At 43.8% G+C, this 123,022-nt stretch overlaps 1 protein-coding gene and 1 non-coding gene across 2 annotated transcripts; both read left to right on the top strand.

Annotated features, from left to right (window-relative positions):
* Positions 1 to 7,720: 7,720 nt before the first annotated feature.
* Positions 7,721 to 7,827, top strand: LOC120887768 (U6 spliceosomal RNA). The gene has a single exon (XR_005731094.1). It is a non-coding gene; the product is annotated as a U6 spliceosomal RNA (small nuclear RNA).
* Positions 7,828 to 30,138: 22,311 nt separating this feature from the next.
* Capn8 (calpain 8) lies at positions 30,139 to 106,890 on the top strand. Its single transcript, XM_005326512.4, has 21 exons — positions 30,139 to 30,375; positions 44,790 to 44,859; positions 72,098 to 72,216; positions 72,706 to 72,839; positions 73,759 to 73,927; positions 74,691 to 74,774; positions 76,010 to 76,095; positions 78,363 to 78,437; positions 79,618 to 79,778; positions 82,459 to 82,634; positions 86,452 to 86,463; positions 89,526 to 89,737; positions 90,245 to 90,281; positions 95,022 to 95,090; positions 97,253 to 97,310; positions 98,679 to 98,743; positions 102,782 to 102,850; positions 103,254 to 103,332; positions 103,918 to 104,034; positions 105,008 to 105,066; positions 106,574 to 106,890. Exons 1-21 carry the CDS (start codon positions 30,139 to 30,141, stop codon positions 106,595 to 106,597), a joined length of 2,112 nt encoding a protein of 703 aa, XP_005326569.3. The 3' UTR covers positions 106,598 to 106,890.
* Positions 106,891 to 123,022: the final 16,132 nt, after the last annotated feature.

Below are 123,022 nucleotides of genomic sequence, written 5' to 3'. Positions count from 1 at the left end.
TCCTCACAATAGCCCAGCCAGCTAGATCTTGCCATCATTTCCACAATTGCAGATGAGCAAACTGAGGCACCAAGAGATTCAGTAATGTCCCCAGGGTCATCCAGCCAGTGCATAGTGGAGTTGGGATTTGAATGCAAGGTTTTAGTCAAGCCCCTTTGCCCTAGACAGGAGGCAATGCGGTTTGCAGAGTGGAGAGAGACAAGGACACATTGTCATCTGTAAGTGAACACTGCAGTGGCCACAGTCACTGATGACTTCCCTGATTCTAACTCCGGTGAAGTCCTCTCAGTGCTTTCTTCTGTGTCTTGTGGCCGTCTCTGACCCTGTGCCTTTCTTCTCCTTGAAGACCTTTCTTCCCTCTGCTTCCATGGATACTCCCTGCCTGGATTCTTTCCCACCTTCCTGGCTCTTCTTTCTCTGCCTGCCCCTTGGTGTAGGTGAACTTGCCTCTTTGTGCCTCAAAACCTGCCTGGTGCAACACCTCCTCTGCTTCTAACTTCCAATCACAGGGGCCTCTTGTAAATATGCAGCCGGGGCTTGGGGTGGAATAGCCAGGATGCTTCCCTTCCCTTAATATATATACATTTATATACCGGGGAGACTTTTGATGTACTTAGAGATACTGCTTTTCAGATTATCAATCTGGATCTCAGGCACAGCTTGTTGAAGTTTGATGCTATCCCAGTCATTCTCCATAGGAGTTAGATTCCTAGAAAGACATTCTTTGACATCAGCCTCCCTCCCCTAAGGATGAGCCAATCAAGCACAGAGCCCCTTCAAGGCTGCATGAGACTGAGCATTAGGCCTCTAAGCTCCTTCCTCGATCACAAAGAGGAGCAGCCTATCAACTCCCAGGAGAGATGATGGAAACCCTGGCTGGGGCCAAAGAAGGGAATATTCCAAGTGGGGCTTCAGAGCTGAGTTTGGGTCTGAGTCACATCTTAGCAATGCGGCCACACAGCTTTTGAGTCAGAGAGGTGAAGATTCCTCAATTCTTCACTGCAAAGAGTGAGAATCACAAAAGCACAGGCTCCTGGGTGGGAAAGGAGGGCAGGACCACCTCCTCTCTTGTAATATAAGCACTATTGTGGCCCATGGTGGAGAAGGAGGGACTGTGACAGCCCAGGGCCCAGGAGTGCTAGGGGAGGGTTGGTGCCAGCTGGGGCTTCTGAAAGGGTCCCTCCTGCCAGCTGCTTTTCAGGCTCGGCCCAGTCTGCCTGGATGCTGGGTGTGTCGGGAGGCCTAGTCACTCTGCCTGACCCGGTTATGCTGGGGAGGCCTCGCTTCCTGTCTCCTATTCAGAAGGGAGTGCCTTAGAGCAATTTCTTTCCACCCCAGCAGTCTACAGACTGATCAAAAATGCAAGTCATGTCAAGACTAAGTGCTCCGTTAATTTGGATCCTGCGATGTGGACTTGAATATAAATCAAAAAGCACAATAGTGGATGATTACAGCTGTCACTTAGCACTTTTTATGTAACTTCTGTTCCAGCACTTATCACCTGGTGCTACAAACATTTACATGTCTGAGCCCCCACTGGCCTGTGAGTTCCTGAAATGGAGAGGCTGTGTCTTATTCACCTTTGTGATTTTGGCAGAGTGCCTGGCACCTGGGGGTGCTTTGGAAAAGCTTATTGGATAAAGGATAATAGGCACAAAGCTTTTCCAAGGCAAAGCTTGTTGGCATCTTTCATGCCAGTATTATAGATGTTTGGGTGGGAGGAAGGCTGCTTGGGCCCTGTGTCCTGCTACAGGGGCCCCTGGATCGAGAGTTTAATAGGAGCCCAGATTTCATACCCAGCAAGATCAGTCTGTGTATACAGTAGGATGGGTGCATCATCCCTTGTTACAAGAGAACTAGATTCCTTTCTCAGGGTGGGGTGCTGTGTCTGTAGGAGAAAGGTAAGAATGCTCCTCAAAGGCTCTGAAAGAACTTCCTGTCACTCCTTCCTTCCTCTCACTCTCTGGGGCTGGACTGGCCCCACCAGCTGGTGCTGGTGCTGGTGCTGGTCTGGAGGAGCAAGGAGAGGAGCCCAGAAAATCTTCAGGGAGTGTGCTTGGAAACAGATTGGCCATCAACACAGGACTTCTCCACCCCACTGTCATCCGTAGGGACATTTGGAGGCCAACAAGAAAATCTTAGAAACCAGAGAATCCCCAAGAACTCTTGTAATCAACTATGGGGGTATGGGAGTGGGAGGGTGGGGTGCTGAGTGTGGTGAGGTACTGTGACGAAGGGGTGTCAAAGAAAATATATTCAATGATACTTGTTAAAGTATAAGAAAAACTTGCTTTTGGACCATCATGATAGGCGTAGGGATTTTTGCTGAACTCTGAATGTGGTATGATCAAGTGGGAATTTACAGCCAAGGAGCAGGGTTAGGATTAGTGGATGAGAAATTCATAAAGAAGAAACAACAGGGGATCTGGGATTGTGGCTTAGTGGTAGAGCGCTTGCCTAGCATGCCTGAGGGACTGGGTTCGATCCTCCACACCACATAAAAATAAAAACAAATAAAAGAAAGGTATTGTGTCCATCTACAACTAAAAACAAGAAATTAAAAAAACAACAACAACAAAAAAAGAAGAAACATCAGGGGTAAGGGGTATTCTCCATCAATGCACCAACAGGATTCTTGCTGAAGACAGGTAAAGATGATTGACATCCTTGGAAAAATGGTGGAGGATGAGGAACCCCATTAGTTAGATAATAAGGCTGACCAGAGATGGAGGATGGAGGATGAAGAATTCTTGCTAGACTGACTTAGCAGGATTCTTTGCTAACAGTGGATTTTACAAGGGAGTGCACAGATGGGCCTAGAACTTTCAGGGCTTGACCAAAGTTTGGTAAAGCAAAGAATCTTCAGAGGCCAGAGAAGGTCAGAGGTGAGGCACCGGATGATGTAGGGCTCTATAAGGGCAACAGGGTGATAGAATCTGGGAGATCAAGAGAGGGCCCTCATTTCCCCCATATTGAAGTTTAAACACCCAAGAAACACCAAAGCAAGCTTAGAAAACAAGTTTTATTTAAGAAAGGGACAGAGATAGCAGACTTCTCTAGAGAGAAGTAGGGCCCAGAGCTGGGTGCTGAAGGACAGGAAGGAGCTGCACAGTGTTATCAGGATGAGTGCATCATCCCTGTTACAAGAGAACTAGATTCCTGGAAGTGCAATCCCGAGAGGTGTTATCAACTCATTGTCTTTTCTTTGATAACCAGCCCTCATTTTCTCAACTCCCATCATTCATTACCTACACTGAATGCCCTGATCTTCCACCCCCGCCCCAGTTTGTTGAGGAAAGTGACATTACCTGTCCCCCCAGGCCAAGTGGGGCAGATTTCTTTTTAAGCAATGTGAGCATGTGGGGATCAGCACAGTGGGCCCATTTTATAGAATTATTCTCTTAACTTTGTGTTCCCACTAACCTCATCTATTTGTTCCTTAAAAGGGGAGGGGGGAGGAGGAAGGGGGTGGTGAATTGGAGGGTTAAAGATGTGGGCATGGTGGCCAGGTTGGTCAGGGAAGGGGTAGGATCCGGGCAGCTCTGGTGGAGAGGATGCTTGAGCCCCAGGGCAGGCAGGCCCCGAAGCAATGAAGGCTCTTTCCTAGAAGCAGCACTCTGTTCTCAGGATGCAGATCTCTCACCCCTTCCATCTACAGCCCTTGTCTGCCCTTCAAGTTGGGTCCTGGAGAAGACAATAATGCTCTGTGGTTTCTCCCAGTTCTCCTCAGTCACAATGACCACGTGCCCATGCATCTCTGCACTCCTAGACTGATAGCCCTCATTGCAGATCAAATAACCCTCTCCACCATTTGTGGAGCTGGGATGATTTCTTTGAGTATTGAGAGTTTTAAATATTACTAAGATTTGCTGAACAAATAAAGTCTTTCCACCAAAGTCATGCTCTCCACTGAACAATGGTGAGTGACATCACAATGGTCAGAAGGCAAAATGGTGGCCCTGAAGTCCTCTTTGATGTTGCGTTGGCTCCACCATGTGGCAAAACTCAGTATTGTTGCAAGTCAAGAAAAATCCTTATTGAGCTGTTGAAAAGGAAATCTTTGTCTCAAAAGGCCTTTTATACTTTTCTGCATAAACAACGAAAGCTAGCAAAATATATTGCTATGTATCAGTCATTGCTCCTGATATAAAAGCCTTCTGGAGTCTGATATTGAGTCCTCTTTCTTTCTTTTCATCTATCCATCCTCCATCTGTCTATTTGTCTTGTAATCTATCTGCCCATTCACCTATCTTCTAATCTACCTATCATATATGTGTGTGTTTATATATAAACATTTTTTTTTGGCACAGGGAATTTAACAGGGTTGCTAAACCACTGAGATGCATCCCCAACTCTTTTAAAATCTTTTACTTTGAGACAGGATCTTGCTGAGTTGCTTAGGGACTTACTGCATTGCTGAGCCTGGCCTTGAACTTGTTATTCTCCTGCCTCCTGAGTTGCTGGAATTACAGGCCTGTGCCACTGCACCTGGCTATATGTTGTTATCATCATCATCATCATCTATCATCCATTATTTGTGACTAGGTATGTGCCAGGTAGAATATGCCACATACATTGAATGCCAGGAAATGTGGCTTCAACCATGAACATGACAAAGCACTTTTCTCACAGAAGATATGAACAAGTAAATGGGCAATTACAATTCAATGTGGTAGGTGCTAAGGTGACAAATTAATTATTGGAATGCTCATTCCAACTTGGGGAATCTGGGCTTATTTCACTTAGCATAATGTTTAAAAGGTTATCCATGATGTAGAATGTGGCAAGATTTCTTTCCTTTTTAGGGGGAATGATATTCCCTTGGCATTCACTGAGGAAACCATAAGCCGAGGCCTGAGAGCTGAGTTCGCCTCAGATAAGGGTGGGTGGCAGGTGGGAGAGGACAATAAGGGGAGGGAGTTCCAATCTGATGGAGTAAGACTGGGCTGGAAGTGGAGAGAGGTTTACAGTGGTGGGGATGTTGAATGCAAGATGGGGATGGTGGTGGGAGAGGAGGCCGTAGAGGGGAACAAGAGCCAGAACACATAGGGCTGTGGGAGCTGTGGGAAGGGGCGTGGCCTAAGACAATAGGGTTTCATCCCTATTCAGTGTGCAAGTGGGTTAAAGGGGAGGAAGGACACTCCGGAGGCTATGGCAATGATCCAAATGGACCAGCAGAGGGGTGACTATACTGACAGAAGTGAACAGATGTAGAGAGATTTAGGAAGCAGAAGAGACAGGGCTCAGGGATTGACTGGATGTCCTGGAGTCCAGGATGATGCTCAGGGTTCTTTCTTAAGAAACCATTAACTGAGCTGGAGAAGGTTGGGGGTAGAAATATGGGGGAGGGAAACAAGAAGATGGTAAGATTTTTTTTTTCTCCCCTGGGGACAGATTGAATTTGAGATGCTTCTGGGATATTGTTATGATTTAGATATGAGGCATCCCCTGAAAGGTCATGTGTGAAACAATGCAAGAATGTTCAGAGATAAAATGATTAGATCAAGAGAACTGTAAACTAATCAGTGGATTAATCCATGGATATGGATGAATTGGGTGCTAATTGTAGGGAGGTAGGGTGTGACTGGAGGAAACAGATCACTGGGGATATGACTTTAGGGTTTATATTTTGTCTCTGGTGAGCAGAGCTCTTTCTCTGCTTTCTTATTTCCATGTCCTGAGCTACTTTCCACTGCCACATGCTTCTGCCATGATGTACAGCCTCACCTTGGGCCCAGAGCTATGGAGTTGGCTGACCATGACTAAACCTCTGAAGTTGAGAGCCAAAATAAATTTTTCCTCCTCTAAGTTGTCCTTGTCAGGTATATTGGTCACAGCAATGTAAAAACTGATTAAAGCAGATACCCAGGTGTGAGTACCCAGTGGACACTTGGAAAGCTGGGTATGGATCTCTGATGAAGAGAGCAGGAGATGAGAATTTGGGAATCACTAACATGAGTTCATCTACCTTTATGGCCGGAGATTGTGAAGATGAGATCAGAACTTTGAACATCACTTCCACTAAAGAACTAGGCAGAGGAAAAGGAGCGGATAGAGACATGGAGAATGAGCAACTAAAGAGAAAGGAGGACACACAGAAGAGGCATGTTGATGAAAGCTGAGGAAGAGATGTTTCTCAGGAGAAAAAGTCAGCTGAGAGGTCAACATGGACAGCGGTCACTGGATTTGATCATTGCAGTTTTATTGCAGTAGGGACAGGAGACCAGAAAGTTCAAGTTATGTTCTGAGCTGTGGTTTCCAAACCCCATCATCTTGCAAACACCAAATCTCTCCATTTCCCTCATTCTTCCAGTGAACTAAATATATGTGGCAAGGTTTTCTAATGGAAAATATAATCACATGTGTTTTGCTTATTTCAGAAGTTATTAGAATAAAAAAAAAGTGCTAATACACTAACAAAGTAAAGGAGAGATGACGTGCACCCAGGGAGGCCACGGACTAACCAGATTGTGAGGAGGCAGAGAAGAGGTGTGCTGAGAGGTTGTCACAGCAACCGGCTTGGGCTCCCCTTGAAGTTTCCATCAGTCCCTGCCTCCAGTCATTCTATGTTCTTTGAGACATCTCTGGTTTTGACTTTCATTAATATTAAACTTTTCATTATGGAAAACAGTATGACTATTCCTCAAAAAATTAAATCCAACAATACCTCTTCTAGGTATGTACCCCTAAGAAATAAAAGCAGGGTCTTGAAGGGATTTTTTGTTTGTTTGTTTGTTTTTTGGTACCAGGGATGAAACTCAGGGGCATTTAACCACTGAGATACATCTCCAACTTTTTAATTTCTTATTTTGAGACAGGGTCTTGCTAAATTTCTGAGGCTGGCCTTGAACTCGTGATCTTCTTGCCTCAGCCTCTGAGCTGCTGGGATGACAGGTGTGTGCCACCTTGCCTGGCTTGAAGGGTTGTTTACATTTCCATGTTCACAGCAGCATTATTCACAATAGCCAAAGGGTGGAAGCAACCCAAATATCCATTGATAGATGAGTGATGAATGTATATGTGGTACAGACATGATGGAATATATTTTAGGCTTGAAAATGAAGGAAATTCTAACACATGCTTCAATACAGATGAACATGGAGGGCATTATACTGAATGAAATAAGACAGTCACAAAAAGGCAAATACTATGATTCCATTTACGTGAAATACCTAGAATAGTCAAGTATGTCTTTCTTCCTCCTTCCCTTCCTCCTTTCCTTCCTTCCTTCCTGCCTGCCTGCCTTCCTTCCTTCCTTCCCTCCCTCCCTCCCTCCCTCCCTCCTTCCTTCCTTCCTTCCTTCCTTCCTTCCTTCCTTCCATTCCTGGGGATTGAATTCATTGAGCTACATCCCCAGTACTTTTTTATCTTGAGACAGGGACTTGCTGAGTTGTTTAGGCTGCTTTGAACTTGCAATTCTCCTGCCTCAGTCTCTGGAGTAGCTGATGTTGGGTAGCTAATCACTCATGGATGGGTGAGCAGGGAAAGGAAAATGAAGGGTCACTGAAAACCACAGGGAGCTCTGATGGGCAAGCAACTGGAAGATGGGGGCCCAGAAGGTTAAAAACATCCCCCAGCCATCTTACATGCCTCTGAGAAAAATTATTGTTTCAAAATCAAGTCACATCCTGGACCATCCTTTATCAAAACTGTGTTACAACACCAATGCCTGCCTTGGCAGCCAAGAAAGCAAGACCTTCACAGAGAAAGCTTGCAGGGGGCACTCACTTCAGCAGCACAGATACTAAAATTGGAACGCTACAGAGAAGATTAGCATGGCCCCTGCGCAAGGATGACACGCAAATTCGTGAAGACTTCCATATTAAAAAAATAAATAAAAGAGCTTGCAGGGGCTATTCAAAGGGAAATAAACCAATTAAGGGGGCTGGAAATTGAGGTGAAACTGGGGGACTCCATTTCCTTAAAAACTCTAACTCTGTGAGCACCATATCATCCTCTCTTCCAGGGGGTCTCTGCAGTTTCTATGCTGTTAGTCAAATGTCAAAAAATGAAGCTGGGCAGGATTCTCTGGAAACTTCCCTGAGATCCCCAATAAAACTGGAGGGCCAGAAGTCCTCTCTGAGAGGACCCACTCTCTCCTTGGAGAGTGTCCCCTTTTCCGTTGCCTATCCCTTCAATAAACTCATGCCTCCACTGTGAGTGACATGTCTGAAATAATTATGGCATGATTGCAAGAACTGGTGAACAGGGGCCTCTGCAGATGCCTCAGCATTATAGCAGGCCTCTGCCACAAAGAATCATAGGTATGACCAATGCCAGGTCACCAGCTCCTGTTGGAGCAGTTTATACTCCTGGGAGGTGTGAGCTGCCTGGGAAAATAAAAAGTCTGACATAATCAGTAAGAAATAAAGACAAAGCCAGAGATTAGATTTAGAAAGCAGGGCACCTGATGGCTCTTCTAGCCCTGATAGGAACTGGAGGACAGAAAAAGTCCCCAATTCTTTATTTAAGAGGAAGTATATCAAAAGCAGGGATAAGGTTTCAGTGTGGGAGGGGTCTTGTTCCAGTGTGACAGGTGACGCCCATCCCCAGGAGACTGTGCTTGATCCTAAGGCTGTGAGCCAGGGCGCCAGTATGATCTGGGCTTTCTCAAACTGGGGAATTTCACTCAGCAGTTCCCAGAAAAGCAGCTTCCCTGACTTATGTTGGCTCAAACAAACCCATGATTCCTATACAGCTTCCAAAATGCCACCACAGCCAGCGGAGTAATCAGTTTCACAGAGACAAAAAGTAGAATGATGGTTGGTTGCTGGAGCTTAGGGGAGGGACAATGTGTAAGGTGTTTCAAATCTGTAAGATGCGATAAATTTTGAGGAGTTATTACACAACAATGTAAAGGTACTTAACACTGTGGAACTGTATACTAAAAAAGGGTCAGTAGGCTAAAATTTGTGTTATATTTGTTTTAATAAAAAATGAATACTTCTACCATGGTGCCACTTCTCTCCCTGTCTTAGTTAATTTAGGGCTAAAGTTGACATCTGAGTAGAATCTGTTGCTTATGTTCCCACTGGGTGAGGCTTGGTGGCTGCGGTGGCCTGAATAGCAGCTCCTCTCAAAATGACTGCAGTCAAGTCCTTGGAACCTGGTGCTATGTTACTTTACATGGTATAAGGGACTTTGCAGATTTGATTAAGTTAAGGCTTATCCTTGATTATCCAGGTTGTTATGGTTTGGATCTGGAATGTTCCCCAAAGACTCATGTACTTGAAAGTGTGGTTCCCAATACAGCAAGTTTCAGAGGTGGGGCTTATAGGCCCTGATTGGATCATGGAGGCTCCTGGACAGGACCCCAAGGAGGCCTACATGGGATGCTCAAATGCTAGAGAGACCTGTTGAGTGACATTCAACTCATCCTGGAATGCTATATTTGCTCTGGAATGTGTTGGGGCTGGTTCACACTGGCTTCTAAGATGATAAGAGGGATGGGGAAGATTTCAGTGCACATTGCATATGGTGTGATGTTTCTTTTAGTTTGCAGTTGATTGGACCCTATCAGTCTGTCAGGATATAGTCCGGATGGTAATGAGCTCTTAGAACATTTGAAGATGTGGTGGCCACACTTGGAATAAAGATGATGATGACACTATGAGCTCATCGGAGGACCCAACAGATTCTCACTCTTACCCTGGGGTGCCCTTGGCAGGAGTGGCATCCTGGACCCCTGAAAACACCCCTCTGTATGGATTTCATGCGTCATTTCATTCTCAATAACATCTTCTACAACTTTCATAACTTTTTCCCAAGGTCAACGAGGTAATGCAGAATCATAAAATGCTGTTAGATGTTATTTTAAATTCTCATGTCTTCTAGTAACAGTGAGAAGAATTACATCTCTTTCCTAGTATCTTTTTGTACATCAACCACTATCCCTCTTGCAATAACTGCATACCTTCTCATTCAGCAAAAAATAATGAGCATAGCCTCCAGTTCCATGTCTTAAGAAGTTTCACATTTAAGACTCTTTTCTTTCATAAGAACATGCAGGAGAATGATCTGCAGCTGCCAACTAATGTTCTCCTCCTCTGGGTCTTCATGCTTTTCATAAAGAGCCCAGGGATCACAGCACTCAGGGTAAGGTATGTCTTAGATAATCTGGCCCTAGGATGCAGGCAGTGTCAGGGGCTGGAGGAGCAAGCTTCCCCTCCATTGGTGTTATTATGTGTGTGGGTAACTGGGTGACATGGGGCTGCCCTTCCCCATTCCATTGACCAATGAGTCTCATGTTCTGGACAGCTGTCTGCCACTCTGACCATTTCTGCCTAGTGACCCCAAAGGAAAGGACAGTGACCTTTTAGTCTAATCTCAGTTGTTCCCTGTTAGCTGATTGGGAAGTGTGCACCTCAACCCTGGCGCTGCCACACCAGTCTATCCAAGAGAACACCCTGGACTGTGATGGAGGTAGACACCAATCTTTTTGTGAATTTCTTGCAGGGTGATTTTTAGCTTAATAAATGCTATAGTTTGGATTTGGTTTTAGTGACCCCCCAAGGCTTCAAGTGCTGAAATTTAATCCTCACTATGAGGTGTTAAAGAGGATGGAAACTTAATCTACTATGGTGCCTGGAGGTGAGGCCTTCAGGAGGTGATTAGTGCCTCTGTCCTTTTTAACAAATCCTCATCATTTCTCAAGCATTTTCCCTTACTTTATGGCACATAAAGGTATTCCAGATTCTTCTTATCCGGTTTCCATGCCAGCTCTGGAATCAACTTCTTCTTTCAGGAGCCTGGGTTCCTTTTAGTGGAGAATGGTTTTTCCAAACCGATGTCTGAGGGCTTATTGGTACTGAAATAGTGGTGCTTCTTGGCCCTCAAGGCGTCAGATCTCTGTCCTCTAAAGAGAGAGGACTCTATCCAGTCTCTAATGAACAGATCCAACCAAGGATTTTCTTATTCTCTAGTGGAATGTTGGATTTGCCTCTGTTTGATTGGTTATTCACTATTGAACGGGGCTGAGACTCTCTATCAAGTTAAAATATTAACATATAGTTTTTAAAAGATCTCGTCCAAATGCAAATAATTTCTGCTAGATAAAAAAATAAAGCAATGAAAACTAAAACAAAACTCCCAAACCAAAACAAATAAAACCCCAAACTCTCAAATGCCAAAGGTTCTAGTTTTTTTGTTTTTGTTTTTTTTTTTTTATTTGAGCCAGGGTCTCACTAAGTTGCTTAGGACCTTGCTAAATTGCTAAGCCTGGCTTTGGAACTTGTGATCCTCTTGCCTCATCTTCCTGAGTTGCTGGGATTACTGATGTGCATCCCCACGCCCTATTCTAGTTTTCTTGTCATATATGACATCAATCAGTTTTGTATACAACCCCAGAAGTCCTATTTTAACATTACATTCTTTTCTATTTCAACATTATTTATCCAGTGCCTTACTTAATCTCTCAAATTTCCTTTGAATCAGTGTTATCATCTGGTTGGTTCTCTCAATTATTAGATAAATAAATCATAAAAATTATGTAATTAAACCCATGCCTACTTTATGTTTATGGAAATAAGTAAGTAAAACAAAGTTCCACTTTTAAAAAATTTACTTTGCTACATGAGTGTATATTGACCTAGAATGCCAAATGTGGTTTATTTAAATTTTTTTCTCTTTCCATCCTTGTAATTCCCTTTTCTAACAATGAAAAACATAGCTCCTATCCTTGTTGATTTAATTATTCATTTATTTAATCCAAGAACATGCAGAAAGTAGTTTCAGAATTACTAATATGTACTACTATGAAGATCAAAGTTATTAACTAGTGCTCAAATTTTATTTACAGTTTCCTTGTTTTTATTTTGTATTGATGGGGAGGAACTCAGGGCCTTCTGCATGCTGGGCAAGTGCTCTACCACTGAGCTACATCCCAGCCCCTTGTTTTCAGTTCTTTTTTAGCTTTACTGAGGATATATAGTTGAAGTGCTATGGTCAAAGTCTCTTAGATCAGTTCTTTTTTTTTTTTTTTTTCTGTGTTCAGTTGATTCTTTCTGAATTTAAAATCTGTTTAGAACAAGAACAGCTTGATTTATCCCGTGACGCTTAACACGTTGTTAACTGTGGAGATTTATTTCACACAAAAACAAGTTCTTTATTTTTGCACAAGGTGGTCATGCAAATGGAAATACCAAGTATACATGTAAGTGAGTGTAAAAAATAAGATAAGTTGTGTTTCGATCACTTCCTAAGAGTCATACATTCAATTTACCAGTGATTTATTTGAACTGGCCCTTTGCTGCTATCCTAACTACACATTAGTTCTTTCCACTCCACGTGGAAAATGACCATATTGGCGCACTTTAATTAACTCTAGATTTTTTTTTTCTACTTAGAATTCTGAGAAATGGATATTTCTCCAGAGGATCTCAGATAATAAGAAGCAGTTCCAAATCTCCAGAGTTGGGCCATTCAGAGTCAGTTTTAAACAAGAGGTTGCACAATGTGCGTGAATGTTCTATTTTTTATATGGTGTTAGCGCATTTCTGACGATAATGGGATCTTTTTTTTATGACTCATATAAATGACATCTTAATTTTCAGTTTTTAATAGGTGGTTGTATGATTTGTATCATTTCAGGAATAGGATTTTAACAAAGTCTAATTTTGGGCCAAATTTGGAGTTTGTCTTTAGGCATCTGTCCCCTAGTTTATCACCCCTTTTCCACCTTAATGATATTCTATTTTCTAAGTATACAGTGCCCCTAGGATATCTTTTGCAGATTTAGAAATCTTCTTTCATGGAAGTATCTGATTCATTCACACTAAGGAATATATAACAGAGAATAGCATGAAATATTACTGTTCTCCTCTGGATGCTTATGGGACAACTATGTTGGCAGGAGTCTACCCTCAGGGTTGCCTATGTGATTTGTATAATTTGTAGGGCTTGGCACAAAATGAAAACGTGACCATCTTGCAGAAAAAGTGCCATTAAAAGTACTAAAATATGGGGCTGGGGATGTGGCTCAGTAGTAGAGCTCTTGCCTAGTATGTGGAAGACCCTGGGTTCAATTCCCATCACTGGAAAAAAGTTGAGATATAAAACTGTTTCCTTAAATTTATTTTTAGTTATAAAATGTAATAAGGATATATAATGATATAAAAATAACAACATAAACTTGCAAGTTGCAAAAATATACTGTTATACTACCCTTTTATATAATGTAATGAATAATACTATTTTATTCATGAAATATCTTGACTCATAAAATTTTTCTGACTGATTTTTCTGTAAGTTTATTTTAGGCTGTTTAAAACCTATACTTTTAGGGCTGCAATAGCAGAGCATTAAACCAAGCACAGGCCCCTTGAGGCCCTGCCAACCCTGTTGTTAGTTCTCCAAAAGCAGATGATGAGCTGAAGTTTAGTGTGCAGAGTATTTATTAGAGATCAACATCTGTGGGTGGGAAAGGGCATGGGGAGTAATCTTGGGCAGAAGGAGAAGTCAAAAAGTGACATAGGTGTGACAAAGTCCTGGCCATTTCCATGGGATAATCTGGCCTATATAAGGACCTGCAATACGTATATGGGGTAAAAATGGGAGTTCATAATCCGCTTGAATCAAATGTATAAAATATGATATGTCAAGAGCTTTGTAATGTTTTGAACAACTAATAATAATAATAAAGGACCATAAGAGATGCCACAACATCTGGGTCCCTATTCCCTGCTTCTGTCAGTCATTGGATGTGGGCTGCGCCAACTATGGGGAGCAGGATGAGCAGAAAGTTCCAGCTCTCAGATCCTCTGGAGTTTGTCGTGGGTGCAGAGAGCCACCTCACCTTACCCAAGAGCTGGCTGTCATCTTACTTCCTCTTCTGTTAGCAAAAAAAAAAAATAGTTAGCAAACAGAATTTAGCTATAAACATATGAAAACACGTCCCAACCAATAGCTGGGGTCTATGCCAAGAAGAGAGGATTAGTTTCACATTAGGGACGGATTCAATAATTGATTGACTGATCTACATCAACGAGACATAGAAAGATTGAAACTGAAACAATGGGAAAAATTATACCATGTGAATTCAAATCAGAATATAAATCATGTGGCACAATTATGTTAATATCAGACAATAAACTTTAAGGCAAGAAAAATTAGTAAAGTGGGTCATTTTGTAAATCATGAGGAACAATAAGAAGATGACCGTGTTTATATGATATGTCAAAATACATTCTACTGTCGTGTATAACTAAAAAGAACAAATAAAAAAATTAATAAAAAAAGAAGACAGGATGAAGGATGGCTGAGAGGAAGAGAACTTGGTGGGACTTGAGTGCCTCCAGGGTATTTCAGCCTCCTCATGTGTCCTCTGACAGCCAGCAGATAGATAGGTCATGGTTTATTTTCTTTAGCTTGGAACACTGTTGTATCTTTTTTTTTTTTGGTACTGGGGATTAGGGGCACTTGACCACTGAGCCACACCCCCAGACCTATTTTGTATTTTATTTAGAGACAGGGTCTCACTGAGTTGCTTAGTTCCTTGCCATTGCTGAGATTGGCTTTGAATTCTCAATCCTCCTGCCTCAGCCTCCAGAACTGCTGGGATTATAGGTTTTTGTCACTGCACCTGGCTCATTGCTGTATAGTTAAAAACAAACAAACAAACAAACAAACAAACATAAAAACCAAAGCAAGCAAGGAGCTATCAGGTTTTGAAAAGACATGGAGGAAACTTGAGTGCATTTTATTAAACAAATGAAACAGTTTTGAAAATTCTACATGCTATATAAATGCAACCATATGTCATTTTGGAAAAGGCAAAATTATGGGGAAAAGTGAAAAGATGATTGCCTGGTGTTTGATGGAGAAGGAGGGAGGGAGGGATGAATAATAGAGTGTGGAGGATGTTTAGGGCAATGAAACTACTCCATAAGATATTAACAATGGGTATATGTCATTATACATTTGTCCAAACCCATAAAATGTACAATGCCAAGAGAGAGCCCTAATATAAACTCTGGTGACAATGATGTAGCCATATGGGCTAATCAGTGTAACAAATATACCACCGTAGTGCAAGATGTTAACCATAGAGACACTTGTGTGTGCATGCATGTGGGTGTGTGTGTGTGAACTCTGTATGTTGCCCTTAACTTTTCTGCAAACCTAAAACTGTTCTCTATAAAGTCTACAAATTAAAAATAAATCACTAGCAGACTGTGGACAGAGACTCTTTTAGTACAAGGAACAGAAACCAATTCAAAGTAAACCAAAAACAAAAATAAATGTTGATAGGGTGATGACTGCAGATTGATGACATAAATCCAAGAACCTGGCAAAACACCTGAAGTTCTCTGCCAGGCTTTGATGGTACAAGACCCTAAACAGAATCCTCACCACCCAGGGGCTCACTCAGGATATTAGGCAGACAGCGGGAGAGCTATGGCACTTGCCTGTAGATGAACAATATGAAAATGGCTCAACAACATGGGCCATGAAAATGGGTCCGTCCAACGTGAGGGAGGCAAAGCATCATGGTGGAAGGGTGTGATGGAGGGAAGCAGTTGGAACATGGGAACCAGGAAGCAGAGAGAAATAGAGTGTTCATCAGGGACAAAATATAAACCTCAAAGGCAAGCCCCCAGTGATCTATTTCCTCCAACCACTTTATTCCTAAAGTTAATCCACATGAGTGAATTAATCCACTGATTAGGTTACAGCTCTCACAATCTAATCATTTTACCTCTGAAATTTTTATTGTCTCACACATGAGCTTTGAGGGGACACCTCCTATCTAAACCATAACAGCAGGGCTTCTGAGTCTTGCCAATAGGAGGCCCAGTATTAAACATTCATTCAGTGCGAGAAAAACTGGTCAGTCCTTTGCAGGCAGGAAGCAAAGACAGAGAGAGAGAGAGAGAGAGAGAGAGAGAGAGAGAGAGAGAGAGAGAGAGAGAGAGAGAGAGAGAGGAAGGAGGGGAAGGGCCCAGGACCAAGAAATAGTCCCCAAGGGTACATTCCCAGGGACCTACTTCCTTTAACCACATCCCATTTGGCTATAGTTTCCATCACCTCCCAGTAGTATACTCAAATTATTAATCCATCAAATGGCTAATCCATTAATGAGGTTAGAGCACTCAGGATTCAATTATTTCTGGACATTGCTGCTTTGGGGACCAAACCTTCAACACGTGAGTTTTGAGAGAGACGTTCCAGATCCAAACTTCTCACAGCTTTCAGTCACCAGATCCAACCAAACCCCAAGGAAAGGACTCATTGGCCTGTGTCAGGTCAGTTTCAGTTCCTTGTGTGGGCAAAAAGTACCCAGCCACCAGGACTGTGGGTGTAGGTTGTGGTTAATTTTGGTAAGCATTCCATGTGTGTTTGAAAAGAACATAGGCTGTGCTGCTGTTAGGCACAGCACTCTCTGAATGGCAGTAAGGCTGTTTGCTAATTGTACTGTTCCAATCTTCTGTGTCCTTATTGATGTTTTTGTCTGTTTGTTCTAAGAGTACTATTTTCCCGTTTTATCCTGCCAATTTTTACTTTATATATTTGAAGCTATGCTGTGATGAGTGTACGAGTACATACTGATTGCTATATATTTCCAATGAGTTGACCTTTTATTATTATGATGAAAACTTTCTCCTTATCTCTAGTAATATAGAGATTTTAACTCAAGGTATACTTTTTGTGATAATGGTACAGTCTTCCAGCTTTCTGTTGGTGTTTGCATGCATTTACCCCTGTCTTTTTTTAAAACTTTTTTAAAAAAATTTTATTTTTTAGTTGTAGTTGGATGCAATACCTTGATTTTATTTACTTATTTTCATGTGGTGCTGAGGATCGAACCCAGGGCCTTGCACGTCCTAGGCAAGCTCTTTACCACTGAGCCACAACCCTAGCCCCTCCCTCTGTCTTTTTAACATTTCTATTTCTTTATAATTAAACTGTATCATTTTGTTATTGTTTTTAGTTACTCTGTGAATGTTTAATTAAATTAATTAATTAATTAATCAATTTCTTTTGGGTGCTGGGGATTGCACCCAGGGCTTTAAGCATGCTAAGCACATACACTTCCATGGGGGCTACACCTCTAGCAAATTCTTGTTTTCTAAGTGTAGTTATTTGGATTATCCCCATATTTTTACTGATGCATTATAATTATATGTAATGCTGGGATTCACTCTTACATATATATATATATATATATATATTTATATATGTATATTTTTGGGGGGCACTGAGGATTGAACTCAGAGGCACTTGACCACTGAGGCACATGCCCACCCCCATTTTGTATTTTAGTTAGAGACAGGGTCTTGCTGAGTTTCTTAGTGCCTTGCTTTTGCTGAAGCTGGCTTTGAACTCCTGATCCTCCTGTCTCAGCCTCCCAAGCCTCTGGGATTACAGGTGTACACCACCGCATCTGGCCATTATTACATATTTTTATACGCACATGATATAACAATATAATTTGGCCAATATCTTTCTCCAGTAGTCATTTGGACTTAATGGAATACTGAAATGTTAGTACTGTCTTCTTTTTGCTTTTTATTTGTTTCATCTATTCTATATCCACTTTTCCTCTTTTTTTGTGCTTTCTTTTGTATTAACTAATTTTTTAAAAATTATTTCACTCCACTGTTAAGGTTATTTAGTTATATATTCTTTTTGTTCAGTTGCTATTATTTTAGTGGTTATCCAGATCACAATGTCAGTGATGCAATGTTGAGAAACCCTGCTTCATCTCCTTTTTTCTCTAGACTGGCAATAAGATCTAGAAGTTTGATTAGACTCAGTTTGTTCTTGGGGAGAGGACACAATTATTCACAGGTGGGCCTGTATGATGCACCCGATTATATCACATAACAGGGCAATACTGTTCTGTACATAAGTGTGTATAGGTATTTCAGCCGTTTTTTTCCAATTAAAGCTCTTCATTAAACTTTCATTTAATCATGTTAGCGTCCATTGATGGCAACTGCCTACCTCCATTATCTCATCAAGGGTTGTAAAATGGTGACTTTTGCCACTGGTTCTCCTATACTGCAATTCTTCTATGGGGAAAAGCATTGCATTATCAATTACTAAATTACCCTAAAACACAGTCCACACAGGAAAGGCAGGATTCAAGCATGATTCTTTTCCTTTACTAATTTTCAGAGTCCCTAGTTACTTCAAAATGTGCTTAAAATAAGCTTTATAAGTGTTTTCAGAAAATTCAGCTAGTATCGATCCTCTGAGGATTGAAAAAGGGTGTTGCTACAAGAAAATGTTATACCAGGCACTTAGTTTTAGAGGCCACAGATCTGTTGGGAGCAAATAGAATTCTAGGGGGCAGCAGAGACCACCAGCTGCCGGAGCCAGAACACTGTGGCTTTGATTCCTTTAAACATTTGTTACTGCTAACTGATCCTGCTCACAGTCTAATTTCAGCTAACTAGGATCTCAGCTGATTTGAGAGGTCCCAACCCTGGGGCAGGGTTTGCCTCCAGTGCCCCAAGCCCCTACAACCTGGAAGGTGAGGAGTATTTCCCTTGGGACTGCCAGCAGGAACCCAGCGCCCCCCCCTCCAACATGGGGACTCCAGTGACAAGAAAGCAGTTTCCATATTATGCATAATATGGAGCAGTCTCCATAATATGTAATCTACATATAATAAAGTGATCATGTATAACTTTATCAGTGTCAGTACAGCACCTTGGACAGACACGGGGGTTTAAATTGGGAACAACCAGGGTTCAAATTCTGTTTCTGTGGCTGTGATGAAACTCGGTTTCCTTGCTTGTGGAACACGGTTGATGACAGTTGCTGTTGCACAGGAGTGTTGTTGCAGAAACAGGGTGGTTGGTAGTGGTGGGTGATAAGGTTTGGTCTAGCTCTGGGTCGGTGGCTTTGCCCAGGTATCCTAGCAGTCCCCTCCCTTCAGGGAAACTGAACTAGACTGAGCGCATAGCAGGGCTGTTCTCTGGGCTTCTCACACCCTTTGGCAGATGAGCAAAGGAAGACCCAGGATTAAAGTGACTTCCCCAGGCAACTAGATAATGTAGCACAACCAAATCTGGAAACCCAATCTCTGGACTCTTGGTTTGGGCTCTTAATGGTTGCATCTATTGCTATTTTCTCTAGATAATCAGAACTTCCCTTGAACCTTCTTGGGTGGTCTTGTTGTAACTGACACTTTCAAACATTTTTAGAGAATCAAGTGTGAAATAAAAGTCCTCAGGATGCATGTGCACTTAAATATCTACAGTTATTTCCATTCTGGGATTCATGGTACTGTCTCTTGTCAGCCCAAGGGTATGAGATACAAAACTTTAATATGACTTGCATATCTAGGATATCTAATCCATCAAGCACATTTTGAACACCTATTATATGTCAGGTACTAGGAAATAATGAGAATAAAGGCATATCAATGAAAAAATATAGTTCCTGCATGCAAGGGATTTTAACTCTAACAGAAGGAGTGGAGGTGCTGAGAAGTCAACTAATGATTACAATTCGGTGTGATGCTGTTATGATTTGGATATGAGATGTCCTCAGAAGCTCACGTGTGAGACAATGCAAGAAGGTTCAGAGGAGAAATGATTGGGTTGTGAGAGTCTTAACCCAATCAGTGAATTAATCCCCTGGTAAGGATTAACTGAGTGGTAACTGAAGTGGTAGGGTGTGGCTGGAGGAGGTGGGAATTGGGCCATGCCTTTAGGGTATATATTTGTATCTGGCAAGCGGAGACTCCTCTTTCTCTACTTTCTTATCATCATGTGAGCTGCTTCCCTCTGCCACATTCTTCCGCCTTGATGTTCAGCCTAATCTTGAGACCTGAGGAATGGAACAGCTGGCTGTCTATGGACTAAGACCTCTGAAACCGTGAGCCCTTCAAATAAACTTTTCCTCCCCTAAAATTGTTCTGGTCAGATACGTTAGTTACAGCAGCAAAAAAGCTGACTAGAACAGATGCACAGGATAGTCTTTATGTTGGGGGTCTCTCTGGAGGAGTGATATTTGAACTTAATCCAGGAAGATGAGTCGTGGCGAAGCAGGGAGAGAGCAGAGTGGTAGTTTCTGTCAAATGAGCTGGAGGGGTCAGCAGAAGTGGGGAGGGTGGAGGAGCTGCCCACAGCTAGTTCTGTGTGGAAGACCCATGGGAGGGTAGAGTTGTGATGGTGACGGGCTGGGACAGGAACCAGATGGTTAGGGTCATTGTGCTGTGCCAAGGAGGTGGGATGTCACTTTGAAGACTAGGTGAGGAGCATTGGAATACTTTGAAGTTATAGGATCAGATGGAGGGGATTGCCGATGGAGAAATTTGGGAGGCTTTAGCTAAGATCCAGACTGGAAGGAATAAAGAATTGCATTTAAATCATGGCCATGGGGAAGGAGAGGAGGGAAGTGACTGAAGGAACATTTAGGAGGAAGACTGGGCAGGACGTGTGTTCAATCAGTAATCAAGGGAAGGATCTACAGTCATGTTTTGGAGACAACGTTGGGAAATTGCTAGGATGTGCACAAATTACCACCTATCTATTACAGGTTCAGGTCGGAGTGTCCCTCTGAATTTCCTTGCACAATGGAAGTCTCATGAGACTCTATTGAAGTTTCTTTCTTCCTTTGCCTTTCCTTTGAAAAAATTCCAGCAGAGAATTCAGTGTTTTTATTGTCCCAGTGATGCAGGGAACTGAAGATGCGAAATGTGGCTGTTTCAAAGTGTAGCCAATAGTCTACCAATGAGCAAGAGGGACATGATTGACACCTGCAGCCACCTTCTTCCCACTTGATTTCACTTCCAGATCCTGTTAGATTTGACCCTCCTTGGGCAGGATTCCCAACCCATAACTCTTTCTCTTTCCCCCTGCTCTGGGTATTTTCTTTCTTTCTTTCTTTCTTTCTTTCTTTCTTTCTTTCTTTCTTTCTTTCTTTCTTTCTTTCTTTCTTTCTTTCTTTCTTTCTTTTTTCTTTTCTTTCTTTTTTTTTTACTGATAACATTCCTAATTAGATGAATTATAATCTTTGATCTGTGACACGTTCATCATTCATCCACATTTGGCTTTCCTTAATTTCCTTTATTTATTATTAATAGTATAATGAACCCTTCAGTTTCCATGGCCTCACTAAACATTAAAACATTATCTAATACTTAAATCTCTCTATGGGCTGCCATCCCCAAATCCAGGATGGAAGGGGTCACCATTCTGATCTTTGTATTTATCTTTCCTTTTTAAATGTGCTTTAGTTCATATATTTATATTCACAATTGCCTCACCAAAAAGGAAAGAGGAAAACCCTACACTTGAAGAGCAAATATACACTTTTGAAAACTGAGTCTGGAGTCCTTTTATGTGTCTCAAAGGAGACATACAGAAGTTTTTATTAAAAACCTAAAAAAAATTCCTCTGATAAAACATAAACTTCAGATAAAAAACTGACAATCCAAGAGAACACATTTATGTTCCAGCATGTCACCAAGCAGTCTGGGGGACAAATATTCCTAGATAGAGAACCCCGGCTGTCTTCTGTGACCCCTATGAAAGTGGCCATGACAGCTCTAGAGCAGTCCGACCCTCTCACAGAACAAGCAGGACTGGCTGCTTTGACTGGACGCACACCAGAGCCTCTGACATGAAGATAGTAAAGGACTCAGAGGGGTGAGGGCAGAATACTGGTGTCTTGTGATCCTCGTGCCTCAGCCTCCCAAGTCACTGGGATTACAGGTGTGCACCACCACACTTGGCTTAAAAAACATTTTGTTTTTTAGGATACTAGAATTTATAAAAGTTTTCTTGCTAGAGGAAATGGCCCAGTAAAGGAGAAAACTGATGCTGCAGGTGGCCACTTGGCAACAGGGATTGAGGGCAGGCAAGTGTGTGATGAGATGACAAACCCAACAAGAACAACCGCAAGTGTAAGTAACTGGCTCCCAGATTATGCATAATCTCCATGCATCTCTGTAAACTCGAAACTCCCTTGATCTCACACTGGCCTTGAAAAGCACACAGTTGCTATTTCGGGGGCTTCTTTTCCAAAACCAGGAGAATCTCTGGCTTTGCCCTGCCTCTTTTCTGGAGTCTTCCCTATTTATCCAGAATTCTGAACTGTGGCAGCTGGTGGGGAGGGTGAGGTGAAGATCTCAGCCAGCCAGAAGAGAGGTATAGGAGGGTTTGGCTGCTTTCCCTCTGTGTTTAAACCACATTTCAGTTCTGATGCCACCCATGTGTGTTTTTTCCTCTGCTGATCAATTTCCCAACAACAGCATGGTGTCCTGTGGTTTAACTCAGTTCTGACACTAACTGTCTGGGGTTTGCACAGACCCCACAGAGTAAAGGCTCCTTCTTCTAAGACTGCCCACCACTTTAGATCTCATGACCAATGGTGGGGACTCGGTGCCTGCTTCTGTCTGACTTGATTACAAATTGGAAGTTCCTCCAACTCTCTTCTTGCATTTGGTCATTGCTTAGAAGGCTCACAGAACTCAGGCAAAAACATACTTACTAGAATCTTAGTTTGTTTTAGAGGGATGCTACTCAGAAATAGCCAGATGGGAGATAAGCACAGGGCCAAGGATTGGGAAGGGGCTTAGAGCTTCTATGTCCTCTTCAGGTGCACGAACCTCCCAGCACCTCCATGTGTTTCAGCCACCTGGAGCCTTTCCAAATTCCACACAGTTCAGGGATTTTCATGGGGGTTTCATCATGCAGACATGATTGATTATCAACACAGTCTTCAGCTCTTCTTCCCTCCCCAGAGGATGGGATGGGGAGAGGTCTGCAAGTTCCAATCTCTGAATCATGGTTTGCTTCTTCTGGTGACCAGTACCTGTCTAAGAACCCATCAAGACTCACCTCATTAGAATGAAAGATGCTCCTGCCACCCAGGAAATTCCAAGGGATTTAGCAGCTCTGTGTCAGAATGTGGAAATGAAGACCAGAATACATTTTTTTTTTTTGGAGAAAAGAAGTGCTTCCTTTTTTAGTATTAGAAGACAGATTGAAGGACATATTGTTATCAAAACAGTAATTAACTTACTAACTCTTTTCCTACAGTGGAGAGAACAGAATGACACAGTGGAGTGTAAGTTTGAGTTTACAAAGCCATCAAACTTGCCCTATTTCCCATAGGCTTAAGTGAAGACTGAATTATCTAAATAACATTGAATTAAAGAAAAAGCACACTTTTTTTTTAGTTTCTCAAAGAACTGAGTTCTTCAAAACTCAAATCTAAATTAAAAAAAAAAAAACCTAACATCTTTAAGTTAGTAAATCATCCCTGTTTCCCCTGTTGTTTATCTAAGTTATCATCAATATATTTATTTCTCATTTTAATGTACTTTAAAAAAATATAAATCATAATAAAATTTATTAAAAATAAAAAATAATATTTTTCCATTTCAAATATACAAACTCATTCTATCTTGAAGTAGCTGAGCTGAATTGGTTGTCTAAGATTTTTGTGCGTATTCATGTATTGACATTTACATACATGTAGCCAATTTCACCTGAATATATTTCACATTCGCATGCATAAAAATATGTGGTTTGCTTTGCATTTGTTTCATATAAATTGGATTAGCTATATATATTGCTTTGCAACCCGTTTTTTAAGTCTAACATTTTTGATTTGTTCTAATTATATATATGACAGCAGAATGCATTTGACTCATCATACATAAATGGAGTGTAACTTCTCATTCTTCTGGTTGTACATGATATAGAATCATACCAGTCATGTAATCATACATGTACACAGTGTGATAATGTGTGATTCATTCTATTATCCTTCCTATCCCCATATCCCCTCCTCTCTCTTCACTCCCCTTTGCCTAATGCAAAGTACTTCTATATTTCCCTATCCCGCTCCCCCCCGCCTGCTTATTGTGAATTAATGCCCAAATATCAGAGAAAACATTTGGCTTTTGGTTGTTTGGAACTGGCTTATTTCACTTAGTACAATATTCTCCAGCTCCATCCATTTTCCTGCAAATGCCACAATTTCATTCTTATTTAAGGCTGCGTAATATTTTTATTTTATTGCAATGTCACAGGAGATATCCTGGTTATGAATTCCTGCCAGCCCCCCTGGACTCACAGAGGAAGAACCTTGGGAACAGCCCCACTGCCACTGCCCCATGTAGGCTGTCATCAATTCTTGCCTGGTTCATATCAGTAGTGTTTTAGTTAGCTTTTTCATCACTGTGACCAAAAGACCTGACAAGAACAATTTCAGAGGAGTTTTATTCAGTTTTGAGATCTCAGTCCACAGATGGCCCACTCCATTGTTGGGCCCTAGATAAGACAGAACATCACTGTGGATGGGTGTGGAGAGGAAAGCAGCTCAGCACATGGCAGTCAGGAGGCAGAGAGAGCTCTTCTCAGCAGGGACAAACTCTAAAGGTATGCCCACAGTGACCCACCTCCTCAAGTCACACTCTACCTGCCTACAGTTACCACCGGTTAATCCCTATCAGTGGATTAATCCACTAATTAAGTCACAACTCCCATAATCTAATCATTGAATCTCTGAATGTTCTTGCATTGTCTCATACATGCGCTTTTTAAAGAAAGTTTATTAAACTATTTTCTTTTTAATTTAATTAATTAATTTATTTTTGGAAAAAGGGAAAAAGAAGTTTTATGGTTTGGCTAGTAAGGGAGAAGTACCAGGGGACTCCTGTCCCAGAGGCTGTGGTTCTACCCCTTTTCTACAAGATTTATTCCCCCCACCCCATTTTTTAACTGGGTACATGAGCTTTTGGGGGATATCTCATATCTAAATCATAACAAGCTGCCTCCTAACTGGAGTGAAAAGCTGCACACCTGGTAGGGTGGCACTCAAGGTCCTCTGTTTCTTCATCTTCCTTCTCTCCTCCTGCTCCTGAGCCACCATGGTCACTGATGTTCTCTTGGTACTGTGTGCAGGGTAACTGTTCCCTGCCCTTTCCATACTGCTCTCCTAGTCTCAGCATTCCCTTCCCATAGTCTTTTTTAAAAGGCCTCATCACCCTCCATGTCCCTATTCTTTAGCACTGAAATGCCACCTTCTCCACCTTCTCCAATAAGAAGCTCTCCTTATTGCTCTTCAGCCTCAGAAGCCACCTCTCTTTTCTCTGAGTGCTGCCCTGTCTTGCCTTGACACTGAAGTTCCTTGTGGGCAGACAGTGTTTGCCATTTTCCCTTCTACCCCTCATGGATGCCAGTCCATGGTGTTTGCACAGAGGATCCTTGTAGGAGGAAGGGAGGTGTCTTTGGATCCCTCTCAGGCACCATTCCTCATGATGGCCTATTTCCCAGTTGAGGGTTTCCCCCTGGGAAGTGTAGGTCTTGTCTCATGGGAAAAACATGGAATTTAAGTTCAGAAGACTTGTGTTCAAGTTTGCTGCATGAGTGACCTTGGGCTAACCTGACAATGGACTTGCTCTGAGTCTAATTAACGACGGACCTGAAAGAGCTAGATATGTACCTAATATTCCATTCTCATGTTGGTTTTTATATCACTTGTACTGGGTCAGCAGAATCTGAGTTGGCCACTAGAGGGCAATCTTAGCTGGCCTTCCAGCTGGGCTTCCCTGAGTACTTTCTTGCCTGAAAGGAGGGCCTGAGGTGTGATCCCAAGATGCAATGAGCCATCCCAGAATCCTGGAAAGAGATGAACCCACAGCACCTGGATCCATCCAGTCTTCTGTTTTCTTGGGGCCTGTTAGACAGGGTTTAGTCTTACAGCCCCCGAACTCCATGGCATGAATGGGGCACTTGATGTCCTGGGCAGATGGGAAACCAATCTTTTCCTTAGAAACCACCGGTGAATGTTTGGATCACTACAGCTCTTCCCTTCTGCAATACCCTCTCTCCCCATTTAAATTTTCATTGAGGTAAAATTCACATAGCATAAAATTCACTATTTCCAAGTATCCATTTAAAATGTGATCTTTAGCTGTGCAACCACCACCACTAGCTAAATCCATAATCATTCCCTCACTCCCCAAAGGAAATTTTTAGCTATTTTCAGTTAATCCCAATTCCTCTTTTTGCCTAATCCCTAGAAAGTAATTTACTTTCTGTCTGTAGATGTTTGCCAATTTATTTCATAACTTTTCATTTGACCATATAATATGTGTCCTTTCGTGACTAGCTTCAACTTACTTTGCATAAGGTTTTCAAAGTTCATATATGTTGTGATATGGAAGAGTATTTCCCTCATTTTTATGACAGAATATTATTCTATTGCATACGTCTATTACATTTTGTGTATCCACTAATCCATCGATGGGCATTTGGGTTATCTCCACTTTTTGATTTCTGTGAATAATGCTACTATGTGTATTTGTGTACAAGTTTTTGTGTGGCTATATATTTTCAATTCTCTTTCAATTCCTTGTAACATGGGAATGTTGCTGGGAGTTACCATACAACTCATGGCATTCTGATGAAATTCCTGATTGCTTTCCAAAACAGCCATACCACTTTATGTTCTATCAGCAAGGATTGAGACTCTGTAATACCCTTGACACTGAATTTAACCCTTGCTTGCCTTAGCATTCTGAACTTGGGAGCCTCAAGAGGCAGAAACATGCTGCTGGTGGTCACCTCTCCCTTTTCTAAAGTTATAGTTATGCAAGAAAACAAGCGTTGCAAACTTTAATTATCTGAAGAACACACTTGAGTTCTTGGGTGCAACCAGCGTCATTTATCTTTTTTGCTGCTGAGGAGATCCTACTGCCTGGGTCCTTCCTGTGGTTAAAACTCAGTGTTCTGGCTCACCTGATATGCACTGAGAAGGAAGCGACATTTACCTGGGCTGTTTGCCAGGAGGTGTTCTTATTAGGTAGGTGCTGCCAGGCGTGTGTCTGCACAGCCTCATCACCTCTGTAATGGATCCTGAGGCTTCCTGGCAGGGAGCTGGCACGGGTTCTTGCAGGTGTCTGAGGCATGAGGGAGGAGATAACATCTGTCCAGGTGGACAGAGACAGTGGGCATGGCTGCCTCCTCCAGGGCTCCCGATGGGATAACAGGTAGACGTTTGCTATCTGCTCACAAGAGGCTGCTGAGCAGAGACCTCCCAACTCCATTTGCTATTCTTTTCGTGACTGAGCAAATGAGGGCTCTATTTGCAGTGGCTCAGACCTGCCTGCCTAGATGAGAAAAGGCTTGTTTGTGTAGCATCTGGATGCAGGAGTGAGATAATTTAGGCAGGTGGGGTGGGAAGGAGATTGCTAACCCCAAAGGAGTTCTCTGGTGGGGAAAGAAAATTACCAGCTGTGCTTATTCGGCAATTGGATGGAGGAGGACTTGTTCATTTTTGTCAGTCTAAAGGGAATGTTCTGGGGGAGGCATAGTGAAGAAACAGCATGGGAAAGCAATCCCAGGAGATCCTTATTCACCAACTAACAACCCTGCCGGGAGGTGTCATGTCCATTATATTTGGTTTAGACATATCCAGCCAGTGGACATCTTTGATCTCTGGGAGCAGCAAATATTTGCTGAGACCCTCCTTTGTTTCAGGAGCTATTTAGGATCCAGGGATACAATGTTGAGCAAAATTAATGCTGGTAGTTGCCCTTGTGGAGATCAGAGCTGAGCGGGGTGGAGGGAATCATTCAGTGACTGTAGGGTATTTCAGTAGCTATGAGAGCATATGATAGCCCATAAAAGGAAAAATGTCTTGGTGTGGAGTGGGGTCTGGGAAACCTTTCCTGGGCACCTGGCATCTGAAGAATGAGCAGAGGATGGGGGTGAGAGAAGAACATTTCAGATGAAGGGCACAGCAGGTGGAATCCAGATGATCTTCCAGGTTTGGAAAGAAAGCCAGGAGAGGAGAACTGGGAGGGAGGAGAGGCCCAGGAGACAGGAGGAGAGGTGGGCAGGGCCACTCTGATCCTGGACTAACTGGTTGTGCAAAAACTCCCTTGTTCTTCTCCCAAGAGTGGTATGCAGCCACTGGGGAGCTTTCTAGCATGACAGTGACATGGTCAGGTTTGTGTTTGAAATAGCCACTCTGGGCAGAGTGAAACCGCTCATGGACATCGATCCCAGGATTCAAATGATTAGGTGGTGGATTTTTAAAAAAATGAATATTCTTTTTTCCTTTCCCATGCAGTGTTGCTGGATTTCTCCTAGAATCCTTACCTCAGACCTACCAAATAAGAACAAAATCCTTGAGGGGGATTTTTGTCTGGATTGGATGGAGTTGTGGTTCTGGTTTTAGGGAAGGCTGGGTCCATCATATAAGATGATAATCAACTTTGTGGGCTGTGAAAATATAATAATGAACACCTGATCAGCTGAATAGTAGGGAGATGTCGGATCAAGGTAAAAAGGATGTTAAGGGAATGAAGTGGAACCCCCAAGGGGGCAGGGGCCATACTTAGTCCTTCAGATATTAACTTGAGCCTCTGAAGGTCATTTTGACCTTGAATTTCTGATGAAACCTGACATACCACAATTTTTTTTTCCCTGCATACCTGGGAAGAAGACCCTGTTTTCTGCCCACTCAGACCCACCCACCTAGCTAAGTGCTGAACATATGGATGGTCACTTGCTTGAAGGTTATTGCTGGAGGCCTTAGGAGTAAGCTGGTCCAGATTTCTAGAGTGTGGTCTTTGGACCTGGTATTTGCATTGTCTGTGAGGTGATGGTTTAAAAACTGCAGGTTCTGGGTCTTACCTCAGACCTACCAAATCAGAACTCCTTATTTTCCGAATGGGGGCAGTGGTAAGGCCTGCTAGGGAATCACCATTTTAAGCCAGTGCACCACGGGATTCTTATGCATGTTGCATTAGTTTCCTGTGGCTGCTGTAATAAATTAACACAAATGTGGTGGCTTATAACAACAGGAACATAATCCCTTACTGTTCTGGAGGCTTGAAGTCCTAAATCAGCCTCCTTGGGCTGAAACTAAGGTGTTGGTGGGGCCACATTCCGTCCAGTGATGCTAGGGGAGAATCCATTCCTTCCCTCATCCAGTGTCTGGGGGCTGCCAGCATTCCTTGACCCGCGGCAGGATCTCTCCAGCCTCCACCTCCCTGGTCACCTTGACTTGTCTTTTGTCTGTTGTCAGGTCTCCCACTGCCTGCCTTTTATAAGGACATTTGTGCATTTAGGACAGGATAATCTCCTTATCTCAAGATCATTAATTTAATCATTTCTGCAAAAATCCTTTTTTTCTGAAAAAGGTAACACTTACAGATTCCAAAGATTAGGACCTGGTCTCTTTGGGCATTCATTATACAGCCTGCCACGTGCACTGAAGTTTGAGAGACATTGATAAGGTGTGCATCCTTAGGGTAGATGGGGTCTAGGAAATTGGAACCCAGAGAGATGTGACTAATCCAAGGACATACAGCCTGTCATTGACTTCTGAGATTAGAACCAAGATTCCTGATTTCTGGGCTTCTCTTTTTGGTCCACACTCTGAGGAATAATGATATCTGACATTTGCTAAATGCTTTCCACGTAGGATTCTATGTAAATTCCCTGTGCTACTTCATCAACTTTTCCAAACAATCCTATGAGACAGATTTTCTGATTATCTGCCTTTTTGCAGCTGAGAAAATTAAGGGGAAAGAGATTAAATAACTGGCTTGAGGTGATAGCTAATTACTGGTGGAGCCCAGATTAATTACTGGTAGACCAAGGCAGTCAGAGGCCAAACCTTTGTTCATAGGTTGAACCGCCTCCAGTTGGGTTACTCTGAATCAGCTCCATGAATCACCTCGCTGGTATTTTTGCCTTCCTAGAAAATATGAAACCAAGCTTTCCTGGAGAAAAAAGAGATGGCTCTAACCACTTACCCTCCACCTACTCAGAGCCACGTCTCCAATTCCTTGGTGAATTTTTAACAACCTTCTCATCTCTACAAAGGGTCCAGTGTGAGGTGAGCAGGCTTTGCAAAGAGGAGCGGTAGAGGCCCTGGTGTATTTCTTAGGCTAAGAGCCTGGGATGTGCACTGGAAGGTTCCCTAACTCCGAATTGTCTGTGAAAGGTAAAGGAGATTGTGAGGCAGACTTGTTCGCACCTTGGGTACATATTTGTTCCTGGCCATGACTCACTTCCCTCTGGAGCAGAGCCCTGGGTGAAATGTTTACCTGCTCCACCTCTCTCTGCGCTGTCTTATAGCTCCCCTCCCAGTGGGGAAGGAATCTGAGAGTGAGGAGCATCTCTGTCTTCCTGTCCACCCACAGAGCCTATGGTCATGGCGGCCCTGGCAGCAGGAATGTCCAAGCAGCGTGCAGTGGCTGAGGGTCTTGGCTCCAATCAGAACGCTGTGAAATACTTGGGCCAGGACTTTGAGTCTCTGAGGCAACAGTGCTTAGAATCAGGAGTCCTATTTAAGGACCCAGAGTTCCCGGCATGTCCATCAGCTTTGGGCTACAAGGATCTTGGACCAAGTTCCCCCCAAACTCGAGGCATCATTTGGAAGCGACCCACGGTAAGGGGTGAGGTTGTAGCGGAGTGTCTTTCAGGGCTGAGGGGCCTTGCATCTATCTGGTCAGGAGTTGAAGAATCATGGCTTTGGATTATAAATTTTTGGATTCCATATTTCATTTTTTTTTTTAGGCAGTGAGTTATTCCAGAAAGAGGATGCACAGGCTTTGGAAGTAAACAGGTTAGATTTGAATCCTGACTGTGCAGACCTTGAGCAGATAACTTAGCCTCTCTATGAGTTTCAGTTTTCTCATCTGTAAAGTGTTCTCCTGGCACTAGTCTTCAGTGTTGATATAAGAATTAGAGGTAAATCTGAGTATAGTGTCTATCATGTAAGAGGCACAGAATACATGGTAGTAATTATTGCACAGTGGCCCCTGGACCAGTGCCCAAAGGAAATCAATGCTAAATGTGGGAAGCCTGGAGTAAGTGATACAACAGCTTTACTGAAAGGTGCAGGTTGCTTAAGGTCATGGATTGCCATTGTTTTATCAGGGCTGATGGGTGGAGAGGACAGGTGGGAGATATGCCTCTGTGGATACAGATAGAAGGCTCCCAGCTCCTGGATGCTGCCACTGATAACTGCAGAAACTCAAAGGCAGAGGATGGAGAATTGTCTTCCCAAATTAGGCCCAGAACCCATCACGGTATGACCATTGTCAAGGGGATTTAACCTCAGGGAAAAGAACCCCATCCAAAAAGAGTGGCTGTGAGAATGGAAATGCTCTATTTAGTGTCTGGCACCTGATATGGTCTCAGGGCTATTAAATGGATATCCTCAGGAGCTCTTAGCCCAGGGCACCTTTTTTCTTCTAAAACATAATAAGGAGATCAAGTCATGGTTTCTATTCCTGGAAGTGGCTGAAAAAGGAACATAAGAAAAGTTCAAAATTATTCTCATCATTTAATTGATCAAAATTATCATTTAACTCCAGCAATTCCTTCTGTTTTGTACCATAGTTTCCCCCACCCCCCCCTCCTGAGAGCAACTCCTGCCCACCACGGCCTCTCTTCCCTTACCTTGCTGACACCTTCAGTTTACCCTGGAATGTTGGGAAAAAAATCAAGGCCTGGGATTATACTTTTATACTGCAGTTTCAAGAAGTGGTGCTCAGGACAGAATGAAGCATGTACTCAGCAGAGGCACAGAGGATGGACTGTAGAACCTGAGGTGTTACCTCTGAATGATGGAGAGATTTGAGGGAAGAGGAAACTTTCTGGTGGCTTGGGGGAGGGGGTGATGCGGGAATGGAGAGGGGTCATGAAATACTTCATTTCATGACCAAAGTCAGGTGTCAGTTACCCTTTGCCTAGTTTTTCTCTTTCCTTTGAAAATCTTCTTTTAATTGATTTTATTTTTTTAAAATACACAACAGTAGAATGCACTACAATTCTTATTACACATATAGAATACAATTTTTCATATCTATGTATATAAAGTAGGTTAATACCAATTCATATCTTCAGACATGTACTTTGGATAATGATGTCCATCACATTCCACCATCCTTGCTAATCCCCTGCCTCCTCCCTTTCCCTCCCTCCCCTCTTCCCTATTCAGAATTCATTTTTCCTCCCATGTTTCCCCTCCCTACCCGACTATGAGTCAGCCTCCTTATAGCAAAGAAAACATTCCACACTTGTTTTTTTGAGATTGGCTAACTTCACTTAGCATTATCTTCTCCAACACCATCCATTTACCTGAAAATGCCATGATTTTTATTCTTTTATTACTGAGTAAAATTCCATTGTGTATATATGCCACATTTTTTTTTTATCCATTCATCCACTGAAGGGCATCTAGGTTGGCTCCACAGTTTAGCTATTGTGAATTGTGCTGCTATAAACATTGATGTGGCAGTGTCCCTGTAGTATGCTGTTTTTAAGTCCTTTGGGTATAGACCGAGGAGAGGGATAGCTGGGTCAAATGGTGGTTCCATTCCCAGATTTCTAAGGAATCTCCATACTGCTTTCTATACTGGTGCACCAATTTGCAGCCCCACCAGCAATGTATGAGTGTACCTTTTTCCCCACATCCTCTCCAACACTTATTATTGTTTGTCTTCATAATAGCTGCCATTCTGACTGGAGTGAGATGAAATCTTAGAGTAGTTTTGATTTGCATTTCTTTGATTGCTAGAGATGATGAGCATTTTTTCATATATTTGTTGATTGATTGTATATTCTCTTCTGAGAAGTGTCTGTTCAGGTCCTTGGCCCATTTGTTGATTGGGTTATTTGTGTGGTTTTTTTTTTTTTTTTTGGTGTTTAACTTTTTCAGTTCTTTATATACCCTAGAGATTAGTGCTCTATCTGATATGCGAGGGGTAAGGATTTGCTCCCAGGATGTAGGCTCTCTGTTCGGCTCACAGATTGTTCCTTTGGCTGAGAAAAAACTTTTTAGTTTGATGCCATCCCATTTATTGATTCTTGGTTTTAATTCTTATCAAGGAGTCTTATTAAGGAAGTTGGGGCCTAATCCTACATGATGGAGATTAGGGCCTACTTTTTCTTCTATTGGACACAGAGTCTCTGGTTTAATCCCTAGGTTCTTGACCCATTTTGAGTTAAGTTTTATGCATGGTGAGAGATATGGGTTTAATTTCATTTTGTTGCATAAGGATTTCCAGTTTTCCCAGCACCATTTGTTGAAAATGCTATCTTTTCTCCAGTGCATGTTTTTGGCACCTTTGCCTAACATAAGATAATTGTAATTTTGTGGATTAGTTTCTGTGTCCTCTATTCTGTACCATTGGTCTAGCAGTCTGTTTTGGTGCCAATACCATGCTGTTTTTGTTACTATTGCTCTGTAGTATAGTTTAAGGTCTGGTATAGCAATGCCACCTGCTTCACTCTTCCTGCTAAGGATTGCTTTAGCTATTTTGGGTCTCTTATTTTTCCAGATGAATTTTATGGTTGCTTTTTCTATTTCTATGAGGAATGCCATTGGGATTTTGATCAGAATTGCATTAAATCTGTATAGTGCTTTTGGTAGTATGGTCATTTTGATAATATTAATTCTGCCAATCCAAGAGCAAGGTAGATCTTTCCATCTTGTAAGGTCTTCTTTGGTTTCTATCTTTAGGGTTTTGTAGTTTTCATTGTATAGATCTTTCACCTCTTTCATTAAGTTGATTACAAGAGTCTTTTTTTTTTTTTTGAGGTTATTGTGAATGGGGTAGTTTTCCTCATTTCCTTCTCAAAGGCTTTGTCATTGATATACAGAAATGCCTTTGATTTATGGGTGTTGATTTTATATTCTGCTATATTGTTGAATTCATCTACTAGTTCTAGAAGTTTTCTGGTGGAGTTTTTGGGTCTTCTAGTGTAGGAGTCTGTAAACAAGTTAGGATGACACCTGGTATTTTGCCAGGGGGAGTGGTTTGTGAGGTGGCGCCAGTGAGCCATTAAGTGTGGAGATTTCTTATTGGTTGACTGCTGTATCTAGTTTATGTTAATTAAGATAAGTTATGTGGAATGTATATATAGCCCTCCTGTCCTACAATAAACGGCTCCCAGTCCTGCTGTATCAATGTACACAAGTTGTTCGTCACCCCCCGGTTATTTTGCTGCAGCCGAACTGCGGCATTCTAGGTAGCCAATAGTGCTAATTTAAGTTCTTCTTTTCCTATATATATCCCTTTTATTTCTTTCACTTGTCTAATTGCTCTGGCTAGTGTTTCAAGAATTATAGAAGTGGTGAAAGAGGGCATCCCTCTCTTGTTCTAGTCTTTAGAGGGAATTCCTTCAATTTTTCTTCATTTAGAATAATGTTGGCCTGAAGCTTAGCATAGATAGCCTTTACGTAGATGTCAAATGCTTTTTCTGTGATAATTGAGATGATCATATGATTCTTATCTTTAAGTGTATTGATGTGATGAATTACATTTATTGATTTCCGTATGTTGAACCAACCTTGCATCCCTGGGATGAATCCCACTTGATCATGGTGCACAATCTTTGATGTTTTTGTATTCAATTTGCCAGAATTTTTTTGAGAATTTTTGTGTCTAGATTCATTAGAGACATTGGTTTAAAGTTGTCTTTCTTTGATGTGTCTTTGCCTGGTTTTTGGATCAGGGTGATATTGGCCTCATCGAATGAGTTTGGAATTACTGCCTCTTTTTCTATTTCCTGGAATAAATTGAAGAGTATTGGTATTAGTTTTTCTTTAAAGGTCTTGTAGAACTTGCCTGTGTATTCATCTGGTTCTGGGATTTTCTTTATTGGTAAGGTTTTGATGGCTTCTTCTATTTCCTCACTTGATATTGGTCTGTTTAAATTGTGTATATCTTCCTGACTCAATCTGGGCAAATCATATGACTTAAGAAATGTGTCAGGGGCTGGAGATGTGGCTCAAGCTGTAGCGCACTCGCCTGGCATGCGTGCGGCCCGGGTTCGATCCTCAGCACCACATAAAAACAAAGATGTTGTGTCCGCCAATAACTTAAAAAAATAATTAAAAAAATTCTCTCTCTCTCTCTCTCTCTCTCTCTCTCTCTCTCTCTCTCTCACTCTCTCTCTCTTTCAAAAAAATTTTAAAAAAAGAAATGTGTCAATGCCTTCAATGTCTTCTATTTTTATTGTAGTATAATATTTCAAAATAATTTCTGATTATCTTCCGTATTTCTGTAGTGTCTGTTGTGATATTATCTTTTTCATCACGTATGGCTGGTGATTTCAGTTCTCTCTCTCTCCTTCTCTTCGTTAGCATGGATAAGGGTCTGTCAATTTTATTTATTTTTTTAAAGAACCAAGTTTTTGTTTTGTCAATTTTTTTCAATTGTTTCTTTTGTTTTGATTGATTTCAGCTCTAATTTTAATTATTTCTTGCATTCTACTGCTTTTGCTGCCAGTTTGTTCTTCTTTTTCTAGGGCTTGAGATGTAGTGTGAGGTCATTATTTGTTGACTTTTTCTTCTTTTAGGGAATGAACTCCATAAAATGAATTGTCCTCTTAGTACTGCTTTCATAGTGTCCCAGAGATTTTGATACATTATGTCTATGTTCTCATTTACCTCTAAGAATTTTTTAAATCTCCTCCTTTACGTCTTCTGTGACCCATTGTTCATTCAGTAGCATATTGTTTAGTCTCCAGGTGATGGAGAAATTTTTATTTTTTATTTTGTTGTTGATTTCCAATTTTATTTAATTATGATCTGATAAAATGCATGGTAGTATTTCTACTTTTTTGCATTTTCTAATAGTTGTTTTATGGCATAGCATATGGTCTATGTTAGTGAAGGATCCATGTGCTTCTGAGAAGAAAGTGTATCTGCTTGATGCAGGTTGAAATATTCTATATATGTGATTTAAGTATAAGCAATTGATTGTATTATTGAATTCTATAGTTTCTTTATTCAACTTTTGTTTGGAAGATATATCTAGTGGTGAGAGAGATGTGTTAAAGTCACCCAAGATTATTGTGTTGAACTTAAGTTTGTTTGATGAACATAGCTGCACCATTGTTGGGGCATATATATTTATGATTGTTATGTCTTGTTGGTGTATGGTTCCCTTTAGCAGTATGTAATGTCCATATTTATCCCTTTTGATTAACCTTGGCTTGAAGTCTACTTTATTTGATATGAATATGGAAACCCCTGCTTGCTTCTGTAATCCATGTGAGTGGAATGATTTGTCCCAGCCTTTCACCTTCAGTCTGTGTATGTCTTTTCCTATTAGATGAGTCTCCTGGAGGCAGCATATTGTTGAGTCTTTTTTTTTTTTTTAATCCAATCTGCTAGCCTATGTCTTATGATTGGTGAGTTTAAGCCATTAACATTTAGGGTTACTATTGAGACACAATTTGTATTTCCAGCCATATTTGTTTATTTTTGTTACTTTACTTGAATTGTTTTTCCTCTTTGATTAGTTTTTTCCTTTAGTGTACTACCTCCCTCTGCTGATTCATTTCCTCTTCATGAAATATTTTGCCAAGGATATTTTGTAGTGCCGGTTTTCTGGCTATGAATTCTTTTAACTTTTGTTTATCGTGGAAGGTTTTTATTTCATCTTGAAATCTAAAGCTTAATTTTGCTGGATATAAGATTCTTGGTTGGCACCCATTATCTTTCAGAGCTTGATATATGTTGTTTCAGGATCTTTTAGCTTTCAGGGTCTGGGTTGAAAAAATCTGCTGTTATCCTAATTGGTTTTCTCTTATATGTAATCTGATTTCTTTCTCTTGTGGCTTTTAAAATTTTCTCCTTATTCGGTATGTTGGGCATTTTCATTATAATGTGCCTTGATGTGGGTCTGTTGTGATTTTGTACATTTAGTGTCCTGTAGGCTTCTTGAATTTGGATTTCCAATTCATTCTTCACCTTTGGAAAGTTTTCTGGTATTATTTCATTGAATATATTGTTCATTCCTTTGGTTTGGACCTCTATGCCTTCCTCTATCCCAATAACTCTTAAATTTGGTCTTTTTATGCTATCCCATATTTCTTGAATGTTCTGCTCGTGGTTTCTTATCATTTTCACTGTGTGGACTATGCTCTTTTCAAGATGATTTATTTGATCTTCATTGTCCTATCTTCTAAGTGCTGTACTCTGTTGGTGATGCTTTCATTTGATTTTTTAATTTGGTTTATTATTTCTTTCATTTCAAGGATTTCTGGTTTTTTTTTTTTTTGTATAACCTCTGTCTCTCTGTTGAGATGATCTTTTGCTTCTTGGATTTGTTTATGTAGTTTATTGTTGAAGTGATCTTTCACTGCCTGTATTTGTTCTTTTATGTCTTTTTTTTTTAGTTTTTTTATTAGTTGCTCAAAACATTACAATGATCTTGACATATTATACATTTGATTCAAATGGGATACGTGTACAGTTTGCAGGATCACATTGGTCTTCTTTGAGGTCCCCAAACATTTTGTATATCCTGAAAGCTTTCTCTGTAATTTTTTCTGCTATAACTGCCAATGCTTCTAATGATGTGTTTCTTCCCTTTTCTTTTCATGTTGCTCATGTGTCTTCCTTTCCAGCTCTGTGGATCTGGTGTGTTATTGTTTTTACCCTATAGATTTGTAGTGTTCTTGTAGGGTTCCAAGATCTCTCCTTTGTGGGGAAGGACAATGTTAGCAGATCCCAATATCAACAATACATCACCTATGAACAAATTTTTGTTATTAAGATATTTACAGTTTAGTCTCAATGTCCAGAAATGTTGGATTCAATTATTTTTAAAAATATAATCAGTATTTTCATAAAAAGGTTCACAGTTTCTGGCAGTGGACAATAAACTGGGGGTCAGGCATAGGACAATATGTTGAGGAGAGAAGATGTGAGGGTATATAGTTAATATATCTTAGGAAATGTGAAGAAGAAATCTAGTGAAGAGTATTAGTAGCAGGAGAATAGATAGGAGGTAATTTGGGGTAGACAATTACGTGGGAAGACAGTAGAGTACATAAAACAAACACATATGTTTTTAGAAAAATACAGGATGTTAAAATAGTATAATTTGGAGGGTGAAGGAAGAAGAAAGAGAAAAAGGGAAAGAAAGAAAGAAAAAAGAGAGAAGAAAAAGAAAGAAAAAGAAAAAAAAAGGCTTATGCAATTCCTCTATATTATATTATTCAGCTGGCTCAGTCCTCAAAGTCCTATTTCATGCAAAGTTCTTGGTTTTACATATGTTGGGGATGTGAGGGCCAGAGGATAGAAGGGTAGAAGAGAAAGAAGAAGAGGAAAAAATTACTCTTAGAGATCCACTTCTTTCTCTTCTCATCCAGTAGGTGAGGTCGTCTCATCCAGTTGGTGTCTCTACCGTCAGGATGGTGTAGGTAACTAGGGTGTGAAGACTGGACCTGGTGTGGAGCATCTGGAAGCCGGGAGTGCTGCCCACCAGTCCTAGCAGGGAAATAGCACCTCACGGGTCTTTTTTTGTGACTTGAGCCCCCGGTATTGCCTCCCTCTCTTGCCTGGAGATTTCCCAAATCCTGATCTCTCTGTTTTGCTCTAGACTTTAGTCCCCTCCCCTCTCTTATTTATCAGGTCCCAATTGTGGATCTCTTACCCCCAGGCTCACACCAGGTGGGTAGTGCCCTGTTCACACTGCACTCCTGTCCAACTAAGAGCTGTTCTTGTGTTAGGTGGCCATTGTGCCAAGTTAACGCTGTTGGGGAGGAGGAAGAATTGGAAATCAGTTACCTGCTCAAATGGCGACCTGATCTGATAGTCATGCCCACCACAAAATGGCCAGGAAGGTTTTCCAACGTGGAGTCGGTCTGCTTCCAGCACAGGGTGTCTGGTGATGTGGGGAGAGCTGGGCCATGGCCTTGTGCTGTGGATAGGTAGCAGCCAAGTGACCTGCGTGGGAGCAGAAGGCAATCTGGAGTTCTGCAGCAGAGGTGCTGACAGGTGTTTCTGCTAAGCTGCTTATGATCCATGCAAGGGGTAGAACTGCGGGCTTTGTGTCGGGGTCCGGAGACTTTCTTGAGCCCAGAAGCTCTGATTTCTGCGCCAGTGGTCTCTATGCAGGTGGTTGCAGCACTGGTGATTTCTGAAATAAACCCACCGGCCCCTGGAGATCCAATCTGGGAACTGCCCCCAACTAATATGACGAGAATGTTGAGCCAAGATGGCGGAGGTCTGCTTTCAGCGCTGGGCTATCTGGTGAGGTTGGGGGAGCCAGGCGATGGCATTGTGCTGTGGGTAGGTAGCAGCTGAGTCACCTGCGGGGGGAGCAGGTGAAGTCTTGGCAGTCTGTAGATGTGTTTTTAGGAGATTCTCTTAAGGCACTCACCAAGTCTTGTGTGACCTAGAACTTCGGGCCTTGGGTCCTGCTCGAACACTGGGGCCCTGAGCCCTGAGCAGGGTCACAGCGCTGGTGATTTCTGCAGAGAGCAGCTGTATAGGGGTCCTCTAACTCTCTCAGAGATGCAGTATTCCAACTAGGTGAGATCTGGATCACAGAGTAACATAGAATGCTGCCTCCCTCTGGTCCGCCATCTTGAAACTCTCCTTTGAAAATCTTAAAGCCCTTAACTAACTCCTCAACCACATCGCCTGCTCTCCCCTAGACCGTGTCTTCACCTGGTGTCACTGTCTGTGTCAACTTAGTAATTTTAGATTGGATGCGCTGATTTGTACCTGTCAAGAGAGGCAAGGAAATCAGAGAATGAGGCAGTGGAAACTAATTAATGTGGAATTGAAAGACTCCTTTTTGGGATGTTCAAGTGCAGGTCAAAAAAATAAATGTTGTCAGAATTTAACCTCTTCCTCCCCAATTACCAAGGGGGAGTTATCACATGGCTGCCTTCAGCCACCCTCATGCTCACATTCCACAAAGCTATATTAGAGGACACAGCCTTATCCTCTATGATCTTGTAGATTGTTAAATAGACTCCTGAGTTCATGAAGATGATTGTATCTCTATTGGGGATGGATATGTCTTGGGTTCTGAGAAAATTGGCCTTTTCTTAAATGCTTTATCTTTTTCTCCCAAAAGGCCTCTCAGGAATCTGCAAGCAGATTGGAGTGTTCAAGAAATGTGGTTTGCTAAAGTTTGCTTGATTGATCGATTGATCAATCAATGAATCGATTTATCTACTTCCCTATCTAATATTTATTTATTTACTTTTAAGTTGTGGTAAAATATAGAAAACATATAATGTACCATCTTAGCTATTTTAAGTGTACAGTTCAGTGGCATTAAGCACATTCACATTATTCTGCAACCATCACCAGAACTCTTTTTATCCAGCAAAAGTAAAACTCTATACTCATTGAACACTAACTTCCTATCCCCGCTCCCCCATTTTCTGGCAATCACCTGTCTCTATGAATTTGTCTACTCTAGGTCAAACTTCACTACTCATATGTGTGGAACCACACGGTATCTGTGGTTTTGTAACTCACTTAATTCACTTAGCAAAATGCCTTCCAGGTTCATCCAGATGTAGCATGGGTCAGGCTTTTCTTTCTTTTTATGGTTGCAGGGTTCCATGGTGTCTACATGCCCTGCTTTATTTACCCATTCGTCTACAGTGGACACTTGGGCTGTTTCCACTTTTAGTGCTTGTGAATAATGCTGCCATAAAAACAAATGCACAAATATTTCTTTTAGACTCTGATTTTAATTATTTTGGTTATATACTCAGAAGTCAAGCTGGTAGTATGATAATTCATATGGTAATTCTATTTTCAAGTTTTTGAGGAATCGCCACACTGTTTTCCACAGTGGCTGTGCAGTTTCACATTCTCGCCAACAGCTCTCTGGAATTCCAGTGTCTCCACATTCTCACCAACACTTGTTGTTATTACTTTTGGATAATAGTAATCCTAATGGATGTGAGTTGCTCTCTCACTGTGGTTTTGATTTGCATTTCCCTAATGACTAGTGATTTTGAATCTTTTCATGTGTTTATTGACCATCTTCTTTGGAGAAATGTCTGTTCAAGTTCTTTGACATTTTTACTCAGGCTGTTTGTTCCTGTGCTTTTCACTTTCTTCCTTAGTTTAAAAACCTTAAGTTAACTGCTCGGATGTGGCTCTTATAATCCTGTTTCCCAAAGGGATGTTAAGTTTTACAGAAAGGAGATGAGAAGGACTGAACACATATGTAAATGTTTTTCCCTCTCAATAATGAATAAATCCTGATCTGTAGATGTTTTCACCCTGCTGAGTGTTTCTACTTATTCTTAAGTTGCTGAGCAAAAGGTTTGCCTGGATTTTGTCCCAAGGGTTGGAAAGACAAGTTTGCCCAGGTGAAGGTCTCAAGTCTAACTTGGGTTTTCAGGATGAATTGCTTTTTTTAAAAAATTATTATTCAAAATCTCAAGGCAATTTTTTCTCAGGGTATTGGGCAAGAGCAACAATCCTATCACAAAGGAAAATGGCTAGCTGTGCAGATCAGGGAATGCTTTTAACAGCTGCTTCTCTGCATCCTGGTTTCTGGTTTTCCCACTGTGCTGGGGTCAATGCCCAGCTCAGGCCCCTACAGTTTGACGAATGCCCGTGTTAGTGGGCCTGGTGTGGCTTAGTCAATGATACTGTTCTCTGAAGTGTCCATTTTGGGGCAATTAAGCAATTTATTGATCTTAAGAAGAAATACAGAGAGATAGGAGTGAGACTACATCAGTTGCATAATAAGGACTCAAGAGACAAAAGGAGGAGTTGAATTGTGGGGAGGTTAGAATAAGAATGAGCAGGAGAGGCCTCCGTTTTGAACTTCCATTCTTTCTTTAGCTGCTCCCCCTTGGGTTAGTGAACCTGGAGTTTCTAATTTAGCCATGATTTATTGCATGCTGTTATATGCAGGGATCAGGGCTGAGAGAGACCTTGTGGAGCTGCAGAGAGAGACCCATGGACAAGCAGATGACTGTTAGGCAGCAGAGTGGTGAAGAAATGGGCTTAGGTGTCAGATGGATCAAGGTTCTGGTCCCTTATCTGCTACTTACTAAATGAGTGACTGTGGATAAGTTATTAAGCTCTCTAAGACTCAGTTTCCTTATTCATGAGATGGGAACCATAATACTACCTACCTTCTTAGATTATTGAGAAACTTGACTGAATGCTTAATTTTAGCAGAGCTTAGGAGATCTATGAAATATTCATATAATGTGCCAATATCACATGAGTAGTGTGAGGGGTACTGAATATACAGCTCAGGGAGTTATTTTGGAAGCGTCATCATAGTCGGTAGCTGAAGGCATGGGTTTGAATGATTTCACAATGAGAGAATGCTTAGGGGCATGTGATTGATGTATCAAATGGGACCATTGCAAGCAGGTCGAGGAGGGGGCCCAGGGGTTCCCAGATTATGAGGAGAGTAGAGCAGAGTTGAGCAAAGGAACCCATCAAGGAAACTAGAAAGAAAGATTTAGAGAGGTGAGGAGAAAAGAGCTAGCAAGGATATGGAAATCAAGGAAACAGAGTTTTCTGAGGGAGAGAAAGACAAGAGTATCACATGTTAAGAAGCAGTCAGTAGCACGGGAATAGAAAATGCTCATTCTGTGATTACTGGTGACTTTGGTGAGATTAATTTCCTGGAGGTGTGGAGGAAAAAGGCAGATTTCTGGGAAGTGATGGGTGAACGGGTGATGGGGAATGGGAGACTACTTTGAGAGAATGTTTAAGGGAAGAGATTCTTGAGAACCCCTCTTGAGAGCTCTCCTCCCTTCTTTCTTGATCAAGTGATCTCTTTTCTTTTGAAAAATAAAATTTGAATTACTTTTTTTGTCCATTTCTTTTTATTTCTTAGTTTTTCCACATCTTTTCATTTTTTGTTCACCAAGAAATGGCCACCCCAGGACTGGGAGCTCTTGAGAACCTAGGAACAAGGTGGTAGCTGCCCACTTTAAGAACACTGAGATTGGCTGGTGCCTTTTCGCTCTTTCAATTACCATCAGAGATTGCAAAAGAATGAAAAAAAAACAAACCCAAACTAAAATTCTCTCACTAGAGGACTGGCTACATAATTTGTGGGATTTTAATGAAATTGCAAAGCTCTCTATGTCCTAAGAAAAGATATAAAAGGTATATGTGACAGTACACCTATGCCCACAGACACTGCTATCGTTTGTGTCTGGAATGTCCTCCAAAGACCTATCTGGTAAAGACTTGGTCCCCAGGGTGGTGTTATTGGGAGGTGAGACCTTTAGGATGTGAGGCCTGGTGGAAGGAAGTTAAGTCACGGTGGGTGTGGAGGGCACGACTTTGAAGGGGACTGTGGTACCCTGGCTCCTCCTCTTCCTTCCCTTTCATTCCTGGCTACCATGAGGCGAATGGGCTTCTTCAAACACATGCTCCCACTATGATGTGCTGCCTCACCACAGGCCCAAAAGCAATGGGACAACAGACCATAGACTGAAATTTTTCCTCTTTTATTACTTGATTATCCCAAGTATTTTGTTATAGCAATAGAAATCTGACACACACACACACACACACACACACACACACACACACAAAATGTGCCTTTATACTAGAAAACAGTTTTCTGGAAGGATATATAAGAATTGTTGACAGTGGGAAAAAAATTGTTGATAGTCTGAAGTGGAAGGAATTTTTTTTGTCTCATGCCATTATTTCCTGATGGATTTTTTTTCCTGTAGGCATATTACTTTCTCAATAAAAAAAAATTTGATAAGTTTTTTTTAAACATTTAAATTCTTGGAGAAATAAAGCTGTTTCTGGTCATGTAGGCAGGAGCTGACAGCCTTATAAAGGATTGTAGGACAGTTATTCAGAAGCTTCCATCTCTCAGAGTAAAATCTCAGAAAACCCCATTCATGTGCCTTCCCCCAGCCCATCCTCCTCCTTTTTGACCTATCATTTCTTCATGTCTGTGGAGTAAGGGAAATGATTCTCACACTTGGTAGCCAGAGAGTTCTTGATGTAGCCCAACCCATCGATTTAATTGCCTCTGATTAAATGTAGTGCTAGTTCTTTCTTGTATTTTGAGTCCCACCCTTGCCCACCAGTGATCTGCCCTCCAGGTGGACAGGCAGATCCAGCTCTTCTTTGGGGGCCTCCTTGTAGACTGCTCCTAAAGCCTGCCTTCCTGACAAGATGCATGCATATGGTCATCTTCAGCCCTCATTTCTGTTGGGCATTTCTCATTTTATGCACTAGTCTTTTCCTCTGCCTTTTTTCTTCTTCTAAATAATGTTAGGTTGGCCTTCCCATGTAGATGGAAAACACTTTGGGTCCAGGTGTTTTATTTCTTTTCTTTTTTTCATTTCACCATGCTCCCCCCTCCCCCCTCCCTGCCTGCTATTGTGCAAGTAGTACAGGGTATAGAATGGGGACTCAATACATCCTTGCTGGATAAGCAAATAGAGAGGAAGGGGGTGGGGAAGCCTGAATAGAGCTCAGTCAGGGCTGGGTCATTGCCTGGGGGCAGATGCTAGTTGGAGCTGGATGAGTGGAGGAATAGCAGGTCAGACACCTTTGACTGCATCCGAATTGAGTTCTGCTCTCTGGAATTAGCACCAACACCTCAGCGTTCCCATCAGTGCCTGGGGTCATTATCACTTTGTCAAGGTCATGTATTTAAGGAGTGTCCACAGGGTGCCTGGCATTTTGCCCAACATTACTTCAATCCTCTCTTTATGTAAATAGGGGTGTTGTCTGAATGGGTGGGATCACATTTCATCACATTATTATCTCAGCCTGTGCCTTTCTCCTACCTCCATATGCCTCAGTACCTTTTCACACCCACACAATATGCATAGTGATAAAAATACTGGTCACAACAGGGACTTTGGGTTCCAGATCCTACTCTGTGTGATTCTGGGTAGGTGTCTTCCCTTATCTGGGCTTCAGGGTCCCTAACAACAAAATATATGTGTACTAGACAACCTCCTAGGTCTCTTCCAGTTCTGAATTCTATGCCTCTAATGTTCCTTTACTCGAGCTCCCACCAAAATGACTGGGCATCTTGTGACTTGTGTTTTGTTCCAAATTACTTTCAGGAATTATGTCCCAACCCTCAGTTTATCGTGGGTGGAGCCACACGAACAGACATTCGTCAGGGTGGTCTAGGTGAGTAACTGGGGAGAGTCCTGTTTGTTTTGGGAGAGGGCAGGTGAGTGTGTGTAATGAGCGACGTCTGATTACACTGTTGGTCTTGAGCAGCTAAATTATGAACACGGTTTGCCCACATGGGTTTGTGCTTTAGAGATTGTCTTCTTGACTATGGATCTGAATGCTGCAACCCCTTTTTGGCTTCCCTTAACAAGAGATTTTCTGCCAACTCGTTCCAACCCCTTTCATGCTGGAGTAGCAAGCCAGGAATCTATACATGGAGTAGATAGCCATGCTGTACCATGTTTTTATAATATTTGCTTTTAAGCAATCATAGTTATCTATGGCCCTGTCCATGTAATTATGGGCTGCCAGAATAGATGCTTTTACAATTGGTATGGCATCTTTCTAGCCAGATATTCTTTCATAGGTCTGGGATTTGTAAATCAAGAAATTTCATTTAGGGGGTGGGGATGGAGCTCAGTGGTGGAGCACATGTGTCACACACATGAGGCCCTGGATTCCATCCCCGCACCAAAATGACCAAACATGCAAAACTCCCCTTTATTGTCTAACTTATTATATTCTTTTCAAGTCAGGTGCCGTTGAGCTTAGGATGTACTTTCATTTTTTGTTTTGTTAAATTCTAGCTTCAGTTGTCAGAAAAGCAGGCTCTTCTTGATGGCAGATTAGCTTTGTTGATCTCATAAACCTTCAGAATCTCCAGGCCTCACAGATGGGAATTTCTGCATTGAATAGACCACACTTAACATTTTATGGGACAACACGGCCTGAATCGAATTTGTTGGCCTTCCAAACCACTGTCCGGTGACAACTGCAAAATATAGACTTGGACACAAAGGCAGAGAAGAAATAGACTCTACTTGATGAAAAGCAGTCAGATAAACAAACAAACAAAAAAACCCCTCAGTCTCCATACCTACTCCATAACCTTTTATATTTTAGGAAGTTTCCTCTCTTTTTCTTCCTTCTTTTTTCCAGCCAGGAAAATCTTTTCTCTTCAGCCTGCTGGAAGCCATCATGATTTTGAAAATTGCAGGGCATTTTATTTTAAATGCCTCTAATGTTCTCTCCTTTAATAAGTATAGCAAATCTGCCTCAGCCTGAGCTCATGGTGCGTGACTATAAAGCATGGAGAACAATTCGGGGTGCCGCACACAAGTGCGTGCCCTGTTGCCTGAAAACACAGCCCGTATCTCCCAGGCTCTTGTGTGTGGCTTGCTGTGGGGTGGCTTGCTGACCTTTTCCTGCTCTTGGTTAAGTATTCCTTACCTTTTAACTTGGAGCTGCATGTTTAACCTAATTTAGCAAGCGTCTCAGGGAAGCAACCTCGAATGTGCGCCTTTACTGCTCCTTGTTAAAAATGTTTTAACCTTGGGAAAAGCATTTAATTAGTGTCTTTTCATCGATTGGCGTGGGGGGATTGTCCTTTGAATAGTTGAAAGCAAAGACGTTTGAGGGTTTCCTAAAAGGGGCTGGAGCGTTACCATGGCGGCTGATGGAGACCAAGGCGCTGGAAGGGCAGGAAATGAACCCAACTGGATCTCAGAATCAGGCTCACATCAAAACAAATGGGACAGCTGTAGTGGTGGGGGATTTTAAATGAACAGAACAGGAAGTGGCTGTTGAGTTCAGCCTCCTGAAAGGGGCCTGTTGCTTGGGAAAGGGTTTGAGGCTTGGTTTAGCAGATGGAGCCTCAGCAAGTAGAACAGTAGGTGCCTCACAGGTCTGAGGCTGTGGCTGGTACAGCAATCTGCGGTGACCTGTGGAATTTGAGGCAGGGCTGCCCTCTCTAATGGGTGAGTTGTGGTGAGATTAAGACTTGATAAATAGCGGCAAGATAAACAACAACAACAAAAAAACCCAGAGATCCTAGCTGGGCGCAGTGATAGAAGTCTGTAATCCAGTGGCTCTGGAGGCTGAGGCAGGAGGATCGTGAGTTCAAAGCCAGTCTCGGCAATAGCAAGGCACTAAGCAACTCAGTGAGACCCTGTCTCTAAATAAAATACAAAATAGGACTGAGGATGTGGCTCAGTGACCCAGTGCCCCTGAGTTCAATCCCTGGTACAAAAAAAAAAAAAAAAAAGATTATAGAGATCCCACCCAGAATACAGAGCATGTTCCCAAAAGGCCAGGGAAGGTGTCACACAGTCAGCACTTGTTGAACCAGGGTGGGATGTGGATTAATGTTTGTTTAATGCTTTGCTGGCTTTTCAGAGCCCAATACGGGACAGCAGTGTCTGCTCTAGGGATTATAAAAGTTTATTTTTATAACCAGTTAATCTATGTAACAAAAAATGTCTTTTCCCTAGAATTGTTATTATTTCATTATTTTGAATACACATGGTTCAAAAATTAAAACAACTGAAAGCTATGCTGTGAGAAATGTGCTTCTCACCTGTCTTCTACCTGTCTCCATCTACTCCATCACTCACTGTCTTGTAAAAACAATCCTTTCTGAGGTAGCAGAATACAACAGTCACTAATATGCCATTATGTAAAAATGTGAGTATGTAACAGAAGTGAGTCTGTATTATGTATTTGGGGAGTTCAAAACCCAATTGAGTCGAATGTATGAAAGATGATATGTCTTGAGCTCTGTAATGTTTTGAACAACCAATAAAAAAAAAAAAAAAAAGATATGAAAAAAAAAAAAAAAACAATCCTTTCTGGCTGGGGGTCGCAGCACATGCCTGTAATCCCAGTGGCTCAGGAAGGAGGATTGTGAGTTCAAAGCCAGCCTCCGCAGCAAGCCCATAAGCAACTCATCAAGATCCTATATATAAATAAAATATTAAAAATGATGGGGGAATGTGGCTTGGTGGTTAAGAGCCCCTGGGTTCAATCTCCAGTACAACAAAAAAACAAAAACAAAAACAAAAGAACAAAACAAATACTTTTCTATTTTTTATGCAAATTCTAACAAATCTATATATGTATTCTTATTTTTAACCCTTTCTTGAGCTGAAGGTGACATACCATCAACACTGTTTGACACTGTGACATTATTTCATTGAATAAAACATCTTGGAGATCACTCCATATCATTCTGTAAAGAACTTCATTCATCTTTTAACTGTTGAGTATGGTATTGCATTGTACCACAGTGGGTTTATCCTGTCTCCTGTTGACAGATGCTTGTTATTTTCTCTGTCTTGCTATCATAGAGTATTGCAGCGACTCTCCTTGTTCACACATTGTCTTGTCTGTCTGAAGCTAGTTGGCCACTGTCACGATGTGGCATCCAAAGAACCTTCCTCCTGACCGACCTAAGTGTGTGAGTCTCTTGGTTCTCATCCAAGTTTATGTTCACTAGAGCCCAGGACCTGGCTTTCTTTGGAGATATTGGAAAGAAAATTGGGAGTTCATAACCCACTTGAATCAAATGTATGAAATATGATATGTCAAGAACTTTGTAATGTTTTGAACAACCAATAAAAAATTCTTTCTCAAAAAAAAAAAAAGAAAAAGAAAATAAAGATTGTAGAAACTGAAAGCTAAGGATCCAATTGCCCCAAACAATTCTTACTGTAGCAGGTGACTTTTCTTTGGATAGCTCAGTCCTTGCAGGAAGATAGTGTGGTTCTGCATCCACATAAGTCATTAAATGAGTGTCCTTTGATGACACAGGCCCCCAACAAAACGCCTTTCTGAACCCCCATGCCTCCTGGTACACTGAGGTGGAGAGTTCTTCTCCAAAAATGCTATCCTCTGCAATCCTTGTCTTGCTTCATCTTTTCAGTGGGAGCCATACTCATCAGGTCTAGCAAAGGCCACCCATACATAGTGTCCACTAGAGTAAGAGGATATCTCAGGGCCACCTCACGTTGGGATGGAGTGAGCTGTAGGTGTGCAGTTTCAACATCTGCAGGTGTCCATTTTCAGTGGATGCTCATGGTTATAGATCATTCAGGGAGCTTCAGAGACCTAGTGGGTCCCTCTGCTGCTCATAATAGTACAGTTTGTCTCTCTGTTGCATTTTGGCCCAGGCATGCACCAAAGCATATTGTGGCCTTTGGGGCTGTTTAGCTAGACCCTGTCCTATGTGTGAAGTACACATTCTGGCTTTGTGCACCTCACACAACAAGTTATAACTATGTATCAACCAGAACTTCTTTGGTCACTAGCTTTAAAAGTCCAACCCAACTAGCTTAAGGAAAAAGAGGGGTGGATCTTTTGGTTCACCTAAGTAGACCATGGAAAAGGACGGTAGTGTTAGCCTTGGGGAAACCTGGACTCAGGGATACTAATGTTCCTGGAATACTGTCTGCCTATCTCTTGACTCTATGGGTTGGCCTCATTCTCTTCCATGGCGGACAGGATCAATGTGGCAGGAATCACAACTCCTAGTGGTTCCAAGCTTCATCCTAGCAACACCATACACCAGATTTGATTTTATGCATTTAGGAAAGGCCTCTGATGGGATGATCTGGGTCTCCATCCACTTCCTAAGCCAGTTACTGCAGATAAAGAGGCAAGGGTCCATATGATTGATTCAACCTGGGTCATGGGCTCACTCTTGTGGTTGGGAGCCTTAGTGACTGGAGCCTCCCTTCCAACCACAGGGAGAATCCTCCAAAAGGGAAAGACAATGGTTCTGGGAAGATAGAATAAGGAAAGTACATCTCACCATTAAACAGGACTGACCTGGCCTAGGCTTTCCCTCCCCCTGGTCATCTTTGTCCTCTGTGCCCAGTGGCCTTGATATGCGCCCCCTCCCCCAATCCATTACTTCGCAATACTCCCTGAAATGCCTTTCCTGAGGGCCCCTCCTCTGTTATTGAATCTGTCCTTAGCCATGCCTAATTCAGCAAACCCAAGCAGACCAGAGTCTTCATGCTTTGCCTATAGCCTCACCCACTCAGTTTTCTCAACTATGAAGTGGGGTTATAATCAAAACCAACTTGCCAGAGGGTTGTAATAAGCAGAGAATCAACACTTGGTTCCTTAAGCTCTAAGAAGTAGGCATGACCATGGGTGGAGTGGATGTGAGTAACCCTGGGAGTCCTGCCTGTGCTGCATGCACCGTATTACTCATCTCTGGGTTCACCGTCCCCTGTGCATACCAGAGCTCAGAGAAGGTTTGTTGCACTTTTGATCGGTTGATCTGAACATTCCTTCTTATGTTATTACTAGAACACTTTAAAATAGCCTAAATCTGAGGCTACTTGTGTTTTCCTCTCTCCCTTGCCAGTACCTCTTGACAATCAGGCTGGGTCAGGCACTGACGATAAAAGTCTCATTCTGACATTGCCTATATGTACTGATTTTCAAAGGATTTCAAAGTTTTGTGCAAAGCAACTTTTCTGCTCTTCAGTCCCCAGCTTGCCGACACTGCTGGGTGGGAACATAGAGGTGTTTGAAGGTGCTTGCTGAGCCTCAACAATAAAAAATGTTCCAGAAACAGACCACAAATGAGGCTGTCCCCAAGCCCCTGCTGGTGGCTTTGGAGAAAGGCACACACACAGAGAAGTTTCTGTGGCCACACTGGTTTCTGTGGCCCCCACTGGGACTCTCAGAATTGTCCAGTCACCCACAAGCTCCTTAGTAACCACTAACTCTACCTGCCCTGGGCTACATTCAGTCCTTCCCCTTGGAGGGGAAACACCAAGATGTAGTGTCATTTGTGCCTGTGGTTGTGGAAGTGCAACAGGACTTGAAACATCTTCACATCAGTGGACCCAAAGGCCATAAAAGAGATGTTAATCTATGATCATAGAAGATCTTGGCCTCTGGAAAATGAAATTTGATGCTTGCTGCTTTCAGGAACAGGGAACAGGAAATTTTCTTATTTAACAAATGAGGACCAGATATTTCCACAATATAGATAGAAATTGGAGTGCTTTCTAGAGAGCAAAAGCTGTCATGTTGATCTAAACCTTGAATCTATTGGGTGGCTTGTTTTCTTCCTCCCTCCCTCCCTCCCTCCCTCCCTCCCTCCCTCCCTCCCTCCCTCCTTCCTTCCTTCCTTCCTTCCTTCCTTCCTTCCTTCCTTCCTTCCTTCCTTCCCCACCTATTTTTCACTCCCAGTCATGTGTCAGTGTGTTTGTGTTTCTGTATGCTCATTTCTTCCAATCCCTTTTTCTCTATTGATCTGATTTTTCTCTTCACCTCTGTGGAGTTGGTGTCTTTTTCATCTTTATTGTATTTGTTAAATAGAATTTATATTCCGCATACCTGTTTTGAAAAAAAGAATGGACCATTTCATGAGTCTCTAAAGACAAAGAACCAACAGCAATGACCTAAATTCATTGCCTTCTTGTATGCATCTCTCACATTGATTTTTCCTCTGTGAGCCGATGCCCCCCCATGGTGCGGGGGCCTGGACTCCTGGAACGGGCCTGGTGCACACACTCGTTAGTAATTGGGAGTAGAGTCAGCATCCTTAAGAGCATTTTTTCCCAGACACGTTTTGATCTGTAGCATCCTTCAAGGACTGGGGTGAAGTAAATTCATTCACTAGGACTGGTTGCTTACTTTTAATGAGCAATCAGGGAAGCCTCAGAGAACATAAAGGGCCAAATCTGCTCATTGATTCTGGAGAGCACAGGGTCAGACTTCGGGGAGGCAGGAAAAACTGCAGATGACAGTTCCATGCAGCCCTGTGGGCTTAATTGTGATGTGGGGGAAGTTTGGTTTGCTAAGGGGGTCCTTCCCGGTCTGGGATGGCTCCTCTTCATCCTTCTATCTTTTCCCTCTAACTTTGTTCCTCGTGCTCAGTACTCCCATGTCCTGTCCCACTACTTCCTCTGCCCTGTCTACTCTGAGCAAAGGTGCCCAGGACAACCAAATGCAAATTTGAGACAGTGGGTTCCAAGAGGATTTATATATTGAGCATTATTTCAAGAGCATGAAAGAATTCTACATTAAACAATCAGTTCTGCTAACCTTAACAATCTTATTTCCTTCTGTTATGAGTGCAGGCAATGAAGCCCAGTAACATAAATCACATATTATTTTCATATCACAGAACAGTTGTTAGAAATATCCAAAATGCCACTTCTGCTCATCAGTACCTCATAAGTATGCTCTTTATTAGGCCCTTCTCCAAATCTTTTATACAGGACATTAAGAAAGAAACACAAACATTACTATAATTAAAAAATATTTTTGATAACTTTCAATGGAATTGGTTTTTTGTAGCCTTCGTTTCTATTTTACACGTTTAGAGACATTATTTTGAGATCAGACCCTGACTTCGCTGAACTGCCAGCGGGGTCCATGCGTAGGAGAGGTTGAGAATTCTGCACCGTGTGAGTGTGAGGCTGTTTCTTCCGGGCAGAGATTTCTTTTGCAGGAAGGGGATTTTTGCCAGTGGGCTCCAGTTTTACCTACTTAAATTGAACTAGGTCCTGAGTTTCTCTCACTTTGTAAGAGAACTGTGAAAAGTACAGGTGAACCTCTGACTGCCCAGGGAGACATCTCTTTAATGAGGCTGCTTAACTGTAGGAAGAGGTAGTGGGTGATCCCAGGCCAGGGCACTGCTCTCTGTGCCCCATCTTGGCTGAGTAGCCTGAGGTTTGGGTCTGAAAAACCAAATCTCAGAGTGAGGCTGATTCCTACTCAAAGGGGAATCCACCAGTGCTACATTTTTAGGGGATAATTATTTTAACATTCTACAGACCCTACTTTTAAGGCCTGACTCCATGCCTATCAGCTTCCTGCCCGCAGCTTAGGTTTTGAAGAAGTCTACCCAGGGTCCTAGGAGGATTCCTTCATCACACATGAGCCGTGAGTCTTGGATTTCTGTAGCTCTGTTTGATGTAGTAGGGGTATACTGCTGCCCCCATTTTAGTCATCAGGTCTGGCACATGGGGCTGGTTAAAGGGTCTAATTAAAGGAGAACCGGGGTTACCTGAAGGCAGTGTGTTTGATGGAGGATTCCAGGGAGCTTACGGGTGCTAACTCGTGGCCATGTTGCTGAAGGAAAAGGTGGAAGCAGGCTGGTACAGGGCAGGCACGATGAGATCACAGGCTGTGTTCAGGTCTCTGTCACATCCAAGACAGCCAGGGGCCCTTATTGGAAGCCTGACCAGCTGCATCTGGAGCTTCATCCCAGAGATGTACCTTCAGCACTTCAACAGGCTGATTCTTGCCATTCTAGGACTAGAAGCAGAATCCACAAGAGCCTGGTTCTTCAGGAAGCAAACGCATACTATATCCTCACAGGAGAAAGGACGGATGCTTCCTTTCTTCTAAGAGGCTACCAATTTGATGAATAGAAACAAATGCCACTCCACCAACCCTTTGCAGATGCTACTTCTGTTTGGATGTATCCTCTTGCCTTACAGTTTCTGTTACCTCCCTGTTGCCATCTCAGCTGTCCTTGGTGATCCTGGGAACACCCAACAGAAGCTGGTGGGATGTTCCCCATGTAGGGGCATAGTCCATTCTCCAAAGACTCCCTTGACCCCATGGTCACCTCCTAAAGTTACAGTTAGGGTTTCCTACTGGCTTGGGAATTGCACAAAGCTACTCTATACCTAACCCCCATCCTCTCTATCAGCTCGTTGAGGGTGTGACCCTCCCTACTTTGCACTTTGTTTTTTCTTCTCTCATCTGCTTCAAGAGGCTTCTTTGTACCTTCTTGGGTGGTCCAAGGATGGCTGTGCAGCTCCGGGCTTCATGACTCTGCTGCTGGTCACTGGCTTGCCTTCTTGCCTCACCTTGATCCCTGAGGCTCTGGCACCTTGGTTCCCCAGTCTTCTACTCTATGAAGAGAAAGAGCTGGGAATGACCTGTGTGCATCTTGGCATCCTTCTGTAGACCTGTTCAGGTTTCAAGGATCATGTTTCTCCATCAGTCCCTGACGAGTTGCCCTCAGCAGGCTTGGCTTGGGATCATGGACCTTACTTACTGGGTCTTCCTTGCCTTATCTTCTCAATTCCTATTTGCTTTTACATAGCCTCCTCATCAACGTGAGGCCAGTATCGCTTTTCTTCTAGGTCACCAGAGTTGGAAGGACCTAGAGAAGGATTCACTCCAGGGGCCACAACTCAAATGCCTACAGAGGCCACATAAAGGAGTGAGGTAGGCAAGGAGTAGTGGGGACTGTGGTGAACTAGAGCGTTTCCCTGTGTGAGGGCGAAAGCCATCGCTCGGCTTGATCTGGGGGTCACCATGAAGGAGCCAGGAGACCTTCCCTCACTGCCTTACACTCAACAGCCCCTCCCTAGTTCCTCACCCTGCTTTACTTTCTTTATTGTATTTACCACTCCTGGCTCATGGATTTATTTATTGTTTGTTTTTGCTACTAAAATGTGCACTCCATAACATTTAGGAGGTTTTTTTCTATCATGGTATACACAGGGATAGAATCATATTTGGTGCAGAGGAAATGCTCAATAAATACTTGTAGAATGAATTTATAGAGGAATTTTGATCAGGTTTTGCCATAGTCAAGATAAGCCAGAAATCTAGATTTTTATGTGAGACCCCTGTAATTCAAATGCATAAATTACCATGCAGGCTGGTACTGTACACCCCAAACAGAATCGAACTGCAAGCCACTTCTAACTGGTTTGTTGAAGTTCAGTCTACACTGGCCTGAGTTATAGCACTGGCCCTGGAACTTTCTCTACTCCAATTGGCTTTCCTCCTTCAGATCTGCCTTTGGGTTGCTGCAACTCATGGTCTTTGGAGGAACAATCTTTGGTGAATGTACCCCAAAGACCCTCTGTACCAGCTTCTAGTTGAAATTACTTTCTGTCCACTTGCCCTGCTTCCCGAGTTAGCCAAAGTCCCCTCTATCAAGAGTTTTGATAGAGTCCTCCCACCCAAGTCTCCTTCCTTCCTGTCTCCTTTTGTGGGGACACGTGCATGGAGTACTGCATACATGGCACACATTAAGGGCATCTGAGTGGCAAACCACTCCCCTGTGCTAGGAGTGTGACCTGCAAACCGCTTACCCCATAGGCACAGCCCTGGGCTTTAGGCCGCGTGTTGCAATCCCTGTGCTTGCTCCATGGCCCACTCCTCGATTGGTCACTGCAAGGGTAGTTGGCCAGAAATTGCATTGTTGGCTGCCTGTAATCTGCTTAGCTACTGCCTGAATATATATATATATAGTAACTGCGCAATAAAATCAGACCTGCTTCCTGCTTGGTCTCCGGAGGTCTTGATTAGTGACTCTGCAGCCACACTGTCCTCTACCCTGTTCTGTGGACCTTCTCGTTGGATGAGAGAGAGCCCACACATCCTTTCACATCTTTTTGCTCTTATGCACTTGTGCTCAGATATTTTCCCAGCCTAAAACCACCATGCACTCTAATTAAAAGAGACCTGGGGCTACCTGAGGCCTTGCATTTGATGGAGCACCAGGGACTCAAGATCCCAGTCTTCAGGGCTCAGGGGAGACCATGGTACTCTGTGCATTTTTGCACCTGAGTTCACTTTACTTTAACTCATAGTATAATTGAGGCTGGAAGGCCGCCCTCATTTTTCCATGGACACTCTTTATTACCCTGTTTAATATTTGATGTACTTTAAGGACCCACATATATTTGGAAGCCTCAAGGCTCTGATTTGGGTGTGCCACACACTTTACGTCTTTGGAGGGGGACATTGAACAAGGCTTATCCCCAGCACAGACAGTAATGGACCCTTTTCTGTATCTTATCACATGCATTTCTGCTGTGTTTCTCATCTTTTCATTTTTTTTCTCCATTTCACCTAGCTTCTAGTGTCTTATTTTTTAATCCAAAGGGCATTATAATTAAACTCAGAAGCAAGCAAGCCACTTTCTCTTGAAACTGGCTCTGAGATGTATTTACATAAGCCCTGAATGTATTTACTTAGTGATTTTTTTTTCCTCCTCTGGTGAATCAATTCCATTTTTAACAATCTACTAAGAATCTTTTTTCCCCTCTAAGTAGCATTGAAATTCTAATTTAAAGCTGGGGTGGGGTGGGAAGAAAAGAGCAGGAAGTCCTAAAGCAGTTTCACGCCATTGAGTCTGATTTCTTCAACAAGAGTGGAAATTAGATGAGAATTGGCCTAGCCCGCTTCCTGAGCAACTCTGAGAAGCTCTGAAACAATCTGAGACAATCGGATTCCTTGTTTGCTCTTTTCCCCTTTTTTCTCCCCTCTGATGACTTATAAGATAGAGCAAGATGGCCTCTGATTCAAAGGTGGCCTGCCAACTTTTTCTGTTCACTCTCTCTCTTTCTCTCTCTGAAGTATATTAACTCTCTGGGGTGCTCTGCAGCTCCTGGAAACAGAAGACCCCCTGGCCTGGAACTGTCCTCGGGCAAATGTGATGTGTGATAGTGGCCCTCAGTGCTCAGCTGCCCACCTGCTGCTGTGGGTCTGCTGTCAGGGGTCGTCATGGGAACCAGGAGTGGCAGCACAAGGAGACCTGTGGGGGGCAGCAGAGTGGATTATTTAGTGTGCTTTATTATATGTGGTACAGCTGGAAAGAGTTATTTTGAGGATATAAAAATTACAGTTGCCGCAAGTGAGTCACACTGCCATTGCTCAGAAAATTACCAGTAATACTTGGGGCTATCTTTGAAACTGTATCAGTAACTTTTCTCCCAGGGTGACCCCAATACCTCACTCCCTGCTAAGCCCATGGCACCTGGGCCCTCTGGGGTTTCTGGACTTCTGATGTCTTGCTTCTAGAACAATGATGTCTTGCTATAATGCAGCCATAAAATCAGGATGGCATTTCAGTAAGGTGTGCTAAGCTCATTTACAACTCCAGCAGGAGGTGTCGAGTGGTAGGGGATCCAGGCTGGTAGTGAGATGCTTAGAAGAGTGAAGGAACATGTGGTTTATCTGACATACTCATTTGTCAGAATCAGGAAGAACTTTCACAGCTCCTTCATCATTTAAATATTGATTAAGTTTCTTCCTTGTGCTGGAAAATGGTGGACAAAAGACAGGTGCTGTCTCTCTTCTTCTGGTGGAGCTGGGGTGAGAGGGTTCCATGCAGCAGAAATATGAATAAAAGTCCTTCACTTAGAAAGAGTCTGTCCTCAAAGGTGACTTGCAGAGAGACAGTAGGGCTGCAGCAAATAGGGGGCAGGGATTGCAAAACTGAGGGTGCAGAGGGGCAGCAGGCAGATCACTAGGGGCCCTGATGCTGTGCAAAGAATTTTGGGCTTTATTGCCAAGGACAGGGTGTATATAGCCAGGTTTGCTGCTGCGTAGACCTTGGGAACACCAGGCAGGACACAGCTGCGTTACCAAAACACCCTCATTATTTGAGGATAACTGGTATCGTTAGGGAACTGGGTCCTTCTGAGAAACTGAAACACCGTGAAGACCTCCTCTTCAAACACCAATTCTTGCAATCAAGTTAGAAAGATTTCAGACGTGTCGCTCAGAGTAATAGGAATGATTTTACTGAAGGAAGAGGAAAGGGGAGAGAATGGATCTTCTCGGGAGAGAGACAATATGCCTCCCTTGCATTCTAGTTTTACTGGGGATCCCAGAGAAGTTTCCAGAGAGTCCTGCCCAGGTCCACCTTTTGACTTTTGACTGACAGAAGAGTAACATTGGGGGACTTTTAAGCCCCACTCAGGGCAACTCTAGGTCACCTTGGCCCATGCTGACTAGTTCTAATTAGATTCTTAACCACACATTCTTATAGATTGTGTGGTTAGGAGGAACTATCCTTATCTCCCAGAGTTTCAGGATCTGGTCACAAAATTCTCCTCCTTCAGGGTAACTTGTGTTGCTCTTATCAACATTATTTTGGACTTGCATTTCTCCTTCAGTGAACAGGTAGTTTGTTGAGGAATGTGACATATCCTGTCCACTGAGGCCAGGCAGCGCTGCAGCTAAATTACTTCTTAGAAAAGAAAGCATGTGGGGGTCAGCACAATGGGCCCATTTTATAGGTTTATTCTCTTAACCTCATGTTCCCACCATCCTCATCTGTCTGTTCCCTAACAGTATCAGAAGGGGGGCCACTCAAAGTAAAATGGAAGACCTCATTTCTTAGTGTGCAATTTAAAAAAAAATTCAATTAGTATATTACTTTGAAAAATGATGTAAGAAATTTTGAGCTGGATGCGGTGGCGCACATCTGTAATCCCAGGGGCTCGGGAGGCTGAGGCAGGAGGATTGTGAGTTCAAAGCTAGCCTCAGCAATTTAGCGAGGCCCTATGCAACTCAGTGAGACCCTGTCTCTAAATAAAATACAAAAAAGGTCTGGGGATGTGGCTCATTTGTTGAGTGCCCCTGAGTTCAATTCCTGTACAAACATTAAAAAAGAAAACTTGAAAAAAATTTTGTATATTTTGACAAACTTATATAATAATAACTGCTTTGGGCTAGCTCTTAGAACAGAGGATGAATCAATTTTTCACTTTTTTGAGGGATGGGTGTGCTGGGTTTGAAAACATTACAAGATAACAGGATGCAACACCTTCATCTTTTGACTATTGAAGCAGAATCATGAAAACATTCAAAGACTCATTAATTTCCCAAGGAGCTCTCTCTCATTCTTGATGCTCAAGCCAATCACCAATGCTGCCTAGATCCTCAGTAGTCTTGCTGTTTTCTCTTCCTTAGCTGTAACCATTTTAATTCTGTCAAGTTCTCCTTGGTCAGTGGCAGTGAAGCACAACTCCAATGTCGCTTTCATCAACTTCATGAAATCCTGCAAATGCAGCAAAATGTTTTGTCACAATTAGTCTGCTTGTGCTGCTATAACAAATAATCACAAACTGGGTAATATGTCAGTCATAGAAACTGATCTCTCACAGTTCTGTAGGCTGAGAATTCCAGGACCAAGGTGCTAGCTGGTGTGGTTTGGTCTTTGCCTCCAAGATGGCGCCTTGTTGCTGTGTCCTGTAGAGGGGATGAAGGCAGGAGACAGGGCAAAAGCAAGTCAGACTCCCTCTGTCAAACCCTTTTATAAAGGCACCTAATCTCATTTGTGAGGGCCCAGCTCTCCTGGCTTAATCATCTTTTAATACCGTTGCATTGAGGATTAAGTTTCAACATGAATTTTGGAGGGACACAAGCATTCAAACCATATCAGCCCCATTGCGAACAATTTACATTGTATTTGCATGAACAGCAGAAATGGCTGATAGTTACAAGTTACTAATGTTAAGTGGGAAAGGATGTTGGACTTCATGAATATTTTCATGTCATGATAACTTTGCTTCTTTCTGCAGCTTCCTATTACATCTCCTGAATAATGAATATTTGGAGAAAGAATGTCTCTTATAGTCCCAGAGGGAGAGGAGATAGTGGCCATGGTGTTGGAGGGAAAGGATGGGATTCTGGAGCTATTTAGGAATAAAATCGAAAGTATTTGGGGAGCGACTGGATATTGGAAGGGAGGAGGAATCAGAATGGCTCTTAGACTTGAGCAACCAAGAAACCAATTGTGTGGCTGCTGGAGGGGGAGGCCTGGGCAGAGGGTACTGGCTGGGAACAGGATAGCAGTCCTGCTCTTATGCCAAACGTGGGTGGCATAGGGAAGGCACCGGCAGCTTCCTGCTATCATTGTTGTTTTTGTTTTCTTAAGGTAGTAGACAATAAATGTTTGCTGATCCACTTGTTTGTGTCCCCCTGTGTTTTGGGTTAATTGTGTGGGCGGGTGATAATAGCTAATTATGAGGAGGTTTATTGAGGGCTTTCTCTGTGGCAGGCACTAAGCTAAGCATTTTATACATCTTATCTGATTTTTATCTTCATAACAACTTTAAGAAGCAGTGACTGTCTCAGTTACAGCAATGTTAAGTAGATGCAATTATATGAGGTAGGTCAGAGGGTGAGCCCAGTGTTAATGAGGGGTAGGGAGAGGGTATGTTCAGAAGCAACTGGAAAGTGAAGATGAGGAGAGGCTGAGAAGACACACGTGGGTGGAAGGTATGAGGACCATTCCTGGAATTTCTTGTTTCTCCTTGCAGGGAGGATTAGGGCATGTCTTTCAGATGGTGATGATCACATTTACTTTGGCTTCTGAGTGGCCCTGCAGGGTATGGGTGAGGCAGCCCCTTGTCACCTTGCTGGACTGGTCCTGGCTGTGACACTGACTTTCTGACCTTGGGTGGTCACTTGAATGCTTCGGGGCTCAGCTATACTCATGAAGCAAATGGGTATTAAGAACATGCTTTACCTGTGTCCAGAACAGGAAGGCAGGCTCAATACGATGAAGTGCAGAGGGCTGATGTGATTTCAGGGAAACTCTGGGAGGGTGAAGGCTGAGCCTAGAACATATCTGCTGCACCCCAATTTTCCTTTGGTAGAACTCAGCTTGTTCAGAAACCGTTGGATTAATTGACTTAAATTCTACTTTAGCAGGATTTATTGTATGTGGGCAACTTTTAGATGTGGTTCATTAACCTGAAGTACATTTGCAGGCTTAAAGGAGGCCTCAGAGAACTGGTGCTTTAAAGCTGACTCAGTAGGTGGTGTTAACAGGGTAGACAGCTCAGGGCAGGGCAGGGCTCCAGAGCAGGGGTTCACGTTTGCAATTGTGAGCTGCTGCTCACAGAAGTGTTCCCTTTGGCTCCATGTTTTCTGTTGGAGGTGGGTAAAGAGACCTCTGTAGGCAGGGCCTGAGGTGCTGGCGGCAGCCCTATCTGTGGTTCTGGGAAGAGCTGAGGATCCTATTTTGCTCTGGATGTGGGGAGGCCAAGAAATTTTCCATTATGAGCAGAGAGGTGGTTGCTTTTGGGGGGAGACTTTACTGAAGTCACTTAAGCACATCTCCACTGAGCTCCGCTAGTCCCTGGTTTTGGCACAGAGCACAGGTCTGAGATCTAAAATTGCTTTCATCTTCCTTAGGAGCCCTGGCCAGGGAAGTGGCAAACTAACTTTAGTCCAATCTGTTTACAACTTTGTCTAATTCAATAGTTTAAATAGTTCAGAGTAACTCAGGTCCTTTGGGATAACTGTCCTGTATGTATCCCACATCCCTCTGCCTTTCTCCTCCTAGTCCCAAGATGGTGCTGGGCATGTGAGGAGCCACCGCAGGACTGGCCCTGCCTGCTGAGGTGTGCTTGATCTTATTCCCACTCTGGGCTTTCTGCTGGTGTCCCTTGCTGGCATCACATGGGTGACCTCTTGTCTTTTCCTTTGTGTGTGTGTGTGTGTGTATGTGTGTGTGTGTGTGTGTGTGTGTGTGTACCGGGGAATGAACTCAGGGCACTAGAACACTGAGCCACATCCCCAGCCCTATTTTGTATTTTATTTAGAGACAGGATCTCACAGAATTTCTTAGCACCTCGGTTTTGCTGAGGCTGGCTTTGAACTTGTGATCCTTCTGCCTCAGCCTCTTGAGCCCCTGGGACTACAGTCGTGTGCCACTGCACCTGGCTCTTTTCCTGTTTTGAGGCCTCAGGGGAACTGAGGGGTTTCTGGAGAGCCAGCTTGGCATCTCTGTCCAGCCATGATTCCCACTTTTCTAACCTTGTGGAAGATGCCCGGGCCTATGCAGGACTTCTCTCTAGAATTGTTTTCTCTGAGTCCCAGTTGATAAGGGGCCAAGAGGTCCTTGTTCCTCTGTGCCCACTTCAACCCAGTCAGGCACCTCCTCCCTGCTCTGAAGTTTAGAATCCTACCCTTCCTGCTCTTTCCAGTCTCATTTCTCTGAATCTTATTGGCAGATGGGGTGGGAAAAGAGAGAGGCTCACTTACTTACAGGGAATCTTAATCAAGATACTCAAGAGGTGCTCCAAAAATATTATGCCTACTGTTACATATATACTCAAGTGCATCTTTTATGTCCCAGAGTCCTCTCTACCTACCAGGAGACCATACCCACAGCCTTGTGCTCCTTAATGACAGAGATGAGCTCTGAGAAATCTGTCCATAGGCCAGCATCATAGAGTGCACTTACACAAATCTGGATGGTATAGGTGAGTCCCTTGATGTGACCTTGTGATGCCATGGAGAGATGCAGTAAACACAAGATGTATGAAGCTTCTACTAGTATAACGTGGGATGCTATTTCACAATAAATTGTTTTTATAAGTAGAGAGCATACCCTGTAATAAAAATTACAGGATAGCAAATACATAAACCAGTAATGAGAACATTTGTTATCATTGTCAAGTATTATGTCTGTCTGTATGTACGGTACATAATTGTAAGTGCTATATTTTCATATGATTGGCATATGTAGGTGCAGTAGGTGTGTTTACACCAGCACCACCATGAACACGTGAGCAATGTGTCATACCACAACATCATGATGGCTGAGCTTGAGAAATTCTGTTCTAGCTGGATGCAACTCGCAGCTTTATGCACCAAGAGAGGAGCTCTAAATTCTAAATCTGGTTGTAGTCATACACAGTATTAACACAGGCAGCTCTATCTTTCCCTGATTGAGATATCCACCACATGTACATGGACACAATTCAACTCCGTGGGGCTAAATCAAATCATCAGACTTTCTTGTTGGTATCCGAGATACGAATTTTCAAATCACTCCTGACACATTCATCTCGAAGTGAATTCACTCAGTAAAAATTTTGTGCTGGGGTCTATAAGAAGCATAAAATCTGTCATCTGCCCCCAGCCAACTTCCAGTCTAGTCAGAGACAAGGGAATTGTGTTAGCTGAGCAAGAATAACCAAACATGCCTGTGCTTTAATGCAGCCCAAATGGCATGAATTAAATGCTGAAGGCTTGAATTAAATGCTGTTCACCAACAGGAGGGAGGGAACGAGCTTTCTATGATTGCTTAGCAGAGCTAAATTAGTGCCCTGTGCATAAAACCACGTAGAGTAGGCAAAGGATTTCTTAGCTGTGATAAAATATTGAAGATGGATTAGGAAAAACACAAGCATTTATTTTAGCAGGGTCAAAGTCTCTATGTCACATTCAGATGTGCAATCAGTGAAGGATTCTTTATTTTTCTCAACTATTTTCAGCTTGCCAGGGCCCCCCATGTCCTTTGGCCATGAGTGGGAGGAAGACACAGAGTAGCCAGTTAAGTTAGTATTGTGACTCTGCCTGTTTCAGGTTTTTGTCTCCTTTGGATAAGAAGTCTTCCTGCAGTTACTATTTTTGAGGGGTGTTGTAAGTGGAATTAATTTGTTAAATTTCAACACCCAGTGAATTTGGAAGTGGGGCTTTTGGGAGGTGATTGGGACATGAGGATGGAGCTCTTGTGAATGGGGATTAGTTCCTTATAGAAGACATCATGGACACCGGGCATAGTGGTGCATGCCTGTAATCCCAGCAATTCAGGAGGCTGAGGTAGGAGGATGGTGAGTTCAAAGCCAGCCTCAGCAGATTAACAAGGCACTTAGTAACTCAGTGAGACTTTGTCTCTAAATAAAATATAAAAAAGGACTAGGAAGGTGGCTCAGTGGTTAAGCACCCCTGGGTTCAATCCCCAGTCCCACACTCCAAAAAAACCCCCAAACCAAAAAACAACATGGAGAGTTACTACATCCCTTCTACTATGTGAAGACAGAGTGAGAAGATGCCATCTATGAATTACCAAGTGGGTTATCACAAGGAACCAGCACCTTAATCTTGCACTTCCAGCTTTCAAAACGGTGAGATATAAATTTCTGTTGTTAGAAGACATCCAGTTTGCTATTTTGTAATAGTATCACACATGGACTAATATGAGTTGTTCACTTCTTAAAGGATTTCTCCCCCACTGCTTCCCTAAGATGGTGCCTGGATATACGTCCCCCTGGCAATGGGGAGTGGGCAGCTGGTCTGTGCGCAGCCTGGCATTGTCCTCTAGGTCCTTGCCAACTGGGGTGACTTGATGTGGCTGGTGTATTGTGTGAACTTTTTTCCTGGTTTGTCATGGTCCAGTGGACCATCCCTGGCTGATCCACCCCAACTTGAGTGTTTATTAGTGCTGCCGACATGACACATCACCCCCTCTCTCTTCAGTGCTTGACTCATGGAGTCTACCTCACCGCCTCTGCAAAAGGATTAATCCACCTTTTTCTTCCCTGCTCTCTGCTCAGTCATCAGATGATGGCTGAGGCAGACTTGAGGTGCTGTAAATCTTCTTTTACCTTCTCTCTGCCTCATTCCTTCACATTGCCATTTCTGTTCTGCTCCTGGATTCCTCCGCGGGAAGTAGGGCACAAGGGCTCTCTGCTTGAGCTTCCTCTTGAAACCATCTGGAATTTTACTGTTGTTTCTACTCCAGTCATTATTCATCCTTGAGGTAAGGGCAGGGCTTCTGCAGAGGTTCCAATGTTTTCTTTCTTTCCTTTCCTCTTTCTCTTCTTCTACCTGTGGCCCAGAAGCAATTCCACTTGTTTATCATCCATAAAGAGGAGGAGGACAGAAAGACACCATGTCCCTGGAATGCTACATTATTTCCCAGGAACCTGGCTGAATCAAGAAAACAAGGAGAGCAATTGTGGGTCAGGATTGCCCAGATAAACTAGCAGGACACCAGCTCACTCTCATGCATGCTGGGAAATTAGGGCAAGTTAGTGTTATCAGTGGAGAGCTGTTTTCTTGCATGTACACCAAGATGCTCCATGGGGTGCTGGTCACACAAGGAGACAAATCAAGCTAAGTGGTTGCTACTTCTGTAACCTAACCTATAAAACTCCCTCGCTGGTGTGACTGGTGAGGATGAATGCTGCCCCTGGGCAAAGCATGGAGAGGGATGGGAGCTGCTAGTTTGTGGTGAGGTGCCAGAGGCACTGCGTGCTGCAGAGATACACCTGTCCTGCCAGTTACCTCTGGACCTCCCCAGTAAGCATTTCTCAATAAACCCTTTATCTCATATCCCATCTTGGTGTCTTCTTTGGTCTCTTGGCAACCAATCTCACTGCCCTAGCCCAACTGGGTGGTAGATGGTAGGACTTCTTCCTTTGGTGTTTGGGAAATTTTCTTAAGCTCTATCTAGAGTTCTTGCCACCCACCATTTATAATAACATAGTATGTTCAAATATTCAAGCTTTGGTTTTATTTATTTATTTTAAAAATTTATTTTCAAGATGAAGCCTCTCTTTGTTGCCTAGGCTTGTCTCCCACTCCTGGGCTCAAGTGATCTTCCTGCCTCAGGCTCTTGAGTAGTTGGGACTACAGGCACATGCCACTGTGCCTGACTTCAAGTTTTGATTTAATGTGTAAATTTGAATTGAGATATTTCTTTTTTATTTATTTAATTTTTAAAAAAGTTTTTTCATTGATTTTTTTAAAAAACAAATGACAGCAGGAATTCATCACAACTCATATTACACATATACAGCACAATTTTTCATATCTCTGTATTTAAGTATGTTCACACCAATTTGTGTCTTCAAACATGCACTTTGGATACTGATGTCCATCACATTCCAAGATATATCTTTTTTAAAAAGTTAACCTTCATTCAGAGTGATTGTCTCTTGGTAGATAGTAAAGTTTTTTTCTAACAGGGGAGAAAAACACTTTCATTGTTGTGAATGGGGTCTGTCTGCTCCTTGCCAGAAGTCCTGCAGCCCCCTGCTACAATGTATGAGGTGATCTAGGGGATTATGATTTGAGGAGAAGAAAAAATTATTAAAAAATTTAATTAATATTAAACTCCTTACACATATAAGCAGAGTGAGCAGTTGGAAGAACAAAGTTCAGATTGTTCTCAGAACTTCCCAGGAGGTCAGTGACCCAGAAGACCTCACTCTGACTTTCTTGTTGGCCTAAATCTTGCTCAATGAATGATTCTGTGAGTGGCCCAAACTTGACACCACGATTATCCCACTAAGGAGAAGATGGTAACAATCATTTATTTTTAATGAGTTTGCACCTAAAAATTTTTTTTCTTACCTTGGTTTGCTTTGGGGTTCTGGAACTCTCCAAGGCAACTGTCTTCCTCGCAGTGACTCAGGTACCAAGAAGCTATGCCATCTACAACAGACACCTTCCAGGCATGAGAGGGCTGGAGGGTTGTGTGCTGGCTTCTAAATGCTTTGGCCCAGGCGTGAAACTCTTTCTTCATTATGCATAAGACCGCAACTAGTCACATCACCCTGCAAGGGAGCTGGGACAAATGTGGAGCACTTAGATACATGGTAAAGAGTAAATGTCTCTGCTGTAGTCACTAATGTCCTCCACGCTGCTAAACCCAATGGTCAGTTCCCAGTCTTCGTCTTCTTGGATCTATGTGTAAACTCTGACCCAGATGATAAACCTGTTCTACTTAGTACACTCATTACTTGGTTTCCATGGCCCCACATTGGAATGGTGTTTGCCTCCTGTGCTGTTGGTGGTTTCTTCTTGGTCTTCTTCACTTTGAGAGCTGTAACTTCACGAGAACCTACTGTGTTCTGTCCATCACTGGTCTCATTTGATGGCATAGTATACCTCACAGGAGGTATTATTGTTGTTCCTATTATATAGGTTATAAACTAAGGCTCAGAGGTAGCATATTTTTTCCTGAGTTCACACGGCTTGAGAAGATAAGGTAAATAACCTCGTCTTGTCTTGTTTTCCCTCTAATGGGATTAACCCCTTCACTGTAGTCATTGTGAAAAGGTTCTAGAAGTCCCTTTTTTTTCGGTTGCCCTTTCAAAAAAGTACCCCTAAATCTTGGGAAGTATTATATTATCTCTAGTTATTTTCTTCATGGGACCCAAAGCTGCCTATAACCAGTTTCCCTCTCTGTTGACCCTCTTCTTTCATTAGGTCTCTTTTGTCACATGTCACACCTGGGTGGCTTTCCTATTTTGATTTTGAGAATTTACCATGCGACACAAAGTTCTTCCTAACCCATGACCAGAGCAGAGTCAACTGGAGCCCTCTGGTACCTGCTCTGGTAACTCTGTGTCCTCGGGTACCTGCCCCTGCGACTCTGAGGAAACCCACTCCTTTCCTAAAGCAGCTCCTGGCATTTGCTCCTTTTCCCAAAACTTTGCAGCTGATGTTTGCTTCAGTAGACCATAGTGCTGAGAAAGGTCCTCCCCAATGTGCCTTCTAGGGAACCTCTATTTCTGTTCAAGCTGCTCCTTCTTGCCATGTGCGAGGGGACACTAGCTCACTGTCTGTATTGGGTAAAGGACAGAACAGTCTTTGCTGCTCCATCTCATCTGTGAGTCCCACCCAGATGGGCTACAGGAATCCCAGGTGCCTCAATCCAAACTCCTCCTTCTCTTCTCCTTGACACTGTGTGCCTTCCCACTTGTGCACCCCCCCACACACACCAATATAGGCTCAGAATTGCTTTCTAACTGCTGTGGTTGGGGAGGGTTTGTTCCCACCAAGGCCCCTGTTGAAATTTATTTGCCAGTGTAACAGCGTTGGGAGGTGGGGCCTTTCAGAGGTCATTAAGAGGGAAGGATTAATGGCTTTCTCTTGAGAATGAGTTATTGCAGGAGATGGGCTTTCTTTTCTCTCCTCTGTCTGTGCCCACTTGCTCTTCTTCTTTCTGCCATGGGTTGAAGCAGCATGAGATACTTGCTGGTATCTGAATTTCCCAGCCTTCAGCACCATGAACTAAATAAACTCATCTCCTTTGTAAACTCCTCTGTCTCAGGTATTCTGTTATAGCAACAACAAAACAACTAAGACATCTATGTCCTTTAGAAGAGCATCTTTTCTGTATTGCAAAGCATATATATGTTTTGGGGGGTGGAGGGAGCCCTGGGATTTCCTTAGGCAGCCTTCTTCCCTGCTTCAGCTGTTTGAGGTCCCATATGCAAATGCTTATGTTCTATAGCGCTGTATGCTGTGACCCTCCCTCTTTGGAGAGCAGATACAGGTATTCCCAGCCAGATCTTCTAGTAACCCCAGAATATATACAACCCAGTGCATGGAACAATGTGTGTATTTCAACTGCTGCCATTCCCACCATTTTTTTTCTTTTTTTGGGGGGGCGGTACTGGAGGTTGAACTCAGGGGCACTTGACCACTGAGCCACATCCTCAGCCCTATTTTGTATTTTATTTAGAGACAGGGTCTCACTGAGTTACTTAGCATCTCGATGTTGCAGAGGCTGGTTTTGAACTTGTGATTCTCCTGCCTCAACCTCCTGAGCCGTGGAGATTACAGGCACGCACCATGGTGTCCGGCATATTTCCATCGTTTTAGAAAGAGCTCCTTTCGTGGAATTTTTTCTCTGAACCTGTTTATGGGACACACCAAATCCCTTCATAGTCATTCTCATTTGATCAGTTAGGAAAATGTTGGCTGCAAGCAGCATACAACCCAGCTGCTAGTGGCTTGAACTAATAGAGGGCTAATTTTTCTTTTATAACAAGGAGTCTGTATGCGCTTAGCCCAGGGCTTACGTAGCTCATGTCCTTGGAGACCTGGCTCACACTGTGCTTCTACTCTAGTCTCCCGAGTGTGTTGATTGTCATCCTGCACATGTAACCTTGGGATTGCAAGGTGGCTGTGTGATGTCCAGGCCTAAGGTGGACTTTTTAGGTGGGAGGAAAGAAAGGGGAAGGGTAATGGGCAAAATGTCTTGATCAGCTAGTCTGCCCCACTTCCTCAGGAAATTAGATGTTTTTCCTGAATTCAGACATCTGCTTAAAGCTCATGGGTAAAACCTCTACCCCATGGCCAGCCCTACCTGAAGGGTGTCTGGGGAGGAGAGACTGGTCCATATTTCCTATTTTTTTGGTCTATCTTATTTGCCACCAAACTTGGATCCCAAATCCTCTTGCCTGCTTTCAGAAAGTAAAACTATGCCCAAAGATCAAGGCTGTTTCCCCTTGGAGAAGAGCCCCCTAATGTGCCATGAGCTTAGAAGCAGTTCCTCAAACAAGTCTCTAAACTGTTTGAGTGACAGAATAAGTGTCTGTTGTCCCAAGAAGACCCTTTTAAGGGGAACACATTCATCTGGACATGTTCCTTGGAAAAAGTGTCTTGTCCCGACAATCCACTGACACGTTACATAGTAACTGGCAGAGATCCAAATGTCTACACACCCACAGCATCTCCTTAGGGCCTCTGCTTGCAGCAACAGCCTGGTGAAGGCTGTGAAATGTCAGGAATGAGGTAGATGAAGAGAAAATTAACCTCTCCCCTGGCTGGACAGCCTTGTTTGATGTCAGCATCCAAGGGATATTTTGTTGCTGCATCTTGAATCATGATGTCTCAGGAGTGTTCTGGGTGGGCTGTTAGAAGTAGCTCAGACTGGGAGAATCCAGTTCACATCAGAAGGGAGCCGGGGCCACACCCATTAAAGAAGGCTGTACAGCTGCTGTGGGCTCTTTGAGGAGCTGCTTGCTTCAGAGATGTTGTAGAGCCATCATCTTGAACATGCCCAGAGGACTGTGCATCTGCACTCATGTCTCCTTATTTATCTCCCTTTGCTTCAGAGCTTTAGACACCAAAGTACCTTGATGTTGGAGAGGTGGAACTTGTCATTTTCAATGCAGGTCCTCACTGGACCCCAGACCCGCGAGATTAAGGTGCAAATGTATATAAGGAGCTGTTGGAGGGTGCTGTAGGAGATTTGCAATATATGTTATGATTCATCAATTTGTTTGTTCATTTGCTTATTTTTAAAAATTTTTCAAGTATTCACAGGGTTCCCACTATATGTCAGTCACCTTCTGGGAAGGCTACAATTATGGACTTCACATCCCTGCTTTGCAGAAGAGATCAGAGAGAAATGGGAAAGAAATGATCAGATGCCATCGTTGACCTTGGGGAGTGCTGGGGAGCTCTGACAAGGGGGGGTTTGAGGCCATTAAAGGAAAACCAGGGTAGGATCAAGGGACTTACCAGTGAGGAGTGGATATGTGAATGCAGTTTTGAGTCCAGTCTGGGTTTTAACTGTCATCTGAGACAATTCATGGTAAATGTGCAACAGAAGGTTAAATAAGGTCTTTAGGACACACACAAAAAAATAAGAGATGGCTTTTATCTGGAGGGTGAGAGGCTTCGGAGCCGGCTTCATGGATAATGGGTAAGATTCAGCTGGTGAGTTGCAGCTTATCCTTTAAGATTGCACACAGAGGGAACAAATGAGAAAAAGCAGGACAGCGAAAAAGACCAGGGCTCTTTCTGTGCATATTCCAGGCTGACTGGGAGATTAGATTCATGCTGGGGCTATAAAGGAGAAGGACTGGAGATGCAGGTGGAGTTGTGTTGTGATGGGTCTGGATGCCCTGTCAGGGGTTTTAGTTTTGTTCCTAAGCAATAGAGGTCAGCTGCAGGTTTTTGAGCAGAGGAGCGACATGCTCATAGGATGATCATAGGATGCAATCTGGGTTGAGAGGAGTGGGGAAGGAGGAGGACACTATGTTATTTCATTCACTCTGCAGAAGTTGCTTTTTTAAGGAGGTATTGCCCTGTTCAAGACTTTTGTGGTAAGAAGCAACAGAAGCCATGGTTGTTATCCATACCAACTCTATCTCTAGGGTCACCTTGAAGCTCTGATGCCATCAGGTAAAGAGGAACTTGGTGAAGAGGGAGGCAGGAGGAGGTTGCTTCCTGGGTCAGAAAACCCTTCAAAAACTAAATGTGTGTGTGTGTGTGTGTGTATGTGTGTGTGTGTGAGAGGAGAGAGAAAGAGGAAATTGATTGAAGGTATGAGACTGGTTGGGGGAAAGAAATTAGTTTGGGGTCAAATAATGAGCTTCTTCAATGAAAAAGATAAGGTAAGATAGAAAAAGGATTTCTTGGATGACCTGGTGATGGGGATTTTGCAGATCCTCAGAAGTGGCTCCTGGGGCCATGGTTTACTAACTACTTGCATAGACAACCTGAATCTGAGAAACAAAACAAAACAAAACCAGTTCTGTCCTCACCTGGAGCATGCATGCAACTTTGACCATAGGGTTGAAAGAAAATATAGATTAGATAAGGACCTGGATGGCCTCCAGAACATTGAACCGTCTTCTTCTATCTGAAGACACACAGAGAAGGTTCAGACTTTTTTCCATGGAAAAGATGAAGGCTGGGATACATGGCTGGATTTTGGAGCCAGTGGAGACAAATAAAAATAGGCAAAACAGGGACTCATTCACCAAACCCCAGACTTCTAGGGCTAGGGATCTGCAGTGAATCTGAAAAGAGGCAGCATTGGGCCATTAAGATGAAATATTCATTCACATGATGAGAAGTTCATTTAAGGACGTTGAGAACCCAGAGGCTGGTGTGCAATAAGCATATTCATAAATAGGAGCAAGATGATAGGTCCCCCATAGGATGTTAAGGTAAGCAATCGACATCTGGCACCTGTTCTTAATTGTTTGAAATCAACACTAAGGGACAATTACACCTTCCCAGAAAGTGCCACTCAGGGCCATTGGCCTGGGAGGTCCTGACTTGCCCAGAAAGAGGTTTTCTGTTTGTTCTTGAGTTTACTTAAGTATTCAAAGTGACAAACAGCAAGCGCCAGGATTTTTAACCTCTCTTGACTTTTATTTTTTTCTGCCTCAGATTATGATGATTTAATGCTAATCAATATCTCAAGAGTGTTAAAAGCAACCATCAACGCTTTCACGGTGAACTCTGAAACATAAAAGGACCCTGCTCTAGACAGACCACACAGAGCCAATGCCTGTTACCCAAGGCCCCAAGGGGCAAGGAACACACTCTCTCTCACACTCTCACTCACATGCACACATTATGGGCTAGCTACACAGCTTCAGTGTCCCCCCTATCCCCCAACCAAATTTATCAAAGTTGCCAATAAGGGACCAAAGGGACTCATTTTTGTTCCCTTTTGCTTTCTTTCCATTTCCCACTGCACTGGTTGGGTGCCTAGGAGATGTGAAATAGCATGTGTGGGAGGGGAGTGGTGATAGGAAGGAGCAGAGAATTTCCCCATCTGTGTAGACAGCTCTCAGTGAGACCCTAGGAGCCGATTGCTACATGTGAGAGAAGATAATCTGACTACCTGACTTAGAAGGGAGTTGTGTGATGTCACTGTGGTTTGAATGTGTGAGTCCCCCACAGATTCATATGCTGAAATCTAAATCCCCATGTGACAGTATTAAGAGGTGGGGCCTCCAGAAGTGATTAAATCATGAGGACTCTACCCTCATGAAAGGGATTAGTGCCCTTATAGGGCTTGAAGGGGGATGGGCCCTTTTGCTCTTCCATTCTTCTGCCATGTAAGGACTCAGAGATGAAGTGCTATCTTGGAAACAGAGAGCAGTCCCTCATCAGACACTGAATCTGTTGGTGCTTTGATCTTGAGTTTCTCAGCTTCCAGAACTAGGAGAACTAAATTTTTGTTCTTTATAAATGACCCAGTCTTAGGTGTTTTGTTATAGCAGCAAGAACAGACTAAGACAGACGTGGTCTCTGAGTGACTGGGGCAGTGGGAGTCAGAGAAACCAGAGACCCTACCAACCCTGTCTGACCAGTCTGTGTCCTCCATGATGCTGTGCAGGTGATTGCTGGCTTCTGGCGGCCATTGCTTCTCTTACCCTGAATGAAAAGCTGCTTTACCGGGTGGTCCCCAGGGACCAGACCTTCCAGAAGAACTATGCAGGCATCTTTCATTTTCAGGTATTGTGCTTTGCTCCTGGCCTTTGTCACTACTTTCCGCATCCTTAGATTCCACTTCAGATAGAATCAGAAACTTTGGGGGGTGGGACCCAGTAATCTATGCTTAACAATCCCTCCCAGTGATTTCAGTGCATGTATACTTAAGCTGGAGAACCATTTATTTAGTACCTCCATCTAATCATCCATGCCTCTATCTCCTTCCCATCTCCCCTTGAGGAAGGCGCTTTGGACTGAGGACCAGGAAAGGAGTGAATGAGTCACCCATTGTCACACTGGGTGATGCTGTGAAAGTTCTCTTAAGCACAAACTCAAGAGACTGAACTAGATATTTCCTGGCTCATCTGACATAAATGCTGCTCTTCAGGAGCTTGGGGTTCATGAAACGCCTGATACTTGATCTCTGGCAGCACAGTGTTCCCATCTGAGGGACACCAAAGGGACTCCCTTTCTTTATTTGTATGAACAGCCATTGTGCTTTCCCACACCCAGTTCTGGCAGTATGGAGAGTGGGTGGAGGTGGTCATTGACGACAGGCTGCCCACCAAGAACGGGCAGCTGCTCTTCCTACACTCTGAAGAAGGCAATGAATTCTGGAGCGCACTTTTGGAGAAAGCCTATGCCAAGTAAGTGGGGCACCTGTCCTCTCCCACACCTGCTTCCCCTCCCCAAACTCAGGGTGTCATAGCCAAGTCTTCCCCAGCACTTGGATCTCCAAGGGCCAGAGGAGCATCCCTCGGGAATGAAGAGAAATGGAAATTTGGTCTGGGAGCTTAAAAATCTCAGCTCTGTCCCATGGGAATGTGGGGACGATGAACTTGCTGCCTTGCCTCTCTGGGTCTTAGCTTTTTTCTCTTTCAAACCCCATTTATTTTAGGGCAATGTGAGTTTTTTTAAAAAAATTATTTATTTATATGCAATGCTGAGAATCGAACCCAGTGCCTCACACATGCGCTCTGCCAATGAGCTACATACGATCCTAGTCCCATGTGACTTTTTTAAAGAGATTGTGATGATGATGAAGAAGAAAATAAACGTACTTAGGTACCAAAATCAACAAAGTTCCACCATTTCCTCAGGAGCCATTGTTCTTGTTGGCATTCAATGTTCAAAGACTACTTCTTTGAATTCATTTTATTTACTGATAACTTTTTTCTGCAATCCCAGTTCCATTCCAGTCCTGTTCCCTAAGTGAGCTTCCGCAGATGCCTTTCAGTCTTTAGAGAGGGTTCTCTTTGTTCCCTAGAAACCTCCAGAAAACTAAGCGGTTGGGGTCACCAGTGGAAGGGTTGCCCTTGGCTTTGTAAAAGAGTGTGTAGCCTGGAGAGAAGTTGTGTGAGATCCATTGCTAGTGAAATGCTAGCTGACTTTGTGAAACAGTGGCCTAAGTCCCTTCCTGACCCACAGTCAAAATTGGCAAAGGGCCCCTGTTGACCTTCCAGACCACAATGTCAAAACATTATTTTTTCCCTCGACCCTTGTAGTCCTCTACTGGGGTTGCAAATGGCTGTGGATGGTGCACATTTTTTTTTTCTTTTCCAACAGGCTCAATGGTTCTTATGAGGCTCTTGCTGGAGGGTCCACAATGGAAGGGTTTGAGGATTTCACAGGTGGTATCTCCGAGTTTTATGACCTGAAGAAGCCACCTACCAATCTGTACCATATCATCCGAAAAGCCCTCCGTGCAGGGTCTCTCCTGGGTTGCTCCATTGATGTGAGCCAGGATACTTTTCTTTGTTACCTCTACCCAGGTGTGGTCGAGAAGGGACTGGACAGGGAGGGAGAGGCCTGGGAAAGCTTTGACAGAATCTGGGATTTAATGGGCAAGTCTGGTGTGCACAGCACATGTGAGCTGGCGAAGACCTAAGTAATGGATAGAAACTGGGGTTCATCACATTGGAGCCCTGATTTCTCCCTTGCTGGTAGAACCTCTTTAGTATTGCAGGAATTGCCCTGAGAACACAGTCTTGCTCCCTGGATCCTAGACTCTATCTTTGTTACTCTCTTTTTGCTAAATCAGCTTGAGATTTGGGAAAATGAATGTGATTTATAATACTTAAGGGACTTGGAGTTCCTTGAAGAAAAAGGAAAGAGGTTCTGAAACCAGGTAGGTGTCATGCCCCGACAGGAGGGTTGCCTGTCTGGACTTTCAAGGTGGTCAAAGAGAGCAGACCTACTTTCCTTTTCTCTCTTGCTGCCAAAATGGATAGCTTTCTTTGGGCAGCAGAGGGATACTCACAGAGAATAAATGCTGCTGGCATTTGAATGACTGGTAAGTCAGATTCCCAGCTTGGCAGCCACATAGCACCTGCCTGGCTTAATTAAAGAGCGTTGAATGGAGACGGCTGTATTTACCTGAGGCTCATTGCTTTGCTAGTTCCACACTGGGGCCCTCTGGCTTTGTAGTGTATCTTTGGAAAGAGATGACACCAAAGCATTCAGGTTAGCTATCTTAACTGACTTTCTTCTCAACCCAGGTCTCCAGTGCAGCTGAAGCAGAAGCCATCACCAGCCAGAAGCTGGTTAAGAGTCATGCATACTCTGTTACTGGAGTTGAAGAGGTAAAATTAGGTGGCGGAGGGGAAGGTAATGTGAAATGTGGTTACCACAAATCCAGAACATATCTGAGAGAAGAGACAGGAGGTCACCTAAGAGGTTTAGAGTTGGCTTTGGTGTTTCCTGCCCTGCTGGAGAAGGGGTCACCTTGCTGCACAGATGCCACAGATGTGCCCTTAGTTCTTGCTCATTACGAAGGCCCTTCTGATTTTTACCCTCTTGTGGATGGGTAACTTAATGCCTCTGACCTTCATCTCTGTGAGTTCTAGTTAAATTCTCTTCTGAGATGTGGCCAGAAGAGTTGTAGAGATTGTCAGTCAGGTTCTATACTCATTGTAAGATGTCTGTTTATGTAAACAGTGGAAATGCATAGGATCCCTAAAAGAAAAAAAGATAAATTCCCACTTCCATTTTTAGGAAGGGCTATACTAATGAGAAGGCAAGCAGGTGTTTCTCGTTCTCTAACACAATTAGTTGAAAGCCTGGACTATAATTTTCATTAATTTTATTTTTTTTTATCTTCTGACTACTTCCAAAAACATTTGGAGGGTTTACAATGGAAAATATAGACACCATGCAACTAAGATACATCCACCTAGGCTAAAGATAGCTAAATCTTTGAGAAATTGGTTTTGCTTTGAATTTCCCAATGGCCTCTAAAAAGAAGAAAAAAAAGAAGAAGAAGAAAAAAAATTCAATGGGTATCCCCACTCTTGGGCTTTGGCAACACAGTTTCTGGTTTTCGTCTTGCATCTACCACTTAATAGCTAAGTAGTCTTGGAAAACTGAGCATCTTTATGTCTCAGATTTTTGAATTGCAAAATGAAGATAATAATAGTGCCCACCTCACAGGGTTGTTCTGAGATTTAAGTGAGGCAATTATGCATTTGAAATGCTCAGCACAGTGCCTAGTTCATATGTACTTAATGAATATTAACTGCTGTGCTATTCGTTCAGAGGGTGTACCGTGATGTCTCATATATTAAGAACAGAGTCAATCTTAGTCAACCATGAAATCTAAATCCAAGTTAAAGAAGACATGAACTTGATTTTGTACTCAGCTCACTCTTATTCAAATTGTGAAAAATAGAACACTTGGCCAAAGCCTGAAAGCACCTGTTAAAAGAAAGTAAAAGTGTGGTCATTTAGGGACATTTGAAAAATTTCATGCAAATCCTTCCAGGTGCACACATGAATGCAGGGCAGGCAGTAATTGCTTTTGTGTGTATGGACCTTGCAGGTGGATTTCCGTGGCTGCCCAGAGAAGCTGATCAGACTCAGGAATCCATGGGGCGAAGTGGAGTGGACGGGAGCTTGGAGCGATGAGTAGGTTCCTCTTTACCTCCCCCAGTATTACTTCCTTCCACAGAGAAGTGTCTTGTGAAGCACAATAATGAGACCAACATCATAGTGAGTTCTGAAGTACTTACTGTCCAAAAATCACTCAGCCTGTTCAGAAGAGTATTAAGTGGTTCCAGGCTGGGAAAAGCAGAGTCTGTAATTCCGAATTTCTGACTTGGCATTTGAGAATTGGGCAGCTCCATTGAATTTTGCTTAGTGCCAAACAGTTTACCTGTTTTCTACCTACTACACCGTGGTGGTCAAATCGATCATTCACAATCTGATCTTTCCACTCCACAAACACTGGTTCCTTTGACAAAAGGCCAAGCCCCTCAGCTATGAAAGGAAATGATGATGCTGAGAAAATGAAACTTGATCTTGGAAGTCATGGCCCCAAGGCAGGCATTGATGAATGGGGGTGTTGCTCACCCCATGAGCTCATGACCTGGGTGGGTATTGATCATTGACTGGAGGGCAGCCTTTCTGCTTGAGGGGAAGTTACTCAGAAACGGTGATATCCCGGGACAGCTGTGTCCTGGAATCGATGTCTCTGTGACACTGGAGGATGGGGAAGGCGTGGTGTGCTTTCTGTCAAGTTAGCACAGCTGGCCCAGGGGAGGAAGGCTGGTACTGGGGAATGAATTACAATGCACAAATCTTATTAATAAAGAGCCACTAGAAATGAGAATTGTCACCATCCTATCCTCTCCCAATACATCCTTAAGCCTTGAGTGTACCCTTTGTCCATATTCTGTGATGTCACAGGGCCTTAGGAAAGTGCTTTATCACATTTAATTAAGGATAATATGGCTTATTATCTCTCAGAGCTACAGAACTTTCCTCCAGGCCTTTGTCAGGAAGGGACGCAAGATGGGCTTCCTATATGAGAGTTTCCAGTCCACTGCCTAACACTGAGCACACCCCAAAACCTCAATTCTGCCATCTGCCCTAAAAGAATGACATGACTGAATGAAATAGAAACCTCAAGTTTTATCCGTTCTCACCAAAAGCCATTCAAAAGATGTCAAAAGGGTTTGCTTGACTTCATCTCCTCTCCCTGATGCCACTCAATCCCTGACAGGGTGGGAAAGTCCCAAGGGCTGGAGTGGGTGTGGGTGTAAGTGGAGTCAAGTCCCGGAGGCTCTCCCAGCTAGACCCAGCTCGGAATACTTACCTACTGGCTGTTGGCGGAGGGTGCTGGATCTCTGAAATGACATTCCTAAACTCAGTGCAATGTCTAGATAAATTTTTGTCCCCCTTCTCCCCAGTTTGTAAAAACCAACTGGAAGATTTAGATCTGCAAATTTCCAACTTGTCTCCTAATCTTTATTTATAATAGGCACATTCCAAGATCTATTCTGATTCAATGAGTGTTTCCATGAATTTAAGAACTCTCCTAAACTCTTCTCCTAAACAATTCCTGGGGCATTGGAGGCCAGATCTGGGGGATGCTGAACTTGGGTGTGCCTCAGCTTCTATGCTGGGGCAGGAAGGGGTTGGGTTTTGCTGAAAATATTTAGGAAAGAGGTAGGGTGTGTGTGTGTGTGTGTGTGTGTGTGTGTGTGTGTGTGTGTGTGTGTGTGTTTTAAGTGGATCTTGATACTGCTCAGTTATTTAGATGTTGCATACATATTTCAGGAAAACCTGACTTTGGAAATGTCAGGTAAACTGGAGATGGCATTTAAACAAAGTATATGGATATTGCCAAGGAAAGGTCAACAGCAGGAGGCCTCACAGGGTGACACTCCTTCAGGGAAGCTGCCATGAAATTGGGCCTGATAGTTATTCTTACAGGCTTAGAAAGTGGACCATATCCATGTACCCTAAGCTGGCCAGACCTTCTTAGAATATATTCATCCCAGATTGACAGATGAGCCAGAATGACAACTTACTAAAGGATACTAGAGGGCCTGCCCTTCTTGTCACTGGGCCCCTTGTATCTCCTCTCCCGGACTTCCTCATTCTTGTGGCCAGGGACCCGGGTATCCTATATGAAAATGCAAAACTTATTCAGGGAGTGACAGTTAGAGCAGGTCCATAATGCTTCTGTTGCATGCTCAAGGTCACCTGCTGGTGCCCATATCATGGTCTCATGTCCTCTCCAGACTGTAGTTCCACCCTTATGGTCCAGCCTGTCCATCTACCTGCTGTATTTTGGGACCCCATTTCTGGTCCTTAGGGGGCTCTTTTGATGCAGTAAATAGCTTGCCCCTCAGGAATGACCACTTCTGCTCCACCCCTGCCCCCTCCAGTGCACCTGAATGGAACTACATAGATCCCAGGCAGAAGGAAGAGCTGGACAGGAAAGCTGAGGATGGAGAGTTCTGGTAAGAGGCTGCTTAGTGGGCTGGGGCTGTAGCTTCGTGGCAGAGTGCTTGCCTAGCATGTGTGAGGCACTGGGTTTGATTCTTAGCACCAGATAAAAATAAACAAATAAAATAAAGGTATTGTGGGCTGGGGTTGTGGCTCAGAGGTAGAGTGCTTGCCTAGCATGCATGAGGCAATGGGTTCAATCCTTAGCACCACGTAAAAATGAAATAAAGATATTGTGTGTCCACCAACAACTGAAAAATAAATATATATTTAAAAATAAAGGCATTATGTCTATTTATAACTAATAATTTTTTTTTTTTTTTAAAGAGGCTACTTAGCCACCTCTTAGTTGTGAGTCCATTCCAAGTTCTGATGTGGGCACAGCCCATCTCCAGGTCTTTTAGGAAAGTGACAAGGTTCTTGGCCATGGTGTCTTTCTTTTCTTTTCTTTTTTGGGTACTGGGGATTGAACTGAGGGGCACTCCACCACTGAGCCACATCCCCAGCTCAGCTTCACCATTGCTGAGGCTGACTTTGAACTCACAGTTCTCCTCCACAGCCTCCTGAGCTGCTGGGATTAGAGGCATGCGCCACTGCACCTGGCTTGGTGTCTTTCATCCTTCACCCCCTTTTTGCTCTAGTATAATTCTACCTTTACTCATATATCTAAAGTACCCAGATCAAGATATCTGGGCCTTAAGCCACAAGCCTGTCTGCCTTTCCAATGAGCAGAGAGCTCTACTTCTTCTTTTTTAGAGCTAAGATTCGCCTTACCCTCACAATTGGATGGCTTCCTTTGCTGGAGGCTAGGGAAGATGATAAGGATCCCCTTTGTCTATGGTAGGAGTTAGAGGAAATTACGCTGTACATCACTAAGAATTAAATAGGAAGAAAATTCCTATGGACTCAGACTTAACCCAGCCTAGACAAAGGCAGGGGCTCTTCCAGTTTATGCCCTGACTCTGTGTGGCTGGTAGGTCTGCAAGTGGGGTTCTTCTAGAGCTGAGATGCTAACCACAAAGAGGAATTTGGATGGTGACCTTGGCTTGTTCCTATCAGTGGACTGTTGAACAGAGTCAGTGAGCCCTTAGCCTCTGAGACCACTCACAGGACTCTGCTAGTGGGTGTCCCTTTAATCACCCCTCCAGCCCAGCTCCCTTGACTGAGAGTCCTCCGGTTCCTCTGTCCCCCCAGGATGTCATTTTCAGATTTCTTAAAGCAGTTCTCCCGCCTGGAGATCTGCAACCTTTCCCCAGACTCTCTGAGCAGTGACGAGGTGCACAAATGGAACCTGGTGCTGTTCAATGGCCGCTGGACACGGGGTTCCACTGCAGGTGGCTGCCAGAACTACCCAGGTAAGGTGGAGCGCTGCCTGTCTGGTCCTCCCTGAGCTGGATGACTTCATATGTTAATCTTGGGATAAGGTCTTTAGACTAGAGGCCCTGGTTGTCCTCATGCTCAGAGGCCAGGGCAGCAAGGATGGGTGGCCTGATCTCAGCTTCTGTGTGTTCAAATCAAACCTGCTTTGCCCTGCTGCTCCTGCCTCCAAAGAATGTGCTTCTTACTAACTGCTTTCTTGCTCTTGGCTGAGACCTTTTGTTCTCCTGGGCTTCCCTGCTAGAGGAACACAGCCCAACAGCTGCTGTTCCTATAGGCGGCATTCCACAGAGTATCTGGTTTGCTCTGTGTGGGCATCTGAGTCAGAGTTGGAAGGGTGAGACAGTGGAGGTCAGGGGTGGCCACACACAGGGCATGCGTGTGGCCACCTTGCACTCTTATAGGAGTCACTGGGGCTTGCCTGCAGGAGAGCCTGGTGCAAACCATTGCTTCTACACTAACTTGGATCCTGATCTTATTAAAGGGGGGTAGTCTTCCCTGGTTCACAAAAAGATCACTAATATGTACATGTATAGGCTCCTCCTAGGTTGAATCTGCTGAAGCAGCACCTGATGAAGAAGTTCTGAAAAATGACTCCACATCTCTTAAGGAGAAATGAAGGAAAGCTAAACCTACTTTCTTCACTTTGCAACAACCCCCCCTTTCCCACTCCCTGCTGAGTTTGCTGTTGATGAGTTGATTTGGGTTGATTGACTCAGCGGGTATGCTCAGGGGTGGGGCCAGTCATGTTGTTCTCAGCACACAGCTCAGTGCAGGAAGTGGCATTATCATAAAATCCCATGTGGATATGGTCTGGGGTCTTGACAAGGTCTCTCTTCCATCCTTATCTAACCAGAGTTCCTATTTTTTTGGTGGCAGAAACCAGAATGCTGGGCAGACAGGAATGAGGGGAGTCTGTAGTCCTGGCCCTGTTGCTTAGCTGAACAGCTGTGAACTCTGGGAGGGACATTTCCCTTCCCTAAGCTTCAGTTTTTTGATCCTCAGAATGGGGTGATAATTCTTAACTTTCGACCTTACTTGGGTCTCAGTGAGCATCTTAAAGCAGAACGTGTAAGGAAGCACTTTGTAAACTGTGTAGCGTCATACAAATGGGATGTATTATCTTTATGGCCCATTCTCTTCCTACAGTACTGTTAAGGAGTAAACAAAAATGTAGGGATTGCAGTAATGTTGCATTTGGGAGAAATTAAAATATGCTCACCATTAGCAAGCTCTTAGAGAATGTAGAGGAAATTCGCATGGATCATTTTGGGAGCTCAGAACTGTAGGGGGTGCCCAAGGTATCTGTCTGTACCAAATCATAATCCCATCTGTGCTGCCAACTAGCTGTCAGGAAGAGATGGATTGCTCTTGCCCTTTGGTAACGATGTAAGCATAGAAGATTACCGAATTTTCTATCTCCCCTGGAATCTACAGATCATTGGCTTTAAAATCCATACACTTGTGCCTCAAATCAAAAATCTGGAAGTGGAGATTCTGGCAAGGTGGAATTGAATAATACTGTGAAGAAAAAAATAACCAGTGGCTCTTGAGCACCTGGGAGTGCTATTGTTATTTAATGGAGTTGGCTCCTCACTTAGAGGATGCAAAAAACCCAAATCTAAACAACAACAATAAAACCGAAACAGAGTTCAAAAACCAATTACCCTTTCCCACTCCTTTGTCCCCTCAGGGCACATCATTATCAGAAATTGTTGAGGCCCTTGCCTAGAGACACCTGTCAGGCTGATCCTTTTCAATTATCTTCTGCTCTGAACTGTCATAGAATTGCTGCTGTGGGCCTTTGGATGATCCTTTTCACTTCTCTGTGCCTCTTGGCTTGCGCAGTCACCAAACAGAGAGTTTTTTGTTTTTGTTTTAAATTAACTTCATCTTTGAAATGAAGAATTCCTTTTAAATATCCATAGATGGTGTGTACAAATGCTTTTTAATTGCATGATTCCTCATGCATGATTAAATGACTTTCTCTTGAAGGGAGTGTGTTTTATCAATGGGCTGCAACACCGTTACCATCATGAGGTCCTTGGGCTGGAGGACAGAGGATTTGTTCTCAGGGTTGCGTCGGGCTGTTGAAGCTGGGGTCTTCTCTGAGGAAGAGCATATGCCCGTCAGATGGCTTTCTAGCTGTGTGGGGGAGCTCTTCTTGGTAGCTAGACTCTTCTGGGACTCTGTCCTCTTCTGTCTCAGACATGCTTTTCTCACGAGATCTCCCTTCCTCTGGGATTTTTTTCCCCCCACAGTCCAGGAGCTGGGGACAAGGAGCTATTAACTATTTCCCCAGTGGGACCTAGAGGTTACTTCCCAGCCCAGCCCAGGGTAATCCCAGGATCCTGGGAACTTGAATATTCCCAGTCAAGCAGGGCTGGCTTCGATTGAATGCTTGGGTGGATGAAATGGACAGGTGCAATCTTTCCTAGTGCTGTGGGATGAGTCTGCTCATGTGTGGTGTGGGAAGGAGGGAGGAGAAGTGCCTGACCACCTTTAAAAAAACACTTTCTGGGGCCTGCTCACCAGGCATGGTTTGGCCAGAGTTATGCTTTCAATGGGATGATCAAGATTCTTCTTTTTTTTTTATTTTATTCTTTCCCATCTTCTCACCCCCCAACAATGGAACCACCATTACTGGGCGATTTCTAGCCACTTACTGGACTAATCCACAGTTCAAAATCCATTTGGACGAGGTAGATGAAGATCAGGAGGAGGGAGTTGGTGAACCCTGCTGTACGGTGCTGTTGGGTCTGATGCAGAAAAATCGCAGGCGACAGAAGAAGCTAGGGCAGGGCATGCTTAGCATCGGCTATGCTATCTACCAGGTATTGAAGAGTTGGGTTCTTATTTACTGTAAACTTCATGTCTTTGGTCTAAATGTGTTGGCCCATAATCAGACTGCATATTCTATTGCTTAAATATTCCTAATCGAGCATTGTCTTTATTCTCCTAATACCTCTTCCAATGGCCTTACTGAGGCCTGAATTCCATAATTAGAGATTCATTCCTATGGCTCAAGTCTCTGTTGTTAGCACTGAGATGTGCAATTCCTTAACTTTGCCTGTTAATTAAAAACTCAGTGAAAATTTGTTTATTAGATGCTTATTATAGACACCTTAAGAGACAGAAGAACATGGGGGCAAAAGGCACTTGAGGTCACATAGTGGATGATAGGCACCACTAGGTAGGAGAAGGTTAGATTTGGGAGCTGAAGATACAAACTCCCTTCTTCTCACCATGGGGAATCTGGAGACATTTGTGGAACATACAGACCATGGCTTGGGGACACACAGCCTTTTTGGGTTCTGATGTCTCTAGATTGGGGAACACAACCAGTACAGCTCTTGGCCTTCAGCCTGTGGCTGGCTCACTATGCCAATTTTTTTCCCCTAGTAACCACGCTTCTGCCAACTTAACCTCGCAGATATTTTAAAGTAAAATGTTTCGGTCTTGATGACCCAGCAAGGAACAAATTGGAATCTACTTCTTCATACAGGCAAAGACTCCATAGAACAAATTCCAGAGGGATTCATGGTGATTGTGGTGGTTTTTTTTTTTTTTATAATTTTGTTAAAAATGATTTTCTTGGGATAAAAACATAATAATAATTTTAATCAAAAAGACCAAAAGCTGATAGGCAGTCCAATGGCCCAACATGCAAGAAAAAGAAGTGCTATAACCAGTAAAGAAAAGTGCAATTGCCAAACTCATACCATCCTCCTCCACCCCTTTATCTTTCATATTCTAGAACTTAGGGCCTTACACTGTGTGTGTGTGTGTGTGTTACGTGTTGGAGGGATGGTATATGGAATAGTTACTGCTTAATGGCAGGATAAAGAATTGCAAATAAATAAATTACAATTCTACTCCTGATCAGCTCTTCTAGCCTCACCTAAAATGTAAATATTACAAAACCAGAATCATTGCTTATAGGCATAAAAACATAAGAAGATACTTTTTATATGCATGCCAATACAACAAACTTTAGTGAGCATCTACAATATACCCTGTGTGGAGATGAAAATTGAGGACACACAGGAATATCACGGTTACTGCCCTCAGAGTACTTACCATCTAGTGTGGAAAATCAGACACACACCACTGGGCAAGTCTATAATCAGCTATGATTGTGACCAACAAGGTGGGCTGGGCGATCCTCAGCTTTATGCAGAAGGAGACTTTGATCAGAGCCTCAAAAGATTTCCTAGATTTCAAAGGTGCAGCAGGGAGAACATTCTAGCCTGAGGGAATACCATGTGCATCTCAACAGCTTGAAAGTCAGGGTTCTGGAGAGAGAAGAGTAAGCAGACTTGGCTGCAGGGTGAGCTAGCTACTCAGAGATAATGCTTCCAATTCTCCATCTATTGAGTCTACCTTACATAGTCATTCGTTTCATGATAGCATTGTGTGATATAGCATTTGCATTCATAAATAATACATAAAGCATGCCAGTTCTTCAGGCATCACGTTATAGCTGCTTATGAAATACTCTCATGTGTGTGATCCATGGTCTTTCTTCTTATAAGAGGCACATAATTTAAGGCCTGACATTTGTGAACAGAAGCAGTTTTAAAATTAGATTGAGGGAATGAATGTAGGGAGTAGCCGTGGCTATAGGGAGCAGCTGGGGTTGCAGGGAGCAGCTGGGATTGTAGAGTAGCTGGCGTTTTGGGGATGCCATACTCTTATCCATGTATCTTCCTTCTCTGGCCTTAACTGTCTGAAACTGGAGTCTAGTTTGAGGCTAAAAACCTGCCACCTATTGAAAAGCAGCCAGGAATCCCTGAAGGCTAAAGAGCCCTGCTTGTCTGGTCTTTCCTCCTTTCATCTTCCTGCAGTGACAACAGCCTCCTGCCAGGCTGGCCTGTCATTTGCACTCAGGATCCTGCACTTCCTAGATAGCTGTCTCTTGCCATCCCTCCATGGGCAATGGCTAAGGCCTTCTCTTCTGTCTCGCTGCACTTGCCTGGCTCAGTTCCTGCCCAGTGACTCTTGGCGGGGTGGATTTGGAGCATATTGATAGCAGCTGCAGTGGTTGAGTTGTTATGAAAAGACTGCCAAAGTAGTTAGGGAAGCCCCTGCTGGGGAGGGAAAAGCCCCTGCTTTCAGGCCTGGAGTGGAGAAGAGAGATTTCCATGGGGTGGGGTGGGGGGGCTCTGCTTTCCCAGACAGAGCTTCTGCATGGATGATTTGGGTTTAAACTCAAAATTAAAGGAGGAAACAGTGACCCCAGACTGTTCCGTGTCTGTTGCCAATGACAAATGGATGCCTGCTGGTCCCGATTTTCCCTCATTTTGTTGTTTCTCAGAGTTGTAGGCAGTTGCCCACTGACCTTAGCCACCAACAATGCCTGCCCTGCCCTTCTGGTCCAAATAGCCTGTGTGATAGAAAAGAAGGAGGGAAAAGGACACGTGGGGATGGAGTCTTCTTCTCTAGCCTAGCACATGGCAGGGCTTCTACTCTGGATCTGAGACTCATCTCTTGTGGGAGTCAACATTTGCAGTTGTAACTAAGAGAGCCCAATTCTTAAGCTGGTAAGAAAGGAATTTATCACCTCATGACCAGACTGAGGGAAGGAGAGGGATGCTTGGGACAAGGGACTTGGGTGCTACCAGGACTCTTTCTCTCCACACCTCCTGTTTACTGTGGGTGCTCTTCTCCCAGACAAGATGTCTTTATCCTGTAATATCACAAGCATAAGGGAAGGGGCTCCTTTTCTTAATTTCAGTGACAAAAATCCTAGAGAATTTTTTGATAGACTGAACTTGGGTCACATGCCTATTCCTGGGCCACTTGTGATGACCAAGGGAAAGATAAATTATGGCTCAAGATGAGTGAGATCCCTTTTCTGGCCAGGACCTTGATCTGGGAAGCCAAGTATGTAGGTTTGTAAGAAGATGTCAGCTCTTATTTAAGCCTGAAGTTTTATTAACTCTTGAAGAACCTAGGATTTTTGTAGATTATACACAAGAAAATAAAATAGAAAAGTAGAACCTGCCCTCCACCCCCAGATTTCTAGCACTTAGTAGTTTATGAATGGCCTTGAAATTGATTAAAAACTGTCCAGACTTAGAAATACTAACTAGTTTCTCACTTATGCACCAACTAAAGCTACTAAAATCTATCATCTACAATCTATCATCTCCCCTGTAGGGAGGAATGCAAAAGCACAAAGGGAGGCTCTTGAGCTGTTCAGTAACCTGCTTTTTTTTTTAAAAAATTATTTTTTATTTGTTCTAATCAGTTATACATGACAGCAGAATGCTCTTAGATTCATTGTATACAAATGGAGCACAATTTTTAATTTCTCTGGTTGTATGTGAAGTAGAGTCACACCATTCAGGCAATCATACATGTACCTAGGGTAATGACGTCCATCGCATTCCACCATCTTTCCTATCCCCTCCCTCCCCTTATCCACTTATCAGAGAAAACATTTGGCCTTTGTTTTTTTGGGGATTGGCTTACTTTGCTTAGCATGATATTCTCCAACTCCATCTGTTTACCTGCAAATGCTATATTTTATTATGTTTTAATGCTGAGTAATATTCCATTGTGTGTAGATACCACAGTTTCTTTATCCATTCATCTATTGAAGGGCATCTAGGTTGAGGTAACCTGCTTTTACCTTCTGTCCTGTAGGTTCCCAAGGAGGTATGTGAGTACTGTACTGACCGAGACATCCTTCCTTTGGTAAGAAAGAGCTTGACTGCCTTTGGGACAGGTACCCAGCACCATCTGCTTCCTATGAGGGAAGCCAGTTCTCCTGTGGACTCACTGATCCGGTGAGCTGGTAGCCCTCGTCATGGACACCGTGGGTAAAGATGAGCCCATTCCCACCGGTCAGGATTCCTGGGAAGGGAATGGAGGTGATCTTTGCCCCTGTGTGTCTGACGTTCTGGTCTAAACAAGATGATTTTAGTATAACTTAGATTCCTATTTACCTGGACAACAGAAATAAATGCTTTCTGATTTCTGGTAAGAAAAGGAATTACCAACTTTATCTTCTCAGTTCTCTTGCTTTTCCCGAGCCTCAGTAATTTCCAGCTGGGTTAGGGGGCCATGTTTTCAGTGTCACACCTCTATCCAGAATGTCCTCTGCCATCCCAGGTTCACCAGGCTATCCCATCCACTCGCTAGTTGAAGGCAGGAGCCTCAGGCAGCACTCCTGGGAGGAAACCTGCATGACTCATTGTGAAACGCAGTCAGTGCAAAGTGAGGCCTTTACACATGCTAGTGATGGTCTCCTGGGTTATAACTGGAAGAGCCTTCAAGAGTCTCAATGCTCAGGCTACACCACAGCTCAGCTGCATCAGAATCTCTAGGGTGGGGGTGGAGGATCCAGGCATCATAGATTTGTGAATGACCCATGTGATTCCAATGTACAGTCAAGGCTGAGACCCACTATTCCACTCTGGAGTCAGTTGCACTCGCTATGTAGCAGTGTACCCGCCCTGTTGCAGCCTTCCTCCTGCCTTTTCAGGTTCTCAGGCTTGTCCAGTGATGTAACATATACCAACAAGAGCAATATTCACAGACTCCAGGCCTATAAAGTGTTAGAGACTACTGGTCTACCCTGCCCTTGGATCACAAATGCATTTTATTATGGAGGGAACAGACAAGGGCATATGGATGATTCAGAGCAAACACGTCTTTGCTACTTCAATTAAAACCAAACCTGAGTTAAATCAAGTTGATGGTGGTTCCCATCAGAAATGCCCCATTAATATGAGTGAGGGATCATATACATGCAGGCAGTGGAACTTTCCTCCATAGCATCTCATGGTTCCCTCAGTGTGACCCTGTGGATCTTGTGTTCTCCAAGTGTCAGTGAGTCTTTAGGTCAATGGATATCAAACTTGAAGTTGCCTCAGAATCCCCTTCAGGGCTTGCTAAAGCACAGGTGGCTGAGCCTCACTCCAGTAGTTTCTGGTTTGTAGGTGTCCAGCCCAGTAATTTGCATTGCCCCTAGGTTTCTTATACTGATTCTGCTCTGCGCCCACACTTTGAGAAGCACAATCAGTTAAACCTGCTGGATTCCTGTCCCTTTGCTCCTGAGTCAAGTTGAGAGAATATTTAAGGTCAGGGATGTTGTTGCCCTAGCTTGTGGGGGGGGGAGGTTCCTGGTAGGAAGAGGGGATCCAGCGCTTGTGTTAGTGTCTCCAATTCCCACCCCAACTTCCCAAACAGGGCTTTTCTAAGCTGCTCCACCCTGGAACTCAGCTTCCCTCCTTCCCAGCTCAACCCAATTAGAGTTTGCTTCTCCATTTCCTTCTTCTTCTTTTTTAAATTGGTGCATTATAATTAAATAAGAATAGCAGGAATCGTTGTTACCTATTTGTGAGTGCACACAACAGAACAATACAATTTGGTCAATTTCATTCCCCACTGCTTCCCCGTTTCAACGTTACTTAGTATTTCTTCTGAAGGGGCCCTCTCTCTCTCTCCCCCTTGTTATCTTCAGGGATGGCAAGAATAACATTTAACTAGGGATGGAGATGTAGCTCAATGGTAGAGCACTTGCGTAAGATGCATGAGTTCCTGGGTTTCATTCCCACACTGGGGAAACACACACACACACACACACACACACACACACACACACACACACACACACATAACTCATGACACTTAGGCCTTAGCCATGACCTTGTTGATCATGCACCCAGCATTCTTATGCCCAGAGTGTAAATATTTTCAGTAGGAATATCAAGCACTGTGACTGCTGGGTCAGCAGGGGTTGCCTGTGGGATCCCTGTGAAATCCTGGCCAGGGCAATGGGGACAGGTGGCTCTACATTCCTCTCCTGTTCAGCAGACGAGTGGTTCAAGAAGTGACCACATTTGGACACAGCCCACTCCAGGGTGGGTATTCTAGATCCAGGTCACGCAGAAGTCTTAGCCCTTGCAGCTTATCAGCACTTGCCCTCTGACACAGACATCAGGATGAAGATTGATCATAAAGATGCAGTGCCATGGGAGGCTTAATTACAGCAATAACCACAGTGGCACCTGTGTTTTCGAAGCACTCTGCAGTCACTAATTAGCCTGTGCCACAAACCAATAGCCTCTCCCTTCCCTACAACAGATAAGGGGTTCCTAGGGAGCATCTTCCCCTCTGGGAGGAGAACTAGGCCCTGAAGAGGCCAGGAGGGACCCCAAATTGGGCTGGCTGTGGCTGCCTCCTCTGCCTGCCTCCTTCAGAGCTCCCCCTTTGGCCCCAGCCTGACCACCTCAGTCACCTTGCTGAGTAATTTCCCCAGGTAGCCAGGAGTGAGGGGCCCATTTGGCAGCTTGTGTTTAAGGTCCAAGATCAAAGCTCACTCTCTGGTCTTGGGTCTGTACTGGGAAGGTCCCTGTCATATCTACAGGGATAATTGCAGAGGAAGAGTCTATTGGAATTAGGAGGAAAGCTACCCAAATAGCACACACCAGAGGTCCTGGGCTCAACCTTTCAATTTGGGGAGGTTCAGAGAGAAAAGGTCCGGCCTCTCTCAAGCAGTCAAGTCAGTGCCTCCAACAGGGCCTGGCACCCAGAAGATGCTCCAGATACATTTGATGATTGATACACAGTGAGATCATGACAGAATGCAAGGCTTTCTGATTCTCAAGAGTGGTGTTAAAAATCAATGATCCCTAAATCAGCACTATAAAACCCAGCTCTTAGCTCTCATCTTCAGGATTTAGAAAGAAATTGATTCTGCCTATTGCTTACAGCTGGAAAGTCACACAGATATACACCTGGGCCGGGACTTCTTCCTGGGTCACCAGCCCTCCACTCGCTCCGGCACCTATGTCAACCTGCGGGAGGTGTCTGGCCGTGCTCGGCTGCCCCCTGGGGAGTATCTGGTGGTGCCGTCCACATTTGAGCCCTTCAAGGATGGCGACTTCTGCTTGAGAGTGTTCTCCGAGAAGAAGGCCAAGGCCCTGTGAGTTTCCTTTCGCTCTGAGGTGGGGCCTAAGGTTGCCTGAGTGCCAGGCCAGCCAAGGGAAATGGCCGCACACAGGTGCAGGGGCCACAGGTACATGGTACATACGTGCACATAGTGCTGTGGTGTCTTGCTGGCTCATCTCCGTAAGGTCATTTCAACAGGGATTCATGTAACCACGTCCCCAAGGAAGGAGAAGAGTGATAACTGGGGTAAGGTAATGGAAAAACTCCCCAGAAATCACCAGGCTAGATCTTCTAGAATCCATTAGAAGAATACTTAACTTGAAGCTCTTGTCTCTGATGAAAAATTCAGGGAGGGGTGAGGGTTGGGGCAGCCAAGGGGAGGGATTCTGGTTGAAGATTCAGTTTAAGCAGTTATTAGTAGGAATTGCAGGTCTCAGGTGGTCAGTCAGTTCCTCAGAAGGGCCAAAAACTTCCCATAAGAACCTAGTTATTAGCTGAGCTTTTAACTTTCTCATATATTTTTTTTTTCTTTGTGTTTCAGGGAAATTGGAAATGTTGTGGCTGGAAATCCACATGAGGTATGCAGTCTCTTACTATTCTAAGTTTTGACATATTGTATAGCAGTAGTTGGGAGTTTCTTGTTGATTTAACAGAGTTTTTTTACATATTAAGGATGGCAACTTCTTATTCATCAAGTCCATAATATTTTTCCAGGTGCTGGCTCTTCCTGAGAAGAAGAGATAGAAATAGCACTGGAATGCAGGCTTTGTAATGCATCCCCACTCCCTAGGGGACAGGTCTTAGCATTTGCCACATTCAGTCATGTGAACCCACAGTGAGAGCTCACTGTGTGCTTGAGCGTTCTGTGCAGGATAAAGAAGTCAATGGGAGAAATAGATAGAGTCCCCTGTTCTTGGATTGATCTCCAGAAATCTGGAGGACAAATGGTGGAAGCATATGAAAAAAAGATGAAAGGAAGTGCACACCTTCCCTAAGCTTGCATGTGTGTAGGGCTGGGGCAGCAAAGGGGAGGGATTTAGGGGTGCTGGCGTAGCACTTACTCTGGGAAGGCCCCATGGAGGAGGTGAGTTCAGAGCCACCTTTGGAGGAAGAAGTATATCTGGTTTGCAGTGTGGATTCACCAAACTCCTCTCTTTGTCCCTCACTGTGTCTTCAATTTCCTGTCCTTTTTCTCAGATGTGTGTGGCATTACCATGCTGCTGCTCTGTGAGGGTCACCCTGTGCAGGCACTGGTGCAGGGCCCAGGGGTGGGGCAGGACTATCTTTATGGGGGCATAGGCCCAGCTTCCACCCCCCCACACCCTACCCAAATGGACTGAGGAGTCTCTGGCTGCAGATACCACATAAAGCAATCTTCACCCTAGGGGCTGAGCTGCTGTCCTTGGCTGAATGGAGGTGGGGACAGGCATATTTTATTACTGGACATATATAAAATTTGTAAGGTTGTGTTTCTGAAGATGCATGAGAAAATGACAAATAAGGACCCAGCTTGTCCTGGGGGTTTTTGTTGGGAGTCTATCAGATAGAAAAGCACACCTCCACTGTCTGTCCTTTCCTACTCGGGTTAGTCTGCTCTGACGTGATTGCTCCCCTGGGTCCTGGGGCCCAGTACTGCAACCCACTGTCGTAGTGCCTCCTGCCTCAAGTCAGCTGCAATGCCTGGCCCCAGAGGTCCTTCCTGTGCTGTGGCTCCTAGTGGCCTAGCCAGACAGAATTCTTCCTCCCGCTCTCACCTCCCCCAGTTGCAGATGCCAGCTCAGCCTCCTTGCTGCCCCTAGGGGACTGATCATTCACAGTGGCATCTCTTACTGTCAGACCCAGGCATGTTAGAAGAGTCAGTTCTCCAGGATGGAGTAGGGATCTGAGTCTTTTTGTTTGTTTGTTTCTGCTAAATCAGCTTCACATCGACTCTAAGCCTCCCTTGGACGAGGCTGGTCATCACTCCCCATCTTCATCTCCCATTGTCTTGAGGTTTTCTGAAGCCCTAAAACAACACCTCTTCTTGCCATGGATACAGATTGGTCAGCCTATGGTCAGCCTTTAGCTTCTTGCATAGATGACAGCTTTTGGGTTTCTGCACTTGGCCTGTGGCTTGATAAAGTAGGATCCCCCATGCAGGGGGTCAGCCTTCTGGGGTCCCCCGAGTTGGCTATGGAGTCATACAAAGGTTCCTAGTATTCCAAGACCTTGTGGACCTCTGATATAACCTTGATATCCTAGAAACTCTGCTTTTTCTCTCTGGGGGCAGCTTCCCCTGATACACGCATGCTACACTACATACACACAGGCACGTACCACATATACTCATCACACATGTGTACTACATAAACACACCACAAATACATACACACCATACACAAAACACACATACATACTCACACATATATACACCACAAACACAGCACATATATACCACACAGGTGCATATACACACAGCTCACATATACTACATACCCCCAACACCTTCCCCCACACCTAGCATACACAAACTGGGCATATGAATTACATACATATACTACATACATGCTATACACATATACATACACATATAATACCCCTCACATGCATACCCCCACATACATCCACACACAAATATATCAAATACACATACAAACACCACATGTATACACATACCACACATATACACACAGTACACGGATACATGTACACACATAATACAGTGATACTGTGTTCAGGGAACTCAGGACTTTATAAGAGAAAGAAAGAGTTATTGCCTTCCAAAACTTCTCTTCCTCCCTCCAGAAACCTCTAACTCACGGACAGTTGGATGCTCAAAGGGCCTGAGAGCCTGCTTAGAATGCGCGGAGGAAAAAAATTGAGGGCGAACCAACAAAAGATTGGAACTTAGACATGTTACTTTGAGCAGGGCTGTAAAGATGTCACTGACAGGTGACATAATAACAAGAAACTAGTTCCTTGAGTTTGCCATATCACCTTATCATTTGAAAAGTTTTTTAGCATATATTCTATGAGGACAGCAGCTAATTCCATGATAATAAATTCCTTGAGAACAATGCATCAGTGCATTCAGACACAGATGATGGACAGTTCCCAACTTGTGCCAGGTGTTGAGTAAGTCCTTTTTGAATGAGTGAACAAACTTAAGTTATGTTTTTACCATCATAATGAATACATAGTTCTCATTTCCTGTGTCTAAAAATTCCCCTGTGTCCAATGATCCCCCTAGTGGCCAAGTGCCTGCTCTGTGCCAGTAGGTGCTCATATCCATTCCCTGGTTTTAGTAAAACATTTTCCCAGAATAATAGACTTTTATTTCATGTCTAGAATTTATAGACTTCTCACTAGGTTCTAGTGGTCCGCATTACATGAACAATATAACCTTGGCTTTTTTCCTCCTTCAAAACTACTTTAAAATCATATGTATGAAATAGGAAGTATTTATCAATTTTTCCTTCTAAAAAATATATATGTGTGTTTTTGGACTTTCTCATCTTATTATTTTTTAATATTTATTTTTAAGTTTTAGGTGGACACAATATCTTTATTTTACATGTATTCAGTGCTGAGGATGGAACCCAGTGCCTCATGCATGCTAGGCGAGCGCTCTACCACTGAGCCACCACCCAACCCCTTCCTCATCTTATTGGTCATGGTAGGCATTAACATCCTCCTGTGATGAGTGAGGAAACAGCCCTGAGAGGCTGAGAATGTGTTGCAGAGAGCAATAGGATGCCAGAGACAGGAAAGGTCATTGCTTTCCAGAACCTCTGTTTTCTTTCCCTATAAGTCTCCAAGTCACAGTTCACTCATTTATTCTGAAATCTCTGGTTATCATCTTAGATATTGGTGGAGAAGTGTGTAGCTGGAGTTTGAATCCTGGTTCCATCATTTACTCGTTGTGTGATCTGGTCCTCTTACTTAACTCTTTAAGTTAAAAAAATTTGTCTGTGAAGTGTGAGTAGTAATGAGACCCCCTCACAGTATAGTCATGAGTGTTAAGTGAAATAATTCATATAAAGTACCTCATGGTAGCAACAAAAGTGATTTTGATTCCTACTATTGATACTTATATTAGTGTAGAACTGTCAGGCTGTATTGGGCCTTTTATATTTATCTTATTGATGGTTTTGGAAGACATTGACCTGGCCCTCTGAAAGCTCTTCCAACCCTCTGGGAAGCTGTGACTTTTCTGTCTAGTGGTGACAGTTGGAGGATTGTTTAATTTTGGATGGAGCCCATTATCATATCAGAAAGTCTCTGGTCAAAGGCATTCCTATAATGGTTTGTGATTTTCAAAGGACTTTGACATACATTAGTGCTTATTTGATTTTCAAAATGACCCTATGAAACAGCTCAAGTTAATTTAATATTAGAGTTGAGGAAATGGAATATTCAGAGCCCTGACATGGGATCCAGTAAGTGGCCAATGTTCTCTTTCAGCCCTGGTCTTCTGGCTTTTAGTTCTGCTGTATCTAATTAGGCTGTGTTCTCAACCACTTTTTAATCGTATTTGTATTAGTCAGCTTTTTGTCATTGTGACAAGTATCCAGGAAAAACAAGAGAGGCCAGAGACAAATACCTTCCCAGGGCACACTCCCAGTGATCTGTTTCCTCGAACCATGCCCCACCACCTGTAGTTTCCATCACCTCCCAATAGTCCATTGAGCTGTCAAGGAATTAATCCACTGATGAAAACAGAGCCCTCAGGATCCCAATCACTTCCCAAGGCCCCACCTCTGGGCACTGACTGCTACACTGGGGACCAACCACTTCACATGTGAGTCTTTGGGAGGGGAACATTCTAGATCCAAATCATAACAGTATTGTTCTTTGAGAATCTGATAAAAACTAGGAAAATACATATAAATAGGACCCCAAATTTTCATGCCATTTATGGAGTTCACAGGTCCCTATGAAGGTCCTCAGTGGATCCCATAGGATCCTGTGTCCACAGACCTAGACGGAGATTTCTCGGTGTCAGTGTTTTTGTTCTCTGAACTGCTTTCAGGGTTGAAATTAGGAATTGTGTGTGTGTGTGTGTGTGTGTGTGTGTGTGTGTGTGTGTGTTGAGGGGGGGGGTTCACTTCCCACATAACTCAGAGAGGATCCCCTGGGCTGTGGCAGGGCATCCTTGCTGGATCCCTCTCAGGCAGGGGACCTCAGATGGCTCTCTTGTTCATTCCCATTTAACCCAAAACCTGACACAGGATTGACGCACAATAGATACTAATAGATGAATGAATGAATAGCGAATCTTTGCTTTCATTTTTCTCCTGTGATTCCCATCTTGACTTTGCAACTGTCCTTCCTCTTAGCCACATCCCAGTGAGGTGGATCAAGAAGACAAGCAGATCCAGAGCCTGTTTGAGGAATTTGCAGGGAAGGTGAGTGGAGGGCAGATGCAACTTCCCAGATGGTCAGGAACACACTCAAGAATGCTCTGGTCAAATTTATTCCCTTGGGTCTGAGGAGCCCAGAAAATGAAGCCGCATTTTCTGGGTGCCCAGCTTCTGTGCCTGTCCCCTCATTCTCTCAGAGGACAGGGTCCTTTCCTACACTGCTTGGGGAGTGTAATCATTGTCTTGAGGTCATTTTTCTCCCTGACTTGAGAAAACAGAAAAGCGGAATCTCTAGATTCTGTTGATTGGGGCTTCTGGGCAGCAAAATCTCTCTAAATTGATACCCTTTCGAGGTGGGATTGCCCAGCCTAGGCAGGAAGCAGGAAGCAGCTCAGTTAAACTCAGTTAAGCTAGCCTGGGCTTGGAGGCACAGCTAGGCCCACTGGCCCAAGAGACCAGCAGTGAGTGCTCAGCCTGCAGAACCCAAGCTTGGACAGGGTGCGAACGTGATAACGGGGTGCTTGAAGCAGAGATAGAGCTGCCCCGATTCTTCCTCTCTGCACTGCAGGCTGAGTTTTGTTTTGGTCATTAGAGCTTACCCAGAACTCAAAGTGCCCCAGGTGGCCCCATAAAGAGTGACTGACCCTGTTCTTTGGAGCATAATAACCTGCCCAAAAGACCTCAGGAAAGGAAAGGCAGTGCTCTCCATCCCCTGGAAAAGCTGGGAGACTTTTTAGACTTCAGGCTGGAATGGAAGCTAAGCACAGACGTATGTGTCTATAGTCCCAGCTACTGGGGAGGTTGAGGCAGGAGGATCAACTGAGCCCCAGAGTTAAGACCAGCCTGGGCAACCTATCAAGGCCCTATCTAAAAAAGAGTAATAACAATAAAAATGATGCAATGGAAGAAGATGCATCAGAAATCTTTGCAGAAAAGAAAACCTGCCAACAGTTCTTTTACATTGCCATTGGAGAAAAATCCTTGCCAAAAGTCAGTTCATGTTTTAGATGCTCAGGACAATGTTTTTACTAACAAAAGCCTACCAAGAGGCCGTGTTTTATTTAGAACATCCAGAATGATAGAAAAGCTCATATGTGTCGAGTTCTTCCTATACCTAGCTTTCTTCTTTCTTCTGCTGAGGAGGGTGGCACTGGCCACTCTCCCCATTCTGCTGGGGACGTGACAGGCAACAAGGAGTTAAGGAGCTGGTTGAGAGCATCAAGCCTCATGAGACACAGGGCCAAGGTTCAAATGTAGACTCTCAACATTCCATTTCTTCCCTGACAGGCAAATGAGGGCTGTCTTCTGGCCTGGAGGCTTCTCAGAAGGACCTCAGGTGTTATTATTGGGACTGATCATCCCGTGCCCCAGTGAGGCCAGCTGTCCTCACAGGAAATATTGCCTTGTGTGGCTCTGTTTTCTCTTTTTCCAGTGCCAAGGCCTGGCTGGGGAGGAGAGCAAGTAGCTGTGCCAAGGACACAGGATAAGGAGCGAGGTTCAGATTGGATCCCAGCTCTCGGTTCAGTGCCCCTTCATCATCCTGTCTTCCATTGGAGGGTTAAGGCATGAATCTTCCCTCTGGCTCAGTGTTTATCAGAAATATACAGGGTATATCCTGCTCCTCTAAATATCAAGTCCCAGTCTGAAATGGGCTTCTGCATGAAATAGCAATTCCCACAGGTGCAGTGGAACAAAGTGGCACTTTGGGATGAGACAATCCTAGCTCCACTACTTGGTAACTGTGAACCTCAAGCCATCATATCCCATGAAAATGGCAAATGACATCATGCATTTAGCAGTTTACAAAACCATAGCTCTTTAACTGTAACATGGAACAGACTTGTGTTGTGGATTTAAGTATATCCCATATCGTGTGTGTGGTGCATCTGAGCTGGCTCCTGTTATTGCTACTTGTCACACTTTGTTTTCTGTTTAGGCAAGCCCCATGCAAAGAAGCAAGAGCCTCAGAGGCAGGCAGCCTTCTGCTGCGGTGGGCACTAAGCTCACAGTGTTAGCACACACCCCTGCTGGGCTGTTGGGGACCCCAAAGGAAATGGAGAATTTGAGTTTTTAAAGCTGTCGGATGCTTTTAAGATCACAAGGCTGGTGGGCTGGGTGTCTGACCATGGAAAAAGCTCTGAATTCATTTAGCATCTTTAAGTAGCTTGGCAGGGCTGACATGATTTGCAATTGGTTGCTCTTTCTAGGATTCTGAGATCGGTGCCAATAAGCTCAAGACAGTTCTGAATGGGGTGTTTTCCAAACGTAAGTTCCTCCCTGGGGCCTCTCAGAAAGTCTGTGGGCACCTAAGAAATATGCTGGGGTGGGATTGAGGGAGGTGGCTGGCAGAAGTTAGCCAGGATCACTGTAAGGGGAACTTTGGCCTCTGACTTCACAGGTCCAGCAAGATGGGAGCCATAAGGCAGGAGAGACCAGTGAGGAGGAGGCACTGGGTGGGCGTGAGGGAGGTGCTGGAGATCAGCTAGACCTTGCACAATGGATCAATAACCTGTGATGTCAAATGCAATCATTTGCTGAGTCCTGGGAGTCTGGGCTACAATTGACTTATGTGACACTGTCTCACACATTTAATATGGTTGTACCATGAGACATGGCAGATTAAGGACCTTCTTCTGTAGCCATCTGGGGAGGCAGGGTAGAAGGGATGATTCTGACTGTCCTAGCCTAAACCTCAGCACCATGGGAGTTGGTATGGAGCCTCCTTCTCTTCTGGTCCAGGGGTGGGCCTGGTTAAGTCTTCCAGTTGGTGGAGTAAAGGCTGTCTTTCACCCTGAATGAGAATACAGGAAACAGGGGCTTCCTGGAGATGGACATAGGGCTGAGCAGCTCCCCGGGGCTCTGAGCCCAGGCCCTGGCTCAGGATGGCTCTTCATCCTCTGCTCCTCTCTTGCTGCTGCTATTGTTGAAAAGAGTGGAGAGAAGAGGAGAAGGCTGCAGGGTCTTTGACACCTGCCTTGACTCCCAGGTGTGAGTCAAGTTAGAGGCCAGGGATGAATAGCAGTGCTCAATTGAGTGACAGTAGATTGTAATTAAAAGTGTAGCCTTGGAGCCCCAAACCCTCTACTGGTGGTGTGACCTTGAGAAAACTCTATAACCTGGCTGGGCCTCTGTTTTCTTATCTATAAAATGGGGATAATGATGGCATCTACCAAATCAGGTGGTTTGGAAGATGTATAGTGATTAGAACAATATCTTGCTAGTGAAAATCTGACTGTTTTATTTAGAATTTATATACCAATCTCTGGGTTAACACTTCACTTACATCATCTCATTAATGCTCACCAGTTCTTGGGGCAAGTATTGGCATTAATATTATCATTATCATTCTCATCTGATGGAGAAGGAAACTAAGCTTTCAGATATCAATCTGCCCAATCCATGCTTATGAGCAGCAAATTCGGGGTTCAGAGATTGAACTCTGATTCTGGTGCTTGTTAGCACCAGGAGGTTTGGGGGGTATCTGCTCATGAGCCCATCACAATGTTCTCACTTTTTTTGTGGAGACCCACATTCAGCTCCATAGTCTGGCTGGTGTCTTTGGTGGTCTCCTACTGTGGAGGTTATTTATTTCCCTTATCTCATTCTCACCCTCTTTTCTATTTCAATCTTTAGGAACAGACATTAAATTCAATGGATTCAACATCAATACCTGCAGGGAAATGATCAGTCTGTTGGATGTATCCTTTATATGTCACATTATTTTTACTGTTTTTAAAGATTCCTCCACCTTTTCCAGTAGGAAAGGAGAGCAGAGTAGAAAAGGGGGGAAATGAGAAGGGAAACATGCATATATTGAGCATGTATTAGGAATCGTGGTTGAGTTTCAAAGAAAAAGGTATCATTTCATGAATATTCCTCAATAAACTTGAGATTATCTCTGCTTTCCAGGTTTAAAAAAAAAAAAGAGGCAGGCAGTGTTTAAGTGGCTTGTCTAAAATCATGCAATTTAAAGATAGCAAATGGGTGGTATTGTGTCCCTCCTCCGCCACCCACATTGGGAACTACAGTGTTCCTCCTTCGGTCCCACCATCCATCCACTGCCCATCATGATGAAGACTTTTTTCAGAAACTTTGCATAGTCTTTGGACTTTCTCTACTAATACTATACAATCATCACACAAGATATTTTCTGTTTGATCTAATTTAACACTCTCTTCCTGTCAAGGAATGGTCTTAATCTTTTCTAGCTGCTGTAACAGAATATCATAAACTGGGTGGTTTATAAACACCAGGAATGCCTGGTGCAGTGGCGCATGCCTGTAATCTCAGTGGCTCTGGAGACTGAGGCAGGAGGATCATGTGTTCACAGCCAGCCTCAGCAAAAGTGAGGTGCTAAGCAACTCAGTGAGACCCTGTCTATAAATAAAATACAAAATAGGGCTGGGGATGTGGCTCAGTAATCAAGAGCCCCTGAGTTCAATCCCAGGTCTCCACCTTCCACCAAAACAAAACAAAACACCAGAAATTTATTTATTAAATTCTGGAGGCTAGAAAGTCCAGGATCAAGGCATGGCAGATTTTTGTGTTTGGTGAGGAACTGCTTCCTGGTTCATGACTATAACTTTACAAGGGGGAAGGAATGAGTTTTCTGGGGTCCCTTCTATAAGGACACTAATTTTGGTTGTGAAGGCTCCGCTCTCATGACCCAATTTCTTCCAAAGGCCCTACCGCCTAATTATCTCACATTGGGATCAGCTTTCAACATATGAATTTTAGGGGGATAAAACACCCAGTCTATAGCAAGTGGGTAGGAACTGTAGGGAGGGATGGAGAAAGATAAGGCTAAGCATGGATGGTCCAACATCATTTCATCATTTCAAGTTTTGCCCTGGGCAGCTCTAAGTTACCATTCTCCACAATGTTGGCGATAAAGAAGCTTTAGAGCTTTGGGAGGTTGTCCTCAGTTCTTAGGGGCTCATCCATCCTGAGATCTGATGCCCTTTTCTGCAGGATTCTTCACTAATAATGGAGTGGGACAGGAGGACTGATTTTCCTTTGTGTAGTTTTCATGGAGTGCATCATGAGCAGCAGAGTTCATGTACTGCTGGGTTATCAGTGATGGAGAGATGGTGCTATTTAGTGGTCCCAGAATGGCAGAAGACGATTCCCTGTACAGTGCTGGAGCTGTTAAGCCCTGTGTCCTTCCAGTAGTTTATGGACCATGGAGAACTGTTAAGGGTTGATCTATTCTGCTGCAAATAGTTCCTTAGTTTCTGAATCTTTCTCATCAAACCTTGCCTGTGGACTTTAATTCGAATCCTAGAGTTACTATGTAGCTAACCCCTTATTGTCCCAGTGGTATTTGTATCTCTCACAGTTCTAAGAGGATTGTGATTCTGTCACTCTTCGAGAGTTTTTCTTCCACAGATTAGATAGTTCAGGGCAGTGGTTCTGAATCATGGTGTGCAGCAGAGCCACCCATGTAGATTTTTTTAAAAAAAAGAACAGCTTAATTTGTATAATTCATGTTCCATATAATGTAGCCACTTAAAGTGTCCAGTTCAATGGTTTTGGGTAGATTCAGAGTTGTACAACTGTATCAGTCAGGATTCTCTAGAGGAACAGAATCAACAGGAAGAATAATTACAACAAAAGGGATTTATTAGGTTGGCTTACATGACTAGAAGTTGCATAGTCCACAATGGCGGTCTGCAGGCTGGAGAGCTTCCCAGTCCAAGAGGTTGAAGCCCCAGAACAAGAGGGATCAATGATGCCACCCTAGTCTGAGACCTAAGCCTTCTGGTGAATCACTGTCAGAGTCCGCTTTGGAAGAGTGAAGAAGAGAAAGTCTGATATCCTCAGATGACCACAGCAGCAATCAAAGCCCCATTCAAGAAGAATGGAGCTTGCATCTGCTGCTGGTTCCTTGTTCTTCCAATCTTTATTCCATCCAAGCCATCATCATATTGGTCAATGCTGCCCACACTTAGGGAGGATCTCCATTTCAATTGGCTATCCCACATGCCAATCATCCCTAGACTCTCACGGACACCCCCATAATCATCTTAATTCTTGACATCTCTTAATCCAATCAAGTTGACAATTCAAATTAGCCATTTCAACAACCATCACCACAATTTAAAACATCTCATTGCTTTGAAAAGAAACCTTGTATTCATGTTAGAACTCACTCCTCATCTTCTCCCATTCCTAGGCCACCACTAATCTATTGGCTCTATAAATTTGCCTATTGTGGACATTCATGTAAATGGAGTCATAGAATATGTGGTCCTTTGTGATTGGCTCCTTTCATTAGCATGATGTTTCAAGTCCTATAGCGTATATTAGTACTTCATTATCCATAGAGATTTGAAAATACAGTTGCCTGAGTTTCAGTCCTGGAGATCCTGCCTAGAGGTCTGGTCTCTATAGGCAATTTCCTCTGGAATTTAGAACTACTGGTTTTCTGGCACAAGGACTTTGGAACAGACAAAAGTCCAGATTCTGGCTCCACCTCTTGTTAGATGTATAAATTTGGGTAAGTTGCTAAATGCTCTGAACCTCAGTCTCCCCCAACCCTGGAAAAAATCGGATAATAATATCTACTTTGTGTGGCTATCATAAAGGTGAAATGAGATGCAAGTACATGAAGTGCCTAGACACAGGGTGTTAACTTCCTGTGTATAGTACTCTCCTCAGATATGTTGTTTGTATTATTAGTAAGCCTTTGGAGGCTGTGGTCAACATTCAGTGTTGATCATAGATAAAAGAACATAGACTTTCTCAAAGGGTGTGTGTTCGTCAGCTGTCCATTACTGTAACAAAATACCTGAATTGATCAATTTATAAAAAGGAAAGGTTTATTTTGGCTCACAGCTTTTGAGGTCCAGTCCATAATTTATTTGCCCTATTACTTTGGGACTGTGGTCAGGCAGCACATCATGGTGTGAGTATGAGGTGGAGCAGAACAACTTACTACATGGAAGCCAAGGTGGAAGAGAGAGAGAAAGAAAGCTGGAGTCCCAATACCCCTTCAAGGTCATGCTTCTAATGACCTAGAGTCTCCCACTAGGCCCACTTCTAATGGTTCTACCACCTCCAATGACACCAAGCTGGAGACCAAGGCTTTAACACACAGTAGGAGGACATTCCAGATCCAATCTATAGCAGTGAGTTTTGCAAGAATTTCCGCTGGCTAATGAAGTGATCAGTGGTCTGTTTTAGAATTTGAACATAGTACTATAAAATGCTGGTGTTTATTCATTTTGTTGTGGTGAAAAAAAGGTAGACTTTCAAAGAGACTAAACTTCACGAGGTTAAGTCCAGTTCAGAACTGAGTCCCATAGGGTGGCACAGCACTCAGGGTTCACTGGTGGACGGAACCCAAATTGGACACGGAAAAGTTTTAGTTATGATGCATAACTAAAACACCTGTGATTTGAATGACCAGTCACAGAAATTTAAATCTGGAAATGAGTTTGCATATCACGGAGCTCGGTTGATGCTAATTAGTGATATTGCTAGGAGGTCTTCAGGGGGGTGATATATGCTCTTTATTCCTACCTCTGTGTCTGGCTTCAAAGAAGGGCCTTGGTGGGTGTCTGGCTTTTTAATCTGCCTTTGAATCTGTTTCCCACCATCACCCTGTTGCTCTCTTGCTGCAGAAGTGGAAGGTTCACTGAGGGCTTATGACTATCATGTACACTCACAAGAGAAAGAAATCCTTAGGGCATGTAGGTTTGGGGCTCAACCATGTTGGCCCTTAACCTGCTTAGAGCCATGGGACAGGCACCTTGGGACCGGTGGAATTCAAGACGCTGTGGCTGAAGATCCACAAGTATCTGGTAACTCTTCTCTCCCTCGTGGGCAGCTTCTGGGCTTTGGCCCCTTTCCTCTATTCTAACCCTCCATGGCATTCATTCCTGGTCTGGACCCTAGTCTGACCAGACCTTTAGTCAGGATCAAAACCACCCAAACCTGGACACAGGGTTCAGGAAGGAACACGGAAGCAATGAGAGATGCTAATGGCCAGCCCCTGCACCGACCGTGCTATCCAGAGGGCGAGAGGGCTGGCACTGGCCTTCAGCCCAAGCTCTTCTCTTTGTTCTGGAACCTTCATGGGAGGAGTCAATGAGGTCTCTTCTTGAGCATGTCCCTCACCTTCCAAGGGAGCAGTAGAGTGGAGGGAGATGGTTATTGTGGGCCAGGGGCTGCTGTTCTCTATCTGGAATTTCTGTCCTGCTTTAGGAGATCTATCGGGAAACAGATTATAACCACTTAGGGACCATGGATGCCCACGAGATGAGGACAGCACTCAAGAGAGCAGGTGAGGACGGTACCTGTAGAGAAGGTCTTAGGACCCAGATGTGCCCCGTTTTAATAGTTATTCTCAGAATGGTGACTGCTAATGGCACCAATCACGGGGCCATCTTCCGTTGGAGCTCAGTGTGGCTACAGAGCTTTGTCAAGTAAGTACCTTCCTGTTCAGGAAGGAGAGGATGCTGCTGGACTCTAGGCAGCATAGAGCTTCAGAATGTTCCAAGAACTGTGTGCTACAGGGAAGGTGACAGCCATTATAGAGAATGGGGCCCTGAAGGGGACAGGGAGGGGCCCAGCCACACGGGCGGTCCCTCACCTTTTCTGCTTTTGCTTGCTATGGCTGATGGGACCCTGACTCAGACAGGGCTGAGGCTAGTGTTGGACCAGGGAAGGGACTGATGAGGCTTATCTAAGAGAAGAGAGACTGGATGACAGAACACCTTCCGGGAGCCCCTGGGGGAGGCAGAGTCAGTTGGTTTGGCAATTTAGAGAGAATCATGAAGGGGCCCGTGTAATGTCAGCCCACTGAGTTTTTACTGGGGACAGTTGTGAATCCTCCACTACCTGTGACTCAGGTCTCCTCTGCCCTCAGGTTTCACCCTCAACAACCAAGTGCAGCAGACCATCGCCATGCGGTACGCGTGTAGCAAGCTTGGCATTGACTTTGATGGCTTCATTGCTTGTGTGATCCGCCTGGAGACCCTTTTCAGTGAGTCCTTTTCTCTTTCAAATATACAGGACTGAAGTTCAGGGGCAGGACCAAACATTGCCTTTGGGAGGCCAGTGGTTCTAAGAAATCACAGCCAGGGCTTCTATCCCTGAGGCTCCCTTGGGGGAAGGGGAGGTGGACACTAAAGGGGCTGAAGGTGGTCCTGTTGGCCAGGCCCAAGGGCAGAGATTGCCTTTCCTTGGAGATTTGAAAAGCTGTGATCTAGAACATTGAGCACCTACTATGTGCAGTCTCTAGGTCAAGGTGAATGAATCTCAGAAATGGTCCTTAGATGGCATTCAGTGTCTATCCACGTTTGCCCTTCCATGAGGGTCATATTAGGAGCCATCCAGGGAGGGGATGGTGTCCTCTCTGGAAAGTAGTAAGTGTTCTCCCGCCACCTTGGTCCTTGGGAGCCTGCTATTTTATAATCAATAAGAGGCCTCATCCAGAGAGGGAGTTTTCCTTTCATGGGTGTGGGGTGGGGAGGGTGGGAAGTGGTAAATCTTAAGAAGAAACGATCAAGTAGTCAGAGACAGAGCTAAGGGACTCGGATACCCACTACTTCACCTCCTGTTAATATGATTACAAGAGTCTGAGACGAAGCTTTTGAGGGTAGAGATGTGAAAGGGACCATCTCTATTGATGACTGGGTTTGTCTGTTTGGGACATCTCCTGTCAAAAAAAGCTCATCCTGGGTACTAAGTCTAGATCTAACTTGAATATTTTTTTTCTATTTTAGTGATACTGGGGGTCTAACCCAGGGTCTCAGTATACTAGCCAAATGCTCTATCATGGAGCTATACCTCTAGCCCTAGATCTAGCTTTTTGAGGTCCTTGGGGCTAAGTAAGAGCTGGAGGGGAGGGGGATGTAAGAGAAAGGGGATTTCCAAGTCTGGACGGGTGGGACAGATGCAGCCCTCTGTTACAAAGACCAGGAACAGGCTAATTTTATTCTTCTCTGGTATTTTAGAATTATTCAGGCTTTTGGACCAGGACCAGAATGGAATTGTCCAGCTCTCTCTGGCTGAGGTAAATGATATGGTCTGATGAACTGATTGCTGAGGGTGCAAATTCTTGGAAATTCTTGGGCTGTGTAGTGCTGGGTGGTGTTTGTTCCCACTGACGGTCTTATTTCCACATGAATACCATGCATGGGCTAGGCGAGCCTGGGGGAAGGAATGTGTTTGTCTATCCTGCAGTTTTTCAAACATTGTTATTTATTAGTATTATTATCTTAAAGCAATGACTACTTTTCAAATCCTTTCAAAGATGCAAGCTCTTGTTAATTTGGATGGAGTTGTGGGTAGTAGGAATAGTTTGAAGTCTCTGACTCTAGGGCCAGTTATCTCAGGTTGAAATGTAGAAGGATATCAGAGACAAGAAATGAAGTTGCAACAAGGTAGAATGAAAATACAAAATAAATGAGTGGTTCTTTTTTTCTTTGCCATGTACAAGTTACATAATGCTTTATGCAGAAACCACTCTACTGCTTGCCAGTCAAGAGCTGTAGCCTCAGGCAGCAGAAGCCTTTAACTGGCCTGAGAGTGCAGCAGGAGGTGTTGACATGTCCTAAAGGTCCAGGTGAGTGGGGAGGTATGAGCCCTGGTCCTGCTTCTGAGGCAGTGGACCAGGTTATTTCTGACCCTGCCAAGTTGCCTGGCCCAACCACATTTCTTTCTTCTCTGAAATGAAAATGTTGTTGACCCCTTTTCTGAGATCTAGGAAAGGCTCTCCTTCCAACATACCTGTAGATTTCTACAGATGTCCAAGCAATAATGCAGAACCTAAAATGAAGTATATATATATAAAATACAGATGCATATACAGGAAAATAGGAAAAATATAGATAACATATATAATAACATGTATACATATATAGAAATATAAGAAGTATAAGAAATAAGAAAAATTATGAGAAATACACACACACACACACACACACACACAGAGTTGTCCCTGGTATCCACAGGGTCTTGGTTCCACATCCTTCCTCAGAAACCAAAATTCACAGATGCTCAAGTTCCATATTTAAAATGGCATAATATTTGCATATAACCTACGCATATCCTCCTGTATATTTTAAATCATTTCTAGATTATTTATAATACCTAGTAAAATGTTAATGCCATGTAAATAGTCGTTCTACTGTATTATTTAGGGAATAATGACAAGAAAAAAGTCTGTTCATGTTTAATACAAATGCAATTTTATTTGAATATTTTCAACCTGTGGTTGGTTGACTCCGCCAAGGCAGAACTTGGGGATGGGGAAGGACAATTGTGCACATACACTGCCCCGCCCCCACCATGTTTGGAAGTCCCCTTTGGGTCTAGGGCTTTCTCTAAGCCACATTTTTCTAGTGCTTTGGCTAAGGGACTAGCTTGTGACTTAGCTAAAGGTTTCCTGTGATAGAGGAAGACACTCACTAGAGAGTGGGGATATAAACAGTCGTGCCTAGGTGGGGCTGGAAGACATGGTGGTGGAAGGATACTTGCTCCCTAGAAGCGGTGAGCTCACCCTGTCTCTTCTTTTGCAGTGGCTGTGCTGTGTGCTGGTCTGACCCAGTGCTTTGGACACCGATGACACTCCCAGCCTCTCCACAAACCTCTTTGCCCCCATCTTCTTTACAATCTCATGAACATTTACCCTCAAGTGACACTCAAATTCATATTGTTCTAGCCTATCCTCATTCCTTGACATGCTGGTCTTTCCTACCAGAGCACGCTGGGGGTCTCTGGGTCTCATTCAACAGCTTGGAGCTATGAGTTACTTAAGCTGATTCCAGAGCCCAGTGGGGGGAAATCAATCAATTAAAAGTTGTGTGCCAGGGTGGTTTCTGCCTTTCTCTAGCGATATGAAGTGTAGACTGTGTCTTGGGCTTTTCCCTCTGTAGGAAAGAAGATGTTTTGGAAAATGACATGAACCAAATTACCAAAAGGTCGAACATGGAGATTAATTTCCTGGAGCTCGAGAGCCCTGCTGCAGATGGAGCTGCTGCCAGGGGCCACCACTGGGAAAGAGACCCAGCTCCAGTCCTGCCAGGGAAGGATGCAGGATGGGGTTCAGGGGAGACCAGAGCTTTCTTCCTTCCATGCAGAGGTGTAGCTGTGCTGTGCTGAGAGGGATGTATTATCTGACAAAGAGCTAGAGACAAATTCAGTTCAGGCTGCTTCTGCTCACAGAGGAACACAGCGGTCGTGTGGTGGTTGGAACAATTGAGGCCACAACCACAGTGTCCCATTGGGTAGATGAAGATGGAGCTGGTTCTTACACACCGCCTTTGGAAATGAGGCACAGAGGAGGAAACACACGTACATGCCTTGACCTCTGTATTAGTCTGATTAAGGGCTGATTTTCTCCTCCAGAAGTGGGGCTAGATGAATGTTCCTTGTAGGAATGTGACCTGGGAGGATGGCAACACCCTTGTCAACCTTCCTGCTGCCTTCACATCTTCTGAGACACAGGGGGATGGACAGGGCGGGTGGCCTTAGCTGAACAGGGGAGGTCACGGCTCTGGGGCCTCACCCACTGGGGAGAGGGAGGGAGTACTCAGTTAATCTCATGGTGGAGAAGGAGGTATATTTGTTTTAGTGGCCTATGAGTCCCAGAAGGGATCCTTTCTCATCCATTTAGGGGCACAGGTGGGGGAGGACCAGCGTTTCCAGCAGGCACAAGTCCAGCTACCCTCCGGCTGCCTGGAGACACCCCCAAGCCTCCACTGTGGGTCTGGCTGGTGTTCTTCCCAGGACCCATCCAGGAAGGAAGAGTCCTTACCCCCACCTCATTCTTTAAAAATACAGTGCTGCAAACCAAGTCCCAAATTTAAAGTGCTGTACAAATGCACCTCGACTTACAGTGGGGCTGTGTCCCAATAAATCCCTCTATAAATTGAAAATATCATAAATCAAACATGCATTTGATAACCTCACCTACCGAACATCATAGCTTACCCAGCCTACCTTAATTGTGCTCAGGATACTCACATTAGCCTACAGATGGGCAAAACTATCTACTATGAGGTCTACTTTATAATTAATGTTGAATATCTCATGGAACTTATCGAATACCTGTATCCAAACAACACTGGCAACACTGTGCCCCGTGGAATGTCACTTGTTTCCCCTGTGACAGAGCGACTGACTGGGAGCTGCACACTACATCTTACTTGTCTGGGAAGAGATCAAAATTCAAAATTTGAAGAATGGTTTCTACCAAATGTATATAGTTTTTGCACTGCTGTAAAATCAAAAAGTTGTGAATGGTATGGTAAGTTGGGGACCATCTATAGTATGGTCAACTTGCAACAGGTAGTTTAATTTTGTATTAAGCCTACAGGCTTCCTCTACTTTAGGGAATAGTCTGGTAATGAAATAGTCTCATTACAAAAATGACATTTGCTTTAGGGTCTCAGATCCCAGGGAAGGATTGTCCTGGAGACTCCTTACTAATACAGTCAGGAAGCAGGTTGAATACCCCTGCACTACAGAGTTTTCCACTCAAACATCTGAGAGTTTGCTTTATACTCCCATCTCCCCAACCTTTCCTCAGATTAAAACAGTAAGAGATGTTGCTTTTAGTTGTGGCCTCTTCCTTGCCCCTTGTGTTAGCTTTCTGTGACTATAATGAATTATCTAAGGCAATTAACATATAAAGAGAAAAGGTTTATAGATTCTGGAGATTCTAGTCCAAGATTGGGCAGCCCCATATTTTGGGGCCTCAAGTGATGGTAGCATATCATGGCTTTAGCATATGGTAGAACAAACCACCTGTATCATAAGCCAGAAAGCAGAGTGAGAGGACTCATCTGGTTTCACAATCACAGTGATCTAAACACCTCCAATAAGACCTCACTTGCTAAAGGTTCCACCATTTCCCAATAGCACCACCCTGGGCACCAAGCCTTTAACCCATGGACTTTTTGAAGACACTATCCATAGTCAACTTATGGCAGCCCTGGATGTAGCCCATCTTGAGAGAGATCAGTTCCTCCCCTGGCATCCTGCAGTTCCCCTGTCAGACCCCACAGTGAACTTTGTTGCATTAACATGTTGACTTGCCTGTCTTTCCTGTTTCAGTCCTACAGTTGTGGATGCAGAGATGGTATTTTCCTTGTTCTCCCAGATCCTAGCACGGTACTTGGCCCAGGTAGACACTCAGTGAGTGAAATGATATCTTTCCTCTTGCAAACAAGGGTGCCTCACTTTCTCCAGCAGAGGGGATGCGTTTGCACTAGTCCTTCACAGATGACCCAGCAGTTGATGGGAACAGAAGCCACAGAAGGGAATACTGCTAACATGTGGATGCATGAAAGCCAGCTCTCTGTTAGGTGTGAAGGGCATGTGGCTCGATGTGGTACCTGCTCTGTCCCCAAGCTCCTCCCCATCCCCACAATGCCAGGTACAGGGGAAGCTGTGGCCACTGTGGTCAGCAGGTCTTTGATTTGTGCAGAGTCCCTCGGAGCTCTTGGTTTATCTCTCATCTTCTGTGAAAATAAAGCAGCTCACGGGGAGCTTAAGTCAGATTGGAGAGACACGGGCAGAGTCTCACGCACCCCAGCCCTTCCTGGCCCATGGAGCCAATTTGTTTCTCCTTCATTTGCTTCCTCATTAATTGATGCGAGGAAACACGGGCCGCCGTGCCACCCCCAGACTCATCTGAGACCTCCCGGGACAGGGAAGCTGATGTGTAGTGAGAGTGCACTGAGTAGTCTGTGTCATTCCACAGCAGTGAGGCCATTTCAGCAAGTCCCTCTTTCCTGCTGGGAATCACAGATTAGCTTTCCCCTCACATCCGCTGCCCAGGCAGGGCTTTTTGTAATTACACAAAATCACAGAAACAGCTTGGAGCGGCGGCTGGGAGATTCAGGCAGACAGTCCATCCACAGGCTACAGAAGGCTCTTCCCAGCCAAGGTCCTGACCACGTTGGGGTCTCAGCAGCCTGGCTCTTCGGATCTGCATCCCAGCCATCACAAGGAGCAGCGAGGCTCCCCCCTCCCCGGGCCTGGTGGTCTCTTTCTGTCTCCTGGCTCCTTTTCAATGCCAGCTGCTCCTCTGAGTCGGGGCAGTGGGTCTCTGGAACAAAGTCTTTCTTCTTTCATCAGCTGTGCTTTTTCTGCTTGATGAGGCTCACTCACTCCCACTTCTCGCTTCCAGTTTAACCTGCTTTGCTTCTCAGATGTCCAGTGTCTTTTCAGCTTCAGATGTCTCCGTTTCCTGTGAACCCCAACCATTTCTAGCTCTGGCTCCAGGACATGGCTGTCCCTCTCTTCCTCAGCCCACTCCTTCTCTGCTCTTCTCCCATGGTGGCCTCCAGTCATCTATCAATGTCTCCCTTCCGGACTTGAACCATTTCCTTTGAGTTATGAGTGTGGTGGAGCTTGAGAGTTCACAGAATTGATGGTGAATAATGAGGATTCCCCCTGATCTCTCTACACACTTCAGAAAAGACAGTGTCAGAAGAACCCATTTAAGGGGGATTTGTCTGTCAGCTTTCCTCCATTATTTAGTTCCATGTGACTCTGGGGGCCATTTTTGTGGTATAACAGGCTCTATAGACTGGTTTATGTCCCCTCCCTTAAATTCACATGTGAAATGTGACGCTATTGGGAGGTGAAGCCTTTGGGAAGTGATTAAGTCATGAGGGTAGATCTCCAGGGATGGAGAATACAAGAGTGCCCTTATACAGGGATAACCCAAGAACTTCCTGGTCCCTTCAGCCAGGTGAAGATAAAGCAAAAAGATAGTTTATGTGAGCCAGGAAGTAGACCCTCACTCACATAAAATCTGCCAGCACCTTGGATCTCCCAAGTCTCCAAAACTGTGAGAAATAAATGTCTGTTTTTGTACATTACCTGGTCTGTAGCATTTTGTTATAGCATCCTGAATGGACTAAAACAGAAAGGGTGGAGAGAAGCATCCTAGATATTCTCTGCCTCCAATCTTGTCTGATGCGGAGCTTGCCCTGGTTGAATGGCTCTGGTCTTTGGGAAGGATCACGATAGTCACTCCTAGTGGCATCTGCATGGAAAAAGGGATCCCAGCAATGGAGAACAAGAGATAATTTGGAGTTTGCAAGTTGTGGAGACAGATGCTGGCTCCTCCCAATTTGGGGAGGTATGTGCTAGTTAAATATGGGAGGACTTTATGGTGGGATGGAAATAAGGCAGAGGCATTGTCCCTGCCGCCTGAGATCTCCGGAAGGCTGATGATGTGTCTCCCACCTCCCTGAGCTGAGCCAGGGACTACAGGCATTAGGGATCCTTTAATTAACTGCCATCTATTGACATTTTCCTGTTTTTTTAAACACCCACATATATATATATTCTTGCATGTATATATTTTATAAATTCATTTCTTTTTTTTTTGATGCTAATGATCAAACCCAGAGTCTCATGTTAAGTACATGCTCTTCCACTGAGCTATACTCCCAGTACCTATAAATTCATTTCTATGTAAATTATTTTATTATTATTTTATTTTTCTATGTAAATTATTATATATATACTTATATATAATATAAGTATATATTATATATATACTTATCATATATATATATTATATATATTTGATAAGTAAAATAATAGTAAATAAAATAAAATTATATATATATATATACAATTTGTATATTTATTTGGTATTTATATTTATATAAGTCCTTATAAGTAAAAATTAAGAAAGTATACTGAAACCTTATATATTACCATCTAGATTAAACAATTTTTAATGTTTTGCCAAATCTGTTTTCTTGTTGTTGTTTTTAGATGAATTTTTTGTTAAAGAAAGTCACAGGCAATATGACATTTTTTTTTACATTATGCATCCCCCATGAAAGGACATTTTATTACACAGCCATAGCACTATTATCTAACCTAATGAATTAACAATAATTCTTTAATCACATCTTATAACTAATCTATATTCAAATTTCCTCTATTGACTTCAACATGTATTTTTTAGAGTTAGTTTATTTGAATGGGAATTCATAGAAGGTCTTCATTTTGCTCTTTATAATCTATAGCCATCTTCCCCTTTTTTCATGCCATTGAATGATTAATGAGTAATTGGACTTTAGTGAAGAACACTGGCACGGTGAATGTTTCTACATGCGTCTCAGTCTAACTGAGAAGTTTCCCTCAGAGTTCCCTTTCTAGCCAGCTTTCTCCCTCTCCCCAGGGCCATGCAGCATGGCTGGAAAATGGGGTCTAATTTTTATCCTGCTGTGGGTGTTGTCCAAGCCTGCCTGTCTTTGGAAGCAGCCTCTCCTGCTCCCGGGCCTGGTGGTTCAGGACTGTCTGGGAACATCCTTCTAGCACCCACATTTATCTTCTATCGGGTCTTATTCTTTTCCTGAGCACCTCCCTGGGTGGGGAAGCAGGATCCTGGAGAACATGTCCTTCCTGGCTTCTAGGAATCCTTCCTTTTGTACCTTCCTCCTAACTCCTCCTTGCTCCCTCTGGAGTCCCAGTTTTTCGATAAGTCAGTCCCTGAGCTGGGGTGTAGCTCAGGGGTAGAGCACAAGCCTAGGATGCCCTGGGTTCTATCCTAGCAGTATGCTCCCTACCTCCCTAAAAAAGAAAGAATAAAGGAAAGAAGGAAGGAAAGAAGGAAGGAAGGAAGGAAGGAAGGAAGGAAGGAAGGAAGGAAGGAAGGAAGTCATCCACTGAAGCCAGTGTTTTGGTCAGCTTTTCACTTCTGTGACTGAAAGACCTGACCACAGCAATTGTAGAGGAGGAAAAGTTTATGTGGGGGCTCACAGTTTCAGAGGTCTCAGCCCATAGATAGCTGACTCCATTCCTCAGGACTGGAGGTAAGGCAGAATATGATGGTGGAAGAATATAGTGGAGGAAAGCAGCTCACACCATGATCAGACAGAAGAGAGAAACTCCACTCACCAGACACAAAATATACAACCCAAAGGTAGGAGCCAGTGACCCACCTCCTCCAGCCCTATGCCACCTGCCTTCAGTTACCACTCAGTTAATCCCTATCAGGGATTAACTGTTGTTAATTGGGTTAAGGCTGTCATAACCCAATCATTTTTCCTCTAAAACTTCTTGCATTGTCTCACACATGAGCTTTTGGGAGACACCTCACATCCAAGCTATAACAGCCAGAGAGCCCATAGCTTGACCATCGCTGTGGAAAGGAAAATCACAAGGAGAACAAGCTAGACTTGAGGCCTTAGTGAATCATGATGATATTAAAGGAGGAGCTCACTGGTGCTGAGAGAGGAAAGTAAGGCAAAGCTTGGGCTCCAGATCCCTCCAAAAGAGCTCCCCTGGGCTGGAACTTCACATCATTCGCTCATTCATTCATTCGAACATTAGTCACCCTCCCTTGCCCATCTTCAAGCAGATTTCTACAATTTCTTAGACTGTCATCTTGCCAGTTCCTCTGGGCCTCTGCTTCCCGAGTCGGGAACTTCTGACCGAGCCACAGTAGAAATGAGATAGAGTTAAGGTGTACAAACTAGGAGGAGGACAAGCAAAGGAGGCAAGGCTTTAACTGGGGGATTTTTACCTCAAGGAGAGAGGAGATAGCACTGATAGAGACCTGAGGCTGCTCCCCAGACAAGGGAACGGGTCAACTTTGTGTATTGAGTTGCTGGGGTGGTATTTCTTATCTATGTGGTGGTTTTTTTTAGGAAGTTTTTTTTTTTTCCTTGTGGAAGATACAGATCAGTAGTTCTTTAGTCTATTCTTAGAGACCTTATGGTACCAATATTTGGGCTTTTCTGAAAAAGCTGGAAGAGAAGGATCAAAGAAAAGAAAAAAAAATGCATGCCAATTTTTAGGGGCTGAAGTCTTTCGGGCATTTTTCTGTCCTTTCCACAAACTGTATGATAACAGGTCAGAGGTCTCAGCCTCCGGTTTTCATCTTTCCTTCCAGTGGTGGTCCCTGTCTCACCTCAGCTTCCTTATCTGAGACATGGGATGCTAACAGATACATATCATATAGGATGGTTGTGAATATCAATGTTTTACAGCATGAAAACACAAAACTGGTGCCCATTCCCTGGGAAATACGCCATAAATATTAGTGTTTGCTATTGTCTTCGTGCTTGTTTTTATTAGAGGCAGGGTTTGACTCTCTTTTGTTCTTCGAGGCTTGCCTGCTGGGCTTCCCTTTGATCATGATCACTTTTAAGTCCAACACAGAGGAGCCTGAAGTTCAGCAATATTCTCAGTGGTCTCACCCAATGTTCCTTTTGACCCGTGCAGACTGTGCCTGCCCTGGCCTTTCCTGAGGCTTGGAAGATGCCAAGACCAGAGGAGAGACCCTGCCAAAGTGAGCCTGCTTCCAATTTCTCATGTAAGCAAAAACACAGGAAAGCAGATGGGAAGGCTCCAGGACCGTAGAAGGTTCTGTGCCTGTTGTAAGCCTTCAATTTAGGCTCATTGAGTCGAATGAGATGAAAGGCATGATCTGGTGATGAAATTCAAGCCCAAATCATACAGTAGTCAAAATTATTCGGCTTCTGCTCTGGCGGGGATTGCTGGGGAGTCTGTTCCAGAGCATCATGGATACTAACACATGGTTTTGCACAGTAGACCTGCCCAAGGGGCATGGGATGCTCCTGTGAGGTCCCTTGGCTGCTTCTGCCTACCTGAAGTGGCATGCCTTCGCCATCCCAGGGGAAGTGGGGGGGTGCTTTCAGGAGGTTAAGTCATTCAATTCTGCCCAGTAATGCACTCAATAAATATTTCTCAAGCACTGATCACATATCAGGGCTCAGTGCTTGCCCTGGGAATTGCAGAGAGGGGTGCAAAGTCATACAAGTCAGATCTTTGCTCCAAGAAGCTTGCTGTCCAATGGGGGAGACGGATCTGTATACAAATAATAATTTGAAGCAGCATGACATAAGGCAGTAAAAGAGGAACAGAGAAGCCAGACTAGCCAAGGGGAAAGGGAGGTTAATGATGCTTTGGAGCAGGTTTCATGCAGGATGGGTAGGAATTTGACAGATGGAACTTCATTCATCCATCCAGCAAATATTTATTAAGCATCAGGCATCTTCTAGGTGTCACGTGAGGCGCTGGTGAGAGGGAAAGCTATTCCAGATGTAAGGAAGAGCATGAGAGAGGCAAGAGGAGCTGGAGAAGCCAGGGCTCTTCCGAAATATTCAGAGCTTCCTGTGTCTTTGAGGCCATCACTGGCACCTTGAAGGACGGCCTGGACCAGGATGTAGTCATCTTCCTTGCTTATTCCTGTCTTGGGCATGATGATCCTGCCTATGTTAAGCAGCATGGTACTTTCCCCCGCTTCATCAGTGGGAAATAATTTCAATCTACTCCACACATAGAGAATTCTTAGACTCCCTAGGGTTCAGGTTGCTTGGCAACATCTACCCCATCCACTTCTTGGCTGGAGCCCTGAGAGCTCTCTGGGTAACTAAGAGATATCTTCGGTGGCTACTGTACAGCACCGACTAAAATACCTGTGTCCAGGTTCAGGCCTTTGTAGCTGTATCTTTATCACAGAGGGGAAAAGAAGAGGGGGCCAAACCCCAGAACTTCACGGACCTGGATAGTGTTCTTTATGGGGAATGTTCCTGGGTGAGCCCGGAAATGCTCCCCTGGAGCTAGAAAGCAATCCAGCTGCATGGCTGATGGAGCACAGTAGGTTTCCACTTCCACCTGCATTCTTGAAACATTTGCTGGTAATTAATTTCTGAATTACGCAACAATGCACTTCCTAATTACACAGGGGAAGCACTAGCAGCTATAACGGGGTCATTATCTATTGCACAAATGATTCTAATACTCGCTCTACCAGCAATGAGAGAGGGAGGGCAAAAGGGAAGGAAGGAGAAGAAAGGGAAGGAGGAAAACAGGGAGAGAGATGGACACATGGAGATGGAGAAGAAAAGTCTGCTGATGAGATCCCCCCATCCTCAGGGTGAGGCTGATTTCTCGGGACCTCGGTGGCCCTTTCAGGAGATATGCAGCTGTGTCTCTGTGCTCAGATAGGAGGGGGTTCCTTGGAAACCCTGTCAACTGTGCAAACGCCAACACAGAAATGTAAATAATAACATGCAGACTGGATGCAAACATAATTATAGCTCCACATCATGAGGAGGGAGACTTGCTGGGATGGCCCTGTTTTCACATCTGGAAGTTCCATTTTGCATGGTGGTGATTAAAGCAGTCTCCAGTTTCTCTCTGCCTCTTTTCTGTTTTGTTTTAACTGCTGCATGGAATTAAAAAAAAAAAAGATTCCAGGTTGGACATCACACCAAATGAGGGCTTTCATATCATGTTGGAATGTCTGGGTTATGAAATGTTTATTGGTCTCATTGGACATTATCAAGCACCTACTATGTGCTGGGAGATTACACTAGACAGTAGGGCTATGAATTTGAATAAGATGAGAGCCCTGCCTTTGCATGTGTCTGAAGAGGGAGATGGAGGTATGTGGTTTTGATTTGAGGTTTTAGGAGCAGTGGTAGAGACCAATATAGGGAGCCATGAGGGTTCAAGGAGACATGAGCTCTGTCTCGGGGTTCAGGTAAGGCCACAGGGAACAGAAGAACATGAAACCGGAGCTGCCTCTAATCTTGCCTAGATCATGAGGACCAGAACGCCCTGGCTGCCCTTCAGTATTGGGTTACAGGTAGGTCAGGTAGGGAGGCTCTAGGAAATGGTTATCCTGAGTGATGGGTCATATTTTCCATGTCCATCTGGAGCCAGAAACTGCACCAGTTATTTGAACAGAAAGAATTTAATGTAACAAATCTAACTCGGTACAAAACTGAAACTAGTAGCTAAATGGATAAAAAGAGCAGCTCAAGGTATCATAGGAACTGAGTGAACAAAGGGAAGGGATTGGAATTTCTGTTATCATTATCATCATTGTTGGTAGAGACAAGATCTCACTAAGTTATCCAGGCTGGTCCTGAACTCTGGAGCTCAAGTGATGCTCCTGAGCTTCCTGCGGAGCTAGGACTACACCTGTGTGTCACTGTACCCAGTTATGGTTGGGATTATCAAAATCTAGAAGCTTAAAGGAGAGACTCCATCAAGTTGCAACTCAGACCTCCAAGGAGTTGGCGTCTTGGGGAGGGAGAGGTTATGCCAGGAGGAGGCTGAATCTACACACGTTGGAAAAACTACAGTGGATTCAACTGCTGCTTGCATCCTCTGTTGGCAGAGCGTGGTGGGAGCTCTGTAGCAAGTCATCATAGCCATAGAGCTTCAGGATTTGGATAGAGATCCGTGAGCTGGATGGAGAAGATCCAGCCATTCACTAGAGATTTTTGAGCACCTAAAAACTGTTAGACATTTTTTTTCTAGGCTTGGGGACACATCTGCGAACAAAACAGACAAAATCCCTGTTTTGGCAGACTTACATTCTAATTATAAAATAGACAATAAACAAATAAATGAATAAATCACTGTAGTATAGATAGCTTATAATAAGAAAAGAAAGCAAGGGTGGGGAAGAGTGTAAGGAGTGTGTGTGTGTGTGTGTGTGTGTGTGTGTGTGTGTGTGTGTGTTTGTGTTAGTAAGGGTTCAATTCCAAATAGAAAGTTCTGGAAAGATTGAGAATGTATGGTGCCTTCATCATGGACTTCCCAGCCTCCAAGAGAAGTAAATTTCGATTATAAATCACCCAGTCTCAGATATTTTGTTGTAGCAGCAAAAACAAATGAAGGTAAAAGTCTTCAGAAGGTTTGAGCTGAATAGTGACAAGGTCCTGAATGCATTTCATCAGGACTGTTTTTAGCTGTTGGGTTGAGAACTGAGTTGAGGAATAGCAGAGAGACTGCCAGGAGGCTGGGGACCACAATCCTGGTGAGAGGGGACCGTGCATAGACCCTTCTGCAGCTGTAGAGGTGGGGAGGAGTGGTTGGAATCTGGACATGGTTTGGAAAGACAGCTTATAGAATCGCTGATCTGTTAGGGGTTATGAGCAGAATGAAGGAGTCAAAGAGAACCACAAAATTTTGGCTGGAGCAACTGCAGAATCAGGCTGACGTGAACTGAAGGCTTTTTGTTTGCCTGTTTGATTTGAATATTTCAGTCATTTATGATTATAAAATGATGAAAAAGATTTTTTAAATTAGTTTAGAGAGGATTAGTCTGAACAATGCAAAGTTATAATATTCTGAGGTATATAAATTATTTTTCTGAATAATCTGTAATATTTGCATTTTCCCAACAATCCAAGGGTCCAAATGAACATAGAAATTCTTACTTCCCACATAGGCCCTGGGATTTAAAGTGACTGTGTGTGTTCTGAAACTCTACTTTCTCACCATCTGCTCATCACTTCTAGTAGAAACTTTTTGTTTGTTTTTATTTTTGACTCTGGCTGCCCATGAGTGGCCTCTCCATCTGTAGCTACCAAGCCTTGTCTGCTTGTCCATCCTTCATCCCCTCTGCATTTTTCTGGGCTTTCTTTTTCATTTTTCACCTGTCTTCAGTCTCTTTCTTCTCAGCCCCCTTAATCCTTCAACTTCAATATCTAACAAATCTCACGTCCTTTCAGACACTTGCCTCTTTGATCCCTCATTAGGAGTTACTTCCTAATGCACCTCGTGGATCTCTCTCTCTCAACCTTCAGTGGGGTCCGATTTTCAGCAGAATGAATGTTCGATTTCTTAGCATCATACCCAAGAAACTTCTTGGATGGATCTCCAGCCATCTTTCCACATTCTCCTCCAGTTTCATTGCTATGTTTTTTATCACCCTGATAAAACTTTGTATTAAGTAAAATCACCAAGTGTGTTTCCTGCATGCTCCTTCTACTCTTCTTCCCTTCTATGATTGCCCCACCCACACTGCCATCACCTCTTCCATCATCCACCAGAGGAAGAGGGAGAGACTCTTTCCTCTTTTCCAACATGCCAACATGCATACAAGCTATTTGGCTGGCAACTCTCAACCTGGCAGAGAGTTAAGGCCAGGACCCCAACCAGAAGGAAAGGGTATGCAAGGTCTGGACTTGAGTCACTGACACCCCCAGCCTTGGTTCCAGTCTCATCCAGAAAGATGGTCTTCTATCCTGTTTCTTATCATGCCTGAGATCTGTGCTGGGCAGACCCTTGCATGAAATCAACCGGTAAGTTCCCATATTTAGCCGAGTCTGCCAGCAGTACAGCAGCAGACTGAAGGATTATCTTCTAGGCTGTCTCTGACCTCAGCTTTGACTCTCAAGAGAGAGTCTCTACTGAGTTCTCAGTGTCCCAGGATGCCCAGGCCAGCCTCTCTTTAACTGAAGGTCTCAGGACCACTCCCCAGGTCTCTTCTCCCAGCTGGGGCAGGGCCCGACTAACTTTGTGCTTCTCTCTTTCTCAGCCTTCCCTGGTCCTCCTTTGGCTCTTGAGGAGAGAGCTGAGCTATTCCTGAGCCCCCAGTCCTAGCATTCTCCCCTAAGCTAGGGTCAGGATACTCTATTGACTTCTATTTTCAATTCAGGGCTCTGCAGAACTTTTATTTCTCTCCTTATTTGTATTCTACCTCCAGCCATGTTGTCAGATTAGACAGGCCACAATCAGGGGTTGCCTGCCCCAGGTATATGCCCCAAGGGACCACCCAGGATGTGTCCATCCAACACCAGCCAGATGCTCATGGCCTCCTGGCCTCTGGATTTTCCAAGGGGACAGTTCCTTAGAAGAGGCACCCTGAGCCAATGAGGGAGGCTTGATGGCTGTCCTGAGGCTCCTCTTTCCCAGGCAGGGAACAGATCACACTTCAGTGGAGGCTTGTTGCAACTTTAACTTGCCATAATTGTAGCACTTCTGGTCAAGAGACATGAGCCTTATCCTGACTCTGTTGTTGACTATCCAGTGACCTTAGGGAAGTCCCTGTACTTCTCAGGGTCTCAGGGTTCATGAAGAAAAATTTGTGTTGCAAGCCTATGTTCTAGATGGGCAGTGTGAAGGGCTTCTTCCCATGGTTTCCTATAGCAGCCACTAGGTCATACTAGGTATCAGGTGACTCGCTCCCTTCACCAGAGCCCCCAGTGTGCACCGAGGAAGCCTGCATCCTGCTCTGCCATCCTTCTCCCCAGGCCCTCAACAGCCCTTTCCTTATAGCCTGGGGCTCTCTTTCACACTAACAAGAGTGTTGATTAGTAAGTTTGAATGAAAGGTTCACAATTTTTTTTTGTTTTATTTTGGATACAGTCTTTGGAGACCAATATGCCCATGCATGGAAAGTAATGGGCAAAAAGAGTGCAGGACACTGGGCTGGGAGTGTAGCTCAGTGGTAGAGTGCTTGCCTACCATGCATAAGGCCCCGGGTTTGATCCCCAGCACTGTCAAAACATAGGGTATAGAACATCTACCTATGGAGAGTGGTGACAGTGATTGGGAGACCAGTGTCTGAGATTGGAGTCCCTGATGACTTCATGGTTGTGGCATGCTTGGTGCCTGGGAAAGTTTCAGTGCAAAGGTGCAGGATGCCCTGTTACTATAGTAATGCCCTTCATGGGGAAGCTCTATGCTAGAGTCTATCAGCCTCAACATTGCTCTCAGGCACACAGCTCCTGGGAATGAAGGAATTCTCTAGATAACCACAATGTTTCACCAGCTCTGCTGCTCCTGAACCTGCCCCCATAACAGTAACTTTAAACAACAAGCTTTCTTGAGAGCTGCATAATGCTAGCATTGCACATTGCAACTGTAGAATGTAACTGAGGAATAAGCTGCATGCTGTTGCTAACTCTGTAACTTCCATGAATATAAAGAATAAGGCTTGCATAGTCTTTAATCTGATTAATGAGACATATATAATAAAGGTTGCCGGTGTAATTCCTTAGACCTACTTCTCCATCAGAGAGCAGCGCTCCACCCAATCCCAGCTGTCTATTTCACACTCTGAGTTCGTGAGTCTTATTTCTTCAATCTCCCATCATCCCTTGCAGGAACCTGCTAGTTTGACCACATCTACCTTGACCTAAGGGAAAACCCCTGAGGTGTCAGAGAATCAAGTTCCTGCTGGATCTGTCCCCACTGGCTTAATGGCCTTAGCAGAACTCATTGTGGTGTGAGGGACTTGGGTAGATGGTGGTGCAGCTTCCTTTCCAGCCCTTCTAAAGTAATTTTCTGGGTTAGGAGAAACTATTAGTGTCTATGAAAGGAGCAGTTCCCAAATGAAGTTCATAACCATGGCCCCTTTCAGCATGGGGATCTGAAGCAAAGTGGGGAACACAGGAAGTAAGGAGACTGGGTAGTAGAGTCTCTTCCAACCAAAGTTTTGTGTCTTTGCTCCACTTGATGTTTCTTTCCATTCCACTGATGCATAATTAACTGCAATAATAGCTAATAGTTGTGGAGTTTTTACTAAGTGCTGGAATTTCTACTAAATATTTTATACATCATTTCATTTAATCAACAATGCCAAAGTGCAGAGAGCGGAAGTGACCATCTAGCTTCGGATCCTAGCCAGTTGTTGATGGTGTGGTCTGGGGCCTAGTGGTTATTTTGATCTTCTGTTTTTTAAGTTTTTTTTTTTTTCATCTGAAAATGGGAATGATTATTGTACCAACTTCATAGAGACATGTGGTCAGATTAAATGAACTGGCCCATGTGTTCAGAATAGTGTTCAGCAGTGTTCCATTAAATACTCCATTAAAATTTAGCTATTAACACTGGGTGGTTGGTACCATTATTTCCACTTACTGCTGAGAAAATTGAGGCTTAGAGAAGCTACGAAGAGGGGGGCCAACATGGAACTCAAGCCTGTGACTGTCCACATGCCCATATTCCACCTCCCTGTTCCCAGCACCGTTCTCTCCGGCCTGTTTCTCAGCACAAGGTCCAGGGCCCAGAAGGAAGCCTCCTCCTGTCCCTGCCCTGGGAGCATGGCTCCCAGCTGTTCTGTAGGACTCTCAAACCCCAAGGAAAGCAGTTGATGTGTTAATTCACATGAATTCCCCACAGAACCCATGAGGAAGGCGAAGGACAAAACCAACCAATGAAAAGGCTATTTACAGCCTGATGTGACTCTGAGGCCCCTGACTGCACTTGAGGGAGAATTTCCCAGAAGGACCTGAGGCCATGCTGCCCAACCACAGACTCACCCTTTCCGGAGTGTATGTTGGTTCCCTGCCCCTGACACCCATCTGGGAGCATGTGCTTGTCTACATCCAGGGCACACACAAACACTCTGGTTTATCTACAGGACTAATGAATCCTGCCAACGCGGTAATCAGTAGAAATGGAAAAGTCAACCAGAGCTAATTCTTTCCAGAGTGCAGTGTAATTAATTTAAAATGACTTATTTAGTAAAATGGTAATGATGAGGCTAATGTTCTCTCTCCAGGTGACAAGCCTATTAGCTGTGTGCTGCCTTCAGTTGAAGCAGGGAATAGGACAGTCACATCGTAGTGTGGGACTCCTTGAAGGGCTTCCCCTTCTGCCTGCAGCTCCCTTGGCGCTGCCTTGTGCCAGTGGTTAATTGGTTTCTGCTTCTCACTAGGACAGAACAGAAAGAGGAGGCTACTTTCCTCACTACCCTGACACCTTCTTACGGTCCCAGGAGAGACAAGTCCACAGCATTGAGGTGGCCCTTTCTCTCCTCATTCAGATTTTGCTGCTGTGGCTGGAGGAGGACCACAGTTGATGGATGCTTCTGGTTCAGGAAGAAGCTCTGGCCCCAGATAAGAGCTGGGGGTGTTCTTCTAGCAGGGAGCTTAGGAAAGTCTATATATAATACTTAATGTGTCTTCGATTTGGGCAGACCTGGATCGAAACCTCACTCACCACCTCTCAGCTGTGTGACCTCGGATGGACTCCTCAAGCTCTGGTCTATTTCCTCAACTGTAAACCAGAAACGATAGTGCTTGTTCCTAAAATTGCTCAGCTCTCCTTTTTAAATTTTTTTTTTGTAGTTGTGGATGGACAGAATGCCTTTATTTGACTTGTTTATTTTTATGTGGTGCTAAGGATCGAACCCAGTGCCTCACACATGCCAGGCAACCGCTCTGCCACTGAGCTAGAGCCCCAGCCCCTCAGCTCTCCTTTTCTCAGCTATTGGA

Source organism: Ictidomys tridecemlineatus, chromosome 10 (genome assembly GCF_052094955.1).
Source record: "Ictidomys tridecemlineatus isolate mIctTri1 chromosome 10, mIctTri1.hap1, whole genome shotgun sequence".
NCBI lineage: Eukaryota > Metazoa > Chordata > Mammalia > Rodentia > Sciuridae > Ictidomys > Ictidomys tridecemlineatus.
Note: the sequence above shows the minus strand (reverse complement) of the source record. Positions and strands in the feature narration are given on the sequence as shown.

What these genes read in the sequence shown, in the direction of transcription:
- Capn8 (XM_005326512.4), top strand. Translation starts at nt 30,139, where the DNA reads ATGGCGGCCCTGGCAGCAGGAATGTCCAAGCAGCGTGCAGTGGCTGAG. An exon ending in CATTCGTCAGGGTGGTCTAG is followed by an intron (nt 44,860 to 72,097) that starts GTGAGTAACTGG and finishes GATGCTGTGCAG; the next exon opens with GTGATTGCTGGCTTCTGGCG. An exon ending in TTGAGGAATTTGCAGGGAAG is followed by an intron (nt 95,091 to 97,252) that starts GTGAGTGGAGGG and finishes TGCTCTTTCTAG; the next exon opens with GATTCTGAGATCGGTGCCAA.